The sequence below is a fragment of the Harpia harpyja genome, chromosome 8 (genome assembly GCF_026419915.1).
Source record: "Harpia harpyja isolate bHarHar1 chromosome 8, bHarHar1 primary haplotype, whole genome shotgun sequence".
Taxonomy (NCBI): Eukaryota; Metazoa; Chordata; class Aves; order Accipitriformes; family Accipitridae; genus Harpia; species Harpia harpyja.
In genome coordinates, this window is record NC_068947.1 from 9032069 (window position 1) to 9173683 (window position 141615).

At 54.9% G+C, this 141615-nt stretch overlaps 1 protein-coding gene across 7 annotated transcripts; it reads right to left on the bottom strand.

Annotated features, from left to right (window-relative positions):
* Positions 1-10211: 10211 nt before the first annotated feature.
* BCOR (BCL6 corepressor) lies at positions 10212-92984 on the bottom strand. 7 transcript variants are annotated; one of them, XM_052793987.1, is made up of 15 exons: positions 92743-92984; positions 49158-49287; positions 47556-47634; positions 43832-46660; positions 43080-43133; positions 42458-42641; positions 34099-34380; positions 33346-33597; positions 27486-27814; positions 26886-27155; positions 21177-21343; positions 14153-14298; positions 12884-12961; positions 12524-12674; positions 10212-11333 (listed from the first exon to the last, which is right to left on the bottom strand). In XM_052793987.1, exons 2-15 carry the CDS (start codon positions 49241-49243, stop codon positions 11039-11041), a joined length of 5202 nt encoding a protein of 1733 aa, XP_052649947.1. In that variant the 5' UTR covers positions 49244-49287; positions 92743-92984; the 3' UTR covers positions 10212-11038. The 7 variants fall into 7 exon arrangements, with proteins under 7 accessions (XP_052649947.1, XP_052649943.1, XP_052649945.1 ...); XM_052793983.1 differs by having other exon boundaries at positions 33346-33699; XM_052793985.1 differs by lacking the exon at positions 92743-92984 and adding an exon at positions 68715-68784 and having other exon boundaries at positions 33346-33699.
* Between the last annotated feature and the right edge of the window lie 48631 nt (positions 92985-141615).

Here is a 141615-nt window from a genome sequence, read left to right on the forward strand (position 1 = left end):
CAACCTGGCTCATATGACTGGTTTGCTGTCCTGATGCCCCTGATGCCCTGTCCAGAAGCCACTGCCTGTGTTTAGCAAAAAGCAGCAGGGGCTGTATCTCAGGGTCAGGGGACAGGGAGTGTCACCTCTCTTCTCTCACCTCCTTCACCACTGCGTGCTGTCTGTGCAGCTGTCCCAGAGCAGGGAGCAAGGAGGGGCACGCGTGGCACACAAGGATACCGTGCTGATGCCAGAACCCTCAAAGATGCAGCTTTCAGACCTTAAAAATTATTTATTTTTCCAGCAGAGCTGGAGCATAGCACAGTTTTAACAGAGCTGCAGCTTGCTGGGGTTTTTGTCACTCTCCCACTGGGCGATGCTTGCTGTTTGGGGGCTTATCACCATGTGATAAAAGTTTCCTCCTGAATCTTCATTTCCTGCTCTTCTCCTGTGCTTGGCTCTGTTGTCCACCCACGGTGCTGGCTCCTAATAAGGGCAGCGAGCTCCCTAGAGCTCTCCACCACCTACTCATCACCCTCCTGTCCTTCCTCCCCTGCCCACTTGCTCTGTCCCCTCTTGGTCACAGAGGAGACAGGAGAAAACTGGCTGGGCTTTTCCAGGGATTTCTGGAGGGATTTGGTGTCTTTCTCTCCCTGGACCTGGACCTGACTGGCCCATTTTTAGGATTTTTACTGGAAGAGATGTCATTCAGCCACAAACCCAAATGAAATAAGTTGGGGGGGAAGAGGATAAAGACAGCAGTAAGAAAAGTGATTAATTAAACTGCTAGTGTCACACATCTGTCTGCAGTGTCCTGCTGGCTAAAACTGGCAGAGCTCATCAGAAGCCATCCAAAGCCCGTGGGGTCAGAGCTAGCCCTGCAGCACAGCCCTGCCGTGGGATGCTCAGTCCCAGCATGTGGAGGAAAGGGGGTGGCATTCCCGCCTCCCCAGGCAGGGCTGGGGGGAGCGATGAAACCTCCAGGGTGCAGGGCTTTCCTCTCCTCTCCCCCAGAAAGCAGCTTTGCTGCAGGGGAGATACTGCCGGTAGGGAACAGCAGTTTTCTCAAGGCAAACTTTTGCCAGGGGCAAGGGCTTTCCTGGCGGGAGAGCCATCCAGGACTGGCAGGGCTAGGTTTCATGTCCTCAAGATGGCTGGCTTTCCTTGGGTCTTGTAGGTGTCATGCTGCTCTTAGGAGGTTAAACCTCCTGCTTCCACTTGCTGGAAGTCTCTGCCTTGAGCATGATGGCACGCAGGGTCTTCCACAGCTTCAGAGTCAAGGAATTATTGCTCAGATATAATTTCCCTATCCTTCACAGAATTATTGCAGGAGGGAGAGGATTAACAGGTATGCAAATCACAGTGGGTGGGGGAGGGAGGGAGGGCTATGCTAAAAAATTAATAAATGCCACGGTGGTATTGCTGCTCAATCTCTCCTGTGCCTTTTTAGGAAAACTAATGTGTTTGCAGGGTGACTGCAGGCCTGATGGGAAGAGGGAGCCAACCTTCCCCCTCCTGGCTCCAGCACTGGGTCACGTAACAGGATCTCCTGCACAGCTGGGGCTAGGGACAAGCAGCCAGAACCCCCCCTGCACACACACACACTGTGCAGAACTGCAGTGTCTCCCCGCATCGGATGCTTGGGGCTGCTGCATGCTGAGGAGAGGAGATGGCAGGAGCGCAGCAAAGGCTCCCTGTTAAGCCAGCGTCCGAGTGAGCGAGGGAAGGGACTCCCCAGCATGTCGATCGCTGCTGGGACTGACTGTGATCCCTGGTACGCTGGGCTGCACTGAGACCTCATGTCATGCAGCAGCCACACTGCACGCCGGCTCCTGCCGTCTGGCTGTCATCTGTCAGTGGCCAGCGCCAGGCAGCAACGCCGGGTGAGCGGGCAGCCGAGTCCCTCCTTCACCCTGGGTACCTCCCCAGTGGCCCCGTCCCAGCTCCCAGCCCCATGCCCAGGTCTGATTTAAACGTGAAGCAGCACATCTGCACCCCCACCTCCCCTAACCCAAGAGAGTACGCACTGTTGAGGGGGGGCCGGTAATGGCAAGCTAGAGGGATTTGAATAAGTCCCTTAGTGCCTGATCTCAACTTCTAAATAAATCTGCTTTTAATTACATTGGTTTTTGATTCACGTATTTTTATTTGATCAGTCAGCAGTGCTCCAAAACCTTCAGGCACTTAAGGTGTTTCTAATCTCCCCATTCTGTCGATGGAGGCACCACTTGCAAAAGTCTTGGGTTTAACCCCTGAATCCACCAGCCACTCAGCCAGGACCGGCCAGAAGCCTGTCTCCTGTCCTCTTACTGAGGCCATCCCTTTTCCTGGCTCTTGTATATCATGGTGGCCCAGTGTGATCACCGTGTAGATTACCCAGCATCTCCAGGGTCCCCAGCAGTCATGCCGGGACACTTAACGTGAATCCAGGTTGAGGATATTTTGGACACTGGCCGTGACAGTACATGTCTCTGGGAGTTTACATTTTAACATTTGTACCAGGAAATCAGTGCTCTCAGTGTCGCAGGGTTAGACAAATACCTGATAAAGAAATAAACCTGTCAAATAAATTTACTTTACAAAAAGACCGAGCCCTGCAGAAGTCTCCGTTGTGTATTTTAAAAAATGCCTTACGCCTTCACAAACAGACTGCCTGGGATACGGCATTCCTCCGCGCTTGGGAGCCGCGGGCAGCAGAAGAGGGGTGCACGTACGGGAACGTCCTTGGGGCTGTTCTGCTGCGATTTGGCACCAGCTGCCGAGCAGACTTGCTCTCCTCCTCCTTCTTCTCCGGGGCTGGCTCACCTTGCTCTGCCTCCAAAGCAATGCCGAGGGCCCCGCTGAGCACCGAGAGTTACCACAGGTGAAGTTAAGGCAAACACTGAGTGGGAAAGACTGTAACGTTGTCAGAAACTTAGCCGTATGTTTGAAGCCCTGGCAGGTCAAGCATGGGCTGAGCACAAGGCTGCGTTTTCGAGATGATCTGTAGCTGTAGAAATAAACCTGGGAAGGGGCTTTCTGGATTTCTCCAGCCTGTGCTGCCCCTGCCACGGCTCCTGCTGTGCTCACAAAACAGCCCAAGCCCGAGTGCTTGGGCAGCAGTGGGTTGCTTTCCTCCTGACAGCACTTGTTTACTATTAAATAACCTTGAAGATAGAGACGCTGCTTTGTGTCCACAGAGTCATGAGCTGGTCTGAGCCACTGGTTTCTCCAGAATAACACACCCCTCCCTTCTCTAATGTTTCCCAACAGCAAGAGCTGTTGCTTGCTACCCGGGGCATTGACTCCCAGACTAACAAGGCACCTTTTTGCTGCAGCGTATTTGCATCTCTTTGTTGACTTTGCTAATCAAGTTCACTCCTGAGCCTTTGAAAACAGTAGTAGTCAAAGGTACACCGGCTCTTCGGGCATGGCAGCCATTTCAGGAGAGGTAACCCCCTGAGGACCAGGCACTTTTGGTCACTAGACTGTTAACGGCTGCTTAGGGAGCTGGTGGATGGGCTGAGCATCCAGGCTCCGGAGGCACACGCTCACCCATCTTTCTGAGACAAGGTAATGCCACACTGCCACCAAAAGGGCAACGCTTCGTTGCCCATCCCTGACCCCTTGCCCTGCTCCCACAGCCAGGCAGCACAGCCTCCTCCCTTTGCAGGGGGCTGGGGTGCTCTCCCACCCTGTATCCCCCCCACCCCGAGGGTCTTCTGGGTCTGGCTTCTGCTGGTTTAGTGAGTGCAACCAGCCCATGGGAGGAGCAGGGGACGTTCCCAGAGGGGACCACCCCATCCAGCAGCAGGGATCCCTGAGATGGACCCCGCTCTACCAGGTAGCTGTCGCAATCGCTGCCCTGCTGAGCTGGCCCTGCAGCAAGATGTCCCAAATCCCCAGGTGCTGGCAGCAGCCGGTGGGTAGCACAGGTAGGGAGGGTCCCTGGGCTGGGGAAGCCGAGTTGGCCAGGGCAGCCAGGCAGCTACAAAGTCACCGTCGTGGCACGGAGCTGGGGGCAGAAGGATGAAATCCACTCTGCACCCAGCTCCCATCCTGTGCTTAACTCTGCCCATGGGCTGGCCCAATTCAGAAAGGAGGTTTTTTTTTTTTTGTAGGCTGGCGTAGCACAAAGATACTTAAAAATGCTCTTTCCCCGAAGAGGTCACAGCGGGGAGGTAAGATATCCAGCTTCAAACTATTTGTTTCAGTTCCCTCGGTGCTTTATGCCACCAGTTTCAGCATCTCAGCAAGGGAGCCCGAGCCTGGCCCCACCGAGCGGTCAGGCACCAAACGCCCATTAGATTCCTGTGGTGGTGGAAGAACTTCTCCTAAACGAGCACCCACAGACCACTGACCTAACACGTGGCAGTCGCAGCCCAGGTCCCCCCGCTCCCGGCGCTGGGCTCTGTGATTAACAGCGGCGGTTTGAGAGCAGCCAGGCCAGGCTGTTAGAGAAGAGTCCCTTCAGCACATGTTGGCTCCAGTGCTAAATTTGCATACTGTATTTGCCAAGGGTTATTAGTGTTGATCAGCTGTTAAATAATCTGCCCTTTTCATTTCAGGAGACCTGTCAGGACTTGCCTTCTCATAGGCTTTACTTAAACAGGAGTTTTATGCCATATCAGAAAAGGATTTTCTTTACAGAGCCTTTTCCTTGAAATTTCGACAGCTACAAATACTAAACACTGTCTCTGACATCATGAGCATCTGGCACGTGTTGCCTAACCTTCTACATCCTCAGCACGTGGAAATGGCTGCAGCCACGGAGCAATGGAAATCAGGCTACGGCCCTGCTGGCACCCCTCATTGTGCCAGGCAAGGACCCGAGAGAGGAGACGAAGGTAAGGACGGATCCCACATCAGAAAATGAAATTATTCCCTGTTGGAGAAGGGCACTGGGAGGTTGCTGTACACAGGTTTTAAAAAACAACCTCACCCTGCTCTGCACCCAGAGGGATATAGTCTTTGGGGTGACTTACGGCCGTGTTGCACCATCCTCAGTTTTACCTGTGACTCTTCAGGGCCATACACCCTTTGCAATTAGACAGCAACAGAAGCTCCTGAGCCTGAGGAGGCTGGGAGCACGGGCCAGCAGTTCAAAGGAGGTGGCTTGTGACTCATAAGGAAACAGCAGGATGGGGTAAGAACCGCATTTGGCCTCATGGTTAGGCAACACCGTCAAAGGCCTCTGGAAAGTCAAGCCAGGAAAAAAATAACTTGAGGACTGAGGGGAACTTTGCAATAACCAGCTGGTTCCAACACATGTAATTATGCCCAGTACCCCACAAATTGTTAAAAGAGCCAGAAAGGAATGAAAAATATGGATGCAGCAGGGAGCCAAAGAGGGTTTTGATATGCATGCCAGCTAAGCTTGAATAGCCTGATAGAAAAAAGTTATGCTACTTTGTGGGCAAAGGACCTCACCGTTACCAGCAAGTGAACTAAAATACCTGCCTGCAGGACAGCCCCGTGCTCCGCATCTCCCATTCCTCCTACCTGCAGCTTTTGAGTGGCTGTTGACCCCCAAGGGCTTTTCCCCCCAGTTTCTTCGGCACAGGCATCCACCTTCCCCACCGTGCCGGGTGGGAGCGTGCTGCCCGCCTCCTGCCTGCCATGCCGGAGGCCATCCTCCTCCTCCTCCTCCTCCTCGGGGCTGAGCCATAGCTGGTGTCAAGGTGGTACCCACGGGGATCACCTGCCAGCGGAGATAAGGGGGAGCGGTGGGGGGCCCTGCAGAGCCGCGATGGCCACATTTCCCTCAGCCGTGCCGGAGAGGTGCGAGTAAGACGAGAGCGGCAGCTGGTACCGCACTGGGCACCGTCTTCGCTTTCTCTCCCACCACTCCTCTGGAGGCAGGGGAGAGAAACAAAAGCAAAGAAAACCAAACAATTTGACTGTAATGAACCATAAAACACAGAATCGGCTGTCTGCCCCTTGCTCACCTCGCCGGTACAGCAACTCAGTTGTGCCTTGCTGGTACTGCCTGCGTTACGGTCATCAGGCGACAAATCCAACAGTTAGAATTGATTAATTGATTTGTACATTAAATAGGTATTCCTGCTCAATTATTGGCAGGTTTGCTAATGGATTACTATTTAAACGATTCTGATATTTTAAATTACATGTTATTTTATAGATGCACATTTACTTAAAAAAAGAGCACCCCTTGCATCTATTAACATATTAAAGAGAAAATAAAACATCCAGGCTGATATAATGCACAATGTGGCATTACTCTGGGTGCTTCCTAAGGTAGGGAAATCTTATTTGTTTAATAATAAGTTGGTCATGAATATGCAAATCTGCATCAGTGCAGTACCTCACTGCTGTCACTATTAATGAGTTGCAAATTAATGTGACAACAAAAGGAAAATCTATTTAGTGGCAGATTTGTGGTTCATACCTGGCTCAAGAGAGCAACCATCTACAGTCACATCGGTCTGCTGGAGCAAAATGTGCACATGGTGTGGACAAGGTTTGCTTCGGGGCTGGCAAGCCAGAAACAAGCAATGTGCTGCCTTCACCCCCAAGGGTAGAAGGCAGCGTTGCTCCTAATGATCCATCACGCCTAACTTGCAGGAAAACACAATCTCTTCACTCTGCAATCACAGTGAACCCATACAAAGCACACTAACAGGTGAAATGCAGAACTAGCAAGAGCATCATAGTTGGGAAGACGGTGTGGACTTCTAGACATGGTAGTTAAAGAGAACTTCATCTTCTTCAGATCTGTTTGGGGACTTTTTTTCCCCTGACAATGCTACAAGCTCACAAAGCGAAACTTGTTGGATTCCAGTCGCTTTCTTCTCCTCCCCCTCCTTCTAGCAGCAATGCGATGGTGAATAAGCACATTGAGAAAAGACCTAATACATGTCTTCACGACTGTGGCATTCAACTCTTCTGTCTTGTGTAGTGGTGCCAAACCCTCTCCTACCAACACTGGACCCATACTGAAATGAAAATATGATGTTCTGCGAACAATTTTTTTTTTAGTTAGCTTGCATCTGTACAAGTTTAAAGTAGCGATGTGTGCCTTTTTCCTGTATGAACTGAAGAAATGATGCTGAATATTTACCAGCAGCTCCGCAAAGCATGGGAATGGCAGCTGCCTGTATTTACCACTCCCTGACACCTTGTTCATATTAAGGCACAAATGATGGGTCTTATCTATAGTTTTGTTATTTAGCACAGAAATGGAGGGAGGAGTCAGCTTCTAACTCTTTCATTCATGGAGTGAGCTTGGCCCCTGGGAGCAGTTTTTAAGACAATTTCCATTCTGCTCCTGTGATCCTGCAAACTAGAAGCCGGGTCAGCCTTCCAGTGGGCATCTGGGCTCTCCCTTTAGCAGATTGCTCCCCAAAGAGCACAAACAAGGACCAAACGCCTCTGGTTCTTGCTTGCCACTCACTGTATCGGTGTCTTTGGCGCAAGTCTCCAGCTAGGCCACCAGAGCAAAAGGGAGAGACAACAGCAAAGCAGAGGAAACGAGAAGAACATCTGGAAGGAGAAATCACCCAAATGGGAAACTCCCAGGGCTGACCCCACTGTGCAGAACCCAGTCCTCTTGGATAAGGCAAGAAGGCAAAGGAGTTGTTCAGTATTTTGCAGACCTTAGCAGCATCACTTACCTCAGGGCAAACCTCCCAGCACTGCCAGCAGCCAGCCTGGAGCCTGGGATTTCCCAGCCAGCACCAAGTAAAAGTTTGACAAAGGAAACTCCCTTCAGTGAGGCTCATCTGCCTGCTCTAGCTAGAGATGGGGTTTTTCCCTATTGCACCAGTGGTCCCCCAACACCTCCACGGGGCAGCACAACCTCCCAGCCAGGCAAAGCCAAGTGATAAGCAGGGGAAATGCAAGGAAACACCTTGGCTTGGGCCCCAACAGCATCAATGCTGCACTTTCACCTTGCGAAAGGCAGGACACGGGACCAGCAGGGTTTTACCATCCCCAAAGGCTGCATTTCTGTTTCCTTATTTTTTTATTAACCTGGAGCAATGCCAGCAGTGTGAAGCGAGTCTCTTTCGGCCCACAGAGGACGCACAGGAAAGTGCTTTAAAGGAGAGCAGCGTGAGTCCAGAAGCTGAAATGCTGAACATCAAGCCTGCCCTTCCGTGCTGGTTGGAGCTAGCTCAGTCCCCGGCTCTGCGCCGCGCAGGATCCAGCCAGTCCCGATGCTGGCAAGGCAGCCAGCGTTTCGACTCCCCTGCCTACACTCGCTGTCACCGAGTTCGCTCCCTGCCGGCACGCTGCCATCTCTCCTTTCCCCAAGGTAACTATCCCCTGGGCTTGCCTACTGCAAAACTACGTGCGCAGCCAGCCTCTCCCGTGACAGTCTCTGCCAAACCGCCCAGAATAGGGTCAGCCAAGCCAGCCTCCCGCACCCAGCAGCACGGGATGCTGCCCTCCTCCTTCGCTGAACCCTCCGTGCTCTCTCAAGCACCCTCGCACAGCAAAGTCCCTTTAAAAGAGCACATCCTAGAAGATAAAATGGTTGCGTTATGTCAAGAGACAGCACTGCGATCAGGTGTTCCCCGCCACGGCCCTATTTTTAGAGCGCAGACGGGCCCCAGGACAGGCACGTGCTTGCATTACCACAGCGTGAGGCTGTTACTGTATTTGAGCACAGATGCAAGCGCCAGCATGGAGAAGGCCCAACTGTACTCGGTGGAGATAGTGGAAAGCTGACTAAGCGGAGATGTTTGGGGAGCACGTGCTCAAGACCATTTGAGGAGGAGCTGGCCAAAAGAGGAATCCGCGTCAATCTTCTGTTTGCCTGCAGGGCACGGCCAGAAGTGAGGTGTCTGCCACGCACCCCTGGAAGTGGTACGAAGCTGATTTATGCTGAGCTCAAACCATCCAAGCATTACGCAGCTGATCAGATAAAGGTGTTTGTAACAACTGCTTTTAAGTTCTCCCTTGCCTTAGTTTTTCTGGCCCACCTCTGCTTTCCGGGAAAATCAGGGGGTAAAAGCAGCCAGCACTGGAGAGGAGAGATGTCTCTGTTTCAGTTCCTTGCAAAGCTGGAGGCTGGCTTAAAAGGAAACCCAGGGTGTGCATTTAAGCCGTACAGGAGAGACCATCACCGTCCTTATCCAAAGTCTGGAGAAAGATGGTGGTGGTTGTACTAGGACTAAAAATGTCCTGTCCTGTGCAGAAATGGGACTTCAGCTGCCAGCAGCAGACAGTTGTCAGGCTCCTCTCTCGCCTCTTGGCTCAGTTACAAAACCACCTTACCCCCAGAAGCAGTCCCACTGTAAGCCACACAATACAAACATCTGGCAAAAGACTAGATGGCAACACACCACGAGAGGCATCAGCTCTGCGTCTTTCCCTCTGGGACACCTTCAGGAATGAGGCATCATTCTCCCTTACCTTCAGGGCGAGGGTAATTCACTTCACACCCTTTCTTAAGCTCCTGCAAGAGCAAAGATTTAACCTGCGGCACACTGTCCATTGATCAAAGCCTCTGAGCCTCACTGCTCCAGACAGAGAAACTTTTTCCCAGATGCTTTTCTCAGATGGACCAGGTGCTCTGCTAGAGACCCTTTTGGTGGGTGTCCTGGCCCTCCTCAGGAGAGCAGCGCGATTTAAACCTGCCAGCTGAAGCATTTGGCTATCGCAGGACATACTACTGTTAAGAACAGCCCCAAAGCAAAACTCAAGAGTTTGGGTTCACAGCAAGAACTTCTTTCCCGAAGGCGAAGAGCAGACCCAGACCCTTAAGAGAGGGCCTGCCCAAGCCCAGGGAGCCTAGCCTCTTAGACGCAAGTTCCCAAGCTATGTAGAAGTGACATTCTGGCACTGTCCCTTTAGATCCCCCCCAAAGTGTGCTCATAGCTTTAATGCTCCACATTAAAACTAAAGCATTTACCATGGTACTATTTTCCTCCCCTCTGCAGACACCACTGAAAAGAGAATTCAGTCAATTCAACTTAAAACGATGACAAAGGAGGGAAAATAATTGAACCTATTCACAATTCTTTAACTAAAAGGCGATGCAGAAAGTATTGTGAATACCGCTTTGAAACCTCTGTCCTACAAAAGGCACCCGCCCGATGTTTTCTTGTGACTTTGAATTTAGAAAGCCAATGCAGATTCTACCTCAGACTTCATCAGCTGCTCGCCGGCACCTGTGCCAGCTCTGCTCTGCTTCAGGAACCGCACGCGGAGCCTCCTTTCATAAACGTTAATGAGTCAGAGCTCATTTCGCAACCAGGCACGGAATTAATGGGAGTCACTTTAGCCCCTTCATTTCTCAACAGTTTTATTGCCTTTAAGAAAATTTTTGTAAAATATAAATACAAAGGCAGGAGATTTACTTACAAAGTTAAAACACAGATCTCAAACATAAACACACAATTCAGAAAATTTAGTTTATGTACAGTTTCAAGCAACTTCAACATATGTTAGTTTTTCAATATTTTACAAGGTACAGAAAAAATAGTTCAAAGTCTTCTTTAAATAAAGAGCATAAAATGTTTAAACATATATAAACAATCCGGTTTGATGTGTGAAAACTAAATTTCACAGCTTTTAAATTAGGATATAAAAGTTCTTACAATTAGTTGATGCGTATGGATATGGTTTAATTTATATTACAAACTATTGAATTATATTCAATAGTGCTTACCTGGCCAAAGCAGGTAATTCTGTAAACAAAAAAACAAAAATAATATCACCAAGTGCCTTACCGAATTCTATCTCCCAAACAAGCCACACGACTTTGATCACATCACCTAGAAAAAGTATGTTCTGTGTAATCAGTGCTTTGTATGAAACAAAGTCAATGTGTGGGTGTGTTCTTTAAAAAAAAAAATGTGTTCCGAGTAATAACAAACTTATCCCAAAGCCTGTGTGCATTTAAAGAAACATTATATAACAATTTTGTAAAAACTGATTGAAGTTAAAAAAAAATTCTTCCAAAATCCATCCAACTGGAATTCAGATCTCTTATATAAAGGAAAGATATTTTCATATTTAATAGTGTCCTTTCTTTACAGAAACAATTGCATTTGAACACATATACATAAAGAAGTAACTGTATAGAGCACTGTACATTAAATGGCCTGATGGTTCACCAGAGGATGTCAAAGGGAGGATCCTCGTGCGGATGCAACCAGTGAAACGAGGAGCCGAGCAAAGTCTTGAGTTCACTTGTAAACTCTACCAAGTCCAACAGCTCTTTGCTCTCCGGGTTAAAAGCTTCAAGGTCCGTAGCGCAAGAGAACAACTGGCTGAGGGAAGTCTGTTTGTAAAACTCTGCCTCCGTGATGGTGACAACTTCCAGATTGGGGAAGTTGCAGCGGAAGATGCGAGATGACATTTTTAGCCTCTTCACCACGTCTGAGAGCAAAAGCCAGTTTCGTGGTCTGTGGAAGCGAAGAAGAAAGAGGCTCCAATAACCGACATTAAGTCACGGGCTTCTTGCCTCTCCACTGTATCGCTGTGTGACAAACCCTCCCTGACCGTACCCGCACAAACAACCCCCCTGAAATCACGGCCATACCCAGGGGGTCAAATATAGCAGATGTGCAGGCGCGTACGTATTTACTCACAGTACCGCTGCCCGCAGCTTTGGGGAAGGAGGGGGACCAGGCATGGAGGGGCACTGGAGCCTATAAACCCAGGGCTCGTGAGCACGCTGCGGGTCAGCGGCCATCCCGACGGCTGCTCACACGGTTAAAGGTTTGCCTGGCTGAGCCCAACTCCCATTCAGCAAGTTAGGAAATGGCCTAGAGTTATAATCAGAAATTTCAGCACCTCTGACTTCCAGAGATGCCAATACTAAATACAAGTCGACAGAGGGGTTTTTCTCAGATTAAGAATTCAATTTCTTAATTCAATCTTTGTACTTGTCCACTTCAGAGAACTTAAGTTATATCCATCACCCAAATAATAAAAAACACGCTAAAACCCACACTCCCGCATGATTAATATTTAAAACTATTTTTCCCATGGCTGTCATCAAAACTGGTGCAAATGACGAACGGTAGCTCTTTATGAAGCTAATTTATATCTTGAATATAAGAGATGATAAAATTTTCCAGGTCTTTCTTTATTATTAAGTATCATAGTACCTTCTGCAAGGTGTTTATTTGTTTGATATGATTCAGGGCTTTAAACCAGTTTTGCTGCGAAGTCTAGAACAGCAGTAACGGTGTCATTTCATCATTCACAAAAGCCCGCCCACTCAGCAATACAGACAAGCCCATTAAATAAAATCAAGAAGGCCTTACAAACATGATATCCAAATTTAAGTGCTAGAAGCACTTGTGTTTTGGGATGTTATACCAAGATGCCTGGGATGAGGGAAGGAATCTGTGTTCAAATGTCACTCATTCAGCTCAGGAGTACGGCACTCAAAACACAGCCCCGACAAGTCAGCCTTTCCCCCTCTCACCTCCTATTAGCTTATTTCTAAAAAGCCTGGCAGTTAACGGTATTGCTCTTTCATTTACGTTAGATAAATGCAAATGTATTTCCCCACAGACACAAACTGCTGCCATCCCAAGCAGATCGTCTCAGCTATTTTTACCCCAAGCCCTGTATTTGTTCTTACCCCTGAGAGAGACACACTTGAATGTTGTAACACGGCAAGGGAGGCTCATCCGAAAATTCAAATTCAAGCACATCGCTAAAGCCATCTTCATCTTCATCACCTGGGCCAGGAGGATTTGCCAAGATGTCAAATCCAGATTCATCTTTTGGATCTAAATAAAATTGAATAAAGGTGCCAAGTCAGCATTGAAGAGACTGTTGCAGGTCTTGCTTTTTCTTCCAATAACGTGAGCTGTAAATAAAATCAGTTTGCTTCCTTCCTAGCTTCCTCTACCACAAAAACAAAACAGCCCCCACCCCCACGTGCCGCATGTTTTGAAAGTCTCCACATACAAAGAAATAAAGGGTAACATTTGCTCACCGCACACAGAGCTGCCATAGAAATCCCAGTACAAACCAGGGTCATCAACACTTCGACCTTGCAGGTCAGTTAAATACTCTGGAGAGGAAAAAACAACAACAAAAACATACTGATGAGAATAAAAAGCTGGCAAGTTTAGCAGACCACGTGTCATACAGTCTCACTATGCATCCTCCATACCTTCCACCAAAAAAACTCCACACTGTATTCCTGATGCACGTGCTACAAACAACAGCATATACACACCATTCTCGCAAGTATTCCTGGAATTCACTTTTCTCCCGCATCCTTTCTCCCATCAACTCAAGTAATGACCCACCGCATCAAATAATCACCCAAGGTCTAAGAGGGACAGACCCAATCTTAAGCTTCAGAAACTGAGAGCGGCATTTTATTTTTGCGAAAGATAGGGATGTACCACACTTTTTAGCCTGCACAGTTATTCTGGACACCAACTGGAGGGTGAAACAGTGGCCCCAAAGAAACTGATAGAAAAGGTTTTTCCACACAGATACATTCAGAAGATGTAATTCTTTTCTACAGACATCATTTGGGGGATCTGCTAGTTGAGTTGATGAAAAGATACTGGGATTCAAGATGTTAAGTCCAAGATACTGGACTTTACTGGAATCCCGATACACCTATGCACTTTCTACACTGCACCATTTAAACAGGTAAGTGGATGAGTACATAAACTCATTGACTATGAACACTGCAAACATTTTCAGAGGTTAAGTTATTAGGGAATGCAAGTGTCTTTACCCAAAACTAACAGGAAAAAAAAAAAAAAAGTGTTAGAACATGGATGTGTTTAAAGACAAGAGCCTTCAATACAGTTTTAGAGCATTTCAGATATAAAATGAGGGAGAACTTGCAAAAAGACAGGTACTAGAAGGACAAAAAGCAAGACCGTGGGAAAACATGATTATGTTTAACAGCTATTCGATTTGGCGAGTTTCTTATTTTCATTTCAAGCAGAAAACTGAAGGCACCGCAACAGCCCACTGACCTCCCACCTACCTATCAAATCTGATAGTGGCATAATCTTTATGACTTATTAAGAGTTTCAATTAGAAGGAGCCCCCATGCATGGCTATGCTTCCCACCTGCAGCCGCTGGGTTTCGCAGGCAGAGAGGGAGCTCCTGCAGCCTACCCTAAGGCTCCTTGGCGTGGAGCCATCCCTGCCAGTCAGCAGGGACTTTGGGGGGCCAGGGAACATCCCCCCATTTGCCACGACCAGCAAAGCCCCACACAACATGGCCACAGACCTGTGAGGAAGGTCTCCATGAGCTCGCTGTGGGTCATTTTCACAATGGTCCTCCCAGAGTAGGTCGCAAGCGTTGGATCAGCACCGTAAGACAGTAACAGGCGGACAATTTCCAAGTGATCGTTTTCAACCGCATCGTGGATTGGTCTAGGGAGAAATAAAAAAGATCACAGTGTTACATTTTGACTCAATCGTATTAAACAAATGTGTTTGAAAAGAAACTTCTGACTTCAGATCAAAGTTATTTATAGCAAATAACACTATTAATACAGCTGCCAATCATCTCATTGTCAGTTTTACTTGCACATCATCCCCTCCCCTCTTGTCTTTCACAGTCAGACTGCTCGGGGCAGATATTTCTGTTACGTCTATTCATTGCTGTACATATTTTGAGGGCCAGTAAAATAATTACACCGTCGTAACAGAAAGCAGGAGTTTGCATGAAGTCTCACAAACATCATTTCGCTGCAAGTCACTCTACCGTTCCAAATCTCTGCCAATTTAACAGCGTGTTGTGGAGTAAGGGCTCATTCAGCCTGCCTCTGGGCAAGCACGGAAATCAGTTACCCAAAGCTCCTAAATTATATACACAGAAATAAGTTATGAAAATTTGCTGGGAATTAAAACTTCTGCGCCGTATCCTCTTTCAATAGTACTTGCGAATATATTTGCAGCACAATTCAACCCTTCTACTCGGACAATAGAAAAACGTGTTATTTTAAGTTTAGTCCACCCAGAAGTTAACGCATTTACATGGCATGAGCAATCTATACAAGCTCAGACATAGATTTTGTGAGCCTACAGAAGGATTATTCATTAATACGCATGCCTGCAATTCCAGGTCTAGAATTCCTTATCGCTAATTATAAATCGCATTAACTTTTGCCTTTAAAATTGATTATACGTAACGGGGAGTTGTCTGGAAGTAGAACATATTACCCCTCAGACTAATGAAGATGTGTTAAAATCCCATCTTTTCCTTAGACGGCGATGAGCAGATGAACTGCCAGTGATCACGGCAGTTCAACTCAACTCTCCACACCTCCTCCTTTAGGCTGTCAACACCGCTGCCCCCCAACAACGCTTTCGAGCTCTCAGACAGATGTATTAAAAGGCAAGAGAAGTAAGGAAGGACTTTAACTAGGATCACGTACTGCCTTCCCGGAAAGCTTTCAGAATGACGTTACAAGGAGAAGTCATCTAGAAGCACAGGCAAGCAATCCCCTCAACTCCGTCTACCAATCTCCCAAGCGACGCTCGGCTAACAACCACGGCTGAAACTCCCTCTGCAAGGAGGCCACGTCCCACCACTCCTTGTGGCACACGCGGCAACGTCCCCTCTATGTCACCACCGCTTTGGGACGGGCTGGCACCCACATGAGCTCAGGGCAGAGGAGAGGCAGATCAAACCAGTCAGGAGAGGAAGGCACACCACCGTTTCCCCATCTATCACATCGCGCTGCTGGTAAGAGCAGGACTCTGACCCATCTCAAAAAGATGTTCCAGGTGTGTTTACTCCAAGTACTTTCCAGTAGGCTGTGATTTAGGGCGATTAACATCCGCCACACGTGAAGCACTCTCGCTTGCCCCCATCTTGCTGGAAAGCTGTACGCAGTTTTGGTTTTGGCATATGCATGCTATATTGACACGAGGAGGTGCACTTGGGAGCGTTTGCGGCTCGTTCCCTATGGAGAGAGGGCTTACCCGGCGCTGCCTGCCTCCTGCACACCCCAAGCCACCAACACAGCAAACAAGCAGGTGATCCTCGAGCTGCTGAGCACAGTCCCCAACCCAGCTCGTGCCACCCCTCAGACCCCTGGCACCAGAGAGAGCAAGACGTGCACACCTTCAAAGCCTGACGCGCCGCTCTTTGGAAAGCCACTTTCGAATTTTAAGACCAGAGAGGTCCACGAGGATCACTTGCAAAGGGTCAGGATATCCCTTCTCAATTTCTCAGGGAAGTCTCTAACATAACACTGAAACTATCTGATGCCCTTGAGACGGACGGTGCTGCAGAAGCCAGCATTCCCAGGGCCTCCCGCAAGCCTCAGCCTCCCACCTCCACCTACCAACGCAGTTCTGCACAGCACCACGCGCCTACGCAGCACCCAGCGCATCCAGGATCTGGCCAGTGCTAAACATCCCAGGCGATACAACATAGGAGGTAACAAATAATAGGGGTGCTGACACGGAGGCTGAAGAAGTATCGGGTGTTTCTGGCTGTCAGCAAGCATCTGAGGCCTGAGCTGTCGGGTCATGACACTCTGAGCATCTACAGCGGGAAAGGTCAGCCTTGCTGCAAACCCTCTTGTCCCCCACCGGGCATGAAGCAACCTTGGCTGAAAGTCTGGCAACAGGCACCGGGAACAGATGAGAGTTACGGCTGCTGCCAAATGCTGGGGACGCTTTTTCTCCCCCACTGCCTCATTTTACTGGAGTCTTTAATTTGAACTGTTTTCCATTTTATTTTAAAATTAGGATTTTCTGATTTTGGAGGGGGGTGGAGAGTGTTGTGGGTTTATTGGTTTGTGGGTTTTCTTGTTTGTTTTTTTTTTAAACCGACTTACCTAAGTGGCTTTTGAAGCAGTAATGAATTCAAGATGATCCCTTAACTTATTAAAAACAGCATCTAAATCACCGCCCAGTGTTTCAATCAATTTAACAACACACAGACGAGTTTATTAAAGGGCGCCTGGGTATTCCCCAGGAAGGAAAAATAGCAGCGCATGGGCTGTAACCCCGGGATGGGACCCCTCTCCTCTTCTACGGGTCACCCACCCCAGCGCAGTGGTGCAGAGAGGGGCAGAGGCAGCGGGCCAGGCAGCGGAGCAGGCAGGGGAGCAGGCAGCGGGGCAGGCAGACCCATCTTTGATGCCTGCCAGAGCACACAGAGGCCGCCCAGAGCATGAGAGGGGATTTTATAGAGGCAAGGGAAGGAAAGGTGCAGTAAAGCCGCGCGGAAGAACAATAAATAGAAGGAAGCGAAGGAAGGAAAGAAAACACTGGTGGGGAGGGAGGAAAAAAGGAGATTCCCCATAGATAAGGCAGGGGAAAAAAGGCAGTAACGGAGTGCTGACAGACTCTTTTACTGGCTAGCACAGCTTCTTGGCAAGCTCACAAGCGGGACCATGCAAAGGCACAGCTACTCGTTTGCTTCTCCCACCAGGGCCAGCAGAAGAGGGAGTATTTTTCAGTCTTGGCAGAGTTTAGCCATCCTCTTTGTAGGATGTAAAAGTGACTACTGGAGTCGGCAACTTTTTCAGATGTGAAAATAAGATTCTTGGGAGTCGTCTCCTGGGCTGCTTTGCCCATATAATCTTTTCCGCCCTGAGCATCATGGAAATAAACACTCTCTATCCCTAATGGTACAGTTAATGGTAGTACAGCTTGTTTCTAAAACAAACTCTTCGAAATGCCCCAGAAGGATCTGGGGACATTCGAGAGCTGCAATATCCTACAGAAGACACACATCTCAACCCTCTCTTGTGTACTGTCGAATTCTTCCTACTATTTTTACTGCTACTAGAGTTAGGAAAACATTTCACTGGGGGTTTATCATTCCACCACCAAAATTATAAACTATTTAGACCAGTCAGGGTTTGCTCTCAGCCTTTCAGGCACCATCAGAACTTTCCTCGCTGCAATAAGAGGTCTCCTAACTCACCAAGCAATACCATATCTTGGCATTTTATTTATACTTCCATCTACTCTATTACGCAATGCTGTCCCACGGAAGAGGCAAAGCACAAGTTGCAGGAGGGCAGCTACGCTGGCTGCCTCTTCTTTAACGCAATTAGCTGCTGGAGGGTATCGCTCTGCCAAGACCAGCTGAAAGGACACAGGAAGAGAGCCATCTTGGCATGGTCCTCCCAGGGAAAAAATAAAAAAGGCTGAGCTCATCAGCTGCCAGCGAGAAGCATAAAGCAAAACTGGCTGTGGAGAGCGAATCTAGCGAGCGAACTCTGAAGCAACGGAGAGGTCTCGCTAACAGGCGGGAGAATGCCTGTATTTTTGGCATGCGGCTTTGTTTTTAAAGCGATGCCGGTTCAGCTAGGTCATGCTGCGGAGGTAAGAGAAGAACAAGGAGATAAAGCCAAACACACCGGCAACTATCCTTGCTCATGTCAGGCACTGGTCGTGGAATGCCCCTTGTTCAGCTACTGCACTTACTGGGGTCCTGTCAGGGAAGGAAAGCGCTCACCTCTTAAGCACGGTCTATTATTATTTATAGGTAAGACGATTAAGAGCCCTTAGTGACTGCGGCACCTCTGAGACAGGTCTTAAAAGATCTCGCCCCGTTCTACAATAATCTTTGATTAGCCACTAATTCAGCAGCGGAGTGCTTGTGTATTCAGGGTCTGCAGGCGCTGCATTTGGAGAGCCACGATCAGCATAGAGTTTAAGGGGAAAAACACAGAAGACCACCGTAGTTAGCCAGGCCAGATGTGCTGTGAATAGGGCAGACAGACGGACGTCGTGTGCTGCAGGCAGCAGTAGGCCACTACAGTCCGGCGGCACTTCGTTTGTTTTTGGCTTCACCGAGATTTCTGATAGCATCAGGAACCAGAGGCTGAAAGCCTACCTTATCTACTGAACTCACGACAGACTGGCTGCGTAGGTACATAAAAGGCAACACCAAAGCAAGAGGCTCAGGTTTTTGCTTCGCTTTGAAAATTAAACACACGCCTGCAAAACCACCACATCGATCGGAGCACCTGCAGCACTTCGGACAGGACTGAGAGGACAGATGCACGGACTTCGCAGAACTTTCCTACATCCTTCAGGTTCATATGGACATTTTGTTCAGACTGAAGCCGTATCGACTTTTCAGAATATCCTCCAAAAAGCTGACCACCGAGGCAGCAGGCAGCACGTAACGCAGACCGAAGCTTCAGGCAGCTGGGATCCAAGCGACAAACGCAGCGTACGCGGTTACATCACAGCTCATGCAGTTACATCACTCCTCTACGCAGATTTACGTTAACTGGCTGAACAGAACTAAACACATCCACTGTTACTGCCTGGAGACTTGAGAGCTTCCTGCATGACCAAAAATATCTGTGGCTAGTGGGCTTGTGAGGTGGCGGAGGGGGCAATAAGGCATATTCAGTGTAGTTAAAAAAGCAGAGGAGGGGAGAAGTCTTTGATGGTGGGTTTGTTTGGAGTTTTTTGGTTTTAATATTTTAGTATCTTTCCAAGCAACACAGTTGAGGAAGACTGACGCTTCTTTCCTCGTAAAAGTTAAAGGAGAAAAACTCACTGAGGCTTCAAGAGAGAAATGGGATTTGTCCTATGAATACCTGGGCCTGCTAAAAGGTGGTGGATAACACTGATCAGAAGTTCCTTGCAGAAGCTTCTGCTCTCTGCTCTGCCCAACTCAGGGCAGCTAGACCATGTTTCATCTGTATATTACATGCGTTTTGGATTCACACTGTCTGTTCGACAGCTTTTCAAACAAAACATAAGTCTGTCATCAGGAAAGAAAGGGAACCGCAAGCTGAGTTCTGACATTAACGTCTATGATCAGAATATTATGATGTTCATTTCTAAAATGTTCATTCCCCAAAACAACTTTTCAGGGTACATAAGCCAAGTTTTTTTCTTGAAAATCAGCTCCATCTGTGAACCAAAATCAAAGGTGGACTCTGAAGTGGTGGGTGATTAAGACTGGTCAGAAACTTGCTGGGGTTAATTTTCTATATAGGTTATTCCAGCAAGCGAGACAAAAATAATTTAGGATTCTTTTTATGGCAACTCGCCACTGTTGCATAGGTCACGTACTAAAGCTGGAGACAGCAGAAAATGCGGGGCTGTTTGTCAGCCTAGAGAGCTGAGACTTCTTACAAAGAAGTGGGAGATGGAGAAGGAATCCGACAATCCAGCCGGCGTTTCAATGTTTCTCCAGAAACGTCTCCTTTGGGCCGTGATGGGCCAATAACGACTCACCATCATTAACTTCTAATGGACCATCCTAACCAGCCCTCTTGGGACTTTTGTTTTCCTGACTCCTCCCTTCCCAAGTTAATAAATAAAGGGCTTAAAAACAAAAGAAGCAGACTCTTAGTTATGCTAATTTTACCTCCCTGGCTATTTGGAAGGTGATAGTGAATTCGATAAACCATTTAAGATAAGAAGCTGCAGGAGCTTCAAAGAATACAAAGCAACCTGTCGCCAAAATGCATAGACTGGATAGTGCTCTGCATATGCTGAGAAGTTACCCCAAGGTCAGCCCTGCAGAGGTGGTCAAAGAGGTACTTTAGGAGATGCACAAGCTTAAAAAAGGTGCGGAGCAGCATTTCTATCTCCATAAAGCAAAAAAGAAAAGCTCACTATCTATTCTGCGAGCACAGGAACTAAGCATCCCTACTATTCTGTGAAGGAAACTCAAAAAGGCTAATTCAGGATAAAAAAAATAAATCCAAAATATCAAATGAGCAGATAGTTTTAACAGTTCAGCAAAACAACATTTTGATATAGCATATATAGGACTCGCACACCTCATCACCGCAAAAGCCTGAAGTGCTCTTAAAAGTAACCCTGCAAACAAGGCAAAGCCCACTCTTGGCACAACTCAAAGGACCCGGAGCGCATACGAACAAGGCTGCAGCTCAAGTATCACTCCTTCCTGCCCTGCAGCTGGCAATTTCACAAACTCTTTAAAAAAAAAAAAACAAAAACACAAAGCACAGCTTATTAAAATTCCCAGAAGGAAAAAAAAAAAAATTTACACTGAACTCGAGTCACACCAAAAGTGTGCCCCCACCGCTTTATTAACCGGAGAGCGGAGGAGGTCACCGAGTCCTGCACGTTCCTGCCTAAGGACCAGCAAAATAAGGAGGACACCGTGCAGCAGGACCTTGGCAGCAGCGTTGCCGGCTTTGGGGGTTTCATGCAGGATGAGGAGGGGGAACAAGGGGAGGGTAAAGGAGAGGCATAAAGACGGAGGGAAGGGGTGCTTCCTCCCACCATCGTGGCCAAAGAAACCACCGCCCGGTCGGTGGCGGTGACCAGCCGATGCCGCTAACCTGGTTCCATCCTGCGCGCTGCAGTTGACGTCAGCCCCGTACTCGAGGAGATGCCGCACGATGCTCAGCCAGCCTCTGGCACAGGCCTCATGCAGGGCACAGTAACCCGCGTTGTCACGATGATTCACATCACACACTTTGTTTTCCAGACAATACAGAACCACTTCCTGGAAATAGGAGGAAAAACAGATACATCGAGTTATTTCTTGCTGCGGAGATGCACAGATTTCTCTTCCTGAAGGAGAAGCAGTGGGGGAAAGGGCTAAACGCAAAATCCCTACGATATGTCTAAGTTACCCTCTTTGAGATGGGTCACTCAAAAGGAAAAGAAAAGGGAGAGCCGTTGCAACTTGGGTTTATTCAGGAGAGACAGCAGAGACCACGACTTCCCAGGAGCAGACTAGCTTGGGCAAAGCGGCACCGAGAGCTCTGCGCCCCGCGGGGACCTTCCCGCAGCCCCCAACGTCAGGAATCGTCGCAGAGGGGGAATGTGCAAGTTTCGCAGACAAAACTCACAGCTTTCCACTTCTCAAAACTTCCACGCATAAAGCTAGCAGGAAGGTTTTTACTCTTACATCTGCATTTTTTAGCAGAAAATTCTGCAAGCACAACAGCAGCACAGCCGACGTCAGTTTGATTTTAAAAAGAAAAAGCGCATGACCCGAAACAAAACACATTTAAGACACACAAAGGACGGTTTGCTATCTGCAAACAAAAAAAAAAAGCCCGGCTCTATCAAGATCGGGGAAATCCCATTTTCACCCACCCTGGTTTTCTGCACGCAGAACTAAAGCCAGGCACCAGGTTCCAATAACGAGCCCAGCGCCGTGGGAAGCCATGTGAATTTAACACAATTCATCTTGCAGTCAAATATACCACGGTCGAGAGCCTAGGCCAGACTCGGCTCTACGTTGTCGTGAGGCCTTGAAACAATGACTGCTCCATCACTCAACCAAAAATTTAGGATGGTGCAAGTCTTCCTCAATTTGTGTCAGATGCAAAAGAAAAAAACCCACACATTTCTAAGTGACGCTGTATGTTTAAAATAGCCCCCACGTTCCCAGATTAGTGGCAAGCCATTAATTTTGCATTTGCTCCTCTCGAAGGCTGAGTGACATCGTTCGCAAAGCCAGATACGGCGTGGAGGGGGCACGTGTTTGCTTTGCCAAAGCAAGAAAATAAAACAACCGCCAGGTGCGATGCATTTATTCTTCGCGTTTCAAAATCTACCGGAAAGCCTGCAATAATCTGTGTTCTGGGTATACCTGACCCGAGAGCTGGTATCCAGGATACAGCATGAAGCTGCTCTTTTAGCAGGCCCTCACTAACCAGGCTAAAGCGGGGAGCTAATGAGCTGCCCGTCCCAGGCACCAGAGCATCCCCATCATCTGCCACTGGGACGGAGCAGTCCACCACCTACACCTGATGCAACCACCGGTTTAACCTGGGATCCCCACAGTCCCACCTCTCGCCCAACAGGGGCTCTTAATGTTCCTGCTAATCAGCCCAAAGGCCAAAAACCGGTCCAGAACGGATGCTCTTTACCCTGCACTCGCTCAAGCCCGTAAGAAAGGGCTGTGCAAAATTATACCCTGGAGGTATGAATTTTCCTTCAAAACCAGACCACCCCGCCAGGCAAATTAGCAGATGGATATAGGTAGGAGAAGCAGCTGCCGAATTCGGCTCCACTTTTAGCATGCAGTTACCATTTAAAATAGATTCTGCAACTCAAAAGACCTTTCATCTATTTTTGTAAAAAGGAAAGGCTCGTCCTAGGGCGGAATACCTACTACTGGACGAAAAGGCTAATTTTGTCGGGCAATTCTGTGTTAAGAGGCTATAAGAAGAATGTCATTAACCACAAAATGTAACCATAAAGACCATAAAACTCTACATTGTTAATTAATTAAATGCCTCATTAACTTTTTTTAACATGATTTATTCAATTTACAAAAAAATTAGCCATCACTGCCGAATACAGGAACATGTGGTGCCACAAACACACTTTTGGTTTCATAAGCATCTCTCGCAAACGTTAGAGAAAGGCTGTGAAAGTGCCACAGGGCAATTTAATGTCTGTTCAGGCGCTCTATTTAAACCAGCAATCTGAAAATCACTCGCAGTTAATCCAAAGAGTCAAGCTAGCATGTCACTGGCAAGATCCGTGCCGCAGCCGCTCCTGCTGCCTGCAGTTTCGTTAGCCAAATTGCAAACAGCAACGTTAAAAGGTGCATGCAAATATGCATGCTCCATCCTCGCCTTCAAAAAGGTGCCCTTCGCTCTAGTCTCTCCCACCTTCTGCTCCTCTCCAGCAGCTCCTGCCCCTTTTCCAAGGGAAGGGGTCAGCATCCCCCCGTGCATCCCCCCATGCCCTGGGCACGCATGCTGCCGCCAAGAAGCACTATTCCACTCCACCCAACCTCGAAACAGGGCCCTTGGGTGAGGTGTTATAAGCTGTAACGCTTCCCCGCAGCACCGTGCCAAACCCCAGAAGTGATGCTCGTCCCCGGTGGGGTGCGGGAGCCCAGGGGAGCTGTGCCAGGGACCCTCGTGTGAGGCATCCCCAGGGCAAACCCTCTCCCCTTGGCTGGACGAGCCCTGTCTGCATGAGTGTTTAAACCCCCTGGAAACAAAAACCATCCTTCCCCCACCCCTATCACACACCACACATTCCTCTAATTTCACTGCCTTCCCAAATTCACCAGAGAACTTTCCAAGTCCAGACACACACCAAAAAGCAACAAGCAGCACAAAGACAATCCGTGTTTCCTCTCCCATCAAATTCATTACGCAAGCCTTTTGTAATTTTTTTCCCAAAAAGACTTTACGCTCCCTATAATTCCCCCTTCACAAAAAGTAAATTACAGTTTTAAGACTACTATTATCTCAAGTCATTTGTTTCAAATGGGGAAAACAGCATGGATTCGAGAGCATCCATACACTGGGATGGGTTGCTAACATCCTGATGAAGCGAGGCCGGGTGCAGAAGCCTAGCAAAGAAAAGGCAAAGCTTCCCACCAGCTTTGGCAGGGTTTTGCTTAGGATTTTGCTATGGATTTCCAGAGCCAAAGACCATTTGCCACACTGTCTTTAAGTAGCCTTGCTGGCTCCGGCCCTGCAATTTATCTGACCAGACATAAGCCGCATTTGTCCTTCAACGTTTCACTCTCATGTCAGCTTTCACACCCAAAATCATAACCGCGTGTACGTCCCCCTCCCCGCAACCATCTGGGGCACATCCATACTGTGCAATTGAGAGTGGGGCAGAGGCACCCGAGCTAGCAGCATTCGGGTTCCCTGGGCGTCCAGGAGCGATACATACAGCTCACCAGCATCTCTGCATGCCAAAGGTGCCGGCGCTGCCTCTGGGTTTGGGGTGGGATCTCCGCACGGCCGCAGGGCATCCCTGCTGCCAAGGCAGGCAAGGCAGGCTGCCAAGGGCAGGCACGAGCTCGCTGGGTCTCAGGGCAGAGCTGTTGGTGCTGCTCTACCCCCATACAGCATCCCTGCCCGTGCCCTGTGGTGCCAGCCGCTTCCAGCTCCAAGTCCTGTGCCGGCACTTGGCGTCCCTTTGCAAGCCACGGCCCCGGCGGCGCAGACTCATTCGCCTCCGCGGCCATCGGGCTGGCGAGGGGCCACGGGGCTGCCTGCTGCCACCGCAGCAGCTCTGAGAAGCCCCCGCGTGCCCTGAGAGCTCCCAGCGCTTCCACTTCAGCATCAGCCCCCTGGCCATCGCGCGGCAGCCACCAAAAGCTGCTGCTCCGCTAATGGGGACGGCAGAAAACAGACGTGTGCAGCTGCCACAGGTCACAGACCAGCAAATTACCTTGACCCATCGAGATTTTTTTTTTTTTGGTAGTAAATAGAGGGATTTGTAACTTCTTGACCACTCTGATTTTTCTGGAGACAGAGGAAATTCAGCGCTCTACTAACTGCAGTAGTCTGGTCGCTGGCAAGAAAAACACCACAGCTACAGAGCTTCCACGGCTGACCAAACTATCACAGCTCACCACAGGCCAAACGAAGCCCCGACACGGCGGTGCAGCCACCCACCGCTCCGAGCCTTGAAAGACACAGACGATGCCGGATCCTGCGCTCCGCCAACAACAGGACCCCGCGCTGTCAACGCCGGCCGAACAACCAAGTCAAATGATCGGAATATTTAAGCCTATTAAAAACGCGGTGTTCACTTGAACGTTTGGGTGAATTCAAGTCAGGAAATCAAATCCCCAATCAGCTGATGATGGGAAGGCATGGTGAGCACACAAGGTTGCCCCAGGACCCCCACTTTGGCGAGCCCGAGCATCCCCACTTTCTGCAACCAGCCCGCTAAGGACCAATGCTGCAGAGAGCTCCCACTATCAGCAAAGCAAACAGAGAGTCCTCGGTCCCTGCTTGAGCAAGACCTCAGCCCATCAGTAAGTTTCAGAGCTGCTCTCATTGAGCTGCGCCCCGCGGAGCGCACCGGGCACAGAAAGCAAAGTGCCCAAGCGTTCTCACCCAGACAGACACCGCACAGGAAGAGAATACACAGGGATAGCTTGGAGCACATGCTACAACACATTTTGATACTGGTTCCATAGGAAATTTTAAGTCCCTAGGAAATTAAATCATTTAAATTATGGGGATTACCATAGCAACGTTGTAACAACCACTTCTCCTCCTCCTAGCTAGAGCTGAAGTGCCCTGGGTTAGAAGAAGCCTTTGTCTAGGGTAAACAAAACCTTTCCAACAAACCCTGCCTTCCAGAGCTGTAGAAGGCCTCTCCACACAAAGCTCTCCAGCTATACAAAGGCCATTTCGAGGTTTCAACAAACCCCCGAAGCTGGGCAGGCTCCACCTGGGCCCGGGCTGATGCCACCTTCCAGCGCGGGGCTCGAGCCCAGCTCTGAGGTCCAAGCAGTCCTCTCGCCGCCAAGGCGAACCCCGCAGCCGCGCCGAAGGCAGCAATCGCTCTCTGCAATGGAACACCTCTTCGCGAGATCCGAGGTTGAGCAACGACGACGCTCGTGCCTACGTGCCCATATTTCCCCAATAAAAGCGTGCTTCAAAACAGCAGAGCTAGGGGATTCATCGGTTTCTGATTTTTGTAGCAACGGGGGGCTGTTTCATTAGACAACATTGTTCCAGCTACGCCGAGCAGCTCCAGACTCCGAGCATAAAGCATGCAAAGTGCTCCTACGATGCATCTGATCACGCAAGAGGACACTCCAAGCGCTACATCCTGTGTCACATACCAGATACTCCTTGGAGAAAAGAATAAAAAAAAAAAACCCCTTCTCCTAAACTACCCACTCTTCACAAATAACAAAAGCAAAAATCGTACAGATCACCATAAAGACTACTTTAAAAAAAAAAGACATTCATTCTGTTTGCAGATGGTTTATATTTAAATGGAAGCGAGGGTTACCAATAAAACTTTACCCTTTGCTCGTTCACGCAGGATGCTGCTTACCCTGCGTCCTCGCCAGCTGACCCAGCAGCGGTGGGGACTCGTTCCCGCAGCGACCTGCCCCCAGACCCCACGCACCGGGGAAGGGAACGCAGCAGGGGAGGGGGGGGGCGCCTGCAAATTTCAATGACCAAACTCGAAGCTGCTGCTTCGCAAAATTTCCATCTATAAAACTGGAAAGAGGGTTTTAACTTCTGAAATTTAAAAAAAAAAAAAAAAAAAAAAAAAGCATCGCGGGGCATTGAGGGACCCCTTACCTCGTAGCCCAGGCGTGCCGCCCGCTGCAGCAGCGTTTCCCCGGCGTTCTTATTGACAATAAGCCTCCGCGCTTCGGGCGGCATGGGCCGGCTCGGGGTGGTCTCCTGAGGGGGGCTCGCGATCGGCAGCTGCGAGGGCTGTGAGACGGGTAGTAATGAGGGAGTCTGCTGCAGGCGATCGTACAGCTTCTGCTCATACGACTTGGCTGGCGAGGAGTCGCAGTCTGAAGTGGGTTCTGGTCGCTTCCTGACTTTCCTCGTTACCGTGACCTGTCAAAACCATTGTTGTGGGGCTTTTTAATCCTCGTTTTCACAATACAGCGATGGGATTATGTTTTGCCAGCGAAGAATGACACTTTTCTACTCATATTTAGTTTTTTAAGAAAGACCCGCTACAGCTTTTAAATGCGAGATGCCTCACCCCCTGCAATAGTGCCTTTAACTCAGGTTAAGAAAAGCAAATACAGAACGTACAAAGCATCCACAGACGAATGTGAATGCAATCCCCGCTACCCTGCATGCGTGACAGCGCATTAGTTTTAAGCAGGCTGGCTCTGCCTTCTGAGAGGCTGGTGGACAATTAAGTCTAAATAAAGATACCTTATCTTCAGCATTTTCGATATCTGTGGTGTCATCCCCTGTCAGAGATGACCTCCTTCTCCTCTCCTGCAGTGCCAAGTGTTTTGTTTTACACTGACGTTTCCCTGATGGCTTCTCACACTCGCTGTATTTCTGCAGCAGAGATGCATGTTGGAAATCCTCCTCTTCGTCTGTGTACAGCCCATCTGTCTTCCGGCTTTCTTTAATTTTCTGCTGTTTGGCAGCCAACCTCGAGGCTGGAGTACAGCTTGGCTGAGCCTGCCTTTTGCTGTTTGCATTGGTGGATGAAAGGCTCTTCATGTGCGGAGACACTGGGAATACGGGCAAGCCTAAATGGGAAGGAAAGGCATTACACGTTGCATGGTGTGTTAAAAGGATAACACATTGCTAGCACTTAACACAAGCTCCTCGACTGCTTAAGAGATCTACCAATTACATTTCCAAATCATTAATATTTTAAGCGTTCCACGTTCGAATTGTAAATAGCATCTTGCCAGTTAACGTTACGTTCACAGTTATAACGCCCTGATAAAAATCGCTAAACGAAACGCCCTGCGCCGGCTGCCAGGGCACGGCGAAGGCCGTACGGTGCCGTGCCGTGCCATGCCGTGCCGTGCCGTGCCGTGCCGTGCCGGCTTGGCGCTGCCACAGCCCAGCCGCCGCAGGCGGAGCGGAAAGCCGCCACTGCGCTGCCTCGCTGCGGGGGGGGAAAAAGCTCGCCTCCTTACCTGGAACTGCTTTATCTGAAGGGGAACCAACTCCTCCGGCAGCCTGGGCCCGGCCGGGCTTGTCCGCCTTCGGCTAGGTGTGGTCGCAGGGCAGGTAGAGGGATGGCAGGGGAGGAGGGAAAAGCCAAGAGAGGAGGGAGCATGGATGAGGTCCTAGTGGGACAGCACGAGGGGAACGCCGAGCTTAGCCCCAGGACGGCAATAAGATGGGGAACATCTCCTTGGCAGCATTTTTACTTCAAAAACAAACCAAGAGAAGAAAGGCTACTCAAGGAGCCATCCCTACAGAAGCCCTGTGCGAAGTCTCTTATCAAAAAGCGCGGGGAAAGCCATCAGCTGTGTTTTCCCGAGGACTCCGTCCAGAAGCGAGTCTTTCTGCCAGACCAGAAAGCCCTGGGACATTGGGGAACTAAGGCCAGTGCTCTGCCGCCCGTGGCAGGATACCAGCAGGGCCAAGTTTTCTCCAGGGATTAGCTCTAACAAGCTGGATACCACAATCTGGGCCACATGCAAAACGCATGGTTACTTTTTTTTTTTTTCCCGGAGCGCAAGCAGGTTTACAACAAAACAAGGACAGGAAAGTTGACTTTTTATAGTCTGAATTTCCCTTGGGAAGAGAATTGAGGTGACCTCAGAACCAACTCCTCTGCAGAAAAATTAAAGGTTGCTGGAAAGGAAGGGACACTTCAGCCAAACAATACCACACCACTGAGGGAAGGTGCGGAAAAAACCCTGAGCACTTCAAAGAGGCTCCTTTGCTCCAAGAAGTCTCTGAAGTGATGCTACTTTCAGAACAGAAGAGATGGCAGGAGCAAATAAGGCAGCTGCTCAGAGAAGAGAGACCTTTATTTAAAGAGACTCGATCCAGAGCCAGTCGGTAAAAAAGAAAATAAAATCTAGAATCCTCTTGGTGGGCAGCTTCACACTTTTGTCTTCCTTTAAATAGATCCGTGAAAGCAACTTGCAGAAGGCTTTCTAGATTAAAGAGGAAAACAGAAATCCCTCAGTTCTTTCGAGCTACTTTCTAGAAAAAGATGCATACCGCGGCTTGCCAAGCAGATGTCAGGGAATTTACGGGACACACGATGTGCAGATTGTTCAGCAAAAATCCAGTAAGTTTTTTAGGCTCTGCAATCCTGAAGGAAGGCGCCTAGTTGTAGGCTGAGCCTACGGATGCAAGGCTGTCTTTCCAGCTCTGTAGACAGCATGAAGTAAGGAGTGTTTAATTCTCCTGTTCCCAACTAACCTAATTGGAGTAGCATGTGAAAAGCCCAATTCCAATACAGAAGTATCACCATTATCTACTTAATCACTTACTAAAAAAATTGCGAAGATGGAAAGCAGCAGTGATGAGGTCTGGTGAGTGCAAAGTAACAAACTGCTGCATGTAGAAAAACCAGAATAGAAAGAAAAAAAACTCACAGGTCTGGAGAAGGACAGAAATACCAAAAGGATGGAGGAAAAAAACACAGGAAGAGAAGCCTATCTCAAAGAACTGCAGGCTTTCCCATGCAGGCATGCTGAGGCATTAAAAGCAGAAGTTCAATCACCACAAAAAATGTACACTCCAGCCTGCAAGCTCCACGTAAACTCTGCGCTCCCCTTCGACCCTCCACAGCGGTGGCAGCAGGCACCAGGCTAAACGCGCGCCGCAGCTAAGAGAGGGAGAGTAGCAACGCTACGCCCAGGAGCTTCGGGATGGATAACGTTGCAAGAGGCCAGCGCTATCCAGAAAAAGCCAAGCGTCAGCCTGCGAAATGCAAGACACACGGGCAGAAAAAAAGGCAAGCGATTAATCCTGGAATCCCACCCCATCTTTCTTACCACTGCACACGTGAAGGGAGAAATAAAGCAAGAATGAGCAGGAATATCCCCAAATATCCATGAAGAAAAACAAACAAACAAACAAAAAACCTAAACCAAAAACCCAAAAAAAACCCCAGGCCTCCGACTGATGTGGGTTGTGGCAAGTCTGACTCAGAGCAGGACCTGCCTCCCTTCCCGCAGGAGCAGGCTGCGGAGAGGTCCACGCGGAAAAGCAGCTGCTGCCGCGTCACCTGAACGCTCGCTTGCTCAGCTCCCACCCCGGCAGCTGCCTCCCCTGCCTGCCAAACCAGCGGCCGCCGCGCCGCCTGCAACCCCGGGCTGCTCCTCGGGGCCGGCAGCAGCTTTCCCGGTGGGCGAGATCCTCCTGCTCCCTCCCTTTTGTTTCCACGCTGCCCGGGTTTTCTCTCCTCGCACCGGGCGAGCGGCTGCGGCTCCCTGGGGGACTGTCGGAAGAGCCGGCTATCGCACCGCCGGCCGCGCCGGGAGGTTATAGCTCAGCTGGGACCCCGGCAGAGAGCGTGGCTCCCGCCTCGGCCGCGGGTCCGGGCGAGCGGCACGGTGCCCTGAGGTTGCAGGCATCCCCACGGTCACGGACCTGCTGCGCCCCGGAGAGCCAGCACCGGCAACGTCACCTCACGAGCAGGATGAGGCAGGGCCCTGAAATTATTTCGGGCAAGCCGCATGCTGGCTCTCACGGTTCTGACCCGCAAGTCAGGCTGCAAGGAGGTGACAGCCAGAATAGTCACCGGGGGAACATTTCCAGCGGCCACCGCTGGGTCACCCGGCCAGCAGGCACTGACCGGGGGACAGAGGGGTGACAGCCCGGTGGTGGCTTGCGACGCAACGCGTGACTCCTCCCACACTAAAATCCCGGGTTGAACACGACTGGAGCAACAAGGCCAGAAGTCAGCACCCTCCGTCTTCCCCGAGATTTGCAGGCACAGGCGGCAAATCGTCCTGCTGTTAGACTAAGGCTTCGTGGGCGCAGGGGCAGACCTCGATGCCCCTGTTACAGCCCCCTTCTTGGGATACAACCAGCTTCCCAGCAGCAGAGGCTGCCACGTTTGCAGGCAGTGCTTCGGCACCAGGAACAGCTGTTCCCAGCCCCAGAGGAAAAAAAAAGCTGCAAGCGACACAGTATATTCTCATATTCACAGTATCTGCTTGTTTAAGAAAAGTTTGAGGACTAGTCCCAGGCAATAAAGACAAGCTGGAAGTCTCCATCCCATGCAACTGTCATGCAGAGGATGCTCTGTCGCACAATGGGGAAAAATGTCCTTGTCCTAGTGAACTAAGAAGAAGGAGATTCAAAGGTTTACACTTCAACGGGGCTGGAGGAGCGTCAGCAAAGTGATCTGAACAATCTCCAGTGCCTCTGCACAATGAATGGCGAGGCATAATGTAGTCAGGTTTATGGTTTTATAGTAGCTTCCAAAACCAAGAGGTTTTTCATAGCCATGGGGCGACTGAATCTGAATGCCTTTGGGAACGGTGCATAAATCGGGAGCCACCTCTTTTTCTTTCCCAAGGTCATGCGTTAGAGAAGCCTGTCGCTGCCACGGGAGGCATTGCAGGGGAAAGCTAGAGCATCCTTATACAATGCGGCTTCTTGTTAGCGACCCTCGTTTAATCTCTACAAGGTATCTCTTTCTGAAAGTACAAAGGGGAGCAGGTGATGGGCAGGGATGTTTGAGATGATACCATGCTCGCCAAGGCAGCACATAAAGCAAGGGAGTAGGAGTCAAAGCTCCTTTTAAACTAAGTTTTGATCTCCTGCTCCACGAATCCTTTTGGAGAACCCTCCCCATCAATAAGCATCAAAGTTTGGGGTTTTCTGCCCTCAGATAATCCTACCAAGGTGAAAGATGGGTGAGGAACTTGAGGACAGAAGGCAAGCCAATACTTTTGCCTGTGACCGTTTCGGAGATGCTACCCAGGAAAACTCTCACTGGTGCGCAGGATGACCTGGACTTGGTCCTTTCCATGGCATGGGACAAGAGAATCCACTCTCCTCGTGTTTCTCTCTTTTGAGGGGATCTCAGCTAAACTACAGCTCAGGCCAGCTGGAGGGTGAATGTCAACCAGCTTGATGAAGCTCCCAGGCCTGTGAAGGAGGAAGGAGCCCAAACGTCCAACTCGGAGCTCCCTCTCCCAGAAAGAGCCTTTCCTCAAAAGCAGGCAGAGGACTTGAAGGAGTAAGAGGAGGAGAGGAAGGAAGAAAAGTATTTGCAACCTTCTACCTGAAAAGCCGAAAGAGGAGACGAGGGCTCCCTGCTGTGCCCAGAGGAGATGGGGATTCACGACGAGGTGCAGGGGACGCGCAAGGGGGATCGGCCACGTGGGCTGCGTGCTGCCGTTCCCCACCAGTCCTCCAACCAAGCTACGGCAGCAAACGTCACAGAGAAGGGGAAAAGCAACAGAGCAGACAATGTGCCCGGGGGCTGAAGACAGCAGGGACAGGAGAGTGACCTGTCCGTCTGAAGGAAAATTTAGCAGATTGCCTCCACGGGCTCTCCCCCAGGATAGGCAATGGGCACAAAAGAGGGAGAGGATGGGGAAAAGGAGGAAGCGGAGCGAGGGGGAAAAGAGGCAGCCAGAAACAAGTCAAGGAAAAGCTGATGTGCTTTGAAGAAGCGACCCCTTAGGAGAGAGCTGCTGGGAAGATCTCTGCCAAGGGGCCGGGGAGCGGGGCCACAGGGGTTTACAGGACATGCCTGGGACAAACCCGCAAGGCATCCTCTTTGGGAGGAGCATGAGCTTTGCTCTTGAGCATATGCCCTGGGAAAGGCAGGGAAACCCAGCAGTGCTGAGGCTGCTGGAGGCGTTGGGTTCCCGAGATTAAGAGCTGCTAGCTGTGCTGACGCTGTTCCAGAGGGTCACAGCCCCTCAAATCCTACATGTGGTTAAATGCTCTCACACCAACTAGCAGCCCATTTGCTCCCTCCCTCGCCCAGAAGCATGCCCGCGTTGTATGCCCCCCCCGCTCTCCTCTAGAGACATAAACTTCATCTTCACATTATCTATGAAAGAGTATTTAAAGGCAAAACACACACACACACACACATGCACAAACACATAGTTACACACACATACACAAACACATTTTCTTGTCTGCCAAGTATCAGCTACAGTGCCATTCTTAAAGAGGAGGTGTCAGTCCTTAGACAAATGGACATCTACAGAAATATATATAATTTAAAAAAAAAAAAAAAAAAAAAAGCTCTTGACAATTCCTTAACATCGGTGGCAGCATGCGTCACTGTAAATGCTAAAGCCGGCTGGTTTCCCTAGTAGTCTCTGCATACCTTGTTCATTGTCACTTGTTTTGAGGGACTCTTCAGACCAACTTCTATTGCTTTTGGCCTCTGACCTTTTCTTGGTGTGCCTTTCTTCTGTGAAGTCTTTGACCTTTGCAGTGGCCTCTGGCTGAACAGCCTCAGCTAAATCTTTCCTGCTTTGCCGGCCCAACTTGCCGGACGGGGATCTCTCTGGTGACACCTGCTGCTCCCAAAGTTCCCTAAGATGCTGCAGGTGACGCTGCTTTTTGGGATGGAGCCCTGTTAATTCAATGCACACCTTCAGGTTGGTCACCTCATTACAATTGGGCTCTTCTAAGTGGTTAGAGGAATTGTTTGTCATTTCCCTCTCAGGCCAGTCATCTAATGGAAAAATAACTAAAAATTAATCAAAAAGCCCCCTCAACTTAAAACAAAAGCTACATTTCACTTTCGGGGCATATAGTCTCAGCTTTACCACCACACTATGCATTTTAAAGGTTCGCTCATTAAGGGTTACATGCACTACAGTAACTTGCACTGCTGTGGCTACAGCGTCCAACAACTAGTGCTTTACCCTTATATACCAAGCTTTTTTATATATACATATATATATATACACATATATATACATACATATATATACATATATATAATTTTAAGTGAAATGACAGTGCTCACATTAGTAACTATCAAGTTCAAAAATGGAAACACATTAAGCCAAAGGGACGTTCCTTTCACAAGACATTCCTTGAGAGAGACCAAAGCAAAATGCTGTCTTACCTTTGGAGTTCTTCTTCTTTTTTGCTTTTGATATAAGTTCATCCTGCAGTTCATCCACAAAGTTTTCATTTTGGCTGCCATCATTTTGCACTCTCTCACCAGAGTGTTTACGCTTCCTGTCCAGACGTGGACATGGATGTTGGCCAATATCTTCTGTTGGCTGGTCTTCTGCTTTTTCATATATAGAATGTCTCTCTAAATAACATTTCTCATTTGAGAGATCTTTTTCCTCCGGAGTTTCAAGAAAGTGACCTTGATTGGTTTCTGTACTAGTAAAGTTACCTAAAAATTGAAAAAAAAACAACAATACAAGACCTAATAAATACAAAACAATTCATTGTGAGAAAGCTGTGCTTTCTGATCTCTTCAGTGTCATCTCCATCATGACTTATGGCGCATGAAGCATGCAAATAAACACCAAACGGTACTTCGGAACAAGTCTCCTCTGGTCAGCCTAAGGCTGACCAGTTTTCTCAACAGCTAAGTACAAAACCCCCAAAAGCGCGATACTTTGTGTTGTTTTTACATCAATTTAAGAAGTACAATATTCACAATACTTGTATCCATAGAAACATTACAATACGCTTTTTTAAATAAAGAAACGTCTTTAGATATCGGAAGCACAGACCCTTTTCAGAAAGCAACCTCCCCCCCCCAAAACCGTGGTAAGTAATAATCCAAGCTCCACTTTGCAATTCCTTTGTTTTCAAAAATATCTTCTGATGATAATAAAGTATTAGTCTTTTGCTAATTCCTAATCCTTCCCTAACTTCTCACATCAAATTGCAGAGTCTGACTTAAAAGCATTTGTCCCTTCTTCTGGAGATATAAATGGGATATGGAGCACGCACACACGTAGACGGGAATACCACTAAGAATAGCTGTGATATTTTGCAAAAAGCACTACTTGAATCCAAGGTTATAAAAAGGCTTCCTCACTTCAAGTAACCAGCCAGTCACTGTGCATCACATGATCTTTGTCACCTGCTTTTAAAAAAGGCTTCACTTTTTTCAGGGAATATTTCCAGCAGCAGCGAGCAGGTGAGGTTTGAAAAGCTCACCAGAAACTAGTCTGACAAATTAGCCACAAAAACACCCACGTTGCAATGCTTGCCCTAACTTCAGCTTCCCCTCTCCAAGACTGTTCCCCCAAATTTAGAGACAGCTTAAGCAATCTTAAATGGATGCTTGACTTAAAATGACACTTAATCATCATCTTGAATAGGCTTTTTTTCTGGGGTTTAACCAAACTAGCTGAGGCACGATTAGGCAGACATGTGGTACAGACTGCAACACGGTTAATCAGCTTCCTATTTACAATTCTCACAAACAAACAAGTTGGTTTTCCCACACGTTTTAGCCCTCCTGGCTGACCAATACTCTTTCTGCAGATCTGCTGCTGTTTGGCAAACTGTCCGTATGCTCCGTCCTACTTCCCCATGGCTCACTGTCCCTTTTCCTCTTCCTCCTCCTTGCCCTTCCTCCTTCTCCCACTTCCCTTCCTGCAAACACATCTGCTGGTTTCCTACCTGGACTCCAGACAGCCCCGCTTCCCTTCCCTCCCCCTGATCCTCCCCATCCTCACTCAGCCTTCTCCCCAGTACAGCCTGGCCTTCAACTTCTGCTCTTCCCCCTCGCCAGGGCAGACAATTGCTCCCTTGCAGCCCCCCCTCCCCGCCCGTCCCCTCTGAGACCCACCACACCAGCATCCAGGCACTGGCAGCCCCTGGATGCAGCCCAGCTCCATCCCACCTTATCTTGAGAGCACCCTCCTACCGCTCTGCCAACACCTCATTTCACGACTGTCCTTGAAATACCTGTTGTCAGCAATGGAAGGCTGAGGGGGAAAAATAACCAAACTTCTCTGATGAGATTTTTCTTCACCGCGACTTGGAAACGGCTCCAAGTAGCCCCTAGGGTTCTGCAGATGTTTGCGGGCACCAGAAGACACCCCAGCATCATTTTTACGCTGCTTGGGAAGCTGCCTGCAGGGCTGCTTTATAAAACAGCGGAAGATATTTGGCCAAGAAAAATCAAAACAAAAGTTGACTTTTTCCAGGCAAGCGGTACGCTCGGGCCATTCTGCTATTTGGCGATGCTCCTCTCCGCAAGGCCGTCTGGCCAACACCTGCTCCCTTCAAGACTTTAAAACACAGTTTGTCACACTTCTTCCAGCCAGCAATGCTGACATGTTCCAGAAAACAGGTATCTCGGCTTACTATGACTGTGCCTCTAAATCGCCAGTGTCCCCCCGAACCAGAATGAATCTGGCAACACCCCATGCTTGCACATCTGGTATGAAGATGCTGCCCAACAGCTGTACCCTATAACCACACCAACAGCACCGGCAGTCCTGTTTCACACAGCATAAAAGAAGCTGGACCAGCCACGTTTTAAGTATCACTTTAGAAATGCTTCTCTCGGGTTTCATTTTACATTTTTAATGCAATCTGCTCTTTTTTCCCCCTTTCATAAGGAAACATTATACTTATATGCTCGGTTTCCCCGAACAGATCGGCTAAGGGCACTCTCCGCCAGGCTCCCGCTGTTTATAGCCTTCCCGTCTCCAGCAGTACCAGCAGCTACACGCCACGGTTCGCGCTGAGAACATCGGGACAACTTTCCTGCTCCTAACACTGTCTGGCCTGAGAAAAGGCAGGCACATCCTGACCAATTCCCAGAGAAGCTTTCGCAGGGTCAGAGGAAGTAGCAGGCTCTAGAGGGGGGGGGTTCATCGTCTTAATCTTTGGGGCTTGCAGCAAACAGCAAGCTAATTCCAGCCTGCCACCACCGAAAGCGACCTGCTGCAGATTAATTCCTTCTCTATCTGCAAGAGGACTCGGCACAGGGATGCCGAGCACTGCTCGCTCAGACCGTCCGTGCTAAAAAATAAAAAGGAGGGGAGAGACGTTTGTTGTAACCTCGGTAATAGCTCGTCACTGTCGGCGTTTCTCCAGGGCTCCACGTGCCAAGGAGAAGGGCACACACCTATTGAAGTTTATCCAAAAAGCCCTCGCTGCCAGAGGCTCTGTGACACCTTTGCCTCTGCTCTCCAGTCACATCCGACGAAGACCCCTCAGGCGACCAGAGCTACATCTCCTTGGCCGAGCCAGAAATCCCTCTCGAGGACTGCCCACTGCACACGCGTCCCTGAAATCCGTCCCGCTAGATGCGGTTGAGACCATTAGAGGAGCCACCTCTCCGCACATTAATCCGGGTTGTGTAATCATCCTGCATCGACACGGGAGGACAGCGACGGCAAAGCCGGGGAGCCGTGCGGGACGCATCCTTGCCTATCTGCTCCGTCGCCGATGCTCCCCGCCTCTTCTACAGGCGGATTTTCACCGTGAAAGAACAAAGGTCAGTCGCTGTTCGGGACACTGCATAACCCACAGGCTGTCAGGCTCTCTACGCAGCTTGCACGGACATGTCGCACGCCCAGAGGTTTTTCCCCTTGGCACAGCGGCGACCGCCTCACAGAGCGCAGGCTCTATTAATATTTTACCACCGGATCCCACTCTGTCCTCAAACTGTTTTGCAAGCAACCCGGATCAGACGCAATGTCTCCCCAAATTAAGATATAAATGTCAACATGAGGCACAGCAACATAAGCATATCGTGCATGCCCAACAAGGACAAGAATTTATTTGCTTTTGTCCCCGTCATCTGTCGTCCCCCCCGCCACCATGTATCTACAACATCCTTTTCTCTGCCTGAGGAAGAAAACAACAACAAAATACTTGAGAGTTTTCATATCACCATTATTCAAACAGTGACGAGGTAGCCAGAAACACAGGATAAATGCTGAGTTCTCATAGCAACACACCTCTATGAGTAAGGAGATTAAACTCTTAAACGTGTTCTTTCCTCAAGCCTCCAGCATTTGCCAGTCTCACGCCGGCTGTGAGAACCAGCACCAAGAACTCAAGCCATTTCTCACTGTCCTACCAAACTAGAAACAAGGAAGAATTAAGAAGATGCTTCTTCACATATGGTTTCTGCCTGAAGCAGTATCTCCTTAGTGCATGGGTTACAATCTCACGAGAAACAGTTACATGCACGCATGCACAAACACGCTACCCAGAAGAACTTTCCCTCATTTTTCCATCTTCCTGTTGCGATCAGCTGCTTGAGACCAGGCCCTCCCATGCGATGCAAACAAGGAAACACATCTCAGTGTTTAAGCTGCGATTCTTTTGTTCAAATAACATGGCAGCTAAAAACAGCCTTTCTTCTTCCCTGGAGCAACCTCTCATTGCGCTCACTTATGCAAGGCACCCTTTATTCATCTGAGGATGGTAATGACTATCCAAATGCTAAAACCCAGTATTCAGCACAGAGATCACAACAACAGTAAGAAATTCCATAAGTCACCTTCAGCATCCAATTCTGAGTATCCCATGGGGCAGAGGGAACCCAGCTGATTTCATTTTCCCTCCAAGTACCTTTGCTTGGGAACTTTCCACATTTTCTTTCCTTCTGCCCAAGCCTATCGCACTGCACAAACAAGCAGCTGCCATTCTCCCCGCACAGACTTTTGTTTTTTCCCCCTTTTTTTTTTGCACTATGTCCCATGGCACGAGGGTAATAACTGACCAGGACAAAGGACATGTTTACTGTCTCCATCTTTCATTTATTCAGGTATACACACAGCCCAGCAAGAAAAGAAAAGCAGGGGATTACCATGCAAAGAGACACTGGCAACTCGCTCCGATGCTGAACATCAGCTCTAAAGGCTTTGGCACATTACACCGTTTACTTCCACACATAGAAACTGCTTTAACTTTTTGCCCATGACCTCATGCCCTAAGATCAGGCTTTTAACATATCAAGTTTTATTCTTCCCAGCTAAGGCTTAAATGGGCAGTGTCCTCCTCCTACAAAATTAGATAAATGGGTAAAATCACACTCCCCGATCAAGAAATTCACAGCTTGTAGAATTTACTCAATCTTTCACACCCGGGTATGATTTTCAATACCGCTAGAAGAGCTTTGTTATGAACTGACATGCGATCATCACATGCCCATATTGATGCGCGTGTCCGTGCCAATAGCTTAAATCACTTGATCTCTGAACAATCCTATGACTCATGACATATGCATCCCATAATTTATCATGTTTGTGCTATGGAAATGCACCGGAGCAGCATCGCCTCAGCAACATTTACAAGTCACCTTGGCAACAAAGCAGCTTCGCGGCTGCTTTCAGAATGCCCGGCAAAACCTAAACGAGATGGGAGAGAATTAAAGCACTTCTACTTTACTCCTTGGCTTAAATAGCTCATTAATTAGCTAACACAGCTACCTCCCTTAAATCGGGCCTTTTGTTTTTTAAAAAAAACACCCACCTTTTTTACCCTTCTCCAGAAGGCACAATGAAGCTTAAGAAGACTCTCGGTAGGGTAAAGCCATGCACCGCCAAGTCAGAGGAAAAGTTTAAGGAATCAGATATTGTGCCTTCATTTGCTTTCCAAAAAAGTCCGTACACGTGCTATACAGCTAGGAAAATGAGCAAGTCCCAGAGCAAGCTAAAAAAAGGAGTTTCCATCCCATCAGATGCCTCTGCAAGCATCACCTGCCTGTGTTATTTAGCCTTTTGTTGTTGTTGTTGTCGTCGCACTGGTAGATTTAGAGGAGCCGAGGGGGTGAGCAGCTGCTAGGGCCCCGACGGGCTCCACGTGCTCCACGCCAGGCACGGCCGCAGCCACGCCGAGGCGGCGGCGGAGGAGCCCTGCGAGCCGGCTCCGTGCCACGATCACAGTTTCGGTTGCGGTTTTCTTCTTCCCCGCCAACACCGGGCAGGCAAAGTGCTCGCAGCAGGGGTCAGGCCTAACAGCTTGCCAGTTTTGCTCCTAAATTCCCCGCTCGCACACACGTAAAGACATGCCGCTTTGCTTTTAGCCAGCACTGGACAAACACTACGTAAAACGAGGTGAAACATCTTTTCAGCAGCAAGATCGCTTGCAGGAGGCAGAAAGGAAAACGGAAGAGGTTGCAAACCGTCAACTAGTTCCCGTTCGAGGGCTTTAAAGCCGAACGCACCAACAGCGTGGTTAGAAATTGGATGGAAAGGGAAGGCGAGAGATGAGTAGCTCTCGCTCTCGCTGGTGATAAACGAAGGCGAAGAGCAGGCAGATTGCCCCTTTGCCAGTCGCTCGGCAAGAGATGCGTCAAGACTGCTGGCGGCTCAAGCCGCACCAGAGCCCAAGCCACTACACTAGAGGCATTCAAGAAGTGTGAAAATCGGCTTTCTGATTTATCAGCTGCTATCCCGAGGGGCAGGAGGTGAACCACCACGATAAAAAACTTTTACTGAGACTTGAATCTGTACCGGTAAGTATTTGCTGCTGTACAGGCGGGCATACAGAAGAGGAGCTTCCTCAGCAGAACAGATCTGCGCTTTTAGGAGTTTAGACACTCGGCCAAACTCTGAAATAGCCTGTTAAGTCAGAGCTAATTAGTAGAGGAGAGGAACGAACTAACGTAAGACTGAACATACTTTCCCTGCTTTGAACAGTTATTTAATAGTCTCAAACACACTTTAGCCAGCAGACTCAAGTGCCGGAGACCTCACTAAATGATGAATTTAAGGACGCACTGTATCATCAGCCTTTTGCAAGGATGGGAGGGGAGGTGTTTCAGCAAGCAGGGATGCTCTAACGCTCTTTCTCCCCGCAGCCCTCCCCCGTCCCCCCCCAGCAGCATGCCCCATGCCCCCGAGCAAGCTCTCCCTCCCTCCCCTGCGCCCATCCCTGACCCCGCAGCCCACCGTCCCCCTCTCCCCAGCTGGACCCCTCTTGCCCTGCAGCCAGAACAAGCTGGCAGGACCCCGCTGCTGCAGCTCTTTATGCTTTCCAGCACACCCAGGGTGGGATTTAACAGAGGACATCACCAGGGCACCCTGAGCCCTCCGAGGCTGCAAGGGGGAGAGCCGGTGCGGCAGCCTGCCGAGCTCTCGGCTTTGGCACGGGGACCGCAAAAGGCAGCAGTGCTTTCCTCCCCGAAGCTGCCTCGGTATAGCGTGGAGAAGGGAAAGCCCGCTCAGCTTCCAGGGGCTCAGCCTGCCTCTCCCCACCCTGGTACCTCCTGCACTTCCACAATTAAAACTTTCCCTTGCTATTCTGCCAGGCCGATTGTTGTTGAGGTTGTTATTTCAGTGACAGCAATACCACAGTAACTTGATTTAGGTGAGTAACTGAGCGAGTACGATTGACCAGCATGCTCTCTGCCAAAACCATTAACCAAAGACCAGAACAATAATTCAAAGTTATTAAATTGCCTGAACAAAATTTTCTACTAGCCCTACTCATGAATCTCCACGTACAGAAGTGCACACTTAAGCACCGAGTTACACAGTGCACGCGCACACACACACGCACGATGCAGTCTGCAGCGTGTTTCCTCTTGTTTTGCAATGCTTTCAGCATAGATTGTTTTTTCTGAGTTGTTCAAAACAAAGTAGCAGCAGAAGGAACTGAGCCGTTCCTTGATTATACAGGTAAAAGCAAAAAACTTGGGAAACTGATGGAAGCCACATGCTTACCAAGAGTTACAAAAGAAAAGTGATTTTTCTTGCATACAGTAAAAAAATCCCCCAATACCATTTATTTACTTATTTTTACATTTTTCTCATTTTTAGGACAATGTTGCTAGCACACATTTCCCATAGTCCTCTGACACCTTGCCACAGCCTAGAGGGAGCAGCCAGCCCCATGGGGAATTTCACAGCCCCCCGCCTGCCCCCGAGGACCTGTGCTGGCCAGCCACACACACACACACACACCCCCCAGCCACTGCAGCAAGAAGTCGCCCAGGCAAAACTAGCTTCTCATTGTTTGGAGTTTTACAGCCAGCTTTTATGGATAAGCCAGCCTGGCAGATCATGTCCTTTCCCGTTCCCCATGACCCTTCTGTCCTCCATCCTTGCTTTGCCTGAAAGCTGCAGTGTTGGCATCTCCCAACACTCCGACAAGTTGAGGAAGCCGAACAGACTCCTTCTTGCCTCTCTCTCTTCCCCCACCTCCTTTCTGCATTTAAAATATAACCTTGGACCTGTGCTTTCACCGGTTGATGTGGTACCCCATCAATTAAAAGGACGACCTCTTTACGACAGTAACTTCGGTGACAGTAAACTATCTCCTGAAAAGCAGGTACAACTGTAACCAGTAACTTGCAGACCCCAAAACAAGCACAGAGAGCACCAGCCGCGGCAGCTCTGCACCTGCAGAGGCCGAGGTCAGTGACTTCAACCAGCAACACCGCGAGAACACGAAGATTACGCTGCCTGCGCAGCTTTGCTGCGAGCTGCCGCGGCATAGAGACACGTACGCGCTTCGGAAAGCCATCTAAATTCGCTTACATCTGTCATTGTCATTTTGGTCAGCAATGGCATCTTCCAGAGCGACAGACTTTGGCTTCTTTTCACTGTTTCCTTTCAAGTTTTCCCAGTCTGCCTGGCTGAATCTGCAGACCTCTGAGTCTTTGGTAGCTGTTTGGCCTTCTCTCTCTTTCATCTCCAACTCTGAGAAGCGCATCATTGCACGCTAGAAAGAGAATTGATATGAAAAAAAAAGTCTTGCGATAAAAGCTACTTCATTTACCTTACCTTATATGAAAGCATTTCCAAAGAAACATCGGCTCAAAACCAAGGTTTCAGATGGATAGCTAGGGTAGGAGTTTAACACACCTGACTTGTAAAACAGTGTTCTAGCATCTATATGCAAATAGCCACAGAATTCTTTCATATATAAGAGTGTGTATATATATATAAAAGATATATATAAATGTATACTGTATATAAAACAAAAACATTCCATTTTGGAGGTAAAAAGAGACAAAAACAAAAAGAAAAAAAAACAACACAAAACCGTACAATGAATAAAGACGACCATGGCCCACAAACTTCCCTTTGTGTATTTGGAAATGAAATTTAACTCAAAGGTTTATGTAAGAGTCTAGTAATAAAAATTTGAAGAACTGACCTCACAGTAAGCAGCAGGTAGACATAAAATACTGTCCTCTTGTAATCCTTCCATCTATGTAATTAAAATGGGCACTCAATGGATCATTTAGATAATTTCATCCATTTTTATAAGCATAAACCAATTCTTTTCTTAACAATGCAAAACAATTTGGCTTAACTCATCCCTTCATTAAAAGTAAAATACCTTAAGGATATTCCTATACAATATCTGTCCGTCATCCCTCAGCATCAACCTCAACACCGCTCCTACTCTTTCCTACGCATTCGCCTGGCGCAAACGTTGCCTGAGACCCGCTAAGACATGGCTGCGACTCCTCTCCATCAAATGGCACGTTTGGCATGCTAATCACAACTTCTGGGTACACTTTGCTAGCTGGCACTACAGGCCAGCTGAGAAATTACAGCCATCGCTAGCGCCAAGGTAACATGCATGCCTGTCCGACTCCCCTCCGTAACTGCACAAACATTTCATACGTACATTAACATTTCTATCCGATCTTAGTAAAAGCCCTTTAAAGCTTACTAGCGCGTACATACGTAAAAGCCATACATACTATTCTTTACATCGCCTCGCTCTCATTAACGAACTTACTTGGCTATTTAAAACCGTTTCTGGCGAGTACGCCCTAACAAAAAAAATGTCTGATTTCCCCACCTGCGTTGCTTCTCTCAACTTTAATACTCGACTGTGACTTGCAACAGAGAAATAACAACAAAAAGCGCGGCGGTCGTTGGACCGCGCGGACTCACCTGCAACGCCCGCTGCTCTCGGCTGAGCTGGCTGGAGTCTGCGTACAGTTCGGTCGTCACACACTTGAATCGATCACCTACGTAACCGGCAGAGTTTGCGATCCTCTTGGCCAACTTAGACGGCTTGGGCTTCAGTATTTTGCCATCGCCAGATTCTGCGTCCTCGGCTCCGTCTTTGGTATAGGGCTGGCTGGCGTCGATGCTTGGCGGCGCGGTCCCCATGCAGAATGGCTTTGCGTCCTCCTGCACCTTGCCAAAAGCCAGAGCCGGAGCATCGCTCTCGTGAGCGCTTTCCAAGAAAGCGGGCGAAGGCTGGACCGTCACTCTCTCTTTCGGCTGGCTCACAGATAAATCTTCTTTCCTTAAGCCGAAAACCGATGAACTCTGGGCTTGCTTGAAATTATAGGTTTCGTGAAGATCATTATTTCTTCCAAACTCCTCTCTCATTACAATAAAATCTCTGTGCTGCGACGCCTGCTCTACCTTGTGCTTTGTAGGGTCATTAGCCTGATTACTGCTTTCCGTAGCAAAGCTGGCTTTCGTTACGTTTGCTTCGCCTTTAGCCTCTTGCTCATCTCGCAGAAGATCCGGGAAGAGGTGTTTGTCGCTTTTGGCCGAGTTTTTACTGTGGCCAGAGCTCTGGTGCAATTTCACGCTCTTGTCACCGGGTACTTCGAAATGCATCTTCCCGCTGCTCTCCAGGAGCTCCGGCAACCGGCCCCGCAGAGCCGGGTCCTCGTAGCGGACCCTCTCGTGAGACCGCGACCTCCTTTCTGCCTTCTCCTCCTTATTGATCTCCAAAGCCGAATGCTGCAGCAGCATGGGGTGCACCATCCCCATCCCCAGCGCGTCCTGGTAGGTCATGAATTCCCCCCGCCCCGCCGGCAGGCTGTAGGGGAGGCCGGGTTTGGGAGCCAGGTGGCCGGGGTAGAGGCTGCCGTTGGGCAGCAAGACGGGGTGCGGATACACGTGTCCTTTCCCATGGAGGGAGAGAGGGCTGATGGCTATCCCCTCCGGCACCGGGTACGGGAGGTAACTCCGGGGGTAGGGCAGAGGCGGGGAGCGAAACGCCTCGTTGGGCGGCAGGAAGATGGGGCTGGAGGCCAGGGCGGTCTCGCTCGCCTTGAAGTTGGCTTCCTGGCCGCAGGATTTGGCCACCTTATTGCTGTGTTTCGCAGGGGTGGCGACGGGCTGCCCGACGTGCTGTATGACCGAGGCGGTGCTCTCCGCAGAGCTCCTGGCCGTCTTGGCGCAATCCACGTTGGCGTTGGGAGCCGGCGACGCCGACGCCGGTCGCCCCCCCGCCGACACCGTCCCCGAAACGCTGCCGACGACCGCCTCCGTGCCACCCATCCTGGGGCAGGAGGAGCTCCGCTGCTGCGGGATCACCCAGTCCAGCGCCTTGTTTTTCAGCTGGACGCTCTTCCCGCTCTCCTCGCCGGGGCTGGGACCGGGAACGATCCAGGAGGACGGTGCCGTGCTGATAATGTCAGGCCTGTAGATGGGGCAGCCGTTCCCGGGAGAAATGGTTTCTTTCTGAACGATGTCGCTGCCGGGCAAGTGCGTCCCCCCTCCCGCCCTGCCGTGCACCAGCACCGTCGGCGTCATTTTCTTACCGTGGTCCGACTTGCCGGCGGTTTCCGCGTCGACGACTTTCGCCGACAAGTCCAGCGGTTTGTCGGTGACGTCTTTGGTCGGGGTCTGCTTTTCCAGGAGCGGGGGGGATCTGCCGTCTTTCCGGTCGTGGCCAGCTTTCCGCGCGTGGGGGGCGGCCGGCGGGGGAGCCTCCCCGGCGTCGCTGCCTTTGGGAAGCTTCCCGTTGGAGAGGCGGGAGGGTGGAAATTCGCCGCCGACGTTCACGTAGGGCTTTGGGAGGGTAACGGCGGAGGAGGGAGAGGTGGTGATCCTGGGGAAGTGTTTGTGGAAATCGGCGTAGGCGTCCCCCACCTGGGCGGGCAGGGGGAGGCGGGGGGACGGCCGGGGCGAGTGCGGCAGCAGGAGCGCGGGGTCCGCCGGCATGTTGGCGGGGGCCGGCTTGGCGGCGGGGACCCGGGGCTGCTTGCTGCTCTGGATGTGGGGGTAGGCGTGCGTGTCGACGGGGTTGCCGGGGCTGACGCCCATCTTCCACGACAAGCTCTTATCCGGACAATGCACCAAAGGCGGGATCGCCGGCGAAGCCGAAGCAGTCGAGAGCCTCATGGGCGAGGCCAGTGACGAAGGGATGTGGGGGGCAACGTAGTGGGAGGGAGGCAGGTATAAAAAACGTTCACCGTTCGTACATACAGGCGAGTAAGCCAGGTGCTGCGGTAAGCTGTAGGTGGACTGCTGAGGTAGCAATGCCTTGTACATGTTCAATGAATACTTATTTGGTGAGTCAAGGAAAGGGTATATGGTGGGCGTCGCGCCCTCCATATAGGGGTTTACCCAGGGGAGCCTTAGGTAACTAGCACCATTGACACCGAGGGGACTCTGCTTGTCACCCGCAGCTCGGTCCAAACCCAGCGTCTCCCCCGTCGGGACAGAGTTTTTTTGTATTCCAGGTGGTGTTTTGTATATAGCGCTGAAGCCATTCGGGGCTTTTCCAGAGACAGCTGCGTTTTCTACTGCTTCGGGGGGATTAGACTTAAACTGCATCTCTGGATTTCTTTCAGGAGTAAATCCGAGCCCAGCTATCGAACTCGTAGCATCCCGTGATTTTTCCGAGCCGAGTCCACACAAGCTGGAATAGACAATACTACTGGGGACTCTGAGTCCTTCTCGCATGAGTCCAGACCTGTCCATACTCAGAGCTGCGAGACTGTCAATGCGATGTGCTGTAGTCGCATCCACCTTTACAGAACAAGAAGTATGTTACTTTCACATTTCACTAACGTGACTACCGCTCAAGCTACAGATACATCAGCATTTTGAAAGAGAAACAATACTAATGCAAACACACTGTTCGCCATGAAAACATACAGAGGCTGATCTTGCTGGAAAACGGGAGAACAGGAACCTATGGAGCAATATAGATCACCGCAAACGTCAGTACAAATCTCTCCGCATCCAAAATTCATGGGCTAGAAACAAAGGCGTGAGGACCCATAGCCCAAGCAGCCAGAAGTGGCCCAGACGCGATGCTCAGTGGCACCGCTCCTGTGCGGCAACCGGCTCCTCAGCCCCAGCCCTGCCAGAGCAAGAGGATGGGGGCTGTGACATGGAGAATGGGAAGAGAAGGATGGAGAGCCTCTCCTCCTCCTCCTCCAGGACCTCTCCCCCTCCGCCGCAGCTCTGCTCCGGGGCTCGCCACCGCCACACGATTCATGGGGCGAGGCGTCTGAGGACACAGCACGAAGAAAGGTCCGTCGTCAAATTTCCTCCCCGCTTGCCGCTCCCCACGTACACTCAAAGAAGAAAACCACCAACTTTGCTAAAACATTGATGTACTTAACCCTTACATGAACTGCGTGACATTATTCGTAACAGAGCTAAAGGAAGAACATGACATCATACAACAACACACACCACAAAGTCAGCATCAAGAGATTAACGAGATAAATAAACAAAGCCCCATTTCACTGTTTCAAGAAACAACTCGCAGGTGCCCAAGCCCGGGTAGAGCTGCAACAGAAAGGTGTTTTACTCATTTCCCCAAATGGATCACGTAACAACACCCAGGGGTAGGAGTCAAGGTGGGGAGGACAGGCGCAGATTCAGCTGCAGCATGAAGCTGTTAACTTCTTACCACACTGTGATTCAGGTGATTTTCTTCCCTCAACTCCAGTCTGCTTTTCGGTGCATCACCATCATTAACGGGAATTTTCCTATTAAAAAACAGAAGCTTACTAGTTGAAAACATCCTGCGCATCTCAGATCAGTACAAGATTATATCACCTCCATATTTTGATTCCCCTAGAGAAGTCCCATATTATACCGTATTTATCCTTCTGTGTACCCACGCACAGCCACTACTTTAGAAAACAAGGACCGTTCAAAAATAAGCATAAAGGGTTTTGACACCAAGAACACACCAAGCACATCTCAGAGCAGCCTCTTTCAACGCAAGTGATTTTTGCCAGGGTCTTCTCTTTTGCCCCTTGCCCTTTTCTTTTTCCAATGAGAGAACATCCCATTTTAAACATACGCTGTTCAGGTACCATCCATAAATGCTGCCGAGGAGAAAATGAACACACACACACGCTAATATCATACGAACGTCAGCTGTTCCATGCTAAAGAGGGAGCTGCACATCTGTGCCACACCAGTGCTGCAGCGCTGGGACTTGTTACCACAGAAAGCACCGATAAAGAATATACCTTAGTGCCAAATTTCAAATCCCAGGGATAAAAATCATTGACATGCAGCAGAAGGAAATTTTCAGCATTACCCAAAAGAACTCCTTTCAAAGTGCTTAAAGGCACATGACCACCTTAAAGCTGAAATGCGATTTTAACATATTTGGTTTTAAGCGATTCACCTTTCCTGCAAGTAGCACGTAAAATTATTATCCCTAAATAACTAGGAGGAAAGTGAGGAGGGAGGGCGTGAAAGCAAAATGAGACGTTTGGTCATTTTCCTTCAGCTTATGTTTGCAAATAGTATTCCCTGCAAGGACCAAAAACTTTCCCCAGCTTCTCAGAGGCTTTTCACACAACAGTAAGAACATGGGCTCAAAGAGAAGAGAGAAAAACACTAAAACCACACAAAATTGGCACAGAGAAGTGCAGGCATACCTGCAGCTTCTGTTCAGTGTTGTTTTGCTTTTTAAAAAGCTGGGGTTTAAGGGGAGAGGACACCAGCCAGCGCCTGCATCACCCCACTGAAAATTATTAGAGACTGTAATTTTAATCATCGAATGAATGATATTCAGCAGGAAAAAAGGTGGGGAGGAAGAGAAATTCACTTGTGGGAGACAGAAAAGCCGCTGTTCCTATTTCACAGGACAAGTTGTTGGTCCGAAGGCAGGGAACGCCAAATCGCAGGCAGGAGCCCCTCTGCCATAGAGTCACCGCAAGAACACGTGCGCTATTTGGTTTAATTCCCCTTCACAAATACGAAATAATAAAGTAATTGTAAAAGCGCGTTTAAAGGCTGCTTTGGGGAGTAATCTCTTTAAAGGGCGTCCCCGCTTCACTGACCCAGGTTGCCTGTTAAATAGTAAATCAGCGGCTGCTCTACCGCTCTCAGGCACGTCTTGTTTCTCCCCCCCTGCCCTCCCTCCAAGCTGGGCTGATCTCGATGCAAGGCAGCAGCTATCTGCTCCAGTATTAGGGAAGCGAGCAAACTCCAAGACCTCACACTGCAGAATTACAGTGTGGTTTAACTTGCCAGAAGCTTAAATATTTACCTGTCTTCATTAATTCCACACATGCGGACCCTTTCATTGCTCATCCAGCTATGAACGTTGCCATACAGGGGAGTTGCAGAAAGCATGACGTCTTCTTAAAAATCGCCGCTTTTCTTCACGGTTTTATATTCTATTAAAAAAAAAAAGAAAAGGAAAAGAAAAAAAAAGTTGAGCAGATTTGTCTAGGAGGAAGTGCAAACATCACGGTGGAGCAGCCAGCCTCCCTCCGGGTAATTAATAATGAATGCAGGATTGGTGCGGGGAGTGAGCTGCCTACGTTAACCGCTAAGGGAGATACCCTGCAATAAAGGAGCAAATTGAGGGCATTTATAGGTCAGAGGAGATGGATCTTTTCCCCAGCGCACATGCAGAAAATTAAGAATCATTCCAGGCTATCGACAAATAAAAGTTTCTCCACTGCATTTCATTTCTACAAGAAATGACTCAGCCGGCCAAGTACACACCAGTCCCCAAACCTTCATCTCACGTAGGCTGAACCAAGGAGGGAGACCCCACGGGCTGGGGGAACGTGCGAAACTACCCACAGGCGCTCACAAAAGCCCTGCATTAGGAACGCGCAGGAGTGCATCGCAAGAACAGCCACATACCGTGTGTATTAGCTACGCTGATTGCTGATAGAGCTTTCACGCGAGGACTTAAAACTGAAGAGACGCTGCTACAGAAGGGATCTAAATAAAAACCTTCCCTTTAGCGTCTGCACATGACTAACTTGGAGAAAGGGGTTAAAAATAGTAAGTGGGTTGGCGAGCTCCCCACCCCTTGATTTGATTAAGCACCAAGCCCTGGTGGCTTCTGCATTGGAGCTGCTGCTGCTGCTGCTGCTGCTGCTGCTGCTGCGAGTGCTTTCAGTAATTCAATGATGCCTGCTCACTCCAGGGAAAGAAATCATTAGCGGGCTCGCTGGAGAAGTATTAGCAGTCCAAGAGGATCGGCGCTGTGTGCAGCCAGAGAGGCAGGTGAAAGGTAACCGCATTTTCGCGTCCAGCAGCAGAGAGGGAACGGCTTTTCCTCCCCTCTACCTTGCCTAACGCCACCTCCGCTCGCATTAAATTCTAGTTTGCTGCATGAGCGAAGTGTCAGGACAAGCTGCGTTTTATTAACAGGATTATCGCGGCGCATGATTTATTCCAGTGCAAGATTTTAATTGCTCTTTGGAGGTTGAGTCGTTTCTTTTGACTGAGCTTCAGCCTGCATCCTGCTGCTAAATGCTGGGTTAATAAGTAGGGGGAGCCTTTAATGCACAGGATATCCCTCAGCTCTTCCTCTCTCACAAAAATAGAAGCCTTTAAGCGGGAGGCATGATACTCCTTTTACACACACACACAAGCCAGTAACGGGCGATTGACCACTGGGAGTTTAATGCCTAACGTCTCCCAAAGCATCCATGCTTCCCCAGCAAACTCATTTCCTTTGTCAGGCTACAAAATATGCAAATGATCACTTTGGCATTTAATGGGGAAGAAGCCCAGATCGGGCCTTTAACACAATACTTCACACAGGTTCAGAGAGGTTTAAGAACTGAAACGGCAGGAAAGCCTTGTTCCCCAACACTTTTTTCTCCCCTCAGAGAGGCCTTTTGTGCAAAACTCCACGTCTGGAACAAATGTATATTAATGAAACGGCGTGTTGACCCTCCTCTCTCCAGAACGGTTAGCCTTCCCTAATGAAGTCCGCAAAAATCGCTGTGAGGAAACAAAAATCCGCGGAGATTAGATACCGCGCTATCATTCAAAAGGAGTTATTTCACTGGAAAGACGGTTTCTGGACAGATTTACTGGTTTCCAGATGCGCCGCTCGTAATGTTTTCAATAGAGGCAGCAGCAGCATGGAGAGAGTGATTTAGGGTTTTACATAAGGTTAGTAGCCGCCCCGTGTGCTGCCTCATCCGTGAGGGATGGACGCCGGCTCAGAAGAGACGGGCCTCGGCGGCACACGGCCCCGCTCCCCACTCTCCTTTGGGGGTACCCGAGGCCAACCCACGCCGCTCCTAGGAGGGGCCGCCTGCGCCCGCCTGGTTTCCTCGGTGGAAGTGTATCATTAAGATAAGGCGCAGGGCCTGAATTAGAACCCGTCAATCCCCTGACACGTGCAGATAGCGAAACGCTGAAGTTGCACGGGCGGCCGAGAGCTTCCCCAGCCACGTCCCACCACCACCGCCGCCGGAGCAGGGCAAAGCCCGCCAGGGCGCAGGATGCGGGGAGGCGGTGGGATGTCCCAGGGCCCACCCGGGTGGGTCAGAGCCCTCGCCCCGACGGCCGCCAGCCCCTTCCTCAAAGCCGCCCCTTGGCGCTCGCCGCCCCGGGTGCACGCGTGTGTGCCGTTATAATCGCCGCCCTGATGAACTTCTTGTGAACTGTTTAAAAGTGGAGGTCTGCTGAACGAGCAGCGGCGCCACTGCCAGCCATAATTTCATTGCAACAAGCAGCAGACTTTTAACTCTTCGCACGCCCCTTCTCTCCTCCTCCTCCTCTCTCTCCCGCCGTCGGGCTCGCAGGGGACTCCAGCGGCTCGGCCAAACGCCAGCAGCTCCACAAGCCCTCAGCGCTGCGGGGACGGGGGGGGGGCCCGGGGGTGTGGGGGGCACCGCTCCTATTTATACCCAGCTTCCGCGGGGGCGGGCGCAGCCGGCCCCGTTATGCAACCCCGACGGCCGGCTGAGCGTCCCAGCGCACGGTGGAAACCGAGGACATGTCTCTCTCTCTCCCTCCCTCCTCCTCCTCCTCGCCGGGCCACCGCAGGCTCCCCGCCGCTGTCAGCGCGCCCCAGGGCGCCGCAGCCCCCCCCCCCCCCACACCCCCCCCCGCCCCCGCTGCGCTGCGCGGCAGGGCGCGGAGCGGGGCTCGGCCGCCGGAGAGCGCACGGCATTTCCTCCGGGAGGTGTCTGGCCGATAAAGCCATTTGCGGCTAAATATAGACGGTGAGGCACGGAGGAGGGAGGGAGGGAGGGAGGGAGGGAAGGCGGGGGGGGGGGGGCGAGACGCGCAACGCACACGCGGTTCCGCAGCGATGCCGCCGTGTGAAACCAGTTGTGAAAAGCGCCTGCAAGCACTAACCTGCTTCCCGGCGTGCTGCCGAGCGGGGCCCCGGCGTGCCGAGCCGTGCCGTGCCGAGCCGAGCCGTGCCGAGCCGCACCGGGAACACCCACCGCCCGGCGCTGCCCGCGCCCCGCCGGCCCCGCGCCGCAGAGGCAGGCAGAGACACACACCGCGCTGTTCGGGCAGCTGATTAAAAAGGGAAACGTTTGGGTCTCCCTCGCAACGTCAACAGACTTTTGGCAGCCATTGACGCCAGCAGCAGCAAAGTTTTGTTAACACGCTCCTGGCGTGGAAACGAGAAAAACCCGATGCCCGCGGGGAGGGGGGGGGGAGGAGGAGGAGGAGGAAGACGCCGCTTCTCCGTGCCTCCGGGGGGAAAGAGGAGAGCAGGGCAGGGCAGCCCGGGCCGGGGCAGCCTCCTCTCGCCCCCCACCCCGCGGCGTGCCGAGTGTACGAGGTGAAAGTCTCGGCGCTGGGGGGGGGGGGGGGGGGGTGGAATGGAGGAAGCCCGGCGGTGCCGGCGGCTGCAGCGAGCCAGGAAGCGGGGCGGGAGGAGAATTGCAGCGGCGCACGAGTTCCCTTTTGGCGCCTTTACTCTTTTCCACCTCCGAGCTCCGCCTGGCAGCCCGCCAGTTTCCACTGCACAAGCCACAAGAGCCAGCAGCAGCAGCAGCAGCAGCGCAAACGGCAGCCGGCGGGGAGGGCTGCGCGGGGTATTAAAAAAAAAACCAAAAAAAAAAAACCTCTGCGAGCGCCGGTGGCACCGACGGAGTGGCAGGCGCTTCGGCAAACAACCCGGCCTTTCGGAAATTAAAAGCGAGGCAATAAATTATCCGGCTCTGATCCCCCTCCATCATCCCCCCCACCCCCGCCGCCGCCCGGTTCCAGGCCACTGAGAGGATCATTTCTAGATTTGTGAAAATCCCTGCGAGAGGAGTGAAAAGCAATCGGGGACTCGTAGCGATCTACTTCGATTAGCCCTCAACCCGCTCGTCTGGAGCTTGATTTAAAGGGCAGCGCTCGTACGGTATTTATAAGCTTAAATACGGGCAGCTGCTTATGAATGTGTTTAGGTACCTCGTTTATCTTGTACCTCCGACGTACATATTTACGAGTTATAAAAAACAACGACCTGTGCCATGGGTAGAAAGGAGACTTTAAAGACACTGTATTGCTGCACCGTTTACAATGCGCCGTATAAAGCTCTGGCAGCAGCCAGCGATCTAATATTAGACAAGTGTTTAAAGAACAGGGGTGGCTGCGCTTTTAAAAAAAAAAAAAATACCGTGGGTTATTTTTTGCAATCTCCACACGGCATCACCGCTAGTGACACGTTTTGTAAACCAGAGGAGGAAGCTGCAGACTAAGTAGCCGCCGCACGGATCCGCGGATTAGAGAAGAAGTTTGACCTTTACCCGGGACGTGTGGCATTTCATTTAACCATAAAGCTAGGCACAATGCGCCAGCGAGATCGCTAAACCGATTTAAAATACATATTGAGTCATGCACGACAGTAGTGCATTTCGATTTAGGCAACGTGCAGGCACCGCAAAGGGGTCGGCGTCTATTTTAAGGCTCCTGCCGCAGCCGTCGTCGTCGTCCCCCCGCCCCGTCGTGTCCCCGTCCGTTCCCGTCGTCCTCCCCCCCCCATCGCGGCTCCCACACCGTCACGTGTCGGACGGCGACCGGGACTTTCTGCCGTGTAAACACGGCACGGCGGAGCCGTCCCGAGGACAACCGGGGCCGCCGAGACAGCGCCGGCACCGGCGGGGCATCCTCCCCGCCGCCGGGCACCGCCGCCCCGGGCTGGCCGCTGCGCTGCGCCTGGCTCCGGCCCGGCGGGGAGACACCCCCCCACATCCCCCCCCCCCGTCCTCCGTCCTCCTCCGCCCGCAGCGGGGCTCCAGCGGGGGCGGCCCCCCCGGCACAGGCGGCCCGGGGGAGAGGCGGCCCCGGCCCCCGCGCCCCCCCCCGCGCCGTCTGTCACGCCTTGGACCCTGCACAGACAGTCGCTGCGCCGGAGCGGCAGCGGCGCTTTCCCCCTTTCCCATATGCTGCGAGGCGAATCATTGCATCGCGCTCAGCGCCGGCGGCAGCCAAAAAAAAAAGGGGGGGGTGGGGGGAGAAAAAAAAAGTTTTCAATTAATAATAAGCCTAGGAACTGGGGAAGGGGGCGGGGGAGGAGGCCAATAAGGGAAAGTTAAAATGGCTGGCGATCCTTCAAATAACCCTGGCCGCCTTCCCCCGGAGCCCACACGGCACTGCCTGCCGCGGAGCCCCGGGGGAAACCCCGGACCCCGAGACACACGCCGCCTTGGGGCGGCCCCGGGGGGGGGGGGCGGCAAGGCCGCCCCCGCCACACGGCGATGCCCACACCTGAAGGTTACGGGACATTTGCTGGGCGGGGGCTCTCGCTCCCATTCCCCCCCCCCCCGCCCCGGTAAAAACGCATCGAGGGGGTGCGATAGTGAGGCTGCCAAGGCTCACACACACACACCGGGGGGGGAGGGAGGCGAGGCGGCTGGTACCCAACTTTGAGGCATCGCTGCATGAAGGATTTCCCGGGGATCCGCGGGAAACACCGACCCCGTCCGCCGCACCGGCAGCCCCGCACCGCCGATACGGCGGCCGCCCCTCCCCCGGGCCCCCCCCCCCGGGCCCCCGGCGCGGACGATGCCTCCGCAGCGGCGGCGGGCGGGCAGGCTGCTCTCTTCGGAGCTGGCGGGGGGGGAGAGGGGGGGACCGGGGGTTTCCTCCCCTGCAAGCCGAGCCGGGCAGCCCGGCGATTCAGCCCGCCGCCGCTCCGTGAAGGAGGCTACCGGAGGAGGCGGTGGAGGAGGAGGAGAGAGCCGCAAACCGGCTCTGCCGCAGAAAGCCCCGGGCCCCCGCGCAGACGGGGCCCCCCGGCGAGAGCCCGGCCTCCCTCCTTCGCCCACCCGCCGCGGCATCTCCCTACCCAGGCCGTCCGCGCCATTTTAGAGACACACACACTGGCGCACACACACACACACACGCACGGGAGCGAGGTTTCCGCTGCTGCTGCCAGAGACAACAGGCAGCAGCCGAGCCAGCCCGGGCTGCGAAGGAGGAGCAGCGGCAGCAGCGGGAGAGGGACACACACACGCACGCACACCCACGCACCGCGGGCCGGGCAGAAATGTGCATTTCAGGTAATTTAAGGCCGCATTCCCGGCGCGGGGAAGGGAGAGCAGAGCGCAGGCCTGCGCGCTCCCACCCCATTAACCCGCCGCGCACTCGGCATCCCGGGAGCCTTTCATTGTTGCCTTTATTCCGTATGGCTTTTGCTTTTCAGGAGGGGGATAGAAAGAAAAGAGACAGGGGAGGGGGGGGGGAAAGGAAAAAAAACAAAAAGAAAAATACCACCAAGCCAGCCCCTTCCCCCCGCCCGTCCCCCATTGTTCGGCCGCGGGAGGCTGGGCGAGCGCAGCGCCGCGGGCTCGCCATTCACCGGGCTCCGCCGTGCCCCCCTCCTCCCCCGATAGCTCGGGAAACTTATGGGGCTTGGGGGGGGAGACACATACAACCCCCCCCATTGAATACAAAAGTCCCAGCGCTCCTGCGAGAGAGAGAGTTGGGCGAAAGCCTGCGCTCACTTCCGCAACGTTATCCTTGCAGAAATACCGGAGCACGGCCCCCGTTTCCTTCCCCCAGCCCCCGCCGCACCCCCGGGGGGGGGGGCGGAGTGATTAATGGGACGTACGCCCTTGGTTTCCCTCCGGCCACCCCGGCGCACCGCTCCCCAGCGCGGAGCCGCCGCGGTACGCCGGGCGGGGGCGGCCCCCCCACGCATCCGTCGGGGACGTTGGGAGATATTGATCACGGACGACTTCATTTTGCATAATTGCGGCTGACAGGGCCTGTGGTTCCCTCATTTACGGAGCAACAGCTTCGAGGGGCTGATGGATGGGGAGCGGCTCCCTCCGCTCCCCCCGCGTCCCCCCCCCCGGCAGCCCCGCCGGGGGGACGGCGGCTCCGCGTCTCATGCAGCAAATGGCCGGCGCACAACGGCGAAATATTAAACTTAGGTGCTTCCGTCTCTCGTTTTACCTAGCGCGGCCGGCCTGAAAGCCTCCCGCTCCCCGCAGGGCTTTGTCTGCACAGCCGCGCCGGGGCCGGCCCCCGGTGCACGGGGGACCTTCGGTGGCCGCACGTAAGAAAAAGTGCTTGGGAAGTTGGGGCTTTTTCCTCCTCCCCCCCCCTCCTCCCAACAACAAACAAATAAACAGCTCGGTTTCTGCTACACAATGCATAAAAAATTAGCCTCGCCCCAAAGTTTATGTCGGGTTTCACACGGCGCTAACGTTTCTCCTTGATGGGAAACGCTTTCCCGAGCACTTCTGGAAAGCGCTGGCCAGCCCTCGGTTACGAAAGCAGCATTGCAAGCACCTCGACAAACGTCTCCGCAACTCCATGTCCCAACCTCACATCACCTTCTCCAGACCTTCAAAAGAAACGCACGTCCAGGGCGAGCACAGCCAGCGCCGCACACCGCCCGTCTCGGCGTGCGGAAAACACGGGGGAGGGAGGAAACCCAACAACAACGCTCGCTTTTTCCGGGAAAAAAAAAAAACAAGGAAAAAAAAAAAGAGGAAGAAAAAGGAAATAAAGTTGCCGGTGGCAGCGATGCCCCGACGGAGAGGAGGGCAGCGCGGAGGCCGCCGCCGGCCCTGCCTTCCCATCCCGGCGCTCCGCACCGAAACAAAGCAGCGAATCAACTGCGATGCAGATGGGCGGCTATGAATTTTTTGCTGCTGCTTAGAGCTTTAATTACTCGTTCTTGATCCGTGGGACTACGACACGACACCGCCAAGGTTAAAATGCCCTGAACAGCTCTGAGCAGATGTGAACGAGTTGGCAGACGCGCAAATGAGGTCTGCCTCTAAGCATGATAACAAGTGACTAATACATTGCATATCGCTGAAAGAAAATTATTTTTCTCTAATTTGCATTAGCTTTTCTTTTTTTCTTTTTTTTCTTTTTTTTTTTTTAACGCCAGCGACATTCGCTCCTCAGAGGCAGCAGCATAATCCTGAAAATATTACTCCGTGACTTTAAAAGATTTGGAAGGAGGCAGAGATTGCCAGTGTTTTGGCTATGCAGGCTTGTTTATCTTTCCGCCTTTGCTCCAAGGCGAAACTAGTTTCGCAAGCAGTATTCTTGCAGAAAAATGGCACATGTCATATAAAACACCAGTTTATAGGAACTGATGCTAAAATTGTTGAATGACTACTGGCGCACTTTCGCCACTAATAGCACAGCGTAATCCATAAAGGACCAAGGGGACAGTCAAGGCCAAAAGAGAAAAAAAAAAATAGATTGACTGGAGAGAAATAGATAGAGGCAACCCATCGACCAAAATTACAAAAGGGGGGGGGGAGGAAATAAGCATCTCTCCTTCCTACCTGCTTTCCACCCCAGAGCCGCCTCGTCAAAAAGACAATAGTACGTGAAGGTCACTTACTATATAAAACACAGCGATTCTCGCAGGTAGCAAAACTATGTCAGGTACAAATATAGGCCGGAACCCAGTTCTCCAAGTTCCCTCGACTTTCCAGAGGCTCTTCTGAAAGGGCCGGGAGATCACTTTGGGTACTGGAGCAAACTTCAAGAACAGGCAGCATTTTATATCCTATGCTCAAAAGGCAAACCGAGGGGCTTAGGCGCAGAGGCTTTGAGGAGAAAATAGCTGCTCGGGGCTATTTACGCAGGAGGAGTTTTTCACCGCGGACCTACTCCAGGGCTGCCTGCACGTCCAGGTTATCGGGGCTTGCGCGCTGCCATCTCAAGAGATAACAACTTCTCCTCCACCAACACGTGCTCGGGAGGCGAACACGCACCGCCACCGCGCCGTGCCCTGCCCCACGCCAGCACCGGCTCCGAGCGGGGCTGCCCTCTCCTCCCGCGGGGCTCCCGGGACGCCTGGCCCGCCGCTCCCGCAAAGTCCCCGGGGGCCGGCTCAAACCCGTCCCCGGGAAAGGATTTCCCAGCGCCGAAGCCTGCCGGGGTCGGGCGCGGAGCGGGCCGCTCCTCCCGCAGCCTCCCTGCGCTTGTAAATCAAGCCGGAGGAGGAGAGAAGCGGGGGGGGCGGCTTCTCCCCGCCTACCGCCGTTCGCTTAAGCGACGCCGGCGGCAGGGGAGCGAGGCTCGGCGCCCCGCCGCCGCCCGGGATGCCCGCCGGGCCCCGCAGCGGCGGGCGGTGTCTCCGGCAGCGACGGGGCGGCCCCGGGGGCTGCTGCGGCCGCAGCGAGAGCTTTTGTGTGCGAGTGCCGGCGAGGCGCGGGCTCTTCGCGCTCCAACAGCTGTCACATTATTTGCACTGGCTGTAAACAGCCTTCGCCTTCCACCCCCCCCCCCCCCCCCCCCCGCCACCGAGTTAAATCCAGACTAACAATCCCCAGTTAGAGATCAAACCAACAACAGCAGCATTGTGTCTGCCTTCATTGCTTTACCATCAACTACTGCAGCTGGTTTACTCGAAACAAGGAACACCCTCTACCCACCTCCCCCGCCCCGGGGCTAGAAACGTGCTTGTTCCCGGCGGCTGGTCAGGCGGAGCCGCGCTGCCCCGGGGGGCTTCTGCGGGCCCGGGCCGGGGCGGGGGGGGGGGCTGCCTCCACCAGCTCGATGCCGGCGGGGTCCCGAGCGCTGCTGGGCTCTCCCCCACAGCGGAGAGGGGTTTCCAACCCGCACTCCCGCCCGCCGAAAAGCCTTATGAGAAGTTGAGCACCGCTCTCGGTTTGGCTTTTGGGAAGGGCGAGGGGAAGCCCCGCAGCCGCGGGGAAAGCCGCGCCTGCAGCTGCGCAGCGGCACACGGCGAGCTCGCCCCCGCGGCGCGGCGCGCCCCCGAGCAGCCCTTCCCCGGCAAGGCCGGGCTCCGCGCCCCCGCACCCCCTGCCCCGCCGCCTCGCACCGGGCCGGCGGCAGCAGCGCCCGACCCGTGATGGCAGCAAACCTCGGGCCGAGGGGCCCCTCCGTCCCCGCCGGCCTTGCCCCGGGCGATGACCCCGGCCCCGCCGCGCAGGCGGCCGGCGGAGACGCGTTTCCACCGTCAGCCCTTCTCGTAAGGAAAAAAAAAGAACGAAAACCCCCAATAACCTAAAACGCGAGTGCAACTTCGCTCGCGGTACAACCACCTGGCAGCAAAGGAGTGGTGCTGCGCGCTCTCAGCGGGCCTTTTGTTGGGCACAGCTGGAATTTGAGTGTAAATCCCCGTACCTCCTTCCCTGGCCTTGCTTATTTTTGCATCAGCGGCAAAGTTAGAGGAGAGGTGGAATTTACTGAACGGAAGCGAGGGAGAAATAAATCCACTCGCGGAAACCTTTCCTCGCCCAGTTTGACTGCTAGCATCGCCCAAATTGCGCATCTCTTAAGGGAAAACCGTGACACGGCCACTGTCTCTGAAATTTGTGTACCGCACAAACTCTTGAAGAGGCCACGGGAGCTGGAAGTGCACTTTCTAGGCGCTTATATGCAGTTTGGGAGCAGGCACCAGCAAGGGAAAAGAGCTGGTTTTATTGGAAGCACATCTCCATCTTGGCCTGACTCCTGCCAAAGGGCAGCGCTCCCCAGGCAGGTAAGGTGCTTCGCACCAACGTGATACATCTCCAATTGACTTCCGAATCGGATTCACCGACAAATGATGCCAGTACGTACTCGCAGGTCAGTATCATCGACTATTCATTGCCTATACGTAGCTAGAAATCTGCTGGCCTGGTAAAAATCACTGCTAACAAAACAATGTCAGCAAAGGCTGCAACACACTCTTGTGAGAGACCAGAGATTCGTGCCTACTGAGGCTCTTTCAGCACAAAGGCTTTTAGAGGAAGAAGAGAGAGAAGGGGGAAAAAAAGGAGGGAGGGCTCTCGTGTTTCAGGGCTGCTGTCCCCTGGGAACCAAGAACCAAGTGTAGCTTCAATCAAATGCTGACTTCTCCTCCGGGAGCTCAGTAGGAAACCTGATCTCACTAGCTCATGCCTGCCTCCATGCATATAGGCTGGGTTTTCTTTCATACCAGCAATTTGTATAAAGAGGAGAGCCAATACAGTTTATTGCAAACGAGATCTCGCAGTAACGGATCTAGAGAGATATTTCTGTAGCTAAAATAAGACAACCTTCAGCCGCCTGCTCAGGGCAGGCCGCGTCGCAGCCGCCCCCAGCTCCGCACGCACGGCTCCGCCGTGGGCGCCCCTGGCACGGCACGGCACGGCACGGCCTCCCACGCATCTCCGCGAGCCCTGCATCCTCCCCAGCTGGCAGCAGCCGCCCTGGGTTGGGTTTTTGTGCAATGCCAGGTTACACTTCCATTAAAACGTTTACCCTGGGAGATCACTTCCTGCTTGGAAGTATTGTTCCGGCTTCCCCTGCTGCTCGCAACTTTAGCCGGAGCTATTTTTCTCCTCGCCCACTGTGGCATGGAGAGCCCGGGAAGCATCCACCCCTGCCCGCTGGCCCTGGGCTGCCCTGGCACGGCAAAGCACGGCACGGCACGGAACGGGAGGTCTGCGGGGGGAAGGCAGGCGAGTCCTCCAGGCGGAGCTCGGCATAACTTCGCACCGGGCTGCTTAATTCTGCACGGGGCTTTGCTAATCCACTTTGTGCTTGACTACTGAAACGGGAGGAAAGGAAAACACCGCGCGGGGAGCAGGACCAGGCCGCAGCAAGGTAAGCCAGGGGGACCGCAGCCTGTGGGAAGGGCTTCCCCCAAAGCCCAGCTCAGCCTCCTACTGCTGTGGGCAAGCCAGAGAGGCTTAGAGCACAACCCAGCACCCGGGGCGTGGGAGCAAAGGGGATTGCTCAGGGATCAGGGATCCCTGTAGGATCTCTCCATAGCCAGGGGCTTTCACACGGAGAAAGTTTGGCTCAGGGAGGGAATTTACACTTAGAAAGAAGAGGAGCTCAGCCCATCCCTTCTCGTGCCATTAGCAAGTTCTCTCTGAATTTCAAGGAGAGCCGAGAATACGCCCCTCCAGCTTTGATTTCACTTCTCTGTCCCTACCTGCCACCATGCGCAAATGCCATACTCCAGCCGTGGCTAAATGAGCCCCGTAAAGCTCTCCCTCCCTCTCCAAGAGACCCCCGGCTGCAATGCCGCCCCGCTCCTGGGGAGCGCGGGGGAAACACAGCAGTGGGTGAGGGACAGGCAGCCCTACAGCACCTGGTCCACATAAGCACAGGGACAGCCATCGGGCTGCCCCAGGCGTGGGGTCTGCTGCCCGTGGAATTACGGGCATACTTCTCTCTGCTATCGACCGTGCCAGGCGCAAGCCACTCCGATACTCCCGTGGAGGAGGAGATCTGACTTTTATAACTGAGGATACAGGCCCAAATGTTTTGTAATATGCAAATACTGAAAGACGCACAAGGCCCCTAGGTGAGGTATTCCCGAGCTTTAAATGAACACCTGGGGTAAGAGCAAGAGCTACTCCAGCTGAAAAGGAAAAGCAAAACACGCTCTGAGAAAGAACGGGCAGGCTGGCAGCGCTGGCGTACTGCAACCCACCACGGGCCGTATGGAGGTGCACGGGGAACGACCCTGCCGCACGGCTGCGCCGCTGCAGCTCCCGGCCATGGGAGATTGCTTCGAGGGCAGCGGGAGCCGCGGAAAGGAGAGCGTGTTTGGCTGGGAGCACTCTCGCCCCTCCTGGCCGAGGAGCAGGCAGGGGAAGCACAATGCCAGGCTTTCCCGGTGCAGGCTCGGCCGTGGAGCGCAGCCCCGAGCCTCCCCCTTTCCCCAGCGCTCTATTGAACACACTCAGCTCTTTATACGAGCCATTCCCAGTGTGGCTGGTGGATTCTGCGCTTTCCACTTTAATTGTCTTATCCAAATAAAGCTTTGTTTTCCTTAGCACGACAATCCCAACATTCAGGCCGAGATTTTCATTGGACAGAGGAGATATTTTATTCTCCGATTGTTTAGAGAGTCGGGGCTTACACGGAACAGCCCCGGCTTGTGTGCCTCCGCTGACAATGGGGTCTTTGCAGCCCCGGTCTCCACCATGTAGATTCATTTTCTGGAGCGATCGGGACGAGAATCATTTTTCTCTGAATTTCGCAGCTTTCCAAGTCTACCGTAGACTTTAACAAGTCTTTTCGTTTGCACCTAGACAATAAATTTAGTTTAATTTAGCTTCCGGTCTTTAATTTTAGCAGGTCGTCTTTTTGCATGCAAATCAATATGGCAATTACCATCTAAAAGCTCGCCCAGCCCCAGGTCAATGTAAATTGATCATTGTCCGCCTTCTACAAAATAACACCGGGAGTCTGTGGTGCATAATGAGATTATACTGGAAACTGTCTTTCAGATCACAAATTATATTTCATGCTGTCAGGATCTTCTCCAAGCGGACTTCCTTGCATGTCTAATCACACGGCACCGAATCCATTAGCTCATGAGGTAGTTTTGGGTGCGAGGAGCGCTTGCGTGCGGAGGGAGAGTCCCAAATAATTCAGACAACAGTTTAGGAGAACAGGCGGGCAGGTACCGAAGCGTGCTCTCACTCGCTAACTTTTCCAGCAGTGGAAGAGAGGACGGGAAAAAAAATTCTCTGCTCGGCCAAGAACTGCTGTCCAGCAAACAAGGAAAAATGAATTCCCTGCTGGAACGCAGCAGAACTTTCCTAAATCCGCATTTGCAACGAGTTCTCGGCCTCCTCCTTTCCGTCCCCACCTCGTCTGCCCGGCCATTCAAAGGAGCGCTGGCCGCCCGCTCCGGAAAACCCCCCCACGAGAGACACGCTCCCCCGGGGGGGGACACGAGACGCCCCTGCCCACCGCAGCCTCGGGACCTGAGCGGGTGGGATCGGAGGGAAAGGTCTCTCCGGAGCAGCGACTGCTGTAAGCCGGTTCCCCGAAAGGACACGAGGATTATCGGGAGCTGCTCACGGCCAGGGGAACTCCCCCTGCCTGCAGCCCGGGCCCCGGCGCTGCCTCCCGCACGCACGCAGGCAGCCAGAGCTGCTCGGCGTAGCGAGCAGGGGTTAGCCCGGCTCTCCCCAGCCAGCCCGGCTCGACTCCGCCGCTCAGCTCATCGCAAAACCGAGGAAGAAGGGAGCAGGCCCGCTCTGGCCATCAATTATTTCTGAAGCGACGCCAGCCTAAGGAGGAAGTACTCGACTCGGCTTCGCGCCGCTCTTTCTAAGCCCGCACTAAAACGTGATCTATTGCGGTGTTCGGGGGAAAGATACCGTATCGCGTATCACCTGTGCAACCCAACTACGCTGCAGAGTCCCGGCGAGAGCCCACGCCTTTGTCAAGACGCGCAGAAATTGGAGCCTGCTTCCCCTCCGTGCCGAGCACGAATTTACTCCGAGCCACGTTTACTCCCGGGGCAATGTGGCTGCCAGAGCTATGACCTGAGCTGGAGCAGGCCTTTCGCTCGTCTTTGCAGGGGCCACTCACTGGTCAAAGTTGAGAGACCTTTTAAACGACAGCCACAGATTGCAAAGACTACTTTGGTATGCGCGGCACTCATTATTTTGGGCTGTGGTGGCCCGGGTCCATTTTCTCCGCAAACGGAGACCCGAAAGCATGTCAACAACTTTGTGCGGTCTCGCAGCTGCACAGATCCACAAAGTTCGCTTGCGCGGACTGTACAGGAGCCCCTGGAGCTCAGTCGCCTTGCCGCTGGCATCCCTGTTAGGGGACCCTGGCTTCTTTATCAGCTTTAAAAAAAGTGAATTATCATGGGGTGGGGGAAGAAGAGGGCACAGGGACAACAGTTTCGAACGGCCTCAGAAGCTGCAGCCCTCGGCACAGCCTGGTAAAGTGCGTGACACGGAGCCTGGATTGTCCACCAGCGCAGGAATAAAGCCAAGGCACCAGTATTGTTTCAAGACCCAGTCCATATTTGGGCATTCAGTTCACACATCCTAAGTATTGCTTTAAATATTAGAATAGAGACATTCGCCAATGTGGTTCATAACACACTCAAATGGGAGAAGTCATTGCTGTTCGGTCTCAGATTACTCGCTTGGTCTTGCTGGTCTTTTTGGGGGGGGGAGAAGAGAAGGAAACCCTGCTGAGTCTGTTTGCACTGGTCTCTATTAGATATGCAACAAATCTGCCATTTCCGGCGTTGCTTCTATCTAATTAGAGATGTATTTAGATGTGACGTGTAAATAAGCGCTGAGCTGCCTGCTGCCCTGGCTGCGCGGACTGCTCGGGAGCATTTCCAATAAGGCTGTAGCGCCCGGAACCAGGGCTCAGACAAAGAGGAATGGGAATGGTCTGCGCTGCAGGCGAATGCAACAAAACCAGCTTTTATCTATCGCTCTAAAGCCTTAACTGCTTTTAATCTGTACCGCCCGGGCTTGCACGCCACGATCGCATCTCATCCACCGAGGATGTCTCTGTACAAAAGGAAGCACACACACGCACGCAGGAGCTGCAAATAACCCCCGACCCAGCCAAGCCCCAACGCAGACCCTGCTCTCCGCCTGCCCCTTGCACTCCACGAGGTGTGCGAGCCCCCGTGGGCTTCCGAACACCCTGAGGCAGGTATGCCCGGCTTCTGCCTGCACAGACACGTGCCGAGGGCTGCCCCGCGCTGTGAGCGCACACGCAGCCCCGTGGGGCAAAGGGCGTCGAGCTGCCGCCGGGGGAGAAGTTGACGGGACCCGAAGGCGGCCACGGAAACTCGCTCCCCCCACGGGGCTGGGAACCTCCACCGCGGGGTTTCCATCACAACCCACGGGAATGGGGCAGGGGGGGGCACGGTGGGGCCGGGGGAGGCAGAGAGCTGCCAGGGACACCCTGCTGCCGGGGCTTACCTGCCCGGCCACTCCCGGGGTCCTGCCACCCCCGAGCCCAAGGGGCTGCGGTGGCTTCCCCGGCGCCACGGCCGTCCGACCCCAGCTCCAAGCGCTCCTCGGAGTTTCCAGAGAGAGGAGACTCCTGGGAACAAAATAATCTGGCGCTCGCCTCATGAACTCTTTTCCTGTTGTGGGAAACAGCTCTTATAAAACCATTAAACGGACGGGGCAGCGCCGGAGGCCTGAGGCACGCTGCCCCGTCCCCCCCACTCCGGCAGCATCCCTGCGACCACTGCTGCTCCCGCATCCTTCCAGGCCGGAGCAGCCGGCCCCGATCCCCTCTCGGCTTTAAGGGTTAACAACCATTGCCACCAAAAAAAAAAAAAAGAGGAAAAAAAAAAGAAAAAAATATCGCGGTGACCTTTTCCTCTCCGACTCCCCCACTCTCCCTTTCAGGCTCTGGTTCCTGAGCTCGCAGGGAGCCTGAGCGGCTGTCTAGACCGATCTATCACAGACGGACAAACAATACCAGGAGAAGCCCCTGCCCGGTCCCTCAGCCTCCGCCACTCACCTTAGAAATGGCGAAGAACAGAAAAGTGACCGCGATACAATCCTCCCCGGTATATTTATAGCCTGCCACACAGCCCACCTTCATGCCTGACAAATGAGATTTTGTCTGCTCTCTCAGCGTACGCTCCAATAAACACACACACACACTTTTTTTTTTTTTTTTTTGGTGCCTGTTTGTTTTTGGTAACATTCCGGGCTCGTCCCTCCGACCTCGGGGCGGGTGAGAGCCCACCACGCCCGTGCGGGGAGGCAGGTTTGATAGCCGGGGCGGGAGGGGCTGGGGAGGGGGGGGGACACACTAAGAGGGGACCCGGCCGCTCGTCTACACGCAACCTCCCAACCTGGAAACTTCAATGTCCGTATTCATCACGCCCCTTCGCACCCAGCCCCCCTCACCCGAAGTGCTCCCTGGTCCCTGCCAGCCCTCCGGGTTGCGTATTAAAGAGGTATACGAGGCGAGGAGCCGGAGGTCCAACGCTGCAAAAGGCTGGGGAATAACTAATGAGCTGTGCAGCCCATTGATCCGGTGCATACTTCCTAATTAACTCTGAGTCACCTATTTGTGACAGCAATTCAAAGAACTGCACCAGGGATAAACTGCAACCCCGGCGCGCGAAGGCAACCCGGGGAGGGGGGGGGGGAGGCGGCGGGGGAGGCGGGGGGGGGGGAGAGGAATTTGCTCCTAATCCTCCTAAAAGCAATTAGGGTGAGCGCTGCGCTGGCTACCTCTCGGGAAGAAAAAAAAGAAAAAAAAAAAGAAAAAAAAAAAACACCCAGCGGCTCCGACAGCAGAACCGAAAGGAAACGCATCGGTGTGTCGCAAGCGCGACGGCACCGGGCTCCAGACCGAAAGGCAAGCACCGGCGTCTGGGGGACGAAAGTAGGCGAGAGCGGCGGCAGGAGGAAGCGGTACAGCGGGACCGGCGGGGAGGGGGCGGCGGAACCACCGGCGGGGGGTGCGGGAGCTGCCCCGGGGGCCGAGACCCCCGCACCGCCCGCCCGCTCTCGCCTTCAGCTTTGTTCCCAAGCGGCCCTGGCGGGGTATGGCTCTCCCCGGCCGCCCCCCGCGGTAGGGCCACGGGGAGGAAGCGGGGGGGGGGGGGGGGAGTTAATAGAAACCTTTGGAAAATCCGGGCTTTGCTACGGGGCTACGTGGTGCGAGCTGGGCTCCCCCCGCCCCCCCCCCTTTTTTAATACAAACAGGAATACAAAAGCTGCAGGCTCCAAAGAGCAGATGAAAGCAATGAACGGAGTTTCTGGAAAAGATTCATTAGTGGGAATTAATGCTGCGAGGAGCTCCGAGGCGATACCATTAAAGCCAGTCCCCACACTTTGTCAGTTTTTACATCGCTCACTACGGTCGGGCCGCTTTTTTTTTTTTTTTTTTTTTTTTGTCGGGGGAGAGGGGGAGGTGCTCTTCGCCTCCCCCCTCGCCCCCTCCGCGATCACCAAACCCGGGATCCGTCAGACATCGCGGAAACGAGGGAGAGGGAGGAAAGGGGAAAAAAAAAAAAAAAAACACACACAACACACACACATCGAGAAAGAAAGAGGAACGTGAACGCTCCGCAGCCCTCGCCCCCGGACTCGCTCCGCGAACATCAAATGCATGCCTCATATGCTGCGCAGAGCCGCCCCACTTGGCCCCGGCTTCACAAAGCAGCCTCCGCTGCCTCCCTGCCTGGCCGTCCCCCTCCGGCCGGCCCTTTGATGGCAAGCCCCGAGCCTCCCTCCGGCTCGTTCTCCCAACTCCAAACTACATTTTAGGGCTGACTAAACTTCCGTGTCACGCCGGACCTCACGCCAGCACAGCTCCGCGCACGGGAAAGCCCCGGGCCGCCCTGCCCCACGTGCGCGGCGGCGCCCGCCCCGCTGGGGCGGAGGGAACCGGGGGGGGGGGTGTTGGGGTTGAGAGGAGGGGGGGGGCGCAGAGCGGCTCCCCGGGTTCTCCCGGCGAGCAGAAGGCAGCCTGCAGCGGGCTCTCCCCACCGCTCACCTGCCCGCTGCCCCCACACCGCCCGCTGCTCTGGGCGAGGAGCGCGGAGCCCGGCTCGGCCGCCGCGGGAGCCGTTCCCCTCCCCGCGGGTGGGTAGCGCCGCTCCTGGCTCGCCCCGTCCACCGGGAGCCGCGCACCGCCGCTGCCCCGCAGCTTTCCCGATCGCAAAGTGCGAGACGACGGGAACACCACCACCACCCCCCCCCCACACACAGGCGCACCGGAGCCGACAGAGCGACCGGCACCTTCCACCCGCCGCCCCCCTCCTCCGCCGCCCCAAACGGGCATCTTCCCAAGCAACTGCCTCCAAACTTCCCCTCCGCCACCGCAGCCCCGGAGGCGCACCGGGAGACCCCCCTCCTCCCGCCGCCGCCGCCGCACCCCCCCCTCCCCGCTGCCCCGCGCCCTAACTTCGGCCGCGGCGGCCGCTGCGCGGCCGTCCCCGCGGCGGGGCGAGGGGAGCCCCGCGGCCGCCCCGTCACCGCGGGACCCGGCGGCAGCGCTTCCGTACGGGAGCTGTTCGCGGAGCGGAGCACTGACCTTCCTGCCGCGCCGCGGGGCTGCGGCGTGCGCGGTCCGCGTCCGCGGGTCCCCACACCGTCGCCTCGCCCTGCTGCTCTCCGGGAAGGGCAGCCCCGTCGGGGGTCGGAGGGGGTGGGGGGGAAGAGGCGAAAAAAGTTTCCCGATTCCCCCCCCTCCCCCTCTCCGTGGGTGCGTGTGCCGCGGCTTGCCCCGGCGCGGGCGGGCCGGGGAAGGGGGTGCGGGAAGGCAGGGAGCTGCGGGGGGGGGGGGGGCAGGAGCGCGGCCGCCGCCTGCGCCGACGGGGCAGGTGCCCGCGGGAAGGGCTTTGCTTCTCGGCTCGGCTGGGCTCAGCGGCGGGAGCGGGAGCGGCAGCCCGCGATGCTCATTCCGGCTGCCGGCTCTGGTTTGGCAGCGCCATGTTGCTGGCTTGCTCCGGGCGAAGTTCCTGCGCTGGCGAGCGCGGCGCTCCCCACATCTCGCCCGCGCCGCCGTCTCCCGTGCCCTGGCCGCCGCGGCTTTGTGTGTGTGTGGCTGGGGATTTAATTCTCCTCCTCCTCTTCTCCTCCTCTCTCTCTCTCTTTTTCTTCCTCTCCCCCCCCCCCCCTCCCCTCTTTAGTCCGCCGGGAAAGCCGCTCTTCCTCACCTTGCCGCTGGGAGACCGGGCTCCGTCTGCTGCACGCTGCGCTCCCCTCGCATCCCCCCTCCCTCTCTCCCTCCTCCTCCTCCTCCTCCTCCTCCTCCTCCAGCCGCCGCCTCCCCTCCCTTCCCCTCCCCCCGGGCAGGCGCTGCACCGAGGGAGCCGCCGCCAGCAGCAGCGGCGGCAGCAGCAGCAGCAGCAGCAGCGCCGCCACCGCTTTTTCCCTCTGCAAGTTTCCCCCTCCCCTGGCTGCGTTTCCCTGCCCAGGCAGGGCTCGCCCGGCCGCTAGCCCGCTTCCACCCCCCCTCACCTTGCCCTGACTAATTGATTTACCCCCCCCCCCCGCGGCGCCGCCGGCCCCTCGCCTCGCCCGCTCTCCCCCCCCCCCCCGGCTGGCACAGGTCGCTGCCAAGCTGCGGCGCCCCGGGGGGGACTCCGCGTTCCCCGGCCGGCAGGGAGAGGAAAGCCACCCCCCCCACTCTCCCCCCCCCCCGCCCCGCCGATACTCCCCTCGCTCGCTACCCAGAAGGCCAGTGGAGAACCGCAATTACCATAAAGCTCCGCTCACTCCGCTCCGCCAAGCTGTCAAAAACCCCGGCGGCGGCGGCGCTGCCAGACATCGCTGCGAGGCTCCGCGGCGGGTCGCGCCGCGCTGCCACCCCCCCCCCGCCGCCCCGCTCGCCCCCGGCCCCTCCGACGGACGCCCCCGGCCCTCCCGCCCCGCTATCCCCAGCGCGCTCCGCCGCACCGGGGCGGACGGGGTCCGGGTGTCGTGTGTCGTCCCCCCCCCACCCCGGGCGGTGCAGCCCGCGCCCCCACCCAGACCCGCTGGCTCCGGGTTCCCCCCGTCGCGCAAGGGCATCCCCGCCGCCCCGGGACCCGCCGAGGGCTCGCAGCCGTCCTGACCCCCCGCAGGGGTCACAGCGCGCACGGACCCTTTCGTCCGCAGCTTCCCACTCGTGGAAGGGTTCCTCCCCCCCACCCCGGCCCCGGGGCCCCGCTCTGTCCCACCCGCCGCCCCCAACTTCGCGTGGTCCGCGGCTCGGCCGCGTTGATTTCCGCGCTTCCCCCCGGTCCGCTTCTCCGAGCTCTGAATATCGGGATGGAAAAAAAAAGCCACTCGTTTGTCAACGTCTGCATTGCGCGGGCGGGGGGGGGTGGCGGGGGGGGGGGAACCTTATTAAAGCGCGTTTTCGCCTGATCCGGCTTTGGCAGCCCTTAACGCGTTTTTTTTCCGCGTGTGAGCGGTGTGGCAACCCGGGGTGGGGTGGCGATTGAAGCGTCGTTTCCCTCGCTGGCATTTCTACGGCTGCTTTAAGATTTCTGCCCGGGTTGTGGAGCCCTTTAATCTCCGGGTTGGTAGTTATCGGCTGCATCTATTTACTTTGGCAAGGCAACTTTTGGCTCGGCGAGCTCCACTCGTAAATTTCACGTTCATAACGCCCATCCCCGCCGATACTTCCAGGTTCGGTCCCGCGGAGCCCGCGGCGCGGAGGCACCCGGGGCAGCCCCGGGGCGGCCCCGGCTTCAGGGCCAGGCGGGCCCTCGGTCCCGCAGCTCCCCCGCACCTCCCGGCGCCTTCCCGGAGAAGCGGGAGTTTTGCCACCTCAGCGCAGCCGGCGCCGCATCCAGCCCTTCTCGCCGCCGCTCCGTGTGGGAGCGACTGCCAGCCAAACGCCAGGCGATTAACGCGGACAGTTCGCCCCGGGGGAGGCGGGGGGCGGGCGGGGGGGGGATTTTTAATCGCCACGTCCAAGACCCTGCGCGAAAAGGCTGCGGAGACGCTGCGAGCTGCAAAAGCTTTTCCTCGCTGAGAGCGCACAAGCAGCGAGCAGGGCGGTGAGAATTCAGCGGCAGAGCAGGACTGCCGGGGCTGCCTGCCTGCTTTCCGCCGCTGCTGCTTATCTCCGAAGATGGAAAAGCAGGAGTTCCCGAAAGTGGTCCCTACCAAAGCGCCCCCCCTCAAAAAAAAAAAAATTCCAGAAGTTTTTAATCGAGAATCTAAGCCACGTCTGGCAAAAACGCGGGGGTTGCCAGAGGCTCGGGAGGGGGACGCAGAGTGCGCACACACACACACACAGACACACGCAGCAGGGTCACGGTCAGAGGCTTGGCATTTCATGAAACTGCCATCACGGAGCTTTGGGTTTTCGCTACGTCTCTCTTAAAAAAAACACTCGCCTGCCTCAAAGCAGAAGTGAAATATCCACCGTCTGAAACCCGAAACTCCAGCCGCACCGCTCGGCTTCCTCGCAGGGGAGCCCGGGGAGCCGCCGAGCGCGGCGGCCGGGGCTGCGTTCCCCCCGTCCCGGCCGGCGGGGCACACAGCCCCGGGCAGCGGCCGGGTTTGATCCCGGCGCGGCGGGCCACGCATCTGAAAAGGCTCCCACACGTTTTTTTAATCTCCGATAACAAGCAGAAGGACACCTGGCCTATTACGCTGTAAAGCTATTTTTTATAAAGATGTTTTAGGGCTAGACATTAAAAGTTATTAGACTGAACACACGTGAGTTACAGGCACACAGCTGGAGGAAAGGCCTCTTGTTTTTTTCTTTTCCCCTTTCCTAGGGAAAACCTCGTTAAAATTGCTTCTTTCGGTAGAAAAGCAGAACTAGTGCGTCTCCGGGCGAGGTGGCCGCAGCCGCGGCTTCCCGGCTGCATTGACCTGGGCTTTGTCTCTCCCCGCAGGTCTGGATGCACGGTGCCATCGGCCCGCACTTGCATCACAAAACTCGCCCGCTTCCCTTCCCCCGGGCTGCAAACTCCGGATCACATGTGTGAGCCTACAGCGTGGGGCTGGGTGGTTGGGGCTGGGTTGGGTTTTTTTTTTTTTTTTCTCCTTTAACTAATGACTTCAAGTTATCTCGGGGTAAACTCGCTCCACTTTTATTTTTAACCGTAGTTAAACTTTCTTTCTTTGTGAACGCAGTTTCCTCCGTGGCGGGAGGAACAGACCAGCGCTTGTTCGCCTCTGTGCCTTTTTTGTTCCTCCGGTCCCCGAGCTTTGCAGCGGGAGGCTGGCGGCTCCCGGCGAAGACATTGGGGCTTCAGTTCGCTCCTCCCGCGGCCTGGCTCGGCCCGGCTGCGCGCCGCGCCGCCTTCCCCTGCCGCGGGTACGGCGGGCACCGCCGAGCTAACCCCGGAAAATTCAGAGCATGCTCTCGCCTGGCGGATTACCACCACCACCACCACCACCACCAAGCCCCGGAGGGAGCTGACCCCCGGGTCAGGCCGCTGCACACTGCTTTCTCCCCGGGAGCGGAGCGGGGGGGGTCTCCGCGCACAGATGCTCGGGGCTCCGCGCTGCTGCTGCTGCGGCTGCTGCGGCTGCTGCCGCCGCGGAGCCCGGCGAGGATGCGCTCGCAAAAACGGCTGCTCCGATAATGCTAAGTACTTAACCTCCTCGTAAAGACAAATCCATTGTTAATGGCAGAATGGGCTTCTCGCAGGAGGCTTCCAAGTGGGATGGCTTTACGCCGGCTCTCATTTACCTCCAGCGCCGCCTCTAATTGGAAACCTCCCCCCACCCCCCCCGGGCCCGCGCACCTCGGAAAGTTGGGGGGTTAAACCGGAGGAGCGGGGAGGCCGGGCCCCCGGCCCCCTCCACGCCCCGCTCCCCTGCCCACCGACCGGCAACCGGAGCAGGCGGGTCTCCCGGGCACGGGAAATGAGCGAGAGGGGAGACGGGCGCTGCGAAGGTAAAATGAATTAATGCGAGCGAGGTGCTCAGACAGCCTGGTGATGAGTGCTAGGAAAAGCCTATAAATAACAGATCACTGTCCTAAGCTCTGAATTGCCCTGCTTGAGTGTGTCTTAAATCAGACCTTTATCATTGCTTATTGTAAGGCTGTTTTTAATGGAAGTGTAGAAATCTGAATAACAAAACAAGACAAGCCTCAATTGGCGTTATACAGGGTCTGCAGCGCTTTCAGACCTGACACGGTGCCAACATATTGTTACACCACCACGCAAACTCCCCGTGCAATCAAGGGGGTTTTGCATAGCAGAAGTACTATAATTTTACTTCGTAGTTCAGGGCTACTCTGTTGACAGGAGATCCATTATTTTCTCTCCCTCTCCCCAGAAGAGCCCGAGACGCGCTCGGTTCACGGACTAAGCGCCGCTATCTTTCTTATAAAGGCGAATGACAAATCTCTCCGGTTGTGTTTGCTTTGCTCCGCAAAAGAGCGGAGATGCCCGCAGTCCTCCGGGCCCCGTTTGCCGCTCGGAGCGGACAGCAGGACAGCGGGAGGGACAGGCAGACAAACACACGCTCCTCCCGGCCAGCCTCCAGCGGAGAAGCTCGGCCTGCCGCCCGCCGCCCGGGGCCCGCTGCCGCCGCGGCCGGGCAGAGCTCGGTGGGGCAGGCGCAGCGCCGAGCCCACCGCGGCGGCCGCGGGGGGACGGGCTGGAGGCACGGTGCCTGCCCCGGGCTGGGGAAGTGGGGAAGGGGGGCGGCAGCCCCGCTGCAGGAGGAGGGCAGGCTGGCTGCGAGCTGCCCCTTCCACCTCTCCCACTTGCATACCTCGGCCATTTTGTCTGCTTGCGGCGCGCCTGTGTCCCGTGTCGTCCGTCCCCCCCCCCCGCCGCCCCGGCCCCGTCCCCTCGGGCAGAGGGCTGCTGCGGGGCCCTGCCCCGGGCGCAGGGGCCGGGACCTGCCGGTGGTGGTGGGGCGGGCAGGCGGGCCGGCCGGGCAGGAGGAGGTGAAAAGAGGAGGCGAAAGGAGGGCCGCCGGCAGCCCCGGCCGCTCCTGGCAGCGGGGAGATGCAGCCGCTAGGCAAGGCCCTGCAGGGGAGGGGGCGTGCGCCGCGCAAGTCTGGAGAGGAGTAAAAATAGCGGCGGCGAGGTTGTCGCTCTCCTCGCCTCCCCCCAGCCCGGCGGGGGGCTCGGCGGGGGAGGGCGCCGGGGGAGGACAGGAGCCGAAGCCAGACAAAACCCCATCCCCGGCCGGAGAGCGGTGCGGGCGAGGTTGAGGCTTCGCCCTTGCAGGCGATGCGCGGGCGCCGGGGGCTGCACCCCCTTTTCCCGGTGAGGTCCCTCAGGGCCGAGGGCCGCGGGCTGCGTCCCCCGGCCCCGGTCCTGGGCGGCCCGGGAGGAGCGGCAGCGAGCGGCGGCTCGGCGGAGGCACGGCAGCCACCACGCTCCCGAGTTTAAATATAATACGGCGGCCGGGGGAACCGCCATGGTTTGAAGGTGTGTTTGTGCAGACTACAGCTTGTATGTTAATAATTGGATACAGTCGATGAATCACCTCCGTCCTCCTTCTGGTTTTGTTTTTGTGTTGTGTTTTGTTTCGGAGGGGGTGGGGAGAGAAAGCGAGGAGACGATGCCGTGGCTCGGCGCTGAATACCAATTCCGCGCCCGGGTTCATAAACACTGGGGTTATTCACTCCGCCCCAGAGGTGACAGCGGAGGCCTCCGCCGCCCTCCGCGCCCGCGCCCCGCGGCGCGGCCCCCGGGCTCGCCGGCGTGCGGAGCGGGATTTGCGCCCCGGCTGGAAGCCCGTCAGCGGCGGGTGGCTCGCCGGGGTGCATACATATGAAATGAGAGCCTGCAACATCAAAGCGGCAGCGGAGCGGGGGCAGGGAGGGGCTCTCGGTGCGTACACGTGTGTACTTTTCCAGAGAAAAGCCCCTAATTTTTCAAATCGGATCTTTTTTTTTTTTCCTCTCCCCTTCGCTCGCATGGCAGACACGCGGAGAGATTCTTTAGTCCTGTACTTAACACTTCACAGTGTTTTTAGCAATTAAGGCGAGAGGGGGGTGGGTATAAAGATAAGCCACTTTTTCGCCCTGCAAGTGTGAAAGATAAGATAACAGTAAGCTGGGGCAAAACGTCTGCTTACAACCTCCCCCCAGCGATTCTGATCGGTCACCTCTTATCGCAGAAAATGTTCATTTCGAAAGCAGCTTCAAAAAGCCAAGGGAAAATAAAAGTATTTTCCGTTCAGAAATGCCATTTAAAAACCCCGTCCTCACTTCAGCTCCCTACGTCGTCGTCGTCGTCGTCGTTGTCCCCGCCGGCGCGGGTACCCAAAGCAGGGCAGCAGCCGCTTCCCATCGCGCCTCTCGGAAGCCAAATCACGCAGGTAATCGGAGGACCGAAACCTGCCAGGCGCCGAGATTAGCAGCGCGCCCCGTTCCCCGGCGATCCCCGGCCCTGCCCGCCCGCCGCCCCCGTCGCGGGCGGGGGACGCGGCCCGCCTTACCGGCCCCTCGCTGCCCGTAAAAACGGGCAGGGAGCTGCGCTGGGGAGAACCCCACGCCGACACCGGGTGAGGCAGAACGAGAGCAAGGCTGCCCTTTCCAGGCCGTTTCGCTGCAGCACCTCCGACGGCATCGGGGCGGTGGGGAAGGGGAGGGGGGGGGCGGCGATGCCTGCCCCCCCCCCGGCCTGCTCCCAGCCAAGCTGCAGGATCCGCTGTCGGCGGCCGCGTTCGGTGTCGAGTCGCTTCTGCTTCCTCCCCCGCCCCCCCCCCCCCCGAGCCTCCCCGGCCGCTTCCTACCCCGCGGCCGCCCCCGCGCCCCGCCGCCCGGCAGGCACACGCGGAGGCCGCGGGTGGGCAAGGCTCCCGACGCACCCACGGCGGTGGCCCTGCCCTCCGTGGCACCGGGCAAGGCCCCGCAGCGCCCGCCCCGGGGCCCGCGGGCAGGATGCGGGCGCAGCTCCTCCCCGGCCGCCGGGCAGCGGGGCTCGGCGCGCCCACGGCCACGGCCGGGGACTACGCGCTGCTTCCCCGTCCCCGGGGGGGCCTCTCCCCGGGCCCGGAGTTTCCCCCTGCCGTCCTTGAGCCGTCGCCACCTGCGGTAAGGCGAGATGCCGAGTAGAAAAGGCTTCCCGACACCTCCCCGAGGGCAAGGCGCGGCCCGCGCCGTGTCCTCGCTGCCCCGGGAAACCTCCCCACGGGCCTCCACGCGAGGCAGCGGAGTGTGTGTGGCGTGGGCGGGCGGGCGTCCCCTCCTCCCCTGGCAAAACCACATCCGGGGCCCCTCACGGGAGCAGGGATAGCGGGGACCCCACGCAGCCCCGACGTGCTCGGGGCCGGTGCGGAGCCGGGATGGCTCGGCGGGAAGCCGAGGCGGGGGGGGGGGAGCTTCCCCGGGCTCGCCGCATCCCTCGTCTCCTCCCGCCGCCCTTCTCAGAAACCCGTCGGTGCCGTGCTCTCGAAGTGAGTGGGTCAGCAGCTGATGACAAGGGGGAAAAAAAGAGAGCGAGCGAGCGAAAAAAAAAACCACACACACACACACAAAAAAACCACCCTCCCAAACCCTAGCCTGGCGCGATTACTCATCCCCAGAGTTCCCCTAAGTCAGAGAAACTTGGCGGAGTCCCAAGGCCGAGCCGTTAGCACGGTCTGAGGCTCCCCGGGCACCTTCCGCCGCGGGGCCGAGGCCGCGGGGCACGGCGGGGGCGGAGGGCCGGGGCCGGGGGCCGGGGCCGGCGGGGAGTGCGCGTCCCCATCCCCGGCGCTCTTCGCGCTCGAGTTATTGTGGAGCGTTTTATCTTCACAGTCACATCGGCAGCTAACGAAGCTCGGCGGCTGCAGCCCACACGACTTTGGTTCTCTGCATTTATCCTTCAATAAAAGCCGATTCCTTTATTAGAAACAGGAGACGTGTCTCCTACCGCCCCTATCAAATCCCAACTGGCAAGGCGCAGCCGACACCTCCCCCTCAGCCCCCCCAGCCCGAGAGGGGGCAGGCGGCACCACCCTACGGCCTACGCCCCCCCCCGGACCCCCCACCGCGAGCATCCCGCTCTCGCCCTCTCCAGCCCCCCCACGAACAGGGGCAGCCCTCGCCCCCTTCCACAGGGGCGGCCAACGCCCCCTCCCCGCGCTCCCCCCGGGCAGACGCAGCCGAGGCCAGCCGACCCCTCGCCGCTGCGCGCCCCCCCCCGCCAAATCAATCGCCCCCACCAGGCGCACCCACACGACTTTCGTTCCCCTGCATTTATCGTTCAATAAAAGTCGTTTCCTTTATTAGAAACAGAGGAGACGCTTCTCCCACCGCCCTCACCTCATGCCCCCTCCGCGGGCACAGCCGGCGGCCCCCCCGTTCCACATCGCCCCTCGCCGAGCGCGGCCCACCCCACCGCCCCCCCTCGCTCCCACCACCGCCGCCCCCTAAAAATAACAATAACAGTAATAACAATAATAACAGCCGCCGTCCCCAGCAGTCGCGGCAGCCGGCCCCCCCTCCACCGAGCCCAGCTACCCCCTCCCCTTTCCCTCTCAAATCCCCCATCGCTAGGCGCAGCCAACCCCCCCCCCCCGCCCGCCTTTCCCCAGGCGCAGCCAACGACCCAGCAAATCCCCTCGCCAGGCACGGCTCGGCCCCCGCCCGCCTCGCAGCCGCCCCCGGGCACCGAGCAGGTCTGCGCGGCGGCTGCTTGTGCGACTCCGATCGGAGCTGCCGCCGTCGCCGCCGCTGCTACCGGGCGGGGAAGGTTTCCCCGGGCGCCGCCGGGAGAGCCGGTGCTCGCTCGGAGGATGCCAGCCCGCCTCGCCGTGCCGCTCCGTGCTGTTCCGTGCCGTTCTGTGCCGTGCCCCTCCTCCGCGCCGCGGCTGCGGGGAGAGCGCCCGGCGGAGATCTCCCCACCGAGGAGGGGCCGGGACGGAACCCGCTCTGTATCGCATTAAATTAATCGCCCGGCTCCGGAGGAGGCAGGTGATTCTGCCAAACACAATGAGGGGTTTGAGCGCTGCGGAATAAAGCGCCGTTCATGGGGGCCGTGGGCGGCCGTGCCCGGCTCCGCCGCGGGATCACCGGCTCCCGGGGCATCCCGGTGCGGGGAGCTCCGGCTCGGCGCACCCCACCCTCGCCCTCGGGATGGATAAAAGCAAGGCGCGGGGGGGGGGGGGAAGAGGCGAGCAGCCGCCCCCCCAAGGACGGGGGGCGGGAGGGGGGAGGCCGGGAGAGCTGCAGCCAGCCCCGGCCCCCTGGGATACGGGGGGGTGAGCATCAGCCTCCCGCGGGGAGGCAGGGGCCGAGCGGCGGGGAGCGCGGGGCCCCCCGGGCGGCCCCCGGGCGGGCGGTGCGGGGCGGGCGGCGGTGCCCGGGTTCAGGCGGTGGCAGGCGTTGTTTTCCTCGGAGAGCGGAGGAGGAGGAGGAAATCTCCGGGTTTTTAATGAGGGGGTGCAGCAGGGCTGAGCGCTGGGATTACACGGCGCGGAGACAGAGCTGCGGGCTGTGTGGTGCGCGCAGGGCTGGTAGTCTCCGCCCGTCTGCCTGCTAATCGCACGTTTTCCGCTGTTAAAAAGAAACCGAGACGCTGTGGCCGAGCCCAGCGCTGTCTCTGTGACTGTGACATGAAAAGATGGCGCTCTCTCCCCTCCCCCAGCCTCCCTCTCGGCTTACACTTCCTCCCCAACAGCTTTTGCCTTCCAGTTTTTTTAAAGCCCTCTTTTCTCCCTTCCTTCCCCCCCCCCCCTCCCCCGGCCGGATACCACCAGCTTCCCAGCCGATCGGTGGGTCCCTCGCTTGCGACGTTGTTTTTTTGGTTTTTTTTTTTTATCTCTACCTCGCTATTTTCGCCTCTCCCTTTTCTCGGAAACCTCGATCTCCCTCTCTTTATGTCTCGCTCTTTTGTGAACTTCTGCGGCTAATGGGAGGCAGTTTGCAGGAGGCGGGGGGGGGGGGGCGGGATGTGAGGAAAAGCGGGGGGAGGGGGTTACCCAGCCGCTTCTCCCCCCCCTTCCATCTATTTCCTCCCTCACCCCCCGAGGCAGCGGGGGCAGGAAAACGAACCCGATCGAGTTGTGTGCGTGGCGGGCAGGAAAGAGGCACCGACGACCTGGTCGCGCTGCGGCTGCCCCCGCCGCCGCGGGAGCGACCGCCGGGGCGGGGGGGGGGGGGGTAGGCCGGGGGGGAGCCGCCGCTAGGGCGGTGCAGCGGGAGGCATTCCCGTCGGAGGAGTTTACCTGTCTAGAAATGTTTTACGATGCTGAGCGCACTAAGGGGGTCCCGGCTCCCGGGACTGGCCGCGGCCCCTCTCCGAGGCAGGCAGGATGCTCTGCCGCCTTCCACCTCGCTCCCCACGTTCATCACCAGACCGTTTCGAGTGCTAAGCGGTTGGGGTTTTTTTTTCCCTTTTTTTTTTTTTTTTAAGCCTGCAAATTAAATTCAGCGCCGCTCTCTCCTATTTTAGTGTCTGTTATGTTAATTGCACTTAGCGCTGGGGCGCTGCTCGCCAGGGATGCATGAAGGCCTCGGAGATTAACCGCAGGCTCCTGCTCGGACTTTTTCTCAGCCAGCAGCGAGTTGGCGAGGGGCTGCCGAGGAGTTTGCACGATCCCGTGTGTTTTCGGGGCGTGCTGTGGGGGGGCCGGCCGGCCGCTCTGAATCCGGGGCCAACGACTCTTGGCTGGCAGGTCAGGGTGGCAGCGGCTCCCTGTGCGCCCGCAGATCTATTTGCGTAAGGATTTGCATTGCGGGAGGACAGGTATTTTTTCCTCCCCGTGGATGGTAAAAATGCAAAATTAGCGCGACTGTTTCTAGGCAGAGACGCCACGATTACGTGATCTCGCTGAACCTGTCGGTTGTGCTTTCTGGAGCAGCAGGGAAACCGGACACCTTTATCAATGACTCCTGGAGCTGTTCTCCTGGCCGCTCGCCGTATTTATCACCATCTAACCCCAGGCAGGCCGCGAGTGCCGTGTCGCAGCCCCCTGCCCTGCCCGGGGCACGTCTGTCCGGCCGGCTGTGCCCCGCGGAATTACCCGGCCTCGCCGCGAAGGAGTGGGCATGTGTGGCCCTTCCCAGATGCGTCCTTTCTCCAGCGCCTACTTCATCTATTCGTTATCAGGGGACGGCGTGTGGAGTGACTGAGCCTAATAAGTTGTCCACTTGTTCATTTCAGGAGCATTGATTTCTGGTTCCAAGGCACTCTGTTCTAGCACTGGCTACAGCTGCGGGGCATTTCGCAGCTGGTCCTTCGCCTAGACAAATATCAGCGAGAATGTGAGCGTTATTAGCCACATAAATAAATCATTAACGTCCACACAAATGTTATTTTAGCGTAACTTCCAAGGAGAAAATAGCCCGGCGGGGCAAGACAGAGAGGCGGGTTGCGCTGGACCGGCCTCCGCGCAGCCTGGCCGGCAGCGGCGGGCGGGGGTCCGCGCCCCCCCGGCTCCGGCGCGGGATCCGGGAGGAGAGGCACGGACTCGCCCCGCTCCCGATTGAACATTAACAGGGCCGGCCCGCCGTGGCACGGCCGCGGGGCCTTGCCTCGCAGACCTTTGTCTGCTCTCCTGAGGCCGGGCGGGGACGGCGGGCGCTTTTTCTCCCCAAACGCGACGGCACTAATGAGATTACCGGCCGGCTGGCCGCAGCTGATGCTACGAAGCGCCGAACCCGCGGGCAGAGCCCGGCTCAGCCCAGCCGCTGCGCCTCGTTAACGCGGAGCCCACGGCAGAGAAACGACGTTTGCTTTTGGCCTCCCGCGAAGGGCTGCCGGCTCCCCCCCGTGCCCGGGGAGCGGGGAGCGGCAGCCGCCGCCCGGGCCGCGCTCGCCCTGCCCCGCGGAATCCCGCGGGGTGCCAGTAAAGCCCTGCCTGGGAGCCCTGCCAAGGCGGTCTCGCTTTGATAATTCCGCGCCACGGCCGCTCCTCCGCTTGCTCCTAATCACGCAAATGGGAGCTTGCTCCGGCACTCGCCGTAATGAACAGGGAGCGCGTTTCGCCGGGCACCCAAAGTAAATAGTGTATCGGGGAAGCGCTGGAAAGCTGAAATCTTTCACTTTTTCGCACGTAGCAACCGACCGGAGCGTTGTGCGCTCCCTCCCATAGCCAGGCTCGGTGTGATTTACTTTCTGGTTGCGATGCAGATATTCACTTGTCAGTTCAAGGGCAGGACAGAAACTGTGCAAGCGGAGTCTTGTGAACGGAAATCTCCCATTTACGAGGTTCTGCTCTACCACCAAAAGCCACCCTCCAGCACCTTTGTTCTGCATGCAGCTGCTTTTATTCCCCCCCCCAACCCCCCGCCACATCTCCATCCGACCCTTCTTCCCACGTCTCACTCCTCAGATGGATTCCCAGTCTTTTCCCGACTGACCCTGGGGGAGGCGGCGGGGAGAGAGGGTGGGGGACGACAAGGGGGAGGGAGACCGGGAGAGGTTGATGATGAATGACAAGGCAAATGATAAGAGCCGAAGCGACAGCAAAAGCAAACAGAAGTGGTCTCTGCTCTCTCGCAGGGCCCAGCCCCGGCCCGCAGCCCCGGGAGTTGTGCCTGTGCCATGAAAGCACGGTTGGCCTCCGCAGGCAGCCCGGCTTCTCCGGGGCGAGATAAACACATTTCGGTCACGTGGCGAGCCTATACGGTGCCATGCTCCTATTTGCCTTCCCCGCTCGCTTTTCACAATAACATGCCATCCGCCAGCCAGCTCCGAGGCTAACCTCACCTCCCTGGCGCCCGGCCAGCCCGCCCGGGCCCGGCCATACGGGGAGAAGCCGCGGCTTCCCCGGGGAGGTTGCACCCCGGCCTGGGGGCTGGCTGCAACCCCGAACCGGGGCTGGGGCCGGGGCCGGCCGCATCCCCGGTTTTGGGGCTGGGGAGGAGAGGGGGAGCTCCGAGGGGAGAACCCGAGGGGCAGCAGGGGCCGGGGCTGGCCGCATCCCCGCGACGGGGCGTGGGGGGAGAGCGCGGTTGTCCCCCCCCTGAGAGTCGCGGGTGGGGTTTCACCCGGGGACCGCAGGTGCGGGGCGTGTGCGGGTGGTGTCGGCTTCAGGGGCGGGGAGGGGGGGGGGGGGGGAGCCCCGTCTCTCCGGGAACGACGGCCGGGCGTGGGGTGGGCTCCGCGGGGAGGAGGGGGTAGGGGGGCCGCCAGCTTTGCCGCTTAAAATGGCTGAAAAGGGTGTCCCCGGGCATCCCGTCCCCGGTAGCAGCAGACGGCGAGCCCCGTCGCCCCGAGCACGGCGGCCGCCTGCGGCAGCCCCGGCTGGTGACGGGAACAATGAGGCACCGCGGGCGCGCCCGGTGCCTCCCCGCTGCCGGGCGCCGCGGGGCCGGGGGTGCAGGCGGCGGCGGAGGCGTGCGGGGGGAGCGGGAGGCTGGGGCCAAGTCCCGTCCCACACACAACTCCCCCCGCCCGGCGGAGCGAGCGTGCCGTTTAATCCCTTTATCCCCGCTCGCTGGTGGCGGTGCGAGCCGCCGGGCCGGGAGCCACCCGCCAGCCGCCCGGGGAGGCGACGTGGTGGCTCCGCGGCGCAGATGCCGCCGGGTGGGAGCAGGGAGCCGATCCCCACCGGCACCATCTTCGCAGCGGTAGCAACGGGGGGGGGGGGGGGGGTCCGGGGGAGGGGGGTGGAGGGCGGTCCCCGGGGACCCGGGCACCGCTTAGGCCGCGCACCGGGGGGTTCTCGCCCTTCGGAGCCCCCGAGGGCTCCCTGCCGTCGGGCACCGGAGCCGTGGCCCAGCACCCCCCACCCGGGGCCCCGCGGCCTTCGTATCCCCGCTCCGGGGGCAGGCCTCGCCGTCTCCCCGCGGGGCCACGGTCCGCAGCCTGCCCTCTCTCCGGGCCTCCCCCGGGCGAGGCGAGGAGCAGCCCCCGGTGCGATGCCCAGGTTGGGCAGCCACCGCTCGGCTGCCCGTGCTCCGAAATCCGGCAATTATGCAAATGCCCGGGATGCTCTCCCCTTTGATCTGAACTTCCTCGGAATGATCCCCTCTCATTACGGAGCATGAAAATGCCTCTCGGACGCGTAAAGTGAACTACAGAGCTCCTTTCATCCCCTTTTGTTACCCGCACCGGGCTCGTCTCTCCAACCCCCGCATTCCCCAAACGCCGGCAAAGGGGACGGAAAGGGGCTCCCGGGGGAGGCGGCGGGACGTGGGAGCAGCCCGGGCCGCCGGTTGTCATGGCGAGGCCGAGCGTCTTCCCAAGTTATGTGCGACTAATGGGTTTGTGCCCCGCTCGCCTCCGGGTTCACCTTTCCCCCCCCCCCCCGCTGCTCGGCTCCCCGCCGACCTCCCCGCCCGCGCCCCGGGAGGCACCGGCGCCCCCCGCCCAGCCCCGCCGAGCCCCGGTGCCTCGTCCCTCCGAGTCACTGCCCGCAGATCAAACGCCGCGGGGTTGAGAAGCGGAGCCGGGGGGGGGGCTACCGCCGACGGGAGCGCGGTCCCCGGGCGGCTTTCAACTCCATCTTTTGCTGCGCTCCTCGCCACCTCTCGCTTCGGTTTTGATAACTGAGACTAACGAGGCACTGAATGTATCATAGGTTTAGTATGTCCACGCAACCGTGGATATGATTTTCAAGGCTCCCGAGAGCCACGGCTGGGATTTTTGTTATCTTCTTTTTTTTTTTCCCTTCGAGGAGATATTAGGAAAGTTTGTGCTGTCTTGAAAACTATTCCTCCCGTGTAAGAAAAACATTCTGACCATTTGCTGGAGGCCATTTTATGCAACCTCAAGGAGGTTAATAGCTTGCATAATTTCAGGAATACCAGGTGTCTCCTTAATACCTTTTTTCCCTTTCCCTGCCATTCATTCTGGCAAGCCAGGAGCTCTGTAGGCCAAGCGCTCCTGTTGCCAGACAATGAATTCCCACCTGAGGGGCCTGCACTAGAACATGGATGGACTTCTTCCCTGCTCTGCTCATGCACGGTGCGGAGAGAAAGCCTGCAACATATCTGTGAGATGAAGGGATGCATGTGAAGGAGGGCACGGACTAAGGGGGGCTACCCTAAGTACGTAGGTTGCTTTTTTTATTTTGCTGAAATTTGCAATTTCGTCTAGAGAAGCAGTGGTAGATACGGCACTAATGAAATTGTGCCGCTGCAAAACAAAGCTGAGCAAACAGGAGAATTATTTGAATTGTTTTTAAAATGTTGTCATGTTTGTTAACAGCTGCTTAACTCTGGTGCCTAACAAGCTTTTGGAAAAGAAGATTTATTAATTAAAAAAAAAAAAGACAATCCCCTGCTTGCTTACAATTAAATGATGACAGCTTATAACGCATTCCTTCAAGACCTCCAGTAATATCGGGGCTCAGGGGACTTGAAATACCTAATTCACAGTTTTTTTAAACCAAGAACGGACCGTTAGGATCAGCTGGTCTGACCTGCTACATATCATGGGCCAGTGAATTTCAGCCAGACGTTCTTGTATCAGACTCATAAATTCTGGCTGAGCTTTTAGCCTGGCATCCAATCTTGCTCTGAAGACTTTTAAGTAACAGAAAACCCACTGCTTGCCTCAGTTGTTCCAGTGGTTATGTCCCCTCACTGGTTTAAAAAAAAAAAAATGCACCTATTTCTGCTCAGAATTCATAGAGCTTCATTTTCCAACATAGGATCTCATTATGCCTTTGTCTGCCACATTAAAGAGATCTCTACTATCAGAAATCTCCCCATAGAGACACTTAGGGCACTTAAAGACTATGATCAAACCAAGTCATAGCCTCCTCTTGGATAAATTAATAGATGGGATTTCTTTAGTCTTTTGCAATAAGATGCGATTCCCGGACCTTGAATCACTCTTGTAGTTCTTTTCTGATCCCATATTAATTTGCCAATGCACTTTTAACATGCAAACCCCACAACAGAGCCGGACACAGTATTCCAGCAACGGTCTCATTCATGTCGGAAGCATTAATGGCATCATTAAGTTTACTTGTTTAAAACCCTATGCAGATTACCTTTATAGATAGCCTTGGCAATACTGACTTTATTAAAACCCCATTTAAAAAGTCTCCTGTCTTCATGCAGACTAGTGTTGTTCATCAAATTCACAACGCTGAGCATTGCTTGACCAAACTGCAGAGGTAGCTTAGTTTTTCTAGCTGGGGCTTTTTCAGTGCTCCATCAGCCCTAGCCTCCAGTAGGGCTTCATAATTTTTTGTCTTTTGTCTGTAAGAAGCAACTGCTGCATATTCTCACAATGGCACTAGCCCTGGCTGTGCACTAACAGCGAAGTGCGTAGACAGAGCTCCACTACACCATTCCCTCTTTTCCCTCTTCCTCTCTTGCAGTGCCGAAGCCCCAGTTAAGTTCCAGCAAGACTCAGGGTAGTACAGTCCTTTCAGTGGCTGTGGTGGAGCTCAGTTTTGAGACACTCCTCCCCAGATATAGTTCACTGACAGCTTCTTCAGCCACAGCAAGTGGTCTGCTTTCACACCCGAGCCCATTCCCCATCCACCTTCACATGAACGTCTGCTCCAAAAGACAGACATTAAGCAGGTTGGGGCTCTCCCACTAGATACCAGATGAGACATGTCCTCTGATAAATAGGAGATGCCCTTCCTCTGCCCATCCTGGTGGTGCCCATCCATTTTTCAGTCTATCTCAGCTTCTGAGATAGCCTTGCTGTGCAATAGCAGCATGGAATGGCAGGATCTCAGAGGACCAAGGTCCATGTGTTACACAAGCATTAACTGCACCGCTCCAGTAGCTTCGCAATCTCTGATCTTCTCGAGCTACACCAGGAAACACTGCATGCAGCGAGTGCCATCGCACCGGGGGCTGCAAGCCTGGACTCTGTTCGGCATGAGAGAGGGCCTGAGCTGTAGCTGGATGATTTGGGTGAGGCTGGCTCCCAAAAGCCTCAACTGTAGCTAGGACTGCATTGTGCTGGGCCTCATATAACAAGGGTGAAACAGTCTGTGCCCCAAAGATCTCTTTCCGTATCATTCGTACCCTCAAAAGCAGAAAATCATATAGGACAGACACAGTCTTGGAAATGGCTGGGCCTCAGCTTCAGACACGATCCCTGTGCTTCCTAGCAGGACTCATACTTGAGCAACGCTCCTTTATTTATTTTGCTCCCAAATGATAGGTCTTTTTCCATAGTCCCAGTTGGAGATTCACGTTAATCATGATGTCGTGGTCGGGTATCAGACCAAAGGCGCTTTTCCCACCAAAGGCAATCAGACTGGCCCGCGGCGTCTTCTAGCTCGCTCAGCTCCCCAGGCTGTTCCCACTGACATCTCTGCCCTAACAGAGGTCACGGCACATGCTGGAGACGGGGTGAGCATAGTGGGCCTGCACCGCGGGCACCTTCTGGTGGGAAAGCAGCTACGACCCGCCCAGGAAAGCTGGTCCCCATGTAGGAGTGATTCTCCATCTGCACAGAGCTGATTAAGGGACTCGTACACCACTTATTCTGCTACTGCCTCCAGGGACATGGTGCCAATACAGCGTAAAGCCTGTGTAGCTATGCTTTTTACCCTGGGGTGAACTATGATGAAGTTCACATTATGTTAGAGGACCTTGAAGCTGCTGCTGCAACACCCAGAGAGGGCCAGCCTGCATAAACCAACACCAAGATGAGGGCAGCACAGGATTAAGGGTTAAATTGCTTTTGTGTATATGCCCCACCTCATGTTCTGTGCCACACAGTTGCACCACAACTCCCCCTTTAAGCTTAAATTATCCACAATAAAATTACTTTTCCCATGACACATGGCAGAGCCTTCATGTCCTACTAGTAGCAGCCCTCCCCTCGTTTATACTTTCCACGTGCCCTCATTTTACTATGAGTCAGACACACTTGCCCTCTCTTCCTATGACTTACACTTTCCTACCTCAGAGGACACGTATATGAGAAGATAAATCTGGTGGCCCAGTTTATGGGTATCTTCTCATGCAATTGGCATCACTCCTTTCCAAAACCACTGCTAGATAGGCATTGGGTTGAAATCAAATTCTCCGTTAGCCCCGACCATGAAAAAACGAGCACAGAGAAGTCACCTTTGTTATAACAAAACACCCCTGAGTTGCACTTAATTCTAGCAAGCAGCACATTACCCTCACTTGCTGTACCAAAATGCAATTTATAATTTTAAAAAGCAATAATCATTCAAACCATCAGACCTGCAGCTTTGAAGCACGGCGTATCGCCGGATGGGATTGCTTCTCTTCTTTCTAATTTACCTGCAAGCGCACATCGCCCAGCCGCTCGTGACAACCTGCTCTTTCTTCCTTCCAGGCTGCTGCACCCAACAGTATTTGGGTCTGAGCGACTGTTTTGGGGTCTGCTCTCCTCTCACCCTCCAAGGGGTTTGTCATGAGTTTTCATGGAGAGCAGAACTAGGCTGTATGTGGAAAACCAATATTGACATTTCCTTGTTTAAATATCATACATCAGAGGGGGGTCACGGGAGCCAAGGCCACCAGAAAGGGTTCCCCCACAAGCTATTATTTCCTTTTAAAAAGCACCAGGGACCCAGCAGTCTCCCCTGGGCCTCACACCCTCATGTCTGCTCTTCTCAGCGAGCTGGCTGACTGCTGCCAGTGCCACTTAGCAAATACAGATGTTCAGGTCTTTTTCTTTCACCACGGGTCTCGCTCATCCCCGCGCCGAGGCCGGGTACTAGATGAATGCCTCGTTTAAGCCCTCTTTTCAAGGCTGTGCGAAATACACACCCCATCTGCGCTTCACCTTGGTCTTTGCTTGCAAAAATCTACAGCGCTTTCCTATCAAATTTGAAACAAATGGCATTCAAACTTATTTTAAAAATTAATTGAACCAATACATCAACAACTTCCATGTTTTCAGAGCCTGCACAGCCCTCGCCTGGGAAATTAGAACTGCGGGAGGGTAATTTTGCATTTAAATCAATGGAGCTCTCTTTCCCGACAAGATTGCCTTCACACTTTGTAAAGCCAAGCAGTCCTACCACGGTTCAGAAGAAAGCCTGTTAGGCGTCCTGCACCCAATCTCCCTGCCGGGGGGGGGCTTCCTGGGGGGGCTGTGGGGGTGTAACCCCCCCCATTAGCACCACCCAGTGCAAGGCTGTTGGGGGGTACTTCTACACCCTACACCCCGGTTCCCTTCTCCTCCCGTTCATCCGAGCACCTCGCCTGCTGTGCCTTATTCCTTGCGTTTTCCCCTACTCCCCACGTGAGAGCGTTTCACCCTGAGAGCGGGCAGGCTCTCGAGGTGAGATCGGATGCTGAGCTAGGAAAAAGGGTGTTTGGGGAGCACTCAGAAAAAGGAGCGAGAAAGCGACAGAAGACAAGCCCTTTCCCAGGGAGGGAATGGCTGCAGGATTTCTCTTTTTATCTAAACCCCTGAACGGATTTGCCACTAAAAAAAAGGTAATCCACATTATGTAGAAACAAAATTACATTCACATGAACACACGCATACAAACGCACACTGTTCTCTTCTAACTGCAGGACACAGGCTTTGGGAGTGGTGGCCTCGGAGAGCTGTGGCAAAGGAGCCTGCGGCTGAAGCCGGGAGCTCGCCTGCCTCCCTGTACCATTGACATTGCTGTGCTGGTCATCTGCCATTGTAGTTTTTACAGTTTTGCTTCCATTTTTTGGGCAGACAGGAACAATCTGCCTTCTGTGCCTACAGAGTGCCCAGCACGCTAAAGCTTCTGTCAGGTAACACAATACTTGTGAACCTGGAAAGATAAAATAGCACTGAAATTTAGTGCATGTTGATCCCCCTATTTATCCCTCTGCATCCTGAACCTTACCCTAGTCCAAAACTTCTCCCTGCTGTTTTGTGTTTAGATGATAGCCACAGCCCATTAGGCGATGCAAGGCAGAGTCATACCCCGAAGAGCTTACAAATCTAAACAGAGCCCAGACAGGCAGCATAAAGAGAGTTTATAAGAATATGAAGACATCGTTTAGGTGGTCACGTAGAGGTCTTTAAGAGTTTTTCGTGACAGGACTTGTGAAATCGTTTTTCTCCTTCTCGGGAGCATTCCGGAGGCAGCGAGTTGTTAGGAAGTGGTGAAAAAGAGAGACGTTGCGACTTGGTAACTGTTACTGGGCAAACGTCAAAGGTGTAAGCCCGGCTGCAAGAAGGCCTGCAGGCTGGTGAGGACGGGGTGCCCGCAGCCTGCTACCGCTGGCCGGGAAGGGCTGGGGCTATGAGAGGAGCCTGGGGTGCGCCTGTGCTCCAAACTGAAGCAGCTTTCATACTTTTCGGTGTCCCTGCCAACTGCACCAAGCCATTGGGGTTTGCTCGTTCTGCTTTAGTAGTGGTCTCCACTGCTTTGTTTCTGAGGCTTAGCCATCGCCACATAAGAGCACTTCCAAGGAGATTTTAAAATGCCTTCGGGGCAGCGAGGGACAGCAGCAGGAGGACTATCCGAACCACTTTGGTCTGAGACATTTGGACTTAGATCCATCCAGGCGTTAATTCAGTGAAAGCCAGACAGGATCAGGCTGAAACTGGCATTATGCGCTGTTGGAAGCAAATCCAATTCACATAGTTTTAAGCACACGCAAACCGTTTTCTATGGGGACCTGGAGTGCTTTACAAGAGCGCTCGAGGGACCAGGTGACTTTTAGCATGGTGAATTTCAGCAGTGTAACCAAGGCTTAACATTGTGGCCATAGCCCTCCCTGAGGTAGGGATGACTGCCAAGGCCAAGCCAACAAGTTGGAAAGGGTTTTTTTTTCTTTTTCCATTGCCACTGTCTTTTTTCCAGCTTCTTGTTATGTATACTGCTTGGAGAGAAAAGCGCTGTATCTTATCATCACGACACAAGCCTGTGTTTTTCTCTCCCTGCTAAAATGCTGGGGGTACCTAGTGAGAGAACAGCTCTGTGCAGAACCTACAGGGAGGTGCAGAGACCCTGGGGCCATTTTTGCCTACTGCTCTTCAGGTTGCTCAAAAGTTTCGGTCCTACTTTCAGTCAGTGAACGAGGCCCAGGGCTAGAAACAGCAGTGGCGTACAATACCTATGCAATACCTCTCCTGTCACAAGGCAGGGACCCGTCAACTACACCCAAACCCCATCAGGCCCCTGGGAAATGGGTTCCAGCACTGGTTTGCCACAAATCTTGCCCCAAATACGGAAGAAGGACCTCGTCTCAAGCCAACCTGAAACGGTTGCGTAGACACACAAACACATATCCGCTGTTGTCTCGTTCTTGCACTCTTCCTTCAGGTGCTTCCTTGCCATGGGAGGGGATGTCCCCAAGCCCTCACTCGCATGTACCTACAGGACTGCTTCCCAGCCACAGCTTATATTCAGCTTTCCCCAGACAAGAGTTGCTCTGACATCTTCACACACGCACACACATAGGGATCTTTCTGAATGCCGTGTTCATGGTCTTTTGCTCTCCCACTCCCCGGCAGACCGGGGCTCAGCCTGCCCAGACATGTGCCACCCCACACCTCGTCCCCACGCTCTGCCCAGAGTCTGTCCCCATCTCCTGCTCCTTCGGCAGCTCCCGACACCAGCCGCGTCTGCAGCACCAGAGCAACCGCTTGAGGTGCAACAAGGGCACATGAGTCATTTACCTCCTAGCCAGCCCTGCCTGCTGTGCTCCAGCGGGAGTGACACAGTGCTCTTGCTCCCAGTTCTTAACCGGCGCTCAGAGGTACAGGGCAGGTTACAGATTTTTGCCTCTCTCTGGCTTTCGGGCTTTGCAGCAGTGCTTTGTACTCAGCAGGCCTCACGGTCTGCTCGGCTGCACAGGCTGCTGGCTTGCTGCTTTCCCCCTTCGCTTCCTCTGCCGTCCCCGATGCATTAAAAACTCCTCCGAGGGCCAAGTCGGGGGGGGGATGGGGGACGGGGCGAGGGGTGAAGGGAGAAGGCTGGTTCCGTGGGGCACCGGGGCAGGGAATTGCTCCAGGGTGCTGGTGACAAGCATGAAAGTAGCTGGCCTGCTCTGCAAAGGCAGGGCAGTCGGGAGCAGGGGGTCGCAGGCAGGGAGGTGTCACTTGCATGACCCGGGGCCGGGGCCATCACCCGGTCGGGGGGACACAAACCACCTTGGCTGGCTCCGGTCGGGCTCCCGCGGTGCTGGGACATCGCTCCCAGCCCCACACCGTGCTTCACGGCCTCCTCGGGGACCCGGGCACGTCTCTACTGGCCCCACAGTCCTCCCGGTGAGCTGGTCCCGTGGGACACCGGGCACAGGCCTGCCCCGCTGCTGCCAGCCCCCGGTCCCCGGCCCGGTCCCGGCCCTGACGGTGCGGCCCGGCCTTCCTCCCGTAGGGCTGGCCCCGGGCAGCGGGACGTGGCCTAAATCGTCCCGAGCCACAACCCTGACGGTGCAGTCACCGTGTCGTGGGGGGACCCCCGCGATGTCCCGCCTGGCTGAGGATACGGGGCGGGGGGGCTCCAGAAAATCCCGAGTGCGCGCTTGGACTGCATCAAAGGTATTTATTTGGATTGTCCCTTGGCTATAACTTCCATCGTTCCCCTTTGTTTTATAGCTGCTCAAGTTTACTTGCAGAATTAAGACAGATTTTGGGGGGAGGGGGAGGAAGGGGGGGAGGAAGCCTTTGTTCTCCGGAGTGTGCTTGTCTTACTTTTGCATCATGTGGCCTGAGCGGCACCCCCCCCCCCCCCCCGCCCCGACCGTATTTACTCTATCTCGAGTGAGTCCTTTGAAGGAGAGGGCAGAGTCGTCGTTAACCCTCTGCGTGCCTGCTGGGCCCTCCGCCGGCAGAGCCCGCCTTCGGCGGGGACGCAGCGGCTCCTGAAGCCCAGCGCCGCGGGTGTCGGTTTGACGGACGGCATCGGTGTGTCGTGTGTGTCGTATCCCCCCCCGTCCCCCCCCAAAAAAACCAACTCACAGCGCCCATCCCGCGGCTGGTCTCCGCGGCAGCCGTGCGCACGGGGAGCCGGCGGTGGTGGGCCTCTCGGAGAGAGCCCGGGGATACCCCCTTGATCACTAGCAGGCTAGCCTGCTTAACACGAGGTTGGAGGTGCCTACAAACTCGAAACAGCTGCCGGGCTTTGCTCTGGCCTGCCTGCTAAAATACGCCGATCTCCTTTTAATCTGTTTCATATTCACAAATTAAGCACTTAGCCTAGGTAATAAATCATGAAGCAGTTTACGAGGCTAGCAGGAGACAAACAAGTGGAAAGGGAAAACAATCGCCTAAAAGTGCTGCATTCAATGGAACTGGAAAGACGCGCTCGGATAACCCAGCCCGCGCTCCCCGGGGCAGCGGCAGCACCCCGCGGCCCCGGCCCAGCCCCGCCGCCGCCGGCCCGGGGAGGGGGGGGGGGGGGTCCGAGCCGAACCGAGCCCGGCCGAGCCGGCCCCCCCCCCGCACTTGTCCACGCCGCGGGGCTCCGGACGCAGCCCGGGCTCCCGCCTTTGTCTCCCCGGGTACCGGCCGCCCTCACCGGCTCCACCTGGGAGAGACTCCCGCGGCAGCCGGCCTGGAAAGAATGACTCGGGTTGGCGATAACCTCGTCTCGCACACACACGCACACACACACACACACACACACACGCCGGCTCGGCCTCAGCCGGGGCGGGGGGGGGGGGGTGAGGAAAAGGATGCTGGAAAAAATAAAGTGCCCCCTCGCAAGGGGCCCGCGGGGGACGTGGCGCTCCCCGGTGTCCCGGGGGAAGGGAGCGCACACGTCTGCTCGCTTCGCCCCGGTGCTGCCGGGCGCGGGGGGGGCAGCTGCAAAGTAGCGCTTTGGCTGCCGGAGTTGCCCCCCAGCCCACTTTCTGGGATGGCCGGTGGAGTGACTGGCGAGGGACCCCCCCACACACCTTGGCCCACTGTCACGCTGACCACGCGAAGGGGCGGCGCGGACAGGACGGGGCTCCGGAGGGCCGGGCTCGCAGCCCGAGCCCCTCGGCTCCTGCGGCCGGAGAGGGGAACCGGCAGGCGGGCGAGCCTGCAGAAGTGCCGGCCGGGCGCTGGTAGCGGGGGGCCGGGGCTCTGGTGCCCGCGGCGGCAGCCCGGGACGCCCCGGTGCTTTCCTCGGAGGCTCTTCCCGGGAGAGCCGCCAGCCACCCCGAGGGACGCAGGCGAAGGCCCCAAGACAAAAGACCCGGCGCTAAGACCCCTCCTGGCAAAGGCGCAGCCTGCCGAAAGTATTTCAGCAGAGACTTTTCTCTCCCCCCCCCCCCCCCCCGCCTTCCCCCCCCGGCGGGGCTCCGCGCCGGGCCGGTGGCTCCGCGCCGTGCCGAGCCGTGGCAGCGGGGCCGCGGGCGGCTGCGGGAGGGGGAACGAGGAGGGGACGGTGTGCGGAGCCGGAGCCGGGGGGGGGGGGGGAAGGTCGGCAGCATCCCCCGGGAGAAGGCGGGGGGGGGGGGGGCAGCGGTGATTTAAAGGGACTCCCGCGAAAGGGAGCGACACAGACCTGAGGCCGTCCGCCGAGTGCAATCTGCCGAGCTGTGGGTGCGAAGAGACGCTGTCAGGGGCTATTTAGGTCTCGCCGGAGCGGCGGCTCCGGTCCCCGCATCGCTCGCCGGTAACAATGGCAGCGGCCGGCGGCTCTCCACGCGCCTGGGCGGCGGAATGGATGGCGGAAGATGCCGCCGCGCTCCGCTCAGACGGGCTCGCTCATGCATCCCTCTTGGGCCAGAGCCTCTCGCTACTGCCGCTCCGCCGAGAGCTCCGGCCCGCTCACCCACCCACCCCACCCCCCCCATCCCACACACCACCCCCCCCCCCCACACACACACTCCCCGCACCGCCCGCCCTTCCCCAATTTTCCATTTTCAGGACTTTGGCGCGGAGCCAGAAATGTCAGGAGGGGATGAAACTTGACACAGAGATCTCAACCCAGAGCGATTTCCTCCTCCCCCCCCCGCCCCCCCCCCCCCAACCTCCCCCGCCTCCGTCCCCAGCCCCTAAGTTAACTTGAAGATAGTTTGGCCATATTTCAGTTTGAAAAGAAGGGGAAATTGCAGGTCACTGGTGCACGGTCGGGCCGGGTGCATTTTTTTAATTTAAAACGGTAGACACCGAGGCCTGAAAAGCATCTGCAGCCCGTGCACTTTAACTGCTCCTCCCGGCCGCTGCGCGGTTAACCCCTGTGTGCCTCGGCCGCCCGCCCAGCGCCGGCGGCATCCCCTGCCCGGGGGGGGCTTCGGGGCTTTCCCCCCCCCCCCCTGCTTCGCCACCAAACTTCGGGGCTGGGTCGTACCCGCCGGCAGGATGAGGCCCCCGGTGCGGAAGGGCGACCGAGCGACAAGCGGCTCGTTGAGGGGAGACACTCCCCCCCCCCCGGCGTTCCCCGCGGAGCCCCCGCAGCGCCGGGACCTGGGACCTGGGGACCTGGGCACCGGGAGGGATGCTCGGTTACTCTCTCCGCCCCCATCCCGACCTCCCCCCTCGGTCCGGGACCCCCCCCGGAGCGCTCCCCTCGCCAGCTGGGCGTGCTGATAAGGGGGGGGAGCCGGGGTGCGGGAGAGAAACCTCCCGAAACGAGGAGCGCAGGGAGGGGAGCCCGAGCTAACTCCGGGGAGGATGCCTCAGCACTTTCTCTATTATGCATTTCCAGCACAAGGAAAGCTAATTCCTCCGCTGAGGGCCTCAATCAGGCATTTATTTGACACTCATGATGCATGAACGGCTAAACACTAGTCTAAGCGGAGGATCAGCCGCTAGTTTATAGCTCGCGAGGTTTTTTTGATGCAGGTGAATTATGCTGATCTCTGAATGCCTCGTATTCCTGGGGGGGGGCGGGGAGAGAGGAGAAAGAAAACAAGAAGGGAGGGGAGCGTGGGGGAGATTAACTTCTTCAAGCTCTTCTCCCGCACACCCGGGAAACTCTCTGGCCCGGAGTTTTGGCTGGCACCCCTCCCCACGGCCCTCTCCTGACCCCCAGTCTTCCCCTGCTGTCCCCCGTGTCCCCCCCCCCCTCGCCCCTCCGCGCTGTCTGCTGGCCCGGCTGAGCCCGGCAAGCATCCCGCCCGGGTAACGGGCCGCGGTGCGGGGGCCCCTCCACGTCCGCGGCGGGGAAACGCTCCCCCCGGGGCCGGAGGCGTAACATGGAGCGGGGAGAGTCACGGAGACAACATGGAAGCGGGGGGGGAAGAGGAGGAGGGGAGAAACCATATGGAGCAGGAGGGAGAGAGGCGACGCGGAGGGAGCCAGCCGGGAGAGCAGGGGAAGGAGAGGGGAGCCGGGCGGCCGCCGCTGCCCGGGGGGCTGGGGCCGGCGGGGGTGGCCCCCGCGGCCTACGGCGGGCATGGGGGGACGGGGACGGGGACTGGGAGGGCAGCCGGGGCCTGCTGCCCGCGCTGCCGAAGGGCTGCGCTTTCTCCCCGTCTCCCTCGGGCTTTCCCGGGCACTGCCCTTTATTCCTCCCGTGGAGAATTTATTTTTAATTTTTTTTTTTTCTTCCCCGTCCAGCTGGCCTCTTTCCAACTGTTGTTCCAGGACCGAAAAAAAATAACAATTAAGTAGGAGTCATGTCTTGTGACTTGCACAATCTCTTCTAACGCCTGAGTTCAATTTTACACAACATTTAATACAAATATTAAAAATCAATATATCAAGGGGGTTGTTAATGAAATGTTACAGTGAGTGTGTGTCACCAGATAGAATTTCGGTGGGAAACGTGTCTGATTTAGCAAAAGCTGAATGCGGTTGTATTCTTTATCCTCCTGCTAAAAAACAAAAGATAAAGGTGTTCATTAAATCATATCAAATCGAATTAAGCTCTATTGGCGGGTCCCTCCAGCAGAACAGAAGTCTGAAAAGCAGGGGATGGCAAATGAATCTCAATGCATCTCTTGATAACGGAACAGGAATCGGAACGCATTAAAAATAAATCAGAGCGCTGCTGTAGGTCACAACACAAGGATTAGACTGTACTGAAATAATGGGACGGGAGACAGAAAGGAAGAGACTACCCTGCAGGTACACCCTGGCACTAGAAGGGGAAGCCAGATTTTTTAAGCGATAAGGTCACGCCAGGTCTGTAAGAGACAGTCTTTGCCCCATTCAGGCTGCTTCTTCATCGCCCCTTCTCTGGCTCTCGGGACTGCAGTACTCCCCAGCTTCTCGGCATGCTGCCAACTCAGCATTTCGCAGGCTGGTGGCTTTGCCTGCCCCTTCTCCTCCCCCGCCCCGGCTCTTTGCACCTCTCCCTTTCCTCCACCCCGGCCAGTCCTCGCTCTCCCTGGCTCCGCTGAACCGCTCTCCCGTTAGCCCGGCCTCTCGCACTATTCAGCTATTCCCCATGACTCCTCTCAGCCCTTGCAGGAGTCCTTGGGAGACGTTTGCAGAGCGATCTGCCAAAGAGCTGGCAGCTGCCCGGGCGGCGAGGAGCGGGAGCACCGCTGACAGCCGCCGCCGCCCTGCCCGGCGCCCGGCCCGGTCGCAGCCCCCGTTGTCTCCGCGCCCAGCTGCGAGCCCTGCGCTGGGGGGAGCGGCGGGGGACGGAGGGGGGGGGGGAATGGGACCGGAGGCGGGGGGGGGGGCTCTGCCCTCTGCCGCGGTATGGCCGGGAGATGGTGGTGACGGTGGAGCGGCGCTGAGGAGCCGAGGCCCCGTGGGAACTTGGGGTGCGCGGCTCGCCCCCGTGCCTTCTCCCGGCGTACCGGGGCCCCAGCCCGGGCCGTGCTCCGGGGGGGGACGGGGACCCGAGGGCAGCGGCGAAAGGTGCTCCGCTGCCACCGCCGCGCCGGGAAAGGGCTTTGACCGCCGGGGCGGGGGCCGCCGGCCTCTCCCCGAGCTCTCGTCCAGCTTCCCCAGGCTTGGACTTCGCTCTCGGCTCCCTTCGCCCTCCTCTCCTGAGGGCACGCTGGGCCAGCCTCTCCCTTCCCCCTGGGGACGGCGGGGCTTCTGCGGCCCGGTTTGTCGGTGGGTGCTAAAAAGACGGCTGTGCCTGCCGAGTCCTCCTCGGGCAGAGGGGCTACACAGCCCCCTACTCACGTGGGGGCCGCCTCTCGCCCCGCGTGGGCCTGCAGGGACGGCGCTGCAGAGGGGCCAATCCACAGCTCTGGAAGGGAACTGGGATGCTGGCGAGAGGAGGAACGGACCCCCCCCCCGGCCCCCCTCACCCCCCCCCCCCCCGAGGACGCACGGCGGGCAGTGCCGCTGGGGAGACCGCGGGATCCGCTCTGCCCTGCCGCCCGCAGAGCCGGGAGTGAGCGAGGCGGCGGCGGGAGGCACAGCGGGGAGACTGATGAGCGGCAGCCGGGAGTGCTCGGCACCGAGCCCGGAACGCGCGGCGAGAGCGGGAGCGCGGTGCCCCCCGCGGTGCGGCCAGCGGGGCCGGCACCGCCGAGCCCTGCCGAACCCGGCGGTGGAGCGGGGAGCCCCGCGGGCAACGCTGGAAACCCTCCGGCAGACGCCGTCCCGCCGCTTCGCGATCGGGCGGCTCCGCTTCCCCCTCTCTCCATCTCTCCCTCCCCCGCCTCCCCGGGGCCGGCCGTGCCGCACGGCCGCGGTTACGCGTGCGGCACCGCCGGAGCGCGATAAAGAAGGGCGGCCGGCTGCCCTCCACCCCCGCTGCCAGCCCGGCGGCACCGCGCCCGGTAGCGAAGGGTGGCAGCTTCCCCCCCGGCCCGCTCCTGTCCCGGGGCCGCGGGGAGCCGGCGAGCCTGTCCCGGGGCCGCGGAGCGGGGCGAGGTGGGGGGGTGGGGTGGGGGGTGTCCGGAGATGCTCGCCGCGGCGGCTCCGTGCTCGCCCCGCGGACCGTGCCGCGGGCTCCTCTCGCCGGGAGCGCAACTTCTGCTCCGACCTGAAGTCGCAGCTCCTCTGTTTGTTTATTTCCCCGGCCGCGGTGGCCGGCTGCCAAGCACGCCGACCTTGCCTATTAAAAACCCATTTTTTCTTGCCCTGCGCGGAGCAGCAGTTTGCTCGCCGCGCTCCGTTGTTCCGTTGAAATAAAGCGCTGCAAAGTCTGCTCGGCGGTGCCGGGGGGGGGGGGTTGTGCGGTGATGGGGGCGGCGGTGGAGCGGTGCCCGCCTCACGCGTCCCACCCGGGGCCGGCGCGGTCTCCCGGGTCCCCTCCCGGCGCAGCCCGCTCCCGCCCCGGCCGCCACCGTGCCCCGGGATCGCGGCGGGGCGGGGTGACCGCCCTGGCTCCCCCGCCAAGCCATTTCCTGCCCTCCGGAGCCGCGGCCCCTCGCCGGCGGCCAAGCGGTAGCTGGGTCTGGCTGGCGGGGGGGGACGGGGACGGGGGACGGCGGGCAGCGGGGCCGGGCGGAGAGGCGGCGGCGGGCTGGAAATATCAACACGAGGCGGCGGCGGCGGAGGGCAGCGGCTGATCCCATTAGCCGAGCCGGAGCCGGGCTGAGCCGGAACAGCGGGGTCACCGCTGCCCGGGGCGGCGGGCGGGCGATGCTTCCCCCCCCCCCGCCCCCTCCTCGGGCCCCGGTGTCCGCCCCGGGGCCCCCTCTCCCTTATCGGCCGCGTCAGCCGAGGAGGGCGGCGGAGGCGACGTCGCTGCCCACCCCCGGGGGCGGGAGCCCGACGGCTTTGTGCCGCTGGGCGAGGGGGGCCGTTTCGCCTCGTCGCTTTGTTCGGCGGCGGCGGTGCCCGCCGGGACGCGCTCCGGTCAGGCCGCCCCGGCCGGGGCCTGGCTCGCAGCTCCCTCACCCTTGGCACTGCCCCCTCCGCTCCCAGCCTCCTCCGACACCCGAGGGCGGCCTCTTTCCCCTTCTCCTCTAGGACGATCTAGAAGTCGTCCGAAGCAAGCTGCTTTTAGTGCAGATACAACAATAAAGTATATTGAAATAAGTCTGCGGTTGGTGAGTTTCCAGCGATACTTAATGGCACTCGCGGTAAACAGTTCTCTGTGCTAGCGGGGAAAATCATCCAGACACAAGCACATTCCACCCTCTTTAGGGCTCCCTGGCTGTTATTATAGTTATTGCATTACTCTGGTGTAAGCCTTTTGTAACTAAGCTTCTATAAAGCCCCGCTTACAAGCACCCTGATTAGAATTTTCCTTGCCAGTAACCAAAGGCCACCCGCTTTCCAGTGCTATACAGAGGGAGCCGTCAACAGCCACCCCTCTGAATGTACGCTTTGTTCCTGGCAACAAGGAAACGAGTGGGCTTCTATTGGGGAGAATGCAACCCTTCTTTAAATATCACACAGCGAGAGCTGATGGGGCACCGGGCTCCGGAGGGGCCGCGATGGAGGGAGAGAGACGCGGCGGGGTCACAGGAGCGCGGAGTGGCCGAGCCCTAATGCTACCCACGAAGCGGCTGCCACTCAGCCGACGGCCGGAGGATCATCTGGCTGATCCCGGCTCAGGGGCGGGCGGGGACGGAGCCGAGGCCTGGATGGAGAAGAAAAGGAGGACGCCGGATCATGGTTTCCCAGCGGCGGACACCTCTCCGGCACCCTGGCTTCCAGCTCCCCGGGAGCGGGGCGGGCAGCGGTTCGCAAGCCCGGGGGCGGCGGGGAGGGCCGGGTGCAGGGGACGGACGCGACCCTCCTCGGGGGACCCGCCCGGCCCACCAGCATCCCCTCTCCCCCCCGTCCCGCCGCCCCTAGGTGCCCTAGGAAAGCAAACGCCGGGCGGGCTAGGACATGGCCGTTTCTGCAAACGCGGCTTGGCTGCCGGGCAGCCCCGTCTCCAGGGACGAGGAATCCCCCCGGGCGGCGGGGAAGGAGCTCGGCTCCCCCGGGGCGCTCCCCTCGGGCAGCTGCAGCCCGGCCGGACTCGCCCCGGCGGGGCTCCGGCTATTGTGAGCGCCCGACAGCCCTTCTCGCCGGGTGTAAGTAATTACTGAGATACGTCCAACGTGTATGTTAGTGACATTAGTAAGGAGGTGAGAGCTTGGCGCTCAGAGGGCCGAAATGCTGGGCTTTCGCTTTCATTCAGGATGTGTGTAACGCAGAGTCTTTTCTCAGCTCGCCTGATTTTTAACTTCCTCTAAAGCTCTCTCTCTCTCTTTTCCTTTGCTCGGAGAGCAGCAACGAGAGACCGAGAGGAAACACGCTGCTGCTGTGCAAAATGTGGACCATGTGTGGGAACTATTTACTCAGAGTGCAACTGCAGGCACCAGGCGAGGGGCTGGCAGAGCCGGGGGGCGGTGGAGAGAGAGGCTACGTCTCTCTCTCGCTTTTTTTTCCCCCTCGTCTTCCCTAAAGCCAAACCACGTCGCTGTGTGTGTAACGGTGCGTTTTACTGACTTCTCGCTGGGCGCGTGTTGGGTTGGTTTTTTTTTTTTTTTCCCAGTTCAAGGCTTTCGCGATCTGCTTTTGTGCTTACCCACCTCAAGCCTCCGCGGGCAAAGGGTTAAATCTTCGGAGCCCTGCAAGGAAGCAGTTGAGTTTCAACAAAAAAAAAAAAGAAGAAAAAAAGAAAGAAAAAATGGGGGGGGAGAAAGGAGTGGGAGCGTGAAGAAGCGGGCAGAGCGCGCTGCACGGTCCCCTGATCGTCCCTTTGGCTGCTGTAGAATAATAAAAATAATTAATAACAATAATGATCCCAGCTTTTCTTTTATATTTGGCTGTATCAGGAAGTGCCTCTGGCCTTGAAGCTCCCTATTACCTCTCTTCCCCCCCCCCCCCCCCCGTCCTTTCCCTGGGAAGTGAGAAGAAAAAGGTCTGCAGCTGACAAATATTATCCATCCTTTTCATCGATCGGAGCATATACAGATGTGATAGCTTGATGTACACTGCAAACCGGCTGATCCATCGCTTTCTCCCTCTCTCGCTGGCTCTGGTTCGGCCCCCTCCTCCTCCTCCCCCTTTGTTCTCCCCCCCCCCGCCTTTCCCTCTCTTTAAATAGATTTCAAGGCGCTGCCTGTTGGAGAGCAGCTCTCTAGAGAGAGCGAGCTATTGCTTCCCTGCCGATAGCCTCCCCCCTTCTCCGGTTTCCAAACAGAAAACAATCCCCGGCCCGAAGAACCTGTGCTGGGGCTGCAGGAAGGAGTTAAACCAGCAGCGAAGAGCGAGATAAGGAGGCAGCTCCCAGCACCATCTCTTTCGAGTCCTGTGTAAAAAAAAAAAAAGAAAAGAAAAAAAGAAAAAGAAAAATAAATAAAAATGCAAACCGGGGCTCCCCGTCGTGCACCATCACGTGGGGAAGGGGCAGTTTGTCCCGGGCCAGCGCCCGACCTGGCTCCTGGCCCCGGCGGGAGCTGCCCCGAGCCTCGGGGCCGGCTTGGCTCGGCTCGGCTCGGCTCGGAGCGGGCGGGCGGCTGGGAGGCGGCTGGCAGCGCGGAGCGAAAGGGTTAAACCTCCCCTCCACCGCCCTCCTCTCTCGCCAGAGAATAAGCGCTCGCACGAAGCGTTTCTGGGGAGGCAGGCTGCGAGCAGGCCTGTCGCCGTGGATCCATGGCTACCTCGCTGTCCGTCAGTGAAATGATGACCCCCCCACACTCCCCGGTGCCCCGTGCGGTCAGCACGGGCTGTTAAGAGGCACTTGCGATCAGTTTTTCGAAAGGTTAGCCAAGGTCCCCGGTTCTTGCAGAGGGGAGGCATTACGAAACCGCCTTTGTAGCTGCATGCACTTACATTAAAAAAAAAAAAAAAAAAGGCGAGGAGGAGGCGAGGGGGAGAGAGCAGCCCTCCCCGGGCGGGGAACGTGCCGGGGCGGTGGGCTGGGGGTTCTCCCCGGGCGGGCGTGGAGACCCCCACGGGCATCTCCCTCCACGGAGGCACCGCGCCGCCCGGCAGGCAGCTCGCCCGCGGAAGAGCTGGGCTGGCCCTCGCCGCCAGTCCCCCCCCAGCCCTGCCCGGTGCCCGGCCGGTGCTGGAGAGAGCCAGCCGGCGGCGGGGCTGCCGAGGCGAAAATGGAGTGGGAGGAGGGAAAAGTGCTACCCGGAGAGCTGTTGTGACAGATGCTAAGCTTTGCCCTACGCGTGCTGGTGAGAGAAGGAGTTAAAAGCAAGCTGCTTTTTCGATCGAGCTGCTTCCCCGAGCGTCGGAAGGAGCGGCTTGCTAGAAAGCCGTCCATCAGCAACCAGTCCAACCTGCCCGTGATAATATGCGATCAACACCAAATCACCCCCGCTAGGCACGATCCATCATCGCTACGATGCAATGGGCCCTTGTATGGATGTGTCTACACGGGGGGCGGGCGGGGAGAGAAGGGGAGGGAGCGGAAAAGAGAGAAGGGAGAGCGTGTGTGGATGTGTGTGCGAGGAGGGGGCCGCATCATCCACCGGAATGGGAATCGCCGCCTCCCCCGGCTCTCGGCGAGCGGAGCTGGCCGAGCCAGCGGAGCCGAAACTTGCTGGGCCGGGGCTGAGCGGGGAGCCTGGCACACGGCCCCGCCGCCGCCTCCGACTGACATCAGCCTCCCCTCCCCCGCTCCTCGCTCCTCCTGGGCAAGCTCGACTGGCGTAAAATTAATAATTAATAGGGTGAAATTGATTAAAGGGCTGGGCGCGCGATGGGGGCGCTCGGAGAGCCTTTCCCCTTCCCGGCCGCTCCGCATCCGCCTCCCCGCCGGCAGCGGCCCGGAGCGGGGACCGGCCGCCGCCGTCGCCGCCGCCGAACCGGGGGAGCTCCGGGGCAGCCCAGCCCGAGCAGGAAGGAAAAGGGCGGCGGGGACCGGGGAGGGGGGAGGAAGGCGGCGGCTGCAGCAGCAAACCCCGCTGGGTGGCTGACTATAACCGAGAGCGGCCGCGCTAGCGGCGGCGGCAGGCGGGGGCTGGCCCCGGGGCTGGCTCGGCTCGGCGCAGCTGGGTGTGTGTGCGTGTGTGTGTGTGTATGTGTGTGTACAAAGCCGGGTCCCGGGAGCTGCCCGAGGGCGGTGCTCGGCACCACAAGGCCAGCCTCCCCCCCCCCCCCGCTCTTCCCCTACCGCGATCAGCCTCTGCCACGGAGGGAGTGGGGAACCGCAGGGGACGCGGCCGGGCCAGCGCACGCCTCAGCCTCCAGCCCCGTGGAGGTGGGAAAGGGTTAAACGTTGGAGGGGGGGGACGGGGGGGGGAACGGGGGATGGGGAGCGAGGGGAGGGGGGCTGCCGAGCGCAGCGCTGAGCGCAGGGAAACCACAGCGCACCTGGGCTCGGCTCGGGAGCCGGAACGAGCCGCCGCCTCCTCCTCCCTCTTTCCCTCCCTCCCTCCCGCCCTTCCTCCAGCTCGGTGCCTGCCTGGCCCGTATCGCGGCTCTATCTCTGCAGCAGCGGGAGCTCAGCTCCTCTGTTCCTATCAGCTGCTCCCTCTAACCCCAGTGACCCAGATAAGCGCGGCAGCCTCCCCCCCCCCCCGCCAGCACGCCGGGGGCCCCGGCCCGGCTTCCCACCAACCCTCCCTGCCCGCCGCGCCGCCTCCCCCTGCCTCCCCGCGGGGCTGCGGGGCCGCCTCCCGGTCGCCCCCGGCCCGGCCCGCCGCCTGCAGCCCCAACGGGCTCCTCCCGGCCCCGACCGCCGGCGGGAGCAGTAAACCTGGCCCCGCGCCCGCCCCCTCGCTGGGCTCTTCCACCCCCCCCCGGTGCCCCCCCTCGGACGGCTTGGGGTCATTGTTTGCCTGCGCTGCGCCAGCCCGCCGTCAAAATAATAATTAAAAGCAAAACAAACACGCCGATCCGGTCTTTCCTGGACACGCGGGTCGAAGCCACCGCAGCCCAAGTGTTGTTATTCCCGGGCTGGAAATAGCCCTGGCTCCGCCCTGGACAATCGCCTGTCAGAGGCCTCTTCTCTCCCCTCCCTGGAGGCCCTTCCCTGCCCTGCTTTATTTACTTTTGAAGTGTCTGGATTGATGGAGAACTGCGGACGGCACTTTCTTCCCCTGGCTCCCTCCTGCACCAGGGCTCCGCCGGAGCCTCTATACCGCACCCGGCGCTCCGCGCCAGCTCCGCATGACCCAAGATAACCCGGCCCCGGGGAGGCCGGGGCGAGCGGGGGAGGGCGCTTAACCAAACCAAACAGATCGATCCGTCCTCGGCCGGGGCCGCGGGAGCCCTGGGGGGGGGGGGTCGGGGGTGCCCCTCGCAGTGGCGTCCGGGCGGGCGGGGGGACGGGGACGGAGGGAGCCGCCGTCTCCGCAGCCCCGGAGCGGCTCGCCCCCCCCCCGGGGGGGAAGGGAGATCGCGGCCGGGCCCGTAACGACACAAGGGATAAACACCAAAGTTATCACCAGCCGTGACCAAAATAAATGCCTGTGATAAAAAAGCACTGACAGGATGATCCATTACGCGGGTGTCACTGCCTACAACGAGGTTCAATCAGATACGCCGGTTGCCGTGGACAACGGGGGAAGCGGCGGTACCGGGCTGACGACTTTTCTGGAGAGGCGGGTGGTGGTTGCCATCAGGGAGGTGACACGGCGCGATCTGCACGAGGGTGGCCCGCCGTCGCGGGAAGGGACAGACCGCGGCCCCTCCGACCGGCTGCCCGCCCGGGAGGCGGCCCCGAGCCACCGGCACGTCTTCGGGGAGGGGAGCGACCTCCCCACAGGCGGCCCCGGGGAGGGGACGTGCGCTGTGCGCCCGGGGGAGCACACCCTCCCGTCTGGGATGCCGTCGGGTACCTCCCCGGTTCGTGCCCCCCGTCCCCCGAGCTCGGCTTCCCCGCGGCGCTGCCCGCTCCCCGGGCGCCCCGCGTCCCTCCGCAGCCCGGCGGTGGAAATCAATGAGCGTTTGTTCCGTGCGGCGCGACCGTCTTTCTGAGCGATGCCCTGTTACTAGCGGGGAAAGGGGAAGGGGGAGGGAAGAAAGGCTCTCTGCGGGCTCGGTGCTGCACGTCCTCGCCTCCGGCGGAGCCGCCTGCAGGTGCCGAAGCGGGGGCAGCGGGGGCAGCGGGGGCCGGGGCTGGCTGGCAGCGCCGCCGGGGAGAGCCGTGCCCCGGGGCGTCGGGCTAATCGCATGGCAGGTCAGCTCGGCGGGACGCCCGGGCTCCGGGCGGTGCGATTAATGAAGGCTCCGAGGCAGCGGGGACGGGCTGCGGGCCGGTCCCCCTTGTGCCACATTCCTCCGGATCGGGCCGGGCCGGGCCTCGCCCCTCACCGGGGGGGGTGGGGGGGGCGGCGGGGACAAGGTCCCCGAGCCGGACGGGGTACCGGCCTCTCTTCCCCGCCCCCCCAACCCTCCCGGGAGCAAGCAGCCTTTGGGAAAGGCCGTGCCCGAGGTGGGGGGCGGCGGGGCACAAGGGACGGTGCCCCCTCCGCCCGCGGGAGGAGCGATGCCGGGGCCGTCCCCGCCGGTGCCCCGGTGCGTGACACGCCAGCCCCGTGCCTCTTCGGGGTGAAAAACTTCCCGGCTGCTAGCGACGGGTGGCTGCACCGCCGCAACGCATCCCCCGGTCCCAAGCTTTCCTCCCCCCCCGAGCGTAAACGCATCCCGCCGCCGCCGCCCCCTTCCCGTCACGATTTAATGCTTTTCATGTTCTTCGGCAACTGCGTTTCCGCAGAGAAACCCCGGCGCGCTCCCAGCTCGGCTGCTCAGCTGTATTGTGGCGAGCTCAGGCACAGCCGGAGTGAATCCATTACGCCTCGATCCTACAATACAGGTTTATGCGGATACCCTCTGATTTACATTTAAAACAGTGCACGGGCATTGTCTGCTAGCCTGGAAAGAAAACACAGCCCCGTAACTTCAAATGACCTTCAAAGCAATGCAATTAACTCTCGTAATTATCAGTACACGCCTTTTAAAAAAAGACACAGGTGCTCGCCTCGGTGCAGTTCCACCTGGTTAAGCAGCCTCGTCCTACCAGGGAATGAACTCCTTCCCTCCTTCCCCCCCCCCCCCGCCCTTTGCAGTCCCCAAATCTGGGACTCGCTCCGCCGTTCCTACATTTCGAAATCTCCCTTCATCCTCCCCTTCCCCCGCCCGGGCTGAGGGACAGCTTGCTCAGCGCGGCGAGGCTTTGTCACACCGCCACACACACCACCACGTCGCTGGCTGGTGCCGGCAGCGGGCGGCGTGTTTGCTTTCCCGGCTCCCACAAAGCCCTCCCCTCCCGCCGGCCCCCGGACCGCAGGCCACGCAGAGCCGAAATTTAGGTTAATAGGATGGGCTTTGATCCGTGGTCCCCTTCGCCCTCCCCTCACCCCGAACGACATCGATCCGCTGCATTTACTCCCGCGCCGATCGGCCCTCGGCGCTCCCGCAGTCACGCTCTGCGCGACCGGAGAGAATAAAATAAATATCCCCGAAATACCCAGCCGGTGGCGGCCCCCGGCCCTGCCCTACCCCGGCCCCGCGGCCGCGGAGGTGCGGACGAGTGGCCCGGTCGCCGGCGGCTGAATGTGCAGTGTCATGATGGCTCCCACGGCCCGCGGGCAGCACCGGGGGCGGCATCGGGGGGGGCGGCGGGGCCGCGGGCAGCTCGGGGAGGGCTGCCGGCCCCGCAGGAACCGCTGCCCCCCCCCCCCTTTTGCACACACACACGCACGCACACACAAAATAAATAAATAACGAGGCGGCTGGAGCCATCTGGGGTTGGATGGCTTCTCATCTCATTACAGAGCATTAGGAGAAACAGGCAAATATACAGCTATTAAAATTAATCGCCTCGCGCTGTCAGCTGAACATAATGGAAATTATTTATAGGCTGCCTACGATGCCTTTCTCGTCACGGAGGCTTGGTGCGGAGAGGCGCACTCGCGGCTCCCAGCACGGAGAGGCGTGCGGGGCCGTGCGGGGGCCGCCGGGCACGGCTCGGCCCCGGCCAGCGAAGTTTGGGAGCTCGGTACGGCGAGGGAGGGGGAAAGGGAGAGGAAAAGCAAGCGGCAGTGGCCGATTTTCAGGTGACTGGAGGGAAAGAGCAAACAGGGCGAACCGCGGTGCTGGGGGGTCTCCTCGGGCTGCTCTGGCGGAGTCTCCCCGGGGCGGTGCGAGGCAGAGGGTCGGGCTCCTCCAGAAAGCAAGCCCCTCGGCAAACGGCGCTGCGTGTTTAGCAGCCACCGTGCGATGCGGCGAGGGCACGCCGCGGGGGGGGCGGGGGGGGGCGGGAGGGGGGGCGATGTGCTTCCCGAGCGATCTGCCTGCAGATCTCCGCTACCAGATGAAATGTTAATTGTCAGCCCTTCCGCTTCTGCCTTTGGAGCGGGCTTTCGGAGCTGTTTGCTTCTGCTCCGGGGGAAACGGGGGTCTCTTCCGCTTGGGGGGGGAAGGGGGAAACAAAAACAAACCCCGAACTAAACCCGATCGGCTAAATCAGGCAGAGCTGGCCTGGTTTTCCGGCCGAGAAAGAGAGCGCGTTTGGGAAGCGGGGAAACGCTGCCCGTCCATTTCCTCGCTCCGTCCGGGGCTGTTTCGGCCAAGAGAGCCGCTCCCGGCTCGGCCGGGGCGAGCCGCCTTCCTTCCCCCCGCAGCTGTGGGGCTCACCGCCGTGCTCTGATGGCGTGATGGACCGAAAGGCTCCTCCGCAGGGGCCGGAGGAGGCAAAGTACGGCTGCCACGGGCAGCGGCAGCCGCCGAGAAGCCCGGGTGGCACCGGCTGGGATGGGGGGGAAGGTGCGAGAAAGCCCGAGCTCGAGAGGCTGGAAGCGCAGCTCCGCCAGGCTTGAGAGGTTAATAAATACACCCGTCCCCTCTCCCCAGCCCGCCTGAGGCTAAGAGTCGCAGCTCAGCGGGTAATTGACAGTCTCAATCCAAAATTGAAACATGTGTTAACAACAACGCCACGCATCCTAGGAGCTACCCGGGAGATCGCCACCTCACGGTCTTTATATATTATTTGAATCCACCGGAGGAAAGTGTCACGAGGTTTTCCGAGCACGTTTCACCCCTACCTGTAAATCAGCTCTTATCACTGCTGGCTGCTCAGACAGCGCCAGCCTCTGTTTTATAGCGCAGGAGGAGGAGAGCCATTGCTCGCTCGCAGCGCCGTTTCCGTGCCGCCTCCAGCCGAAGCCCGCCGGCACCCCACGCCCGACCCGGCCGCTTCCCGAGGGACCCCCGTCCCCCCCCCCCCGTCCCCCCCAGGGGTGAGCCTCACGGCGGGGCAGCGCCGGCTCTCCCGTGTCCGGGAGCGGGCGAGGACGGGCGGATCCGAGACACGGACGCCGCCGGGGCTGCGCGCCTCCTCGGCGCTGCCGCACGGGGTTGGGGGGGCTCTGGGGGGAGCGCGGCCGCACCACGGCCCGGCCCGCATCCCGCATCATCTCGCATCCCGCATCTCGCGTCCGCCCCCCTCCCCCCCCCCAGGCAGCCCTCCTTCTTGCGAGGGCGAGCAGGACCAGTGTCCGTGTCCCACCCCCCTCGGGGGGAACCGAGGACGAGCCGAGGGCCTTTCTCCAGGCAGTGCTCCAACAGCAGCAGCGGGGTCGCCTACTCCCTGCAGAGCAAGGAAGCTGGGCATCCCCCCCCCGCCCCCCAAAACCCCTTTAACCGAAACCCCTTTAAGGGCCTACGCTGTCCCCGGCAGGAGGGATCGGGCCGGGGCAGGGAAAGAGCAAACTTGTGCCGAAGTAGTTGGACGTGCAGAGGCAGGACAACACTGGCAGGGTTCCCCGGGAAGGGCAGGTCTCCAGGGCCTCCCACCGCCAGCTCCATCCCTTCCCCCCCCGCCGTTGCCATCGTCCCCGTTTCACACCGGCAGCCTGTGCGAGGAGCAGCCTCCTCCGCCGGGGAGGGGGCGGCAGCTCCCGCTGCCCCCGCAGCCCGACCCCGCTCAGGAGGGCCGCTGCCTGCGAGCCCTGCGCGGAGGTCACGACCAGCGGAGCAGGCAGATGGAAAATCCCAGTTCCTGCCGCACATAAACAAGGTGGGGACGGGCAGAGCGGCCCTCGGCGCTGCGCGGGAGGGGAAGGGCGTGGGGTCCCTCCTCCATGGCCCGCTGCCCGCCCGCCCAGCCACGGCTCTTGCCCCGGGAGCTCCCTCCCCCGGCGGGCGCCGGCCGCGCTGCACTGCGCGGAGGCGGATGGGGCCGGGAGCTGCGGCCGGCGAAGGGAAGCGGCGGCCGGCGAAGGGAAGCGGCCTCCGCGGGCGCTCCCGGGAGCGGGGGCCGCCCGGGCACGGCAGCGGGGCAGAGTTTCTGCCCGGCGCCCTGGGCCCCGCGGCGCTCCCGCCCCCCGCGGCGCTCCCGCCCCCCGCGGCGCTCGGCAGCTCTCGCCCACGCGTGCACTCACACGCACGCACGCTGAGTCACACGGGCACGCCGCCTCTCGCACACCGTGTCACGCATACGCTCCGTGTGGCACACACACACACTGCCTCTTCTCGCTCGCGCCGTGTCACGCACACGTTCCGTGTCACACGCACATTGATTCCCACGCACTCTCGCACGGGCACTGCCTCCCCCGGGGAAGCACGCCAGCTCTCACACACTCGCCGCCTCTCTCACCCGGGACACACGCCGAGGAGCTCGCACACAGCCACATGTTCCCTCTCTCACACCCGGGCTCTTGCCACACACGCTCACGCTGACCCCCACACGCCATCGCACACGCTCAGGGTTTCCCACGCAGGCACTCGCAGCACACTCCCGGTCCCCCACGCCCATCGTCTCGCAGGCACTCGCCGCCGCAGACTTCCACACACGGAGCCGCACGCCGTCCCCGGCTGCTCCCCGGGCACGTCGCCACCCGCACACGCCCACACACACACACACAGAGCCTCCGCCGCTCACGCCCGGGGCGGCGGGCGGACCCCCCCCCGGGGACGGCCCCCAGCGCCGTGCCCGAGCGGCCGCGTGTGTGTGCGCTTGCGGGAAACCCGAGGACCTTCCCCGCGGCCCCTTTGGCAGCGCTCCGCCGCCACCGCCGGGCCAGCTGCGCGGCCCCGGTCCGGAACAGCTTGTGTTTGTTCCCACCAGACGGCCGGGCGGGGGGGGGGGGAGGAAGGGTCAGCCGGCCCCGCGCCGCGCAGCCCGGGGCAAGGGGGCACCGCGGGGCGCGGAGCCCGTGGGGCGGCGGGGGCTCCACCTGCCGCCGGGCATCCCCGCCCCGGGGACGCCCCCGCCCCGGGGACACCCCCGCCCCGCTCCTCCTTTATCCCATCTCCCCCCCTCCCGCCCTCCGTCCCAGGCTGATGCTGCGGCAGCGCTCGGGGCCCCGGGCGGGTGGCCCCGGCGGAGGCAGCGCCGTGCGCTCGGCGGCTGCGATGTGCGCGCTGCCAGAGCCGGCCGGGGAAAGGCCAACAGCGCCCGAGGCGCGGGCAGAGGTAGCGGCTGATCTCTTGGCAGATCTGAGAGCGATTTGGCCGCCAGAGCCGGGAGGCCGGCCCGATTTATTCATCACGGGCGGACGAAGACAACCCCCCCCCCCCCCCCCCCGCCAGCCCTGGATATTTTGTCCCGGCCGTGCAAACAATATTCAACTTGTATCCTCTTCCGTGAAGGCACTGGGAAGCCGGCGGCTGCCAGGAACAGGCTCCCGTGCAGCGCACGGCAGCGGGATCCTGTTTCCCTCGCAGCCGGCGGAGAGCGGCAGCTCCGCGGGAAGCGGGCGCTTTCCGCCCCCGCCCGGCGCACGGCGGCGGCCCCCGGGGCCCCTGCCAGGCGTTCCCCGGGCGGGGGTTGGCCGCCGCCCGGCTCCCGGCTCCTCCCGCCCGCAGGCGAGGGCCCCCGGCGTGCAGCCGCTGCTTTGCCAACCGCACGATCGCGGCTCTCGGAGGGCGGCGCGGAGCTGGCAGCCGGCGCTGCCTGCCCGTGCCAAGCCGCGGGCACAGCGGGGCCCGGCGGCCCCGGGCGCAGCAGCGCTCCGCTCGCCAGCCAAAGCCGAAATAAAAGCCAAACGCCCCCGGGGTTTGCCGGGCGCCGGTTTCCCCTTTTCCTCCCCGCAGCCGCCGGGGAAGGAGGGCGGGCCACTCCCCAGCGGGAGCCGCCGGCGGCGCGGGGCGGGGGGAGGCGAGCTCCCCCCGGGCCCCCCCTCGCCAACCCCTCTCCCGCGGGGGCTCCCAGCGCGGCCGCGGAGGCGAGCGGCAGCCGGGCTTCCCTCGCCCCCTGTTGGAAACGGCCGCGCAGTGCGGGGTCGCGGCGACGGGGGGGGGGGTGTCCCTACACCCTCCCCCCTCCGACCGGGCCGCCGCCTCCGGGCGCAGGAAACGTCCCCGCCGCGCTCAGCGGCGAGCAGCGGGGGCGGCAGAGCCCGAGCGGGGCTCGGCGGCCGCGGGCGTCCTTCCCCTTCCCTTCCTCTTCCTTCCCCCTTTCCATCCCATCCCTTCCCTTTCCCCTTCCTTCCCCCCCCGGGGGCCACCCCGAGAGCGCACTCAGCCGACTGCATCTCGCTCTTAAATCAAGCCTGGATATTTAAAGCTTAACTCCCAGTTTATTTTCGTCCTAGACCAAAGGCGCTCGCTACTTACTCGGGAAGCTATTTAAATGCCTCCCCCGACCTCCCCTCGAGGTTACAAACGTTTTGCTGCTAGAGAATTTCACCAGGGTATTTGGTACCGTCGCCCCTGCTGACCGGTACACGCCGCGGGAGCCGGGGAGCATTGCCGAGGGCGGGGGACCCCCCCCCCCCACGTGTTTTGGGGCGCCGAAGGGAAAAGACCTCTTTTCAGCCAGGGAATCGCGGTGCTTCACACTCACTTCGTGGTTTATTACTACAGGAGGAATCTGTTTATAGTCAAACCGTATTACATTGGGCCGTATCGATTTTCCAGCAGTACTCCCCACCGATTTAATTGTTTTTAGGAATGTCAATTGCAGCTCTCATGTTCCCTGAATTCATCAGTGTTCAAATGATAAACCTCATCATCGCTCTAAATCATACGGGAATCTGCTCGTTACTTGCTGCGTGTGTCGTGTCCCGTCCCCCCCCAGCCCCCCACAGCGACCGGACTGTACGTGGCTCAGGGTGTATTAAACTTAATTAAACCCCAGCAGCGTGCTCCCACCTCTCTCCGATTCATAGCCCCTCCACTCCATCTTTTAAGTTTTACTGTCCTAAAATGAACGCACTGAAGAAATACACCCCTAAATTAGTCACGGTTCCTGGTTTCGGGTTCTACAGCTCAAAATCCCCATTGCAGCGCAGAGCAGACAAAAACAGAAAAAAAAAACCCCAAACCCAACCAACCAACAAGAAAAAAAACCACCACCCAAAAAAACCAACCCACAGAGAGAAGTCATCGACTCTTTAAAAAATAATTAGGAAGAAAAACAAGCTGAAACTGCGGACAAGGCGCTGGAAGCTCCACGCTGCTGCTGCTCGTGGCAGCGCTAATCCCTGCAGGCGAGAGCAAATAAATGCCTAAATGCCTTGCCCACCGCCCTGCCCTCTGACTCCGCACCCGGCCGCCACGCCTGACGGCGCGTACACGCGTGGGCAGCCGCGGGGGATCCCGCCAGTCCCCGGTCAAGGTCACCGGGCTCTAAGCGGCGCTGCGGTTACCCCCAAGGGACACCGGAGGGTGTGTGTGGGGGACGGACACGGACACCCGCGGCAGGGATGGGCTGCCGAGGGCCAGCGTGGGGACCGTCCCGGGGAGGGCGAGCGCTGCCCGCGGAAGGCGAGGGTCGCGGCCAGTCCCCGCGGGAGGGTACGGGTGTCGCCGAGCGTCGCTTAGCGCAATTATTTCGGCAGCTTTTCCTCCTGCTGCTGCTGCTGCTGCTCGGGATCCACTTCTCCCCGTCGCGGCTCAGCCCCCACGGCGGTTTCCCTCCGCGACCACCTTTAAGCGGGCTCCTTCCCTAATGCCCTCGGCGCGTTAGTTCCCAGAAATAGAGTGAGGAGCCTTAATGGAGAGCAGTTTAATTCGTGCTACTAAGTTAGCTGCTGTCGCTTGGGGCGGCCGGCGGGGGTGGTGGTGGTGGGGGGGGGTTGTTGCATGGGTGAGAAGCGAGGTGGGAGATGCGAGGCCGGCTGGGAGCCCCACGGCGCCCGTGTTTAGAGGGATCGGGGCCGAGCGGGCGACCCGCGGGTGGGAGGGAGCTTCTCCCCGCGGTGTTTGGGATCCTCCAGGACGTTTAAGGCGACGGCAGCGACCGCCCTGAAGGCAAGAGTTACCCTGCAAACTCAGGTAAGACCCCCCCCCCCGACTAATAAGATGTGTGGGCAGCGCTGCCCGTTATCCCCCCGTCCCCCCCGCAAAGTTTCCGCGCAGCGAGGGGACCCAAGCACCCTAAACCATCACCCGCGCGTAGCTCCGGGGGAAAGCTCAGGGTCTGACCCTTCGCTCCGCTCAGGAGCCCCAGGACTTGATCCCGCTTTTGCTTTCAGCCATCCCCTTTGCACGGCATCCCCCCCTCTCCTCCTCCGGGGGAAGGGCAGGGAAAGCCTTGCTACCGGCGCAAGTTGCGCCCCCGCGGTGTGCCAGCGCGGGGAAGCGGGGTACCGGGGTGCACGGGGGGCATTTCGCACCTCGCTTCCCCCCCCTCCCCGGGCCGGAGCCGAGGAAAGTCGCGATGGGCTACACGACGGGCATCCATCACCTTGCTCTGCCGTCTCCCGCGGGCAGCCCTCGGCTGCTGTTTATTTTGTTATCAAATCAATTAAGCTGCCGCTCTCGTATAAAACGGGGGCGGGAGGGGAAGGAGGAGGAGGAGGGGGTTTGGAGGAAAACCGTGGCGACGCCTTTGACATCGTCTCACCAAAGCAAAGAGCTCCTCCTGTTGGAGAAATGTTTTCCTGCCGGATGGGAAACCCTCCCAGCGCACAATCCATTTCATTTTATTTATTTTATTTTGCATTACGTAGCTTTATGCTGTACCATGTTATTGTTTTATTTTACTTTATTTTATTCTACTTTATCTGTCGGCGGTCCCTGCACCAGCAACCATGCCAGGCACCTGGTTCAAATGCTCTCGGGTGGTCTGCTTCTCTATCGCCGTCATGTCTGGCCACCAATGCAATTGGGAAGACTGGTCAAACACTGACCCCAAAACGGTGGAGCCTTCCTGTGCCGTGTGTAGGCGCCCAGCCCCGGTAACACCAACGGTGCCCCGACAATACTTGGCACCTTGTAAGTAACACTTAGCAGATGCAGGATTTCTTGGCTTGCTCCAAAGTCTCCCACAATCTGCAGAAATCAGTGTCCTGGTCACTGGAAAGATTTACGTTGCCTCTTGGAGGCTATCAGGTCAGCTCTTACACAGGGTAGTTCCTAACCTGTCCACTAAGTTCATGTCCAGGATTACCTTAAATTTTTTTTAGACTTGCGGTTTCTGTTAAATGAGCTAAGCTGAACTGGGTAACCAGTGTAATCACAAGCGGTATCTTTTGGGGAAACCTTGGCAGAAGAGCCAAGTATTTGATGAGCAAAGAGATTCTCTTGGAACCTTGTGATTTGCTGGGAAGCGCTCCTCTGAACGCGGTGTCTGGCTGGAAGCATTGATCTGGCTGCCAGAGGAGAGCTCCTGGCCAGCCTGCCCTGCAAAGAGCGGGGCCGCCAGATCTCAAGCAGGGGCTTTTGCTTCTTCTGTTTAAATGAGCTCTGCTCTTACCTCTCTAGTTGCTGTCAATGATTTAAGACTGTACCCTACTAAATAGTGATATATCATATTTGATTCTTTTATAGCAGTGCAAAGAGGATCACGATCTCCCACTCTCAGAATGCTATGGGCGGAAAAGGAGGTACTTACCCATTTCTCTCTCTCCTAGCTGATGTGATCTCACCAGGGGGACCAAGCCCTGTAACTGAGCTACTTTAATCCCAGGGTATATTGCAAGATGGACCCTGGCTTCTCTTCCTAGCCTGCCTTTCCCCAAGGTATAGGACTGCTTACCCCAACAACCTCCCCTGCTTCTTTCACTCATTTGCTTCCTGGGAGCCACAGACACCACGTCTCTTGGGGATCCCTTCTGCTTTGGCATGCCACTGGAGGAAGGAAGAGTTGTATGGAGGGTGCAGAGCTCCTGCAGCTCCCTGCTACTCAGGCGGGGAAGGTATCCTGCAGGTCCGAGGGAAAGAGTGGGATCGCGGTGGGGGGAGTTTGGGGAAGGCGGAGGGGAGGTGGAGGTGCAGCAGGGCTGGGCATTGCAGAGCAAGGCGAGGCGACAGGGCAGCTCCCAGCGGGTGTAAGACGAGTATCACTCATGCCTGTATCGCACCAAGTGGCACCTAGTGATCAGGGGTCGTGCACATTTTGAGCTGTGATACCACTGGGATAGCAATGCCCATTACAGATACTGACATTAGGAGAAAAATGGTGCTCTTGCTCCCCCCCCATGTTGTAAGTACTCTGAGGACAGAGTCCAGTGCACTGGATAGGTATCTTATGGGAGACGCTTTCTGAAATAGCCACTGATGATGGAAGCCTTAATTTCTGGGCACTCAGCTACACCCCGTATGCAAAAGCAGGTGCACTTGCAATCAGTGACTATTAAAAAAAAATATCCTAGCTTAGTTCTTGTTGGCCAAAAATACATAAAAATGGTAAGACATGCAGGCTAGGTGCAGTAGTGTTGGAGGATGGTGAAAACTGTGAGCAGAGGGTGCACTTTAAGGTATTTTCTGCTGCTTCTGCACAACGAGTTTACCCCTTTTCAAATAATTTACCTTGCTACCTTTGCTAAGTACGGTTGATTTCTGTTGTTTAACCAACAACTGCACTCTCTCAGGCCATCTGCTCCTCCTACCCAATCCTGCAGCAGCCCAGAGCTTCGTGAGGTGCGAAGGCCATGTCCTAGCCAACACACAGTGTAATGGCAAAAAAGCGCTCTTGTGTATTCACACCAACGTGGGGAGAGAAGTGGGAGGGGGGAAAAACTTAGTGAAGTCAATAGTTGTGACCTTAAGGCGTCAATAAAACAACACTTTGGAAAGAATGACAACAAAATATTATTTTGTTATGTTTTTGTGGTCACTCCTTACTGCCAACTCTTGTCTTCTCTCAAAATTTACTGAAAAGAGAAAAAAAAAGTCTCACTTATGCCAGGCACTACCAGAGCCATATAAATAATCAATGACTTTTTGCCAGTGTAGTCCTTAGCCAGCTCTCACAAACTGCAAGCGTGATTTCACCTTCTCCACATTACGTCACCCACATCCACCACCCACAACCCGCACGCCTCCTCCCTCCGTCCCCACACAAGCTGCGTAACCGTAAGCTCAAACCGTGCGGTGTGGTTTGCAAGAGGAGCAACTGTGTGGATCGGCAGCGTTCTGTGAAGCAGCTGGGGTTCAGAGTATATGGATTTAGCTGCGGGTGGAAGGGTGCTATGCGAGAGGACTGTGGATGATGCAAGTCATTCGTTTGCTTGTAAGTGGGAAATGATTGTAGGAGAGTTCATGGTTTTGAGAAGTTCTCACCTGCTCCCTGTGCTAATGTGTGAGTTAGGCGGTGCACCGAGGAAGTATGGTGTTGCATTTTGTTTTCTCGGCAGGAGTGGTTTGGGTGCAGGGTTCAGGTTAAAGGTTTCGAGTGGGGAGGGAGGGAGGAAGCCTGTGGGTTCTAGAAGTTGGTGGGGTGACGTGCGGAAGGTGATACTGTGGTTAAGGGCTTCAAAACCTGAGCGAAGGCTTGGCTAGGGACTTCATGGCTTTCTAATGTTTTTGTTGGTGGGATGTGCCATGAGCAACTTTAACGGATTTTTTAACAATATTTTTGGTTTGGTGGGATTTCTATGCAAACATTGACAGATGGCATGGGTAGCTCATGTATTTTCATCTCTGTTCCTCCCGTAGTGTCTTGCAAAGCCCTAAATCTTCACATATCACCTCACTTTCTGTATGACCTCTTTACTTGACTGCCCTTCTCTGTCTCCTTTTCCAGACCATGTCCTGGATTAATTCTACATTCTGTTGTTCCCAGAGCCCAGACTAACCCTTTTCTCCTGTTTTCTGATGGCCAGGTCTTTCACTGCTCATTTATACAGAATCAGTGGACATAGCCATAAGAGTTGATATGTTATGGGCACCGAGAAAAAAATAAAGGCGGCAAGAGAGCAGGGAAGGAGAAGGGGGATACGTACGGAATAGTAAGGAGGGCAGCATGATGAGGGGTGGTAAAGACATTGAAGTGTAGGTGGGGGCTTGTCTGTAACGTGCTCTGTGGGTTTGCAGGACTGACAAGCTCCAAGGGGGAGGGAGGTGTGAGAAAACTGGCTCTGTAGCGAATCTGGACCTGAGCAGGGAGAAAGAGAGGAACTGCATGTTGACAAAGCCTGGGCAGCCCCTCTACCATGAACCTCTCTCATGTGAGCTCTCCCTCCCCTTCCATGCTGCCCCACACAACCCTACTGCTGCAGCTGCGCTGTATCCCCTCTGCCCCTGCCAGCCCAGCTGACAGTGGTGCGGCTAACCAATATGCTGGGGGGAGAGACCAAGGGACTTGAAACAGGGCTGGGTTTCTTGGGGGGGGCAGGTAAAAACCCAGGAGCCTACACCCCCATGAGGGAAGCCCTCAGAGGGAGCCCCTCGCTCTTGCCTCAGATTTGTGGTGCAGTCAGGGCTGGTGCGCACCAGCACAGAGATGCAGCTCCTTTGGCACGAGCTGAACGCAGAAGAGTGGAAGGTGACACGGGCGAGATATCTGCAAGGAGAGCTGCTCAAGCGCTGCTGATCTGGTGCAGTACCTCAGGGCCCGGGGCCAGGCTTAGTCCTTTCCTCTCTACTGCAGAGACGTCGGAGCACTTGGGGCTTAGCAGGGCTTAACCACTTACATCCAGTGCTCAGCCACTTGCTTGTCACATCATGTGCGTACGCACACACGCGTATCCCACTCATCTCACTCCCCTGTTACCTTGAAAACCACCTCCGTAATTTCTATTATCAGGTGAGCAGTGCAAGAGGTGGAAGGCTTTTAACCCCACATTGCTGGCAAACCCAACCAATCCCGATGGCAAACAGCATAACTCGGATCTGCCACCTGGAGCAGGAGGAATGATTTGTGGTGCCTGAGGTTTCCAAGGAACAAAGCAACAGAAACCTTGAGGTGCCATCAGATCTTCCATCTGTAAAGTTGGGTATTTTACAATTATTCAGAAATAAATGTGAAAGAAAATGAGCAACATTTAGAAATTTGCAGATATGCCAGAAAACAATGTGTTAACCCCTCCCTGCCTTATGCAAGAGCTAGTGTATAAAACCTGGAGATTAAATTAAATCATGAAAGTTTGATACAGAGGGATTTGATTCCTGTTTTGGCTGCAAATACCAAACCAGCTTTAACTATGGCCTCAATACTGACATCCTCCCTTTTATTAAATTGAGCACAGTTTATTTTAGCTAGTATGCACACCAGCTTCCCCTGATATGAATCCCTGCCATAAGAAATCACTGACATCCCTTCGAAATGCCACGGAAAGCGTTTGGTCACCTCTTGAGAGCAGAGAAGGTGTTTCAAATGGAGAACATGACTGAAAGCAGGACGTGGAAAAGGAAGGATTTAACGGTCAAACCAGGTTCTGAATTCCCCCAATTACAGAGGCGCTGGGAGTGAGATTTGGCCCTTGCTTGGCACTGTCATACGCACCTCTGGAATTGCCGTGTCTTTTTTGTGGTGGAAGCCAGAAGAGGAACTGATCCAAGCTTTCGAGCAACAGGCTGCACCTTATCAGCATCACAGGGTGGCCGGTTTGTTTACACAGCTCCTAATGGAGGTGATGGATTAGCACCTCTTTTTGCACCCTACTGATGCTAAAAATGTTTCCGGCCTCACCTTGAAGGAAGATACTGTGTATTTGCCTCCATCTTCAGTGTTTTGAACAACATGGCCAGAGCTGGACAAAACACAGGTGTAAGCCAAATTACAAGAATGTAAACATTTATGACAAATCATTCCAGTAACCTTTTTTCCTCTCTCTTGACTGCTTAATGTTGCTATAGACCTTAGCCTGTACGGGACATGTAAGAAGACTGGCAGGGCTTAGTTAAGCATCATTTTAAATGCCAGATTAAAAAAAAAGTGGAATTTCACTAGGTTGTGGAAGACTGGGCTCCCCTTTGTCAGCAATTCTTACTGAAGACAAACTTTAATGGTATTCATGTCTAAAAATACTTAAAACCCTGCTTCTTGTGGAAGAATATAGACTCCAGGTGCCTGACCACAACAGTAAATTGCTGTCAGTGACACAGCCTGTGCATATTTAGGGGACCGAGCATTTCCTTCTCCTTGACAGGATAGTGGGTTGCCTTGGGGTTCATCTGCTTATATCACTGTCATCTGTCATGACATATTCATATGGGACCCAGCTGCTGAAGCTTACACTAAGAAAGAAAAAAACGTAAAAATAATTGGTTGATGTTTATGTCGTTCCTTAGGCTACACCTGCACAGTCCTTTTCAGGGCTCGCTATTTGAAGAATCATTAACCTTACATATATATACTGTCCTATATCTTAAGTAATATGCCCTTCTGCTGTTAACCTTTAAATAATGCAAGTGCAGAAAAAGCCTTGTCACTACCGAGCACCTCCCAGTAAAATTTGGCTGCAGTTTAATGTCAATACTAAAAGCATCATACCATTTTAGTAAACTCGTTTCTGAGGTGAGATTGATTCTCTTAGATTTGCTGGGAGATTAGACATCTTTTCAACTCGAGAATTTTAGAAACGCTCGTTGTTGGAGCCAGCAGTCTGAAGATGATGAAAGCTTTTGTACTGGAGCTGAGCTTGTTCTGGGCCTGTCGCAAACTACCCAAGACAAAATTTTGTCCCACCACAGGCCTCTGCCTCAGACTCACTCCTTGCAACAGAGGCACTTAGGATCTCCTGGCAATGCAGCCGTTGTCACGGTGGGTCCTGCCTCCTCCAGTGCTGGGGGGAGAGATGACACCCCGGTCCTGCCCTAGCTCCCCATGAAGCGGCAGTCTGAGGGCTCAGACCTCAGCAAGGAGCAGTGAGGGTGTTGGTACTACAGTGTGTATAGGAGTCATCCTGGAGAAAAGAGGGGAGCACAGACTGGGTAAAGCATATAGCAGTGGCCGCTTCCCTCTGAAGTGGTCTCCCAAAAGGATTCAGGATGAACGATGCCAGATCATTGCGGTAACAGCAATAACAAAGCAATAATCATTGATTTGAGTATCCCCAACACAGTGCTGGGTCTTAAATATTATCATTAACCTGGCTGATACAGTTATAGGGAAAATGAAGTGTGTACCCACCGTCTTTCATTTAAGAAGAGATCGATTAAACTGAAATGGGTAGCTATGGAAATAGGTAGAAGAGAATGCCTGTCTGTATGATAGGTAAGAGAAACCACATGGACTGCTTCAGGAAAGTCAGCAAGCAAGCAGTAAGCATAGCACCACTTGTAGCAGGACTGAGAAAATGCTCAGAGAAAGTGCTCTGGGGTTAAAGTGCTTCCAGAAAAAAGTTGAAGCTGTAGGCAAAGAAATTGCCTCCTCTTGCTTGATTCTTCCTGCATTCTAGGAATCAGGCATTTGCAAATAAACGGGGCTGCACCAAAGAAATAACTCACTGTTTCCAATTTCTAATAGAAATGAATGCTACATTTTAGCCATGCCGCCCATCAAAAAGGGCAACTATGTTTTGAAAAAGATGCAAAAATATAAACACATTTTCAAGGAATGAAACTTGTCCATGTTCCTTTTCGATAACTCCCAAGTTGTGTTTTCTGTGATACCTCGCCTCTGGTTCTGCGAGGAAAGAGCAGTAGAAAAACCTCGCACAGCAGCGATATAGCAAAATGCCCTTATTTACGGTCTTCGAGGCTTGCAAATGCTGAGTCCCTGTCTATTCTAGAGAAGTGGCCTCGGAGCACTGCTACCGCCGGGTCACTCTGAGCCAGCATAAGCTCCCGTGCACACAGGGCTCTGGCTGCTGCTGGCTGTGCTCGGCGCTGCCTGGGCTCCCTTGGCTCCCAGCGGAGTTAGCACTGTCAGCGGCGCTGGCAGAGCCTCAGCTTGGGTTATGCGCTTAGGCGATATATTCTGTATATAGCAATATGCTATAGGTGTATGGTGTTTGCTTAGGCGGTACATTACTAGTATTAGGAAAAGTTTGAGTGGGGGTGGGGGGGGTGGGGAAGCATGGCCCCTTAACATAGACAGTCACACAGCAAAGGCTCTATAAAGGAGAGCCCTATATCGCCAAAACACAGTTTCAGATCTATTGTTAGAGAGTGAAGAGGCAGTAATTACGATTGGAGACCAATTGCGCTCTATTGCCAGGTAAGATAATTCTCACCACAGATACACAGCTAGCTCTATTTTTATTCTATCATTTCTTTTTTCAGTATGCTGAAAAACTCAGAGAATGAGTGACAAACAGAATTCAGAGGTGTCCAAGTAAAGTTACTTTTGAGCAAAACGTAATCCATCAGGATACCATTTACAGTGTCTATTTTAGTAAAAGTCCCCAAACCACAGTTCTTTGGAATTAAAATAAATATTAATATAACGTGTAATCTAGGAAGCTGGTTTCTGGATTGTACTACATTCTGCTGCAGCTACTTATGTTTTATACCAGGTTGTTTGTTTTTAACCATATTGTGTTAGATGGGGAACACAAACTGACTGTCAAAGGGTGATGTCACATATACGTCTTTTACTACCACTAGCCTGAACGACTCCTTGTGTGAAATTGTATTAGATCAGATCGTATTGTGCTTGGTGCATGTCATCAGCGCCTACAAAACCGAGGCGGGCCATGGCCGGGCACTGGGACTTGCTGAAGTGTGGTGCCAGAGGCCGCAGGGGTGACACGGCCATTTGGGAGTCCTGACCCACTTGTTGCTGCACATCGACCAGGCAGCTCCAGTCCAGCGCCTGCCTGACTGCCACACGAGTTCAGTGACATGCTCAAGTTGCATTGCGTTCGTTACCCTGGCTCATACATTAGTAGGCTCTTTGGACTTGCCTTGGTGTACTAGATGTGCTCTCCTTGAAACAAAATGCAGAATAGGGTCACCCTAAACACATCCAAACATTATTTTTGGCCCAAGTGAAAATTCTCAGTGTACAAAAAAGAAGCATCACAATACCGAAGGGCTTAGGAAAAGAGATGAACCAGAAATATATTTGTTAGGTGAGCTGAAACTTGTGGTTGTGTCATCTGAGCTATCGTTTGTTTTAGAATACAATAACCCATGATCCCAGCCCAGAAATAAAGAACATCAAAGTTTGTGCTCTCCACAAGTATATTTCTGTATATCCTGGCTGCTACCTGTAGCTTCCTAGGGTGGAGCAGAGAAAACAAAAGACCTGTTCAGAGGAAGCCCTGATTTCCTTCAGTGTCAGCGTCTGGAGGGTACAGCCAGAGCAAGCCACATCAGGACCAGCATTGGTGAGGCTCAGTGACATCTTCAGAGAGATGGGGAGCAGCTTCAGAGAGCTGCACAATCAGCAGGAGACCTCCAGAAACCAGAACGGCACGTGAGAGACACTGGAGGCAGGTTTAGGTAGCTGGGGATACCCAAGAACTGACAAGCATCTTGAAGGAGTCTTCTGTGCCACCCTGCCCATTTGGGAAACAAGCTTTCTTCAGGACAATAACTGCAAGGGCACCTTCACAGACCCCTAAAGACTGCTTTGCTTCTCTGGGTTAGAGAAATAACATCACTCTTACTTCACTGTGGTGGTTGGTTTTTTTTTTTTTGAGAGAGAGAGATGTGGAACGTGTTTCTTCCTTTCCTGTCTTGTAGAGAAAGACCGTTTTCTCTTCTAATCACCATTTGACAAAAAAATGGAAGAGCAAACGACCTACGTTTTTCCACTGTGATGTTCTTTGCTTCCTTTTATACCTTTCTCTCTGCAAAGCATCCATATCCCCTGCCCCCTATTTCCCAAGGTTTTCCTGACGATTGTGTGTTTATGTGCGGATTATGCAGGGGAAACTTGAAAGCAGCGAGAGAAGCCTGCAGGCTCTGTCGGGTATGAGGGATGGGCTGTTATCCCTCACACCTCCTTGTTGCAAATCCCATTTGGTGGTGTGCTAGTGAAAAGAAAAGCTGCCCTTTGCAAGTGTTTGGATCAGTAAGGGGAGAAAAGAGCCTGTTGTCAGGGTTGGTTTTATCAACAGAAGGGACTGACTTTGCTCCCACGCCAGGCAGCTCCCTCCTCCGGCTGGTGAGAGCCTTCCGGAGAGCCCTCGCTGCTGCTTTGTCCTGCTCTGGGCTTGGCTTTCCTATCCACAGCATCTTTCGTGCCAGGGAAAGGGCCTGGGCTGGGCACCCTGCTCCCACCCTTGGTCCTGCTGCCTGGTGAGGCAGGAGCTGTGGGAGCGCAAGGTCTCAGCAGAGGCAGCTGGACCCAGGCTGAAAACCTGAATGCTGCAGAGAAGGAAACAGGCAGCTGTCCTCTACTGTGAAAAATATCCCCGTTGGGTCCCATCCTGCCTCTGCCAGCATCAGTGGGAGTTTGGCCTTTGATCTGGATGAGCCTACAATTTTCTGAGCTCCTTCTATTAAGTTCAGGCTAGTTAGGAATAGTCCGATCCATTGTACAGGCTTGTGATTTACAACTCTTCAAGGCGACTTAGTACCAGTGCTCTTTAGCAAATTAATTTTTTTCCACAAGCCAGTCGCTAAGGGCATTTACTACTTGCTATTCATGCCACATGGTTGGTCACTGAATCCCAAGGTATTGTCCCTGTTCCAGGACCGGCCCCACCTCAGCTCTACAAACCGGAACCCCCTCTCCGCTCGCAGATTGTCCACAAACATTTTGGATTGTTCCTTGGATCCATTGTGCTCACCAGGAAAAAAAAACAAAAGGGAGATTTCCAAAACAGCTGCAGAACTGCTTCCGATACAAAGGCTCTCACGGGCACGCGGTCATGCCAGTGCATTTTATTTCCTACAAGCACTCTGCGGAATAAAAAACTGGTGTACCTGGGCACCAGCGAATAATATATATATAAATCACTAATAAATATAATAATAATATGAAATAAATAAATATAAAATAAAAGAGAAGGCAAATAGCAAAAAAACTAACAAGGAGGCTGATTCCTAGGACTGAAGTGAAAGCTTTTCTGTAGCATTCACCTTGCTGACATAGGAGTAGTGCTAGAAACCAAACCTCCTTCCCAGCCAGCACAAACGATTTAATAATACGTTACGTAGACTTCCTGAAATAGCTGCCCCCTGATTCCTCAGCCGCGCTCAGGGAGGAGGTGGGAGGGAGTACATACGGATGGTAAATGCCACCGCAGGCTCCCCTACGCAGGCACCCCCATCGATGCCAATTTTTGATCCAGCAGCACAGGGCGGATTAGCAGCGGAAGATTAATTCCTTCCTGTCATCTCCCCGGGGAGGTTAAATGATCTCAGGAGCAATTTCTCTTGCTAGGAACACTGTAATCCTGAAGCAGACTGCTAACCGCTACAGTTTATGTGGGGCTGTAATGATGGCAAGGAGGTTCCAAGTTTGGAGAAGGGTCATCGGCCAAAGAGATGTTTATTTAATTAAATGGAGATTTCTTGCAACCCTTCTCTTGTGTGAAACCTGTAGTTCGGAGGAACTGTTTGAGTCATTTTTAAAATGTCTGAAGGAGAAAAACCTTCATTAACTAAAAAGGGAGTCCTACCGAGTATGAGCAGTTAAACATGGTCCACGGACTTGGTCTTAGCCATGCATGCTACCCATCTGCATCCTTGCCCCTCTTACCCAGCACAGCTACTTGAAAACGAAACTCTGGTTTAAACTTTTTGGCTCAGTCGTAGAGTCTCTCTGCACCCACAGCTTCCCGTCAGTATGCTGCTCTGTAGCCTGTCACACCAAACTGCTCTGAGCCTGGTCTCCAACCCGTGCTAGAAGATGGCCCAGAGGAGAGCAGATCAGCTGAGATTTGCAGGCAGCTGTGTGACACCTCTGCTCCTGTTCTCCCTTTACTCTCGACGCAGGAGGGTGCCTCACCGGTGGGAAGAAGACATGAGAGTATTCTTGACCGCAGAACCAGGGATAATAGTTAAAAGTTCATCACGGCACTGTCCTGTCTGCCTTCAGACGATGAGGTGCCCTTTTCTCCAGGCCACTTCTGCACAGCAAGGAGCATGCCCTCACATCATTTCTGCAGCGCAGTGAGTACACATGGGGCTTCCCCGCCCCAGAGCACGCACTCGCAGACAAAAATAAAATGCCGACCAAGAAGTGAACAGTAAGGAAGAGCTGAAGAGAGACGAGATGAGAGGAAGGCTTCTGGTAACCATGGGTTTGAAAGGGAGGCTCAAATAGAGACGGTTCTTGGCAGCAGGAAACAGAAGACAGCTCTAAGTGGGGAGAGCCACGTGAGTGACATACAAATGGGAGCGTGGGAGCAGCCAGCCCCTGCGGCTGGAGCAGCAGTGGGAAGGGGAGGGGGAGGCGCAGGAAGGGCAAGCGGAGCCATCGGTGGACTTCGGATACGCCTGGCGCTGGAGGAAAGACAGAAGAAGGTGAACTGGGGTCTGTGGGCACTTACATCGTGAGATGTACCGGCGTGTGGATCTACAGCACATCAGCCGGTCTAGTACAGTGCCTGTGTGCCTGCTTTCACCTTCGAGATGTGCGAAGCAGGGCTGGCAGAGACACGGGGTGCATCGCATTCACTGCAGGCACCACCGGCTAAGGGCAGTTGCAACCAGGCAAATTACCCCGACGCAGCTGACGCTTGGTAGCTCTTTACCCCCCCCCCCAACAACCTGTCCCTCTGTTGGAGTTCTTATTCAAGGGCCCAGCTTCAATTTCAACCTGGCTTGTAGGGGTTTAATGTGCACTTGCAAGTTACTGGCTATTTAAGACTTGTCCCTACACAGAATTTGTATCACTTTAATTTAAATCAGATGAAAAAACTAGTGGGGACCTCTCTGTAGGTACAGCATTCAAGTAGATCCCAGGGGTTTATTTTGCCCTGTATGTTTTCAGGTATAGCACAAACTTGTATACACACTGCAACCTGTGTGTGCCTATTTGTAGAAATGGACTGTTCTTACCGAACTACCTCACCATGCTGCATTTGGAGAAGTTGTGGCAGGGAACATCAGAACAATAAGGATGGAGGAGGGGGAGGCAGGCAAGGATATTTTGAAGTGAAAAGCAGAATGAGAGATGGGATGGGGATTACAGAGATGAAAAGCAGACCATTAAAACCAGGGGTCTGATCCTGCTCCCTGCTAGGAATTAATAGCAGCAGTTACAGGTATATGAGGGTATGGAATTGCATCTGCATTGCAAAGGATGAATTTGGGGATGATAACCAGCAGCAAAGGCAAGAACTCAGAGGGCTTCTTTGCTGACCGTGTCTTCAGTTCCAGTCACTTTAAGTGCTAATCCAGTCAAATAGATGCTTACCTGTAAGCACGTGAACAGTTTCACTGATTGCAGAGGCACTACTCAGTTGTTTTAAAGGTAAGCGTAAGCTGGAGTGCTTTGCTTGTTTCATCAGGCTTTCTAAGAGCTGGGTACACGGCCTCTAAATCAGCACCTTAAACGATACCCTGACACTGAAATGCAGTCACTGAGAATTAGAATAGAGGGAAATCAGAGACATACAGGATGGAACGTTTTTAAATAAATTGAATAGGCTGAAGGTGAACTCCCTGTGTATTAACAGTTTATTGCAATGGTTTATGTGTGGATTGCTCCTGTAAAGTTGCAAGATTGCTGCTATTCTCTTAAGGTAACAAATCACTAGTGGCACCCAGTGGCTAGAAGGGTTAATAAAAAATTTACCTTTGTCCCTCATGATTCCCCTCACACAAAAGTTAGCGTTTAAATACAAACACCACTGTCTTGGTATTACACGTATTAAATCCAGACATAGCTATTCTTGAGTGAGGTTTCAGCTGGAACGTATCTGCTGAGTAATGATTGCAATTTTTGTTCACAGAGGCATTTAGCCTGCAAGGTAAAATGCTTAGGCTTCTAGTACAGCACACGGCGGGCTACAAACCCACTGCATTTTGGCGCGGTTGTGGGATAGTTAATGCTTATTTATTCTGTGAGAGCACTAAACCTGCATAAATGAAAATTATGCCTGTTGTAAGAGTTCCAGGACTTTCCTCCAGAGAACACTTTCCAAAATTTGCTGACTTTCAGTACTTATGGAATTTCAAGAGCCAAGTGATCCATAAGAAAGTTAAAACCCAGCTAGTAAATGAAACGAGCAATTAACCAAACTGATGAGAGGGAACGCCAAAACTCCATAGCCATGGTTTCTGGATCTTTAGCCTCTACTTGGTGCATATATAATGAAAAAATGTGTCTTCTAAAAGACAAGTAAAAATGACCTAGTTTATTACTGAACGATACATTAAATTGGCTTAAAGTACATGCCTGATCCTGCAGGCTGCAGGATTTCAGTAGGATGAATCGTGTGACTTGAGTTTGTAGGGTTTTATGCGTTACAAGGTCAGGGTGCAGGCAGAGGCAGAGGTTTGTTATCCCCATTCACTCCACGGGCTGTGCCAAGGCAAAGCCCCTTCACACCGTGTTGTGCCCCTCTGCCACCCTCTCCTCCAGCCAGTGGCTCGCAGCACGTCAGAGCCACCTCGTCCCTACCTGACGCTTCTGCTATCAGGCTGATGACAATTTCTATCAAAACTCACAGCTCTATTCGTACACCATTTTCTACTCCCCCATCTCCCTGTCTGTCAAAAGCTGGCATAGCAAGAGAGGGAGAAGATGCTAATCTCATCCCTGCTCCGTTTTAGAGACAGGAATCCTGTGTGTGGTTGGAGGATAATGCCAGGGGCCTCAATTATTGGGTTTGCTGTGGCTCCCCACAGTGCTGCAGGAGCAGAGAGAGCCATTTCGCCAGGGTCTTGAGGAATGGAGCAGCTGAGCAGGAATCACATACTCATACCCCCCAAGCCCCCCCGTGGCATCCGAACAAGGGCCGTGGGGTGGAATAACAGGCCACGGCCAGGACATTGCTGCAACCTTGTTGTCCCCAGCTGCCAGAGCAGCCTTTTGGGGCCGAGGGACGGTGCGCTCAAGCCCGAGCGGTCCCGCAGCACCCACTTTTCAGAAGTCAGCTGCCAGACACGAGATGGAGAGCAATGCTCCCTTTCTTCTGACACCAGACAGGTGGTTTCTGTTGGGGTCTCCTGGGCCAGTAACAGCTGGTTTTGCCTGTGGTGTGATGTTGTGTGGGCTGCTATGGCTTTGGGGAAGCACGGATTTAATTCCCCGTGCTCTCCATGTAGGACACCTCTGGAAAGTTTTACTTGCAGTATTCAGACCTCACTGGGCCAGGAGTAATAGGCTAGTAGCAGTCTTCATTTCTGTTTCAGCCATTTTGTACATTGCCTGCCATGACAAGGACCTACCTAGACCACCAGTCATGCCCTTTCCAGCTCCTTTATACGGACTATAACATTTATGGCTGCAGGTCATTTACTACACTTTGTGACGGGTTGCAGGGAAGTGTTGGTGACCCATGTGTGTGGGGTGGATGTTTTGCAGATCCTTCATATGTCTCTATTCCTGGCTTTTCCAACACTGTAGAAATGTAAGTCTTTGGGCAAGAACCTCCTGACCATCAAGGTCAGATCTCTGCAATCACAGGTGTTATCTGTCTTTCCCTAATGTAAGTTGATTTCTCCTTGCAGAAACTGGATAACCTCTCTGTGCCTCAGTGTCCCTGCCCATAAAATAGGTGCGTCATCAGATGGGAGTTTGGTTATGGGAGGGCAGTGCTGTGGGATTACATTGCTTGCCAAGCACTTCGCGATCCTCCACTGGGATGTACCAGGAAAGTGCACATTAGCTTTTAAAACTTACATACCCTTCCAAATGGTCTCCTTGAAAAGTTTTTACATTACCGTCATCGCTCTCATCTCTCAGCACATTCCTTAACCGAACTGTGTTGCCTTCATTCATCCCCTCGTCCCCCCACCCTTCCCTGCCTTCTCCCAAGGCGGGTGTGAAGTGTGTGTGCAGCAGAGTGCTCTGCCATGGTTCATTGATTTCTCTTGTTTGTTGCTTTCTTTTCTTTGGTTGCTTTCTTTTCTTTCTCCCCAAAGAAAGAAGAGAGTGGAAATGCAATAGGTGATGTAAAATTTGCAAGCCAAAGAGAGCATACATTCATTCCCATGTGTGCTGCTTAACAGGAGGCTGAAAACTGTTCACCGGCTCTTCTTGTCCGTGCAAGAAGAGCTCCTTGCCTGGCTGGTGAGTACGGAGTTTAGCCCATGTGGGCATACCGGTATAACAGGGTTCAAATGTCCTTTCTGGCATGTCAGCACGTCCTACCTCAGCCTCAATTATATACTTTCCAGCTTTTCATTAAGAAGTCACAGTTCTGTGTGATGTCTTGTGTTTTGGAGGTGGCTACAAAAACCTGTCGGGCGCTGGCTGCTTTCTTAATTCAGTAATCAAACGCAGAAGTGCTAAACCATTAATTCTAGAGAGAAACGTTTTGGTTTTTTTTTTTTTTTTCTTTTTAAGCCCCAAGAGTATAAAATCCAAAGAAGACTTAATACAATTATCCCTAGGGGATGGTGTTCATAAGTGTTGTGACCATCTGGGCATACAGCTGGCTAAACATAGCCTCTACTACATCTCCTCCAGGAGGGATCCTTAGAAGGGGCAGAAAAGGGCTAAGACATTACAAAAGCTGACCTCTTTTCAGTAAGAGCATCCTCCCTGTTTTGGAAGTGTTGATCGTTTGGCCTCCCCCAGCCACTGAGGCTGCTTTATTGTGTATTTATTACTCAGATGAAGGCGGGAGCCAGAGTTCCTTGGCCCATTTATAAAGCAATTTAAATGAGACGGCTGCTCTGGGCGGCAGTGCTTGGGACCAGGCTGAGCCGCCACAGCAGGCGTGCCAGCGGGAACTGCCCTCAGCCTTCGGAGTGGGGATTTACGGTTCACAGGCAGTTCAAGCACGGCTCCCGCCCTGGGATTATGTACGTGGCCAGCGACGAGGCGTGCGAGACGGGCTGCTGGGCAGTCCTGAATCCCGCAGCCGGGGAGCTGCGTGCCCAGGGACCTTGTTGCCCATGCAGCAGGGAGCCCCGGGACCCGGGAGGTACCGCTTCGTCTCCCCAGCCCTCGGCTCTCCCCGCTCCATCCCTGGTGGCTGTTGGCCCTCGGGACCTGCCGCTGCGTGCTGCCCGGGCTGGCAGGGCTGACCGGCCCCCCGCAGCCCCGGCGGGGAGGGAGTGCCGTTTCGGAAGAGGGCCGTGGTTTGGTAGCCGAGCGGCGTGAAGGGACTTGCACCCTCCTCGACGATGCTGCTCTCCTGCTAGAGACAACCAGGCGATGCCAGCTTTTCGGGCGGCCGTCTCTAACCCCGGGGTTTCACCGCTGCAGCACGCAGCGTCGCAGGTGGGGCAGAAGCCCCGACGGGACCGGTGCTGGCCGTCCTCCCCGCTGTCCCAGCCGGTCCCAGCCCCAGGACCAGGCAGCCGTTCCGTCCCATCCACCCGTGCAAAACTGCACGATCGCCACACCTCGGCTGCGGTGTTTCGGCACGGGGCCTTCGGCCTCCGGCTGCGGCTGCCTGAGAAATGGCTGTATTCCAGCAAATCCCACAGCCTGCCAGGCCTCACCGCCAGCTCGACACAGCCCTGGGGGGAAGTATAACTTGAGCCATAAACAAGTTAGTGAGGAACAAAAGGATATGTGCATGGACCATCGGTGGGTCTAAATCATCAGCTGAGACTAATTTACACCACAGAAAGATTGACATATATGTTCAAGCCAGAAAAGCCCAATTATTTAAAAAAAAAAAAAAAAATCCAATCTGTTCCTGCTTACAGAAACACCTTTCTTATCAGGGCAATCCTTCAAAATCTAGCAATCACCAGCAAAGCCCAAATTCACTATCGATCCACCTTCAGCTCTCACATACCTTCTACACCGACATCATGCTGCCTTCAAAGCCCCCTGACCGTCTCTTCCCCAGCCTTGCTTCCAGCACCTGCAGCCTGGTGTGAAACCCAACCTCCCGGTCACTCTGATCTCCACCGGCACGGCCACGCAGGCAGCCTCCTGGCACGTGGGGCTGCAGCGGTATGCTCACTGTGTTTTTCCCAGGTAGGAGTTTAGGACTTTTCACAGCTTTCCAATGCAATTAAAAAGCACTGGGCGGGCACCTTGTGTGCTGTAATATGCCTAAACAGAGAGGGACTAGGTTTTACAGATAACGTATCAGAAAATAAGACCTGCAGTGTCAGGCCAGATCAAAGATCCATCTGAATTGGTCAGGCAGTTGGACTAGATGATCACGGTAGGTCTCTTCCAACTGAAATATTCTATTATATTGTACTGTATTGTATTGTACTGTATTGTATTGTATTCTATTCTATTCTATCCCATCATCTTGCATCCCTCAGCAGCTGGCCACAGCTGCACAGGGAGGAGTACAAGCACAGGACACGCACACAGAAATACCTGCTCAGCCTCAGCAAACTGGCTCAACAGCTCCTGCCTTACAGGTATTGTCTTGGCATATCTGGCTTTCGGCTACAGAAGAGAGGTGTCATGGCAAATGGAGGATGAGGGTCAGGGACTGTTACGGAAGAAAAAGGTCGTATTTATCTTAAACAAAAGAGCCCAATGGTAGCCAAACTCACCTCCACTGCAGAGGCCACTGCTAAGGATGCCAGCCCCGCGGTGCTGCCAGAGCACAGTGGGCCATGGTTACACATCAGAGTCCTGCTCTCCTGGCCGTGCTGCCACACCCCGGGGTTTTGGGGCATTTAGGCCACGATTGGTTTTGGAAGCACTCCATACCTTGGCTCCATGTGCAGAAGGTGGATTTCGTATCCTTTTGCAATAAAGCCTAGTTACTCTCACCATTCATCAGAGTCCTCTTTCCTCCTTCCTCCTTCTTCTTCCTTTTCCCTTCTTCTTCCTTTTCCCCTCCCTGCCCTGCCCTGCCAAACACTATGTCAATAGAGTCATTAGGCTCACACAATTAACTTGCAAACTTTAAGCCAGAAAATGCAAGAGTTAAGGCCCTAGGACAATGTTATCTTGGCCATGGGCTCACCTGTAGTGCTTTCTTATTTACACCTTTTGGATCGGAAGGTCTCCAGACCAGCCAGACTGCCTGAGCATCCCTCTGAGCTCCTGCACAAGGCAGGGCAGAGAGCAGCAACCCACCGGTGCTGTTTGCCTTTAAGAACACCGCCTACTTCCACACATTTCTGTTGATATTGGTAACAGAAAAGAAATACAACACCCAAATCAATGTTTCTTTCGTTTTATATATAGCCTAACCTTTTAAAACTATGCCACCTCAAAATTTCAATTTAGGGCCTTTATTTTGTTGCTTGTTTGTTTGTGCTAGAGGGAGAGAAGGAGGGCAAAAATCCCCTTTTTTTTTCTCGAGGAGGGTTACTGGGGGAGCAGCTGAATGCTGCCCTGGGGGTCCTACCTGGCAGGCAGTGGCCTGGGGAAGTGTCGTCCTCCCCTCACACCCCTCAGGTCTCCTGTTTGTCTGGGAACACCTCTCAGCAGCATTGGGTCAGCAGGGCAATGGCATCCCTGTCTGCAATGAAACAGCTCAATTCCTCTCATGGAATAAGACAAAACCCCTCCCCACATTTTTTTTCTTATTAAAAAGAAGGAAGGAAAAAGCTTCAAGCTCCGAGAATATTTACAAATAGTGCTGACAGACCCTAACATAAAGGTGGTTTTTTTTTTTCTTCTGCATACCTTTTTTTCCCCCTTCCCTGGGAAGGAAATAGTCTTATTTGCTTTTTTTCCCTTCCCTTCCCCTGAGGCAGAGAGGACCAGAGAGAGTTACAGAAGTTTCTTGCTTTGTTTTGCTGAGAGACTTGCAATGCCTCCCAGGTAAATTGTCTCATCATCAGTCAGGCTGAGCAGAGGAGTTTGTTATTAACACAAAAATGTGGGGAAAGCAATTTTTCATTTTTACTGAACCTAGAAGTGGTTGAACAAGATCTCTTCATATTTTTCCTTTCAAACTTTGCTGAAACACAATGTTTAAACGCCAGCATAAAAGTGCCATGCTGAAGAAAGTTAGGCACGCTGGAAAAGAATAGCTGTAATGGAAATGGCAGCCTGAACAGTCGTGACAAGTAGGATAAATCTTCTAGTCTGCGGATGATTTGTTAAGCATTTTGCAAATATATATACATATTGCAGATATATGTTATGTGTGTGTGTGTATGTATAATCAATAAAGTGTGTGTACGACAGATGGACGGATTAGACAGATAATTATGTGATTGCGGGTCTCCCGTTATATTTATGTTCACCCATTAAAGCCACTTGTGAGTTATCCCTCCTCTCCTTGCTCCTGGAGATAAAGGTCATTAATGCCATCAGCCGTCAGGTATGCTTCACACCCAGCACAGCCACAGAGGCAGCAAGCCGGAGATCCCGACGCCTGCTTTGGCAGCACGGCGCAGCTCGGTCTCCTTCATTTTTGAGGAAAATGTAAGCTGGGAAAAAAAGCCCAATTTTTTTTCACTGCCTGCTGCAGCGGCCTGAGGTGGGATAGTTGCTAGGTGTGCTATTTGTGAGGAAGCGGAAAGGTGTCTGCATCACCCAGAGGGTGACCTTGCGTGGAGGGGCAGGACGCCCGCCCGCTCCGGGTGGGTTGAAGGCTCGGCTGCCCTGTGCCGGTGGGCACGGAGCCGCGGCAGATGCCAGGAGCCGCTCTGACTCTGCCGATGGCCTCAGCCCAACAAACGCTGGAGGGTCCTTGCTGGACTCGGCCGGAAAACCCGACCTCTGCGTGCCGCGGGGTGACGGGAGGAGAGCTGGGATGGAGCAGGCACAAGAAACCCCCCGCGACGTGTCAGCCGGCCGCCCACCGCCTGGCAGGGGGCCGGCAGCCTTACCCGTCCCGGCCGCACGCCAGCCTCCTTGGAGCCCGGCAGACTCACCGGGGAGAGGATTTCGGTCCACACCCATTTAGTCACCGGCGTCTGACTTGGAAGTCTCTGACTAATTAGGGGTTGGATGTAATGTAACCCAGATATAGGTTGCATTCCTGCCACCCCAGCCTTCCCCGCGCAAATACCTCGAGTCCACGCAGCGGGCTGAGGGTCCAGCAGAGATGGGGACAAGCCACATCTGGGTCTAAGCCAGGATTGCAGGCAATATCCTGGCCCCTACCTACACCAGCTGGCCACATTGCTGCAGCCGCCTACCCCTACACGGCTCACCTGGGACACAGGGAATGGAGGGGAAGCCCTCCCTGTCTCCAGGGCCAGTGTCACCAGCTCCCTGCCACCAGCTCCCTGCCACCAGCTCCCTGCCCCTGGCAGCGCAGGCCTTTCTGGGCAGGCACAGTGCACTAAGAGAGTGGAAAGGGACCAGCAAGCCTCAGCAGTGCACTGATCCCTTGGGGTCACTCTAAACAGCCCCATCTAACACTTCGTTTTGACTCTTTAAAGCCATTTCTGGATCTGGCTCAGCCCCTGCCTGACCTCAGATTAAGGGAAGCAGAAATGGGGCACAGAGCAATGTTTTCTGAATTCTAGAAAGGACCTTACTTCTGAAAAAAAAACCAGTCATGGACCATCTTTTTTCCTATTTTGCCAACAGAGAGCGCAAGAAGGATAACTCCAGTACTCAGCACTGCAGTAAATGAACTGGGGAGGTGGATCCTGGCCCCCTACCTCCAACCCAAAGTCTCCAGTGGAGTTGCCTTGCTGGAATGGAAGTCTGCATTTTAGATGTAGACTAGACTTTAGATTTCTAATTAATGGGTTTTGAGTTCAAATATTGAAAATAAAATATGTGACCTCAGGCTCACATCCTGCTATACCACCAGCAGGAAGAGATGGATTTGGGAACCAGCAGTTGCTTTGATGGCCGTGGTCCTATGAATCCATGTGCAACAGATGAAACAACATCGGCCAAAGTCATTTTACCTCCTTCCTCTCTGCAAGCTGCAGCTCAGCTGGGCCTATGGGTATACCCCCCTGCATCCCGCCCCCCCAAAGAAAATACAAAGATTGGTGATCTCTCTGCCCCTGGTCTGTTGATGGACACAAATGACCAGTTTAGCACTTTCATTTCCACACTGGGAATAGGGGGATTAAAATGCCACTATCTCCTGATTGTAATGCTTTTTATGCAGGCCCTAGGTAAATACTACGCTAGTCAACAAACCACTGTTAATAAAAATTGCTAATTAAATGAGGTCCAGTGGCTTGCTTTATTGACATAAGTATTTATAGGCTTTTTCTGCTTTCTTGTATTTTCCAAGGGTCTGTATGGTTTGCATTTGCTTTTGCTCTCTGCTCCTGCTTGTCCTTCTAATTATTTCTTTATAGGGGTTTTTTGTTGTTGTTTTAACCACCCTGAGTCAGACATAAGGATCTGCCTTATATCAAGCCTGTTCTTTTCTCGAAAGAACTTCTCTAACACAATACAACACAACATTTTGGAGTTTATAAGGAATACCATATATTTCTTAGATCTAGCTTTTGCAGTGTGTTACTAGCCAAGATAGCTTATACTTTGGGATAAGCTTTCTTTGGGATAACTTTGGCTTTTTAGTACACATTTGTCTATCTCCTCAAGAAATGGGGCCTTAAACCCTGAGTGAAAGGAATTTTTATTCAGTTGAGCTTATCCGTGTTAATTCAGGATGTGCAGTTGACTACCAGATAAAGAAAGGCACCCAAACGGCAGCTCAGCAAGGGACTCCAATGTATTCAGTCATCCTTCTGCAGAACATGCAGACCATCATTCTTTAATTATCAGCATGTGCTATTAATTCTGTGCAAACCCAGACTGGACACGGCACACAGGACTGAAATGGCACACAAAAGCAGAAGGATGACCATGTCAAGTAGGAGTGCCACACTGCTTTATCCCTCAGAAGACTCCTGTGTGATAGTGAGGTCTGAGCATCACGTCAGCAGAAGAAGATTCCTTGGCAGAACATACCCCAAGGACGTGACACTGCTGCTGGTTGCCGTGGAAGCTAGACTTGCACTAAATCAACTTCTTCAGGTCTCCCATATGCTGTGTGCTATCCAGCCTGCCTTTCTGCTCAGATACGCTGAGAGGCTGACACGTCCCATGGCTTCTGCCTGTGCAAGGTTTTATTCTAGAAGGCACCAAAGCCTCTTACCATCTTCACATCATGGCCCTTTGTGGATTACAAATGGGAAACCCAACTTGTCATCAGATGTGCTTTGCAGACTGATCTTGAGTAAGCACTGGATGGGAATATAGCGATATCATTGAGCCAACACTGTTGAGAACGTAAACAAAATTGAATGGAAGTGAATATGATGTAGAGCTTGTGTCCTTGAAAGCTAATTTAAGCTCTCTTGGTTCTGGCTACGTTTTAAACATTTCTGGTGGGATGAGGGAGACAAGCAGCTGCAATACAAAAGATAAGGGCTGGAGCCTGATTAATATTGGTGTTTTGAAGGAAGAGTTTTCACAGCCCATCTGGAAGTGATTTATCCCCACTCGGAGATACCACCAAACACAGAGCCATTCCAGAAACGAGCAGCCCCAAAAATGATAGTCCTCAAACTGTGGTGAAGAGAGGGGCAAGTGCTAAGGATGTTCTGAAATAATCACTCCAGTCAGCAGGTGAATAACAAGAAAGCCAGTTAATTAAACATAGCAGGAACTGCAATTCTGACTTTATTCTTAAAAATAAATAACAATAAAAGGGCATTAAAAAGAGGTAAACAGCATCTGAGTGCTAGCCAGAAAGTCTGGCACACTCCAAAACATTGCAGAGCATCTTTCAGTCCCAAGGGAGATCGCGGGTTTGAACACATGAAGAACTTACTGCTGGGTAACGAATTATCAGGCGTCTGCTGATCCATGGCAACTATCCCTACTGATTCGCACAGTGGCATGTGTGGGATAATTTGAGATCTCTGCATTGTCCATGGAAGACGAGAGAGGTCTATGCTAATATGAACAACCTCACATTTGCTGCAGCCTAAGAGTAGTCGTGCAGACAGTTGTCTTCTACCAGTTGGCTGGTGGCAACTGGTTCTCCTGTTGTTTCTTGTTTCTGTGGCTGAGCCTGGATGAGCTTGTCATTGCCTGTGTTTTGGCCATCTAGGCTTTTGTTACTGCGATGCAATTCTTTCCACCATCCTTAGGTAACCAAGCCAGTGAGCCCAGTGTTGATCCCCAATAATGGGATTGTTCCTGTACAGAGGGTAAAGGGATAAGCAGACCATCCAGTGGTGAGAAGTGATTAGGGACCTTCTGATAAATAACCACTATGGTTTTGACATCACTATGGCATCCTTCTAAAATGTAGGTCCCATGTGGCCACTGATTTACCTTCTATCTAAGGCTCCACTTGGTCTGTAGGGCCTGAGCACATCTCTTTATTGGAAACAAGGCGAGAAGAACAGTTGTTATACAAATGGGAACTGCATAAAACTAACATGAATTTGGATTTCATTACAAACATGGAACCTAGCAAAGATTAACTGAAACATTTGCCAAGGGCCAATCTAAAGTCCAATGAAATCAAAGGGGGACTTTAACTTTAACGGCCTTGGGGTCAGGTTGTAAGGCAAATTGGACAAGCTTCAAGGTCCCTAGGTCAATGGATATATATATTTTTTGAAATCAAAACCATGCTACACTATTAGTTTAAAAGACATTTCAGCCATCAGCCATAGAAATCACTTGGTACCAGTTCAACAGGAACTGGATCAGCTCCTGCAGACCATGGAGCACAGCCCGTAACTCCTGGCTCCTTGGGTGTTCTTATCACCCTGGTGGAAAATGACTGTCTCTCTGGCAAGGGGGTAAGGGAGAAGCCAGGCATCATGTACTGCTGGGTCTGAGAGTCCCAGACCTCACCTGGGGTGACCCATAGCAGGGCACGCTCAAGAGGCAGCCCTCACCGATGGAGCTCTCCACCGGAGAAGGCGACTGCCTGAAGACCTACAGGGCACAACACAAAGCCGGTCCCCTCTTCCTCTATGTATTTGCTTGAGGGAATGGGTGGGTGGGTTGTTTATCTTGTGGGGAGGAGCTTTTTCCTTTTGACTCTTGGGAAGAAAGGAACTGCATTGTGTATGTTTACTGAAAGTCCGATGTGTTCCCCGAGACATGAAGATAAGGCACATCCTTATAAATCAGGGTGGAGAAAAAATAAAAACAGAAAGAAATGGGCTGGGACAGCTGCAGAGACTGTGTGTGTGTGCGCTCAGCCAGCAAGGGGAATGACACTGATACTGTTTCAAAGGAAGGTCATCGCGTAGACCATAAATCTCAAACACTTAGAATTTGCTTCATTTGTCTTCGTTAACTCTTTTTTATAAGAAGTTCAGCAACTATCGGAAAATTTTGAAATGATTATTTATTTATGTGGCCCTGCAGCTGTTCATGGCTAGTGATTTCAAGTTCGATGCATCCAAACACAGCACGACCGACCTGAGCCTGCCCGTGAAGGACCTGTCCTTAGCAGGGCTGTCAGTGCCTGCAGCGGTCACGTGAGCAAGGGCCGGGGTGCCCAGGCGAATGGTACGGGCACGTGCAATATGAATGCCCAGGAGCAGCACCGGTGTGAGCGGTCCCTTTGCCTGGGCATAGCCAGGCGCCACGGGCAGGCAGAGAAGGAGGAGAGCCTTCTGGGAGGGAGCAGACCTTTGCCATGTACTTACACCCACCCCCAGGCCTCCACTTTTGGGCGCTCTGGGGGAAATGGACATCTGCTTTGAGGTGGTGGAGCCATTCTTATGTCTGCTGCTGGTCTAATTTTGCCGCTTTGACTCTTCCAGTTAGCTTTGGGCCCATGAGGTTTTGCTGAGCGCCAGACATGGTTCATGAGTCAAGTTCTCCAAAACTCTTTTGCTCAGAGAAGAGGGGGAGGGGAGAGTTTTCTCTAATTGATCATAATTAATGTAATTAGTACTTTGCAGTTTTTCCTATCCATGTCTCTTTACCTTCGAGACCTTCATTCATCTTAACACCTATTGCCATTCTTAATTACTTTCAGTGAGCCCACAGCAAAGAACAGATACGTCATTCTCTCCTGTGATCAGCTGCATGAAAATATTAGAAAGAGACAAACTGACCAGACTGAGCATTTAGTCAAATTCCAGCTCCGCCACTAACTTGCATGATGGTCATGGCAAGTCGTTTCACTTTGCTCTGGGCTCTTTTATTCATATAGAAAATGGAAATAGCAAACTGATCCATATTAAAGGTCTACTCCAGCCCCAACTAAGATAATGGAAGCTTGGCTTTGCTTAGCTTTGCTTGGTAAGTCTTTTTGGAAATTTAAGCCTTATTGTTTTGAAAAAATCCCTGTTAATCACACAAGGACAATCTATTGTGTTGTTTAAATAAGCAAACTAAACCGAGGAAAATAACTGCAGCCTTCTCAACAACTGGGAAGTAAGTTCTGCAGGCCCATGTTTATAACATGCAGTGCATCCTGATCTCAGCACGCTTTCCACCACTGCCTCTGTTTCCACCAGAGCACTAAACCACTTCCTTCAGAAAGTCCAGATCCACCAGAGGTCAGAGAGGACCTTGATTTAGAAGAAGTTTGGTTTGCAGTCCAAGAGCTCCTTCCCAAGCACTTGTATCAGCCCTTGCTAGCTAACTAGGAGGATTAATGACCAATTCCATCTTCTGCTACCAACCACCGACTGTCATGCTTGACTGCCTCTGTTTCCAAGACCAAGGGGCTAGAGACATCTAATGGCAACTGCACGCATAGCAGAGCATCTTCTCCCACTGTAGCAGGCTGTCCTGTAAGATACGGGTTCCAACATTTAACTCCTTCAGTACCTCAGAAGTGTATGTGCTCAAGACTAATGAAATGACAACGGCTGTGTGGGTGTATGACATCATGGCATTCCACCAGAAGGAAAAATAAGTGATGCAGATGGCTCCGGGGCAGAAAATGGACAGTAGTCGGTGAACGCATTCAAAATTTGTTCAGGTGCCCGCTTGTTGCTGGGCTCCATCTTGGCTCTGGTCTCCTCTTCCTTGAAGGGTGGAAGAAGGATTTAAGACAGGAGAGGTGCATGAATGAGGTACTATAGTGTTCTTGGTGGTATCCTCACACTGGAAAAACACCACACTGAACAAAACATACGGCCTTCAATGGAAGAGAAGGGGAATAAAAGAACAAAGCCCTGGAGATTAAGGAAGGGAAAATAGACTAGGTTGAATGGACAAATGCCCTTCATTCTGCCTTCAGGGTGCTCCGTGCCCTGAGTGAAATGGGCACATGACATGAAAGCTGCAAAGTCATGAGCCTATGCTCAGGAAATGTAATATTTCCTAACTGTCTTTACTGAATGGAGAGAAATAGGGGCTGTTGAGTAATTCAAGTAAAATGAACAATAACAAGTATACCTTCAAGAATATGCTTAGTAGCTGGGTGGTTTATGGCCCTGCCTGGGAGAATCCCTCAGGAATGACACAGTTGATGACTCAGGCAGCATAAGAGATTCAGCACGGGATTTAGAGGAGAGCCTTTGCTTAGCAAAGCCAGTGATTTATATACTGGCACAATGTATATGTCCAGAAGCCTCATTTTTGTGCAAAAAAAACCCCCTTGCAGACAACTTCAAAATAGGCTAGATAAATAAATGGAGATCAAATAGGGACACAATTCTGAAGTACTGAAGGCCCCTACCTTTTACAAAGAAATCCCCTTATTTGTATAGACCTAAATCCTGATGTGCAGCGAGCGTGTGAAATGCCTGGGGATTTCCAGGCATGCTGCAAGTTCTTAGTTCGTCTCTGGAGATGGCCCCTTGCTAGCAGAGGTGGGACCGGAGCTGGCACTGCAGAGCCTGGGCCTGATCATGACACTGGCCCCTTTTGCTGCAACGTTCCTGTTCATAAGACCAGAACAGCGATACCCCATGTAGTCCCCAAGAGTGCTGCGAGACTCACCACGGCCATTGACAGGTGAGTCACGGAGAATTTTGCTCAGCACTGGAAACTACTCCTGTCTGTCCCTTCCCCTGCCAGGGCTGCTCTCATCTCAGAGACTTCAACGTGGGCAGAGACAATTCAACTCCTTCCATGAAAGAGCCGAAGACTTAAACTGACTGCCACAGTGGAAAGCTGTGGGCAGTTACGTCGTAAACCACTGCAGCAGGAGTCACGGCGGATTGCCTGTCAGCCTCCCAAGTAATTACTGTCCTAGGGCAGTAGCTGATGTGCAGCTGAAAGGCAGAAGAGCAAAGTCCAGGAGCAGCTGTAGAGTACACTACAATTAAAAACACCAACCCCCAAACTACCCTAACCCCTGAAGTTTTTAAACTACAACTAGGGCCACCGTAATCCCAGTCTGGCAGAAGCATCCAGCCATCCCATCCACCGAGGGTGGCTAAGGGGGGGTCCCGGGGAGCAGAGTGGGAGGGCAGCCTCCCTGCTTGGTGACGGTCACCCTCAGCCCTCCCTCACCAGCTGTGCTCCTCTGACTGCTGTGCGGCACCATCCTTTCCCTCCCTATGGGTCTAGTGGTGGTGTCCTTTCTTGCTGAGAGACCAGACTATATGCCTGGTTTCCTCCGGAGAAGGTATTTAAGAAAGTTGTAACTGTCACAGCTAGCCATGACAGTTAAATAACTACTGCTCAGCACATCTGGATTAGCGGTGGAGTTACAGCCCAGCTCTTCCTGACACCTAACACAGAGCCTGTTCCTCTAAGGCTGGTCAGAAGCTAAGTGGCAAAAGAGTAGTGTGACAAAACACAAGAACATATTTGGTTTTGATTTTAGCATTTGCAATGACTTACCATTGGTGATATTTTATTTCTGATATCCAGTTATATGCTATCTGCAGGGAGTTTCATGGCTCATCCAAGGCCCATTTAATTCAGTGGCTTTGTGTCAACTTCATTGAGTGCTGGATCCTACTTGGGCTGTGAATGGGTCCTTTACTAGGTACAGCTGTAAAAACATATTAGCTACTTCTCTGTAGGCCTGTTTTTTTTCTGTAAAAATAAAAAAAGCAGTGTATTTGCAGAAGAATAGAGTTTCAGATCAAAGGAAGCCATTTTCCATTTCAAATTGAATTTGAGAAATAGTTATGACCTAATTAAAAAAAAGAAGAGGGAATGTTGAAATTTTGGCATATCCAAGCCATCTTGTTATTTTTTGGGGAGTGGCCTTCAGTCCACAGTGGCTTAAGGGATAAAGCACAGTCTGAGTGTGGGACACTTAGGTATACAAGCCTTATCTGCTTATTTTGGAATAAAAATTATAGCCAGGCTCTTCTCCCTGCCCGGCGCAGCTCCTAGCCACTAAGCAGTCCAGAGGGATGTGCTCTCCATGTCCCGGCAGGGCTATTGCACTCAACAGAAAGAGACACTTGAACATCCATTTTAACTGGAGAAAGAAAAGGACTTTATAAGTCAGTAATTAAGACACTCATTTGTTGGTCCAAGTGCTAGAGAGCTCAAACATTGACTCAGTACTCTGTAGGCTACTGTGGATAGTGCTCATGGGGTTTGAATCAGGACACAGTCAGACAAATGGCTTTCTGCAGTGCGGATGATCAGACTAAGGTGAAGAGAGGACAGCTTTGCCTCTATAGTTTTATGAGCAGTGCCTAAGCTAATGTCTAAGACTTGTGATCTAGTCTTTTATATCTGATCTCCTCCATTCTTATTTAAAACACCCCCAAAGAATCTTTTGTTCTCTAAAAAAGTGACTGGGTCAATCTGGAGTAATTTTCCTTCAATTTT

Coding starts and splice junctions, on each gene's coding strand:
- BCOR (XM_052793983.1), bottom strand. CDS start 49,243: ATGCTTTCTGCAACTCCCCTGTATGGCAACGTTCATAGCTGGATGAGC. Junction 27,156..27,485: donor TCGAAAATGCTGAAGATAAG/GTATCTTTATTT, acceptor TGGTTTTGACAG/GTCACGGTAACGAGGAAAGT. Junction 12,962..14,152: donor CATGGAGACCTTCCTCACAG/GTCTGTGGCCAT, acceptor TTTCCTCTCCAG/AGTATTTAACTGACCTGCAA.